Below are 144179 nucleotides of genomic sequence, written 5' to 3' on the forward strand. Positions count from 1 at the left end.
CTCGGTGGTCATTTTCTGAGGCAAACTCTGCATGGAGATGAAAAGCAGACACAGTGTTGTTAAATAAAAGCTTTCGCTGGAACAAACTTCACATCAACAGAAACATGCATGTGAAATACAGCTTTGTATTTATTTAACTGAAGGTCACCTTTCAGCATTTTTATGGCTGCGCTCATCTTGTTGCCATCCTTCTTAATCATGGCTTTGATCACCTAATAGCGACATTATCGTTAGCTCAGATATGTGGCCGCACAAGTAAATGATGGCAAAAGATGAAAAAAATATCAATTGGCACACCTGTCCAAAGTTGCCCTCACCGATGACATCCTCAAATTTAATGTCTTCCCATTCCAGGATTGGATAAGTAAGGGGTTCTGGGATGGGCTTAGGCCTTCGGGTAAGAGTCAGAGTTCCAGAATTAAACTGCAGAATTGTCTCCTCGCCCTGTTGATGTCAGCAATAGTACAAACATAGCAAAGTGATGTGAATTAAATAAAAAATAATTAGAACAGCCTTTAGGAACAATGTAACGTAACATTGTGAAATTCAAAACAAAACAAAAAATACAGAATTATCAGTTCCTTACCGATCCAGACTGGTAAGTGAATGTGCGACGACGGTTGAGTAAAGTTTTGCGGATGAAGAAAAGCGCAAGCAGTGCCAGCAGGATGGTCACACATGTGACCGTCACGGAGCCCACCACTGCCACCAACAGCTGGTAGTTGTGCCCTGCAGGTTTCCGAGCCACACCCTGGGTGGTCGGCGTCAAACTTTCCAGACCTTTTTTTTTTTTGATGCAGATGGGAAGAGAGTAGCAATGGAGAGGAAAAAAAATAAGGAGCAGATGACATTTAGGCAGAGGAGATAAATGAAACTTGTCATATTATCCTGAGTAGATCTCTCTGGAACCTGTGTGGGTGGTCCAGTTTAATACTTGGAAAACATAAAACAGGCCATAAATGCCGTTAAGATATTTCAAGGAGGTTTTCGCCTGACAAGGAAGCACATTTTGAGAAAAATATAAAACTGCATTATGCTCTTGTACCCTGCACTGGATTTGTTGACTTAGTTTTGAAAGAGCCCATCTTTTACTACATTAATCTTCAAGTTATATTTTAGTTGATATGTTTAGATAAGTAAAAAACATTTTGGACATTTATCACTGAAAGTGTATCAACAACATTAGACAGTCAGAAAGTCTTACTTGAATTTAATTTGATCTCATCTACATATTTGAATGTGTAGCAGATTGCATCAGAGATGTATTAATAACATCAACAGCAATGTATTATTGTGGTCTAGTTTGCAATGGTGTAGACCTGCACTAAACCAGGCTTCAACTCTCCAGTATTTATGTTTTAGTTTGTTATATCAAAACGGATAATTTATATTCAGATAAACTTACCATCGCCTTGTGTAATGGCTTGCACAAACTTGCTCCACTCTCCTGGCACCTTGGAAAAAGCCCTCACTCTGAACTGGTAGAGTGTGCTGCCGTTGAGCGCTGTAACATCTTTGGTGGTCTTGTTCCCGTCATCTGTGTCCACCCAAAGGTGTGGGCTCCCCTGGCCGACTGGCTGGTACTCAATGACATATTTCATGACGCCGCCGTTAACGTCCTCGGGGGGCTGCCACCTCAACTGTATGGCTGACAAGGATAGGGACAGGGCCTGGACGTTCCGTGGGGGTGATGGGCCTGAGACAAGAACACATGACACGTTAGGACCAAAAACAGTTATTGCACATGAAACACATCGAGTATATTGCCTCAATGAAAATCTCTCTGCACCCAGGTATTCTGAAAACACATTGGGCATCCAATTACTTGACTTGTCCTCAACTCACGTAGGGTTTGTGGGCAGAGAGTCTCCGCAAACAACCGGTGAGCATCAGCCATGCTCCATAAACAAAAGCAACTCTTCCCCAACTAATTTCTTTTGTGGAAGCCTACATTATTTTCATAAATACATCATGCCCATCATTAAGATGCCGATTTGATTGCAGTTTTGTTCCTTTCCAATCTAATTTGTATTGCTAGTTACCCTGGCTGTTGATGCGGATGTGGTAGGGTTTGGAAGGGGGCCCCTGGCTGCCACAGTTGATGAGGCGCACCACCACCGTGTAGTCTTGCTGATATTCCATGTTGTAGAACTTTTTGGACAGAACATTGAACAGGGTGGTCTCCTCCAGGAGTTTCTCACTGTGGGGTGGCGGCCCGAAGAGCTGCACTAAAAAGCCACTGGCTGTGTCGGCATTAATGCCACTGTTGCTGGGCAGTCGCCATCGCACAGTGACATTGCGACTTTCCACCAAGCTGATGTCAATCTCAGGTTGAACTGTGGGCTCTGCAGTGACAGAGAACACAGGGTGAACTGAGGGGGGGGGCGAACAGCCTTGTACATTTCACTTACTTATGTTACAGGCTTTCCTAAAGTGTCCACTGAGATATAGTGTATTCTAATATATTCTTGACCCCGCATTACTTTTGTCACCACATTAGTGGCCTTATTCTCAAAGGGACACGTAATTATCTCAAATTTAAGACCCCACAGTCATAACAAAATTATGATGTCCAATAAAACTCCTGAAGAGCTCAGAGACAATTTGGTGGCAAGGCTTCAAACATAACAAATCACTTCTGGAGTTGATGTCCCAAGTGCACAGTGGCCCATTCGAAAATGACAAGTTGTTTCTACTGTAAGCAGAAGCTCGTTCCCTCCACACATACTACTGAGAAGTGACCAAAGATTTATTTTTCATCAGAGCAGACAAATCCATTTGAAACAGTTTGAGAATCATTGTTATTCGGGACCTCTCGCACTGCATCTCTGATGCACGTTTGCATTGCAGACAGTAACATGTCTAATAGGATGCCCCACTTTTAGACCTATTATATATTTGTAGACAGGCAAATCCTGTCACAGACTATTTGTCTGTGGACCTTACCAGGACAATCAGTCTCCATGATGGCCTCGGGCCCTGGAGCCCCTTCTCCTCCAGCGCCAGGGCGAGTCAGCTGGACCTGCACACGGTAGCGTGTTGAAGGCTCCAAGTTCATCAATGTGATGGGCTCCTTGTCACTGTACACTGTAAGCAATTACAAAGGATTGATGAGGTTACATTTCATGAGTCAAGGACCACTGTACGAAAACTTTGGCTTAAACAAGTAATTAATAGCAGAATCTTTACCGATGATGGAGGACCAGGAATCTTCGTTCCCTACAGGCTTATAGAGGAGTGTGGTGGAGACGATGGGCCCGTCTCCTTTGTGACAATCCATGGGCATCACAAGTAGCTGCTTGCTTCTCTTTTCCAGCAGTATGGGAGCAGTGGTTGGCACTGGCGGTTCTGAGCGAAAATGTGATAAAACCTGCTATCACTTCCTTCCCTTCTCTTTATGATAATTCTTGAAATTCCCTTCGACAGACCTTTAATGGTAAGATTGAATTTACGAGAGTCCTGGCCTCCGTTGGTTGACACTCTGCATTCCCATAATCCTCCTTGTTCAGCACTCAGACGTGGAATCTCAAACATGGCTATACTTTTGTTCGAATCCATGACAGTGTGTGATGCCTGAGAGTGAAATGATAAAGACGGGTGAAACATGTTAATCACCTATTATGCAGTGACAAAAAAATTGGGGCCGTGACTGAAAGGCACACCACCACACGCTGTCCACACCAATTTATTTCATTCAGAAAGAAATTGGACTTGGCTTGCCAGGCTAGTAAACTGTACTGAACCAGGCTACAAAACAGCACTGAACTCCAAGCTAATTAATGAATTTATAATAAAAACAATGTTGGACTTAGTTGAGTCAAGGAGTCCGAGTTAAGTCCACCACTACAAAAAAACTTGTCTCGAGTACAAAGGCCTTGCATGCCTTGAGATAACAATGGACACTATTCTTTCTTTATTTATTCTTTATTCCTATTTTGCTGAATGGTGGGAACGGTTACATCGAGACGTTTGATATATTTTAGGCTTTTCACTATGGGAACTTCAAGTTTCATAATAGCTTTGAATTTTCCGTGGGATAATTGTTGGTCTTCTTACCTTGAGAACAGTGCTGTCCAACTTTCGTAGCTCAATGCTGTTATGACTGGGCAGTGGATTGCCTGTAGCTGAACAATAGATTTTTGGGCTGGAATTGAGATTCCACTCCAAATTGCTATCCAAGTCTAAAATCTCTGGGGCCCGGTCTGGCAAGAAAGAAAAAGGTTGTTTCATAAAAATTATGACAAAAAGAATATTTGAACAAAACCATTATTTTTTTACCATTGGCTTAATAGAGGTAAACACGATCGTCAATAATTGTAAACTGAAAAAACAAAAAAAAAACAAACATGGAACAAAAAAGCCCTGCTTTTTTCATGATTTGCCTATTTCATTTTATGTTCATTTGTTTCCACTTGCTATGATGCCAAATTATTTATGGTTTTCCCTTCTAGTGAAATGGTAAAGTACATCCGGCTGCCAAATCCTGGGCAGTGGCCCAATACCCAGCCACTCCTGGCACCAAGTCAGGAGAAAAAAAATGTGTGGGTTGTGTCACGAAGGACATCCTGCATAAAAAAAGCCACACAAAAAAAATCATGTTATGACTTAATATAACCCCTGATTGGACAAACTGGAATGTGTAACAACATATTGATAGATTAAAAAATGGGCAGAGACTCATGTTTGAGTTGAAACATTTATTTTTCTTGGTTTATGTGACTTGTAAATAAATGCCAAATTATTTTTTACAAGTCTGACTCATGGAGCTCCTCATAATTTTTTTGTCACAAATTGGAGACATTCAGGGCCCTATTTTCATAATGCACTCGGCGTAAAAAACTGTTGAATCTTCATTTTCGTGCAGGGGCAAGTGTGGTTTACCATGTTTAGCAGCCTTTGCTCCTCCTCACTATGCATTACAAATGAACAAGGGCGTTTTCTATTACATACGCACCTGACAATTTGATGACAGAAAGTACCGTAAACTTTGGACCAGGTAGAACCAGGTCTAAGTTGTGTCACAGGTGCTGTATGGTCTGTTTTCTTTCCCTTAATGGACATTTCTAACCGCGCCCGTTTACGAAAACACGAAAATAAAACTTCACATATCCATACAGGGGGCGGCACGGTGGACGACTGGTTAGCACGATGGTCTCACAGTGAGAGACAGCATCAGGCGTGGGTTCGATCCCGGCTCCGGCCATCCTGTGTGGAGTTTGCATGTTCTCCCCGTGCTTGCGTGGGTTTCCTCCGGGTACTCCGGTTTCCTCCCACATTCCAAAAACATGCATGGCAGGCCGATTGAACACTCTAAATTCCCCCTAGGTATGAGTGTGAGCGCGGATGGTTGTTCGTTTCTGTGTGCCCTGCAATTGGCTGGCAACCAGTTCAGGGTGTCCCCTGCCTACTGCCCGAAGATAGTTGGGATAGGCTCCAGCACCCCCCGCGACCCTAGTGAGGAGAAGCGGTACAGATGATGGATGGATGGATATCCACACAGGTAGCTTACATTTTGTGTTAGCCTTGCGCTGAGCATAAAAATAATATGTATTTCTCAGTATTTCCGGAATGTTTTCTTTATCGTTGCTTCTGGCCAATTCGTAGCCTCCGTGATCAATTTTGTATTAGTTTTTTGATCAATCCAAAAAGACAACTCAATTTTACATCAGCAATATTCCTGTTTCATGCATCAAAAAAAAAATTAAAAAACAATTCACCAGATTTGTGTTAACACTCACACTCTGCCATAAAGTCTAGGTAGCATGAGGCTAACGGTAGAAACACGATTTCTTTTTTTTCAAAGTCAATCCAGAAACAGGTAATGCCTTGTATTTTGATTTGGGGGTTTGCTTGATAGAAACTTCTGCTACTTTCTAAAGACTTAGGTAAGTAAGTATTAGTAGAAATTAGGTAAATGCTTTCTCTACCTAGAACCGGAATTTGGCAGTACTATTAATGAAGATCATATTAGGGCTGTCAAAATTAAAGCATTAACTCAGGTGATTAATCCAAAAAACTTTAACTCATTAAATATCTTAACTCAGTCAACTCAGTTTGATTTACTTAAAAAATAATTTGCATACTAAATATTGTGCCATATTAGTTGTCTTTAGCACGTCTCAGAACAAAACACTGTGTTGAAGTTCCCACTGGGCCTTGCAAACCAACACTCCTGGTGTGTGGCGCTTGTGGGCAGTTTTGAGAAATGTTTCGGAAATAAATGTCTGCAAAGATGTCTCCATTTAGATCGTATTCAAGAATCCAAGAAAGCTATTAGAACAGTCTTTCAATTAAATATACTTCATATTCTTCTGTACCGCTTCTCCTCACTAAGGTAGCGGGGAGTGCTGGAGCCTAGACGAGCTATCTTCGGGCAGTAGGCGGGGGACACCCTGAACTGGTTGCCAGCCAATTGCAGGGCACACAGAAACGAACAACCATTCGCGCTCACACTCATACCTAGGGGCAATTTTAGAGTGTCCAATCATCCTGCCATGCATGTTTTTGGAATGTGGGAGGAAACCGGAGTACCCGGAGGAAACCCACGCAAGCACGGGGAGAACACGCAAACTCCACACAGGATGGCCGAAGCCGGGATCGAACCCACGCCCGATGATGTCTCTCACTGTGAGGCCATCGTGCGAACCAGTCGACCACCGTGCCGCTATATATATATATACAGTGAAACTCCGCTACTTCGCGGTTCACCTTTCGCGGGTTCAGTGCTTCGCGGGTCTAAAAAAATATTAAAAAATTAAAAACATTTTTGCCCGGGCACGATCGGGGTTCTCCATTCGCTCCACTCCGCGGGGGCATTATAGTTTCGCCGAGCGGCACGACGGGGCGCTGGAGCGGTTAGACGGCCGGCGTGCGCCGAAGAAGAGCATGGGCGAAGAGGAGAGTGGATGAAGAAGAGCACGTTCCCCCGGGCATGATTGGGGGCGACGTTTCGCGCGGTTCGGACCGTACCAGAGCTCCGACCGGCGTGCGTGGCAGTTAAGCCCAAGAGGAGCACCTTCCGCCCGGGCACGAGCGGGGCGACATTTCGCTCCGTTCGGGACCGTACGAGAGCTCCGGAGGAGGCCGGCCGGCGTGCGTGACAGTTATGCCGAATAGGAGCACCTTCCCCGGGCACGGGCGGTGTCAAGCGGCCCCTAAGTTTAACCGAATGGAAGCTCCGGAGGAGGAGGGCATGCTCGCGTCACAGTTAAGCCGAAGAGGAACACCTTCCCCGGGCACGGGCGGTGCCAAGCAGCCCCTAAGTTTAACCGAATGGAAGCTCCGGGGGAGGAGGGCGGGCGTGTGTCACAGTTAAGCCGAATAGGAGCACCTTCCGCCCGGGGCACGAGCGGGGCGAAACCGAGTTCAACCGAACGGAGACACGCTTCGGGGGAGCAGGTCCGGCGTGCGTGACAATTAAGCCGAAGAGGAGCACCTCTTCCGCCCGGGCACGAGCGGAGCGCGAGACTGTCAGTTATGAATGAATAAATGAATAAATAAATAAATGAAGAATGCCACCTTTCATTTCACAGGGCACACCGGACGGCGTACCAGCAGGTAAAAGTCGAAGTAATTAAATAAATACAAAAAGAAGTAATTGAATAAATGCAAAAATAATGGTTGGGGAATAAAAAAATAATATGTTTTAATAATAATTAGCTTTTTTTTGTTATAACATGAATTTCACTCTCTCTCTCTACCCGTATTCTATATGGTGTACTGTATACAGGGGGGTATACTGTATACCTGTATAGGTTTTTTCTAAGCATTTTTGAAGGGGCGCCGCTACTTCGCGGATTTTCAGTTTTCGCGGGTGGTCTCGGTCCCCATTAACCGCGATAACCGGGGTTTCACTATATATATATATATATATATATATATATATATATATATATATATATATATATATATATATGTATATATATATATATATATATATATATATATATATATAAAACATTACCAATTGAAAAAGCGTTGTGAGACCGACATAAAAACGTACCCGATTTTTCACAGTTTTGTCCCCTCCATCCTGTGGGACACTGACACCCACTAAAGCGATTGCACATTCCTCCATTCTGACATCGACATCTCAGCCTGCAGTCTGGTCCATACATTCCATTATGGCAGGCTGACAATAAAAAAGAACAAAAGACAGAGTACATTTTTAAAGTTTACTCACATTATTGAAGAGCTGATAAAGTTAGCTCGTGCTTACCCTTCTCACATCGGTTCCCATTCCAGCCGCTACCACAAGAACAGCCGTATGGATCTGGTAGGCAGAACCGCAGCCCTTTGCAGTTCAACTCTGAGCTACAAGACTCTTGGCAATTCCGGCCAAACATTCCTTCTCTGCAGGCTACAAACCATCAGAGAAGCATAAATGTCTGTGTGTGTTTTTTTTAAACAACAAGGATAATAATTTTAGTATATTTGAAGTCCTTATCGGATGTTCTCAGATAACAAATAGGGCCTGATTTAATAAGGTTTGGGCTTTCAAAAATGGGTGTACACTTGAGTAGATGTGGAAATTCATCTACTATTTGAGATGGATTTTTTTTGCGCTGTTAAATACAGTGTCTGCAAGGCAAATATAAACAGAACAGCTATGTGTAGCCCTGATGAGCAGATGTAGGAAAAATTTGATATTTGAAATGCCAGAAACAAATAAGCTTCTTTGTGATCCAAGGGCTGACTTGGAGGTAGTTACAATATAGTGTCATGCCATATTCCCTTTGATTAAACTCTTTTGAATTCTGCATTTCCTTGCATCAGGGACATTTAAGTGCACTGTGAAAATTGATGCTGGCATCTGCCAGAGCAGTTATTTAGGTGTGCTGTCCCAAAGTTTAAACACAATGTTGTACTTGATGGACAGACACTCTGCATCCAATTGCCACATACTTGGGATGAATGCTGTCAAACGACAAACATTAAATTCAGCATTTGACAATATGTCAGTGGATTAAGTATTTCAATATGTAATTTTTTAATGAGAAACATATTATTCAGACACATATGATATTCTGAGAATATTTCACATTTATGTATCGCTTATTCCTGGAATGTCCATCCCTTGGTGCAACAACGTTGATGAATACCAACCTGTCTCACAGCGCGTTCCCATAAATCCAGGAGGGCAGATACAGTCTCCATCCACATCATGACACACTCCACCATTGAGGCATTCTGGGCAGTCCTTGTCACAGTAAGGACCCCATTTCTTATTTGGACAAGCTATGAAAAAGTATTTTTGAATACTTATTAATTCAAACATGCAAAACTTCATCCAACTCAATCTCAAACACAGTGTGGTGTGATTTCCTTTTCTCCAACCACATCTGATTCTGACCTTACGTATATAAACCAGTTTATTGTATTTTGGCTGCTTTCATGCATATTTATGCAATATTCACTCAATCAAATTAAGACATACAATGCACACAGGAATTGAAAAATAACAAAAAAACTGAAATGCTGAAGCGGAACAGATGGTGGGTGGAGATGGCTGACTAATGTTTCTTAAGAATCATAAAGTATAGCATGTGGACATATGATGTAGTGATTTTACACCTCATTCAAAAGCAGCTTTCCTCCGTATTTCCCTAAAACACACTTTTCAAGCGAACGAGCTCAAGTTGGGCAATATACTTGAGATTTGAAACTTACTCACAAAACTGTATATATTGCATAGGCAAAACATTTGGTTCAGTTGTATTGCGAAGAGGAAATAATGCCTTAATTTAAAAATGTGTGTATTGTTATGTTTGCTTTCTAAAGTGGTAAATTCCATAGTAACTTTTGGGGGGCCATGAGGGCAAGACTCAAATCTAAAATAATTCTATTTGTTGTTATATTTCAGTTCGAAACCAATGTAAACATTTCAGCATAAAATGGTAGACTAAAAACAAATAAAGCCAATGCATTGTCTTTTCACATTCATTTACTGCAGTGGTGGATCAAAATTATATGATCCCTGTTCACGTTGTGGTTTATAGCTAAGATTTATATTATAATCACATTGTGAATTTTTCTTTCAATTTGTGTCTGTTACCTTGAATGTCCTCCAATGGACAATGGGCGCAATTTGCAGTTGCACAATTAACACCGAAACCACATTAGACTGATTTATTGAGCAATTACAGCTCTAAAGGTATTTCGTGGCCTTACTATTACATGCATGAGCAAATTGAATGTTGCATGAGCATCTGTCTGCCATTAAAAGTATTGCTACATCTGGTGCACACTTGAGGTGTGAAAATCCATTATGATGAGTGTTTTTCTGTGTCAGCTGACATACGATAGGAGCTAACTAACCTCTGACAATGAGTCTCATCCAGGCCCCCTGAAGAGGACTGTCCCCCACATAGCTGGCACTGTAGATGCCTTGATTGGCCAAAGCTGCATTCTCCACTGTCAACACCGCGGTGCGATTGACCATGTCGTTCCAGTGAGTCATGTAATAATAATTTCCTACACAAAGTACATTGTTATTGACATAGACTTCAATATATCCTGCAACAGGATGTGTGGGTTTTTAATGTTTCTGTTTCTTTTTGTTAAAAAAAACAAAAACCTGGCTTACCATTGTATTTCCAGGTCACATCCCTCTTTTGGTAGCTCAGCAGCACCATGCTGAGGTCAACTGTTTCCCCTTTATTTGCGGTCATTGTCAGGTGAGTTGGAACAAAACTTGCTGTCAATAACACACACATACAGCTATTTTCTCAAGATTGAGATAGACAACAAAATGCAATCATTACAAGATCAGATCAAATGTGAGCGCACCTCTGCCAAAGTTGTTGATCATTGTGACAGTCTCAAGCGGTGGAACTTCCTGAGCTGATTCACAATAAAATATACCAACATTATCCAAATCTCGAAACTCTCTGGCCACTACTTTCTTGTTCCTCGGCTTATGCAGTTTGAAGTTTGGCATCTTTGGAAATATGAGGATTTTGTTGTCTCTCTTAATGTCCAGTTCCGCGTGGGCAGGGGTGCGCTCTCCGTTCATGCAGGAGATGGAGAAGTGATTCACTTGGGTGACCTCTGCTGTGGATATCATTGTTAAGTCAATTACGCCATCTGTAAGACATGAGTTAGTCGTTAAAGCGACCCACTAGACTGCGAAAAGTATAGAAATAAATATCAAATAATCCATGTAAGGACAGCACAGTAATCAAGTAGTTCAAATATTTGCCACATCTTTGCTGTTGTTCATAGCGTGAACTTCTCCCCCCTGTGAGGAGTTTACATGTTCTTCGTGCTTGTGTGGCCTGGCACTCTGACTTCCTCCCACATTCCAGAAAAACACAAGTTAGGCGATGTAATCAATTTGATCGGACGTTCAGTACATGGCTACTTTCTTTTACTAAAGCTTAAGAATCAAGAAGAAAGACGTACTGAAGAGATACTCAAAGTTGAAACTTGAACTATCTTCTAAAAAATACCTCTCTTGCCATATTAATCATCACCATTGTTTATTGTAGTTCTTTTTTAAAGTGATAAAAACATGTTTTCCTGAAAAAAATACCGTCTTCATCATCCTCCACTCCTATCTCTTTCTCATTCTCTTTCACTCTGTATTACGTGGCTGTTGGCACCTGATATTTATTTCTATTTGTTTAATAAGTGTCTCTACCTACCTAAATACACTAAAAAGGTACTTAACTTTCAGTTGCACAGGATGTTTACCGACATGTTATTCTACTCCTTTCCTCGAAAATCTTCAAATGTCACTTTAACATATTTTAATCATATACAACCGACATACAGGTTAGAATTAAACAAATTTTAAGGATCAAAATGATTTTCTCCAACCAACCAGCCACCAAATAATGACCACTTGAACAATATAACAAAATTGATACACGAACTGTATTAAATACTATGATTTGCAAAGGATTTTTCAGTTTTTATTGACACTGAGAGCTTTACCAATGTTAATTATTGTTGTTGTACAATGGAAATCTCCTTAATTTGATCATGTACTCACTGTAAAATGTTGTAAACTGATTTAGTTTCCCCTTCTTCATAAAAATAATAACACTTTACTGTATAGTATCTATGTGCAACTGACATATATGATTGAATTAAGTACATTACACAAGTACATTAAGTTCTTTACTTAAATTTAGTTTAGTTTACAGTGGTATAGAACTTTATTGCATCGTAGGCAGAATATTTAATGCGGTTATTGTATTGGATTACTATTACCTTTAATTGTGCAAGTGGTCATAATGTCGTGGCAGGTCAGTGAACGTAATTAACATTTAAACAGTATATACATGCTTCTAAATTTGATTAAAAGGATACTTGATTGAGCTGAACATTAGCACTTATATTATAGGTGTGCATGTAAAAATTACATCACTGCGAATAAATTCACTCCCCCGAAGATTGCACTGATTTAAGGGCTTTATTGGGATTAGATTTATGACAAATTGGCCGGCTCCTTTTTGGAGCTAGGCTTGTTATTTTTTTTTCTGTCTCAGCAATCTACGTCATAGTAGGGAGACAAACATTGTCATATTGCTTAGTTTGTCAGTTAATGCACATTACTACTCTTGTCCACTTTAGCTTGAATCAAACGTGAGATCATGTGAGCAAAAACCACATTCACCTCCACAAACTCAAAAACACCGTACAAATTGCTTACACAAACTGAAGCGGATAAGAGCAGAAATCCTCGTGGCGACTCAATGGCAGGCCGTGCATTTCACACGTAGGCCATCAGTGAAGTCCTACTTAATCCGATTTGAATGAATCCCCCTCATATTACCATCATTTATTACACCATGGCTGAAGAAATAATAAACACACACTTACACATTCTTCGGCCATTGTGGTTTAAAAAAAAGCAAGAATATATTTGAGATTTTCGAAAAGGATGCCAGTTATGGCTTTTTGGTGTGTTGGTTCCGCATAGTGCTGCCCCCTCACGAGTGACTATCCAATTACAAGCCATGTTCATCACCTTCAACATAAGGCCAGCGAGAAGGCCTTGCTGTCATCAACTCGTGATCTAATTGGCTATCACAGCAGTCTATCAACTGTAAAAGCTCCCTTGAGACACAGAAGGGATTGTACCTGAATGCCTCGGACGACTAGTGCGTGCTAGTGGTATTATGAAGTCTGCCTGGCAACACAAGCTAGCTGAATTCTGATTGGATAAAAACCTCTAACCTAATATTTCAACACTAGGATATAATATGACATCAATGTGAAGAATATGATCATGATTTCTTGATTATGTTAGGCCAGCAAGAGAAGGCCTTGAAGGCCTTGACCGCCCACCACTGTGGTGACCAATTGCAGTTTTCAGACATTTAGCTATGCTCAAGTTTTGTTAAGTCTCTGGAGACAGTCTTCGGTTGACTGGCAAACGGCGCCTGCCGACCGGCAGCCACAGGCATTCATGTTTCTCCCCATGGCTAAGTAACAGCACTGGACTATAAGGAAACAATTAGCTTTTGGCTGCTAAACAGATGTAGTTAGCATAACAAAATAAGGACTCTGTGTTGTCGAGTATGTTCATGTACACCATCACTATCACTAGCAGTCGTCAGCGTCACCGTGCGTGTGGGCGTCAATTTCGGGTGAACACATTGACAACACCTGGAGGTGGGTTTTTTTGTTTTTTTTCTTTTTAGTTCGGTGTCGCGGCGTGGCACTGTTTTTAGGGGCCACTTTGGGAATGTCAATGTTGGATAGCAAGCTTCACAACAACGTTGGTTGTCATGCCTTGGTGAAATTTCAACGGTGGACTTCCTGACCACCAGCGCACGACCCTAGTGAGGATTTGCAGTGCAAAAAATTGATGGATGGATGGACAGACTTTGAAAAATTCAGAGCACCAAAGCTCCAGCAAGGATGCAGACTCCACCGCCAAGTTTGGCCGCACTGGACACGTCATTTTCGGATGAGTGGTATTGGCGTAGTCATGAGAGGCCTTAGTGAAAAAAGTAAGTTAATGCCTTTAGAGGAAATTGTAATAAATAACGACCTATGAACAACCAACCTTACAAAAATCATGGTGGCATTGTCTTTGCATATCTTGTTGACTTATTAAAGAAAACTGACATGACATGTCACGTCAGATGTTCATTTGCTCATTCTCTTTTGAGTCAGCAATGGAAAGGTGAATCGTTTTGTGAAGTTTTTACAGGTTCAAGTGGGCCAAAGTAGAGATGTCCACATATGTTTGGGGCTGGTTGATCCTGTTATTTTGCCATTCTTAGTGACGTATTTACAATGACTTTGAATGGACAAAGTGTGATCAATCTGACATGACTCCCGCCTCGACATGGGGGGATGGGAGAGGGGCGTGGCCATACTGCTCATTACCAGGAGGTGTTTTTTTTAACTTGTTCTTTTTCTATTGCTTTCTCCAAAACAAATTGGTAAAATTGAAAAGGCAAGCTAATATAATTTATGGGATAAATAAAAAAAAATACGTATATTGAGCTTGTGGATGAAAAACAGGACCATACCGGCTGGCTGAGCCATTTAATCAAGGCATAAAATGCCACAATAATCCAGAATTAAGAAAAAAAATAAACAAATAAAACATTATTAATATTATTCTAGAAGATTTTCTGAAGGAAATAGTAGCCAATAGTATATAATATTGCTCACAAACCTCCTGGAATTAATTTTAATGAAACAAGCTCCGAAGCCATATCAGTTTTTTCAACATTCCTTAAACTCCAAATCCACAGAACAATGCCAGGAAACCTGGATGAGCTCCTTTTGTCTCAAGAGGGTTCACATTTTGCTCAATCCTCCGTGACTTTAATGAAGCAAAACGAGCACAGATTCAAATTACAAACAAAAATATATATAAACTGACATAACCTATACATCGATGTTTGGAACGAGAAACAAAATAGATGAGCATATGAGATGGTTGATTGTCATTCTTACCTGACAAATCCAAGATGCACAACAACCACAGGAACACAATCTTCATACTGTTTTCTCGTCGACAACAGGTGACAGTTTGTAAATAGTCCTCAAGTGTGTTAATCTACTGAGAAGAGTTGTCAGTCGTGTTCGTCAAAAGCAGATGCCATTCGTCACGGCAAACAGTGCGCCTTTTTACGCATTCCTCGGCGAAATGTTCCAAACAAAATAAGCTCCCGAAAAAGTCGTGGGGAAAAAAGACAGAGATAACGGCGCTCGTGTAAAGATTGAAAGTGAGCAAAGATTCAACTGGAAGTGTGACTCGGTTTTCACTGGGTGGGAAAGGAAGGAAGAGCGTCACAGACAGCCGACTGCCGCTGCCGCGCCACATCTTCTCGTTCTGATTAATGTATTTATGAGTTTAAACTTTGTCTCTCTAAAGCTTTTGAACATTTGCTTCAACATCGGACTCTGGTTGTGATACTAAAAGATGATTGTTGGGCAGTATCAATTTATAGTGTTTATATGTGTTAAATAATGTTTGTCAGATTTTATTTTTGTGTATAATCACTGAAGTTTTACACTGTGCGTGTTTATGGAGGGTCGATGGTTTTGGAGGAGGTGGTGTTCTGTTGCACAAATTCCCTATGAGAACATCTTGCCATAATGTCAATTAATTGGCGGTTAACATATTCAGTTTTTTCTTTGCACATTTACTAAAAAATAAGCATAGGATATACGGCAGCTTGTATCATGTTTTGCCAAATGCAACATCTTTGTTCTTTCACTTCAATGAGTTTGTTCCGATCCCTGCAGTTTTAAAGTCTATACGCCCCCTGCCCTAACTCTCAGGAACTAATGAACAATATGATTGTTGTGTCTACTGTTATTTTGTCCATGATTATTTAAAAGGCTAACTTTGAAATATCAACTCACACATGCCTTTTCTCATTTACTCGGCAGTAAGTGTGAGACTGATTTGGTGTTTTCTTTACGTTTCCTTGCAGCTTCAGACAATCAACTGTGAGTAGACTCTACTTCTTATTGTTGGAGATTTCCTGTTTTCAATTTCAGGAGTTCACTTAGGTTTCTTTGGCCTAAAAGGAATACGTAGCTGTATGGTAGAGCCCACAAAAACAATGTGTAAAATAATCAAATTCTTTGCAAAATAATTGTATTGTAGTGTATCGTATTTGATTGTGCAATTTGATCACTGAAAGGTAAAACAACAGTAAAATTATGCCATACTTGATGTATTGAAAAATTCATATCCAGTTCCAGTAGTGTAATATGATAAAATTAAAACACTCACACACACATCTATGCACTCCCAGAATAGAATAGTTGTATCTCACAATCGTGCAACACCCGTTTTTTGTTTTTGACTTGCGCAACAAACAGTAGACAACACCTTGTAAAATACAGTACTAGTAAAGTTTTGTAGTCATAAAGAATTTTTACTCTTAAACGACTACATTTGGTCACCATCTAAAAAGAGTAAAATTTACACTTGGAAGAGAGTAAAATATTCAAAATAAATTTTAATTAAAATAGTGGTTTAAATGTGCACCTAACAATTAAAATCAACTTTTATTTGATGAAAACATAAGTTACATCCCCACATTTTACATTGATGAGAGCCTCATGTACTCTGAGTTGGCCGGGGGAGGCTATTCTACTCCCAAATGATTAAGTAAATCTCAATTTGAAGGAAATAAAATGTGAATCTGTAATAATGTATCTCCCAATTTTAAAATGTGCTTGTTTTTTAATTTTTTTTAATCTTTAACATTTGGCAAGGATGTTCGCTAAAATCATCCTCCAAAATAGGTCTAGTGAAGTACAACAAAAAGTCTCAACAATCGTGTTTATAAAAGCTGCAAAGCATTATGTACATCAGTGTGAGCTGTTTTTTAGAATTGAAAAACAATTTTCAAAGCTTTGCGGTCAAACTTAAAGTGATAAGGAGAGCATAGGATGTAATGTGATATTGTTGCATGCTGGTCGACCGTCGATAGGAAGCCAAAAGGGAAGAGACCAAAAGCTGGGTCAGCACAGATACTTCAACCTCTGGCTACACTCCAGAACGTTATTACCATGAGCCTATGTTTGCATATGTAAGACTTTCTTCTTGTGCTAGAGTGTGACCCAACATCAGTATTTTTAAGATAAACTTCATAGCACAAAAGCACCTTTGTTGTTGTTTGCAAATTCACTTGCTCTGAACTACCCAATTGCTGCATATTAACTTGTTTGTAGACCGAGCAATTACATTTCAAGATGCCAAGAAATGCATAGCATCAAGTACTCGAAGGGAATGCAGTTTCTTTTTGAAGCAGACACGGAGCAATTTATTTTTTCCGTTAGACTTTTCGTGTGACTCTAAGAGGTAAACATGAGAAAAGTGATAAACATTTCAGCCTTTTCCATCCATTCTGTGAACCTCTCATCCTCATGCAGGACGCTATCTCAAGCAGGTTGAACCGCGAACTGGTCGCCAGCTAGTCGCAGGGCCATTTCAGTCTCTCCCCCCTAGAGATATACATCTGGATTTGATAAACAACTTAGAAGATTGTACCTTTTGTTTGAACCCACCCTTTATGAGCGTAAACTTCTTGGAGGTTTTAAAACAGCTGGTGTCGGAGTTTGGGTTGCATCATCAGCTTCATTTGCATTTGCTACACTTTGTCACTGAGTGCTTGTGTTTTGGAAAACTTGAAAATTATAAATAAAATATTGGACATAAATGGTTTGATTGCGAGACCTTCAGTGCTGCACTTCTGAGGTTATTGGTGATGTCACAGCTGTTTGGGAGGCCTTTTTTCGAGTGGGCTGGGGTCATCTATCTGCTCAAAATCTGTTACATAGTTCACCAGGGGAATACAGTACAGTATTTAATGACATTTCAAACCAATAAAAGGATTATATGGTCAATGTTATTCCAGATAGCTTTTCCATCTTCTCTCTGCTTCACAAATGCTGTTTTTTGCTGGTTAGCACGATGGCCTCACAGTGAGAGACAGCATCGGGCGTGGGTTTGATCCCGGCTCCGGCCATCCTGTGTGGAGTTTGCATGTTCTCCCCGTGCTTGCGTGGGTTTCCTCCGGGTACTTTGGTTTCCTCCCACATTCCAAAAACATGCATGGCAGGTCGATTGAACACTCTAAATTGCCCCTAGGTATGAGTGTGAGTGCGGATGGTTGTTCGTCTATGTGTGCCCTGCGATTGGCTGGCAACCAATTCAGGGTGTCCCCCGCCTACTGCCCGAGGATAGCTGGGATAGGCTCCAGCACCCCCGCGACCCTAGTGAGGAGAAGCGGTAAAGATGATGGATGGATGTTTAATGTTCAAAGTGACAGATAGGCTTTATTGTTACATATTCGTTCATTTTGAATTTGAAGCCTGCAACATTAGAATGAGCTGGAACAAGGGAATGTTTACTATTGCATTACATCATCTTCCCTTTAGACAACACTCAATAAACATTTGGAAACTGAGGATAGCAAATTGTTGAAGCTTATTAGTAGGTGGAATTCCTTCCCATTCACGCACTGTTGGTCTAAATTGTCACATTTTACACTTCATAATACACCACATATATTCAATTGGAAAAACATCTAGACTGGGGGGAGGCCCAGAGGACGACCCAGGTCACGCTGGCTGGGGAACACCTCGGGATCCCCCAGGGAAGAGCTGGACAAGGTGGGTGGGGAGTGAGAAGTCTGGGTTTGCCTGCTTAAGCTGCTGCCCCCGCGACCCGACCACGGATAAGCGGAATGATGATGATGATGATGATGAGAAAGGCTAGTCTATTTCTGGCACTTTTACTATGAAGCCTCATTTTTGTAACATGTGCAGAATGTGGCTTGGCATTGTCTTGCTGAAATAAGCAGAGACATTCCTGAAAATGATTGGATGGCAGCATGCGTATGCATCTTTCAGCAGTGCCTTGACAGATGTGTATGTTCCCCATGCTATTGGGAAGAACACAGATCATACTTTCACAGATGCTGGCTTTTGAACTTGGCGCTGTTAAGAATTGGGATGGTCCTTTTCCTCTTTGGTCTGGGAGACATGATGTCTTTGATTTGCAAAAACAATTTGAAATGTGGACTCATCAAACCAATGCAAACATTTCCACATTGCGTCTTTTCATCTCAGATGAGCTTGGATGCAGAGAAGCTGACAGAGTTTGTGCGTGTTCTTGATATATCAGAATCAGAATGCTCTTTATTGTTATTGTACTCAGTGTACAACAAGATTGGAGAGCTCCCCACTCCAGTGCAATATAAAAATTAATTTAATTAAATATACTTCAATTAAATGAATGAAACATTAAATAGAAAGTAAACATGAAATTAAATGGCTTTTGTTTTGCATGGGAGAGCTTTAACTTTCATTGGTAGATAGTGGCAAACTGTGTTATAGTTTTCTCCATTGGTTTGGCTAGTCACTGATGGTGTAGTGGTACACTCGCCCGCGTTGTGTGCGGGCAGCGTGGGTCCAGTTCCCACTCAGTGACGGTGTGTCTATGTCTACCCTGTGACTGGCTGGCGACCAGTTCAGGGTGTATTGCGCCTATCGCCTGTAGTCAGCTGGGATAGGCTCCAGCACCCTCCCGCGACCCTGTACAGGATAAGCAGTGTGGATAATGACATGACATTGGTTTGGCTAATATAAAGTACATTCTTAAATGCTATAATTTAACCAAAGAGTCTTAAAGTTGTGCAAAAGCTCATATCTCTCGCAAAATTGTTCATAACAGTGCTGTAAATACTTGCACTTTCACTGGTCGCTGTCGTCACCCTCCCTCTCCGAGTCACCATCCGCATCCTCCTGCTCATACAGGCACTGCTCTCAGTTTGGCCATAGACTTTGGTCACCATTGCGGTGGATATTTTGTATTGCGATGGAAATGAAAACAATTCTCAATCGGATTGAGGAAAGCAGAGTACGGCGGTAGTAGTGCCCCTCCATGAACATTAATCAAATGTCACTAGAAATTAATGTGGTGTTCACGGTATTATGTTCTTGACTAAGTTTGATCATTGAACAGACTATTATGCTTATGATAATGTAGTTACATACAGTTACTGACATGTTTTGGAGAGCACAACCATTAGACTGTCATGTCATATCAGCCACACCGCAGGGGCGTGCTGGAGCCTATCCCAGCTGTTAACGAGCGAAAGGCATACCACACCCTGAACAGGTCACCAGCCAGTCACAGGGCAGACTTAGACACTGTCACTGAGTGGGAACAGATCCCACGCTGCTTGCATATATTTCAGGCAGATGTACCACTACACTATCAGCGACTTAACCATTAGAAAGATTATAAATTAATAAATTTCGATCAGCGAGATGGATTCATTTGGAAATTGAGCTAAACGCGCGCTTGTTACTGTGCTAACAGTAATTTACTTGTACATAACCACTTGCAAAGATGCAGCAAAGTGTTTTTTGACCTGGCCTCTTAAATGCCGCGATTTCCCCAGATTTCCTCAAAATATTTATGATATTATGGACCGTAGATGATGAAATTCACAAAATTCCTTGCAAGTTTATTTTGAGAAACATTCACAAAATGGTGCCGCACAACTCCAAGCTTGCTCGTGAACAACTGAGTCTTGCTCCTTTTATATGCAATCATGACAGGCACCTGTTTCCACTGAACCCGTTCACCTGTGCAATGTTCCAAACAGGCGATTATTGAGCACTTTTTTCAACTTTCCAAGTCTTTTGTTGCCTCTGACTCTGCTGTTTTGTGTCCCAACTTCATTGGAATTGGGTTTTGTAAATTATGCAAGTCATTTGGCTAAAGTCATAGGGGAGTATAAATACAAACAAAATCCTCACATCTTGAGCTGCTGAAGTTGTTGTGGTGCAACCCTGCTGAAAACAACAGCGCAGACCTGAGTAGAGGTGCACGCCACCATATTGTAGGTATCAATGTGTTCGTCAAACTCATTTTTTTTCCACAATTTGATACCAATTATCCATCCCTACTACGGCTCTAAATTGTATGCAAGATAAGCCAATTTGAAGTAGCTTGAAAACAAATCCAAAACAAATACACTGCCAGTCTTGAATACGTTTGAGAAGTGTTGCAGATGTGTGACAAAATAGTTTACTTTCCGCAATCTGCGGATGCATTGTGGCATAATTGTCACCTCGATTTAACATCTGGGTGATTTTTTTTTTTTTTTTTCAAACGGTTTAAAGAGTTGAAATAGTAAGGTTGGCATCAGGGCTATTTGGCTCATTGTTTTACTTATTGCATCACTCGTGACTTTAGACCAAGAAGGAGGTGTTTGTGAAGATGTTGTGAAGACATTTACTTTTGTGACATTTTCAAAGGCTTTTTGCACAAGGCCTTCACATGATTGTGGACTTTGAAGTACTCTACTGCCGCCGGCTGCGTGTTTGACTGAATCATTGCCACCATTAAATTTGGATTTGCCTGGGAATTCAAAAAAGCCATTCCTTTTTTTTTTAACCTCTTGTAAAGTTGTCATTTTAGCAGTATGAGAATTCTGCCCAACAGCGACGATATGTGGGTTTTGAGTTTTCATGCTGGTCACAAGCAATACTAGCATAAAAACACAACAAAATCAGCATGCCGGTTGGTGTCGACACTAGCAAGAAAAAACAACAAAAAAAGCCAAGTTTCAAAAAACCTTCGCGCACTCATCAACCCCCTTTTACAGCTGAGCTACAGCTACACAAGACCTGAATTCTGCTGTTGCCCTGCCACTGGTGGTACCAACAAGGTTCAAGCTAGTCTCCATCTATTACCAGTGTTGGGTTGGCGTGGAGGTTGAAGAGGAGGATTCAAAAACGCAGGGACGTGAGGCAGGAGTAACTTAGAGGGGTTTTTAATTGAAGAAACAAAAGGCAAAGAAGGAACTTGAAAAAAATTTAAATATCAAAAAGTGCAAAACAACAGGAACCAACAAAACACAATGACTTGATTCAACTAAAGTTGACTTGACTGGGTGAAATAGGCTGGAAGAAACATACATCTGACACGGACAACGCACCAACAAGAACCAACAGTAAACAGGGAACTAACTACAAACAAATTGACGAGACAATGAGGAGCACCTGGACAAGACACAAATGGTTGATTGGTTAACACTGCGGCTTGGGTAGATGAACACAGGTGGACACAATACACATTATGAGACACACCAAACACAAGGAAAAAACATGAAACTAAATACTAAACCATAAACAACAAAGGCAGATCATGACAACCAGCTCCTAGCAGGGTGTCAACAACATGCTAGTCTTGCTAAGTGGCTGTGGGTCAGCTGGTGCTTGTCATTTCCTGCTGGTAGCTATGTTGGTCTATGCTTTTTGTTTTTTTAGCAAGGAATAGAGAGTTATCAGGACTTAACCTGTCTTAAAGCCTTTGCCAAAATGCGAAATGTCAAAATACCATTAGATTACATGATCTCAAATGGGAAGGCAGTCTGTTTACGTCCATACCTGTTTACATTCGCACTATTGCATCTGTAGAATGAAAAAAAAAATTTAAACACGTTGAAACTGCCCCCACAGTTTGTCAAGCACTACATATCCAATCTGTGATGCTCACTCTTTGTAATGGTTTCTGTCTTTATGTCGAGGTTGCAGTATGGGAGGTGGTGACGGCAAAGCTTACAGTTCCTCAGAGAGAACCTAACAACTCAGTCAAGAGGTCTCTGCAGCTCTGTGAAAAAGTTTGTATTAAATTCCCATTTCCCCTCATTGTGTGTTGGACTGGCACGGCTCCACACGCGCTGATCCTGCAGGGCCCAAAAAGCCTATAGGCAAGGTTGTCACTCACACCTTTCAAGACCCCTGAATGGAGTGTGTGATGTTGTTGGGTCTGAGCCGATGCATTTAGAAATGCACTGAAAGACCAGAGTCTTAAATCGGATTTCCCCAAAAGATAAAGAGCCATAAAACCTTGATAAGTCACTTGTTTTGAAAGCAATCTTTCTCAATGTCAAAGTAAAGGCTCAAACACTATTATCACAGGAATAGTTCCCTTTCATTTTATCTAATTTTGAATCAGGAGCCCATTCGAGCAGTTTAGTTTTTAAACATAAAACCCGAGAGGACTTGCACGAAATTGCAAATCTCCTTGAAGATTTAATTAAAACCAGGATGCTTGTCAGAGAGCTATATTAAATCCACATACCACTAGCGATACTTGTCCTAATCTTTGAGAGCCACTGATTTTGAGCAATTATTTTCAATTTTCACCTGTAATAAAAATAATCTCTATTAGTTGACTTTTTTTCAGAACGATTACATTATTAAGTGGAGTGTTGCACTTGTAGGTTAAAGTCATATAATTGCATTGTGCATACTGAGACAAACAGTTTTTTTGATTAAATTATTTAGCTACATTGGGTGGGGTTGGTGATGCAATATTTTTATTTCTGAAAATATTATAACCCCAGTGTAAACCAATTGCTAAATTAATACCGTTTCTGTCCCTGTGGATCAAACTGAGCAGTATTTCAATATAATAGAGTACTTGAATTTGATCCTGTGTTCTAATGTACGAAAATTATTTAATGTGAGTTAACAATGTTATCTTTGAGTCATGAAAGTATTCCCAAAGCCAAACTGTGACGTGTTTTTTAGTTTCTGATCCTGGATTTGCCACTTCTGCAAATGTACCAAAGAAAAGCCCATCGTAGTATATAGAAAATATAGACAAAAATGTGCAGTTTATAATGGCATAGTGACATTTGTTAATTTAATTTAGTTTTTCATGGCAAAGTTCTGGAATTGAATGCTGTAGCACTTTGCACATTTGCTCTTTGTTTACATTGTTGTGTTGATACATGTCCACACTCTGTATGTACTTATGCTTTTATATATTTCCAAAAAGTAATTTTCCAATTTTCCATTCCCCACGGAAAGAAAACCCCCGTCGGAATTGGACATACTGACCCGTCAACGGTCACCAAACCCAATCTTCCAGTCTGTCGCCCATGGTGTATGTAGACTCTGGAAATGGGGAAGAGGGTGATGTCGGTCCATCAGCGGATGCAAAATAGGCTGCCCTTTTGGTCTGACACCAAACAAACCCGGCAAGGTGACAGGATGTTGACGGATGTTAATTTTGCACCTCTTCTAACCTCACAGGTAGCTGGACTGTATGCAGACACATAACTCATTACTGGTGTTGTGGAAAGGCTCCAAATCACAACAGCATTGAGTCAACCTTTGGATTTAACATGGAGAGAGGGCGGAGGGCCCCTCCATGGGGATCATGTGGGATAACACATTTTCAGACAGTCAGCAGACTGTCATGCAAGGCGGGCAAAAGAAGTGAGAACGGTTGTGTGTTTTCCCAAACACCTTAGAAATGGTGTGTATGTTATCAGTTGTCTATGAAATTGAATTTGGATTTTGTTATTCATATCAAATACAGCTGAAATGCCTCAATAGAAATACAAGTAATGACTTTAATTACAGGAATAAAGAGTCAGAGAGAGAGAGAAAGAGACAAAGAGAGAGACTGAGAGAGAGAGAGAGAGATGGATGAACTATTGTTGCTTGTTCACAGTGTCCAGAGAACTTGAGCCAGACTCAGGAAGAGGGACTGCTGCTCCAGGCTGATATGTGTGTGAAGGAAGTGGAGGCAGTGCAGGGGCAGGAGTCAACCTACAGGCAGGAAAGGCCTGTGGAGGTAAAGGCAGTTATGGAGGTACAGGGTGGAGGGTCTCGGCTCCTGTGTGAAACATTTTTATTTTTTTTTTTGTACTTACCGGCACGACTATGCAGCTCTGCAGGCCGCCGACTACTTGTTTCCATGAGGAATACAGTGTATGCATGCAAAGGCAGGAAGGTGTTGTCATACTGTGTTCTTAAGTGCAAGTGAGCTGTGAACTGCAAGAGAGTTGAATGAGTTAATGATTGTTCATTCTTTGTCAATGAATTGTTTGCATGGAAATCAATTATGCCATCACTTAACCACACCAATCATGAGTTATTCCTTAAAAAGGATTATTGTGCACAATATTCAATTAAAAGGTGAGTTCTGCATCTGCTCAGTGTCATTCTATTTGACATCCTGGAACTATTGCCTTCTGTAATTGAAAGCACAGTGGATTCGTAGTTAGCATATCTGCTTCAGGTTTTGAATATCACCTCAGTCCTTCATCTTTGGATTTTGTGAGTTTTCTATGCTTGGTTTCGATGATGTTTTCTTTCTCATCTGCTACTGGGGCTTACCCCCCAAAACTAATTAATACAATACAATATAATCGCCAGAGGAGAGTGCCTCGTACTTTTCATCAAATGGTGACATTTGTGATTTATATTATCCATCCATCCATCATCTGTACCGCTTGTCCTCACTCGGGTTGCGGGGGGTGCTGGAGCCTATCCCAGCTATCTTCGGGCAGTAGGCGGGGGACACCCTGAACTGGTTGCCAGCCAATTGATCAAATTCTTTGTCTGACACTAAACTGACTCACAATAGTAGTTTTGTGAGCATTGTGACAAGATCGCGTGTGACGTGTGGGCGTGCGCGTGCATGCGTGAGGAAGAGTGCAGTGGAGGAGATGAGCGGATATGCTGCAGTGGCGAGCGAGGAAATGAGTGACAAGTGTAAAGGAAAAGTTGAGTGTATAAAATAAAGCAAGTCGAAGCAGAAACAGATAACAGTGTAATGTATTGTGAGATATGTTCACTGTCCGCGATTGTTTTTGTCTGCCTCGCTTGCCGTACTGAGCGGCAGCGAGTCACAGAAGTGCACAATAAAGACAGACAGCGCTACAGTCTTGACTGACCTACTGCTTGGCTTTTGTCATTAATACTCCTTAATCCGTATTTTACAAACAGTAGCATTTTAATGCATTTTAACGTGTAAAATACAAAAACCGCAAATCGAATCGTAATCGAAATATTGGTCTGAATAATCGCGATTAGTTTTTTCTTTTTTTTTTCAAAATCGTGCAGCCCTAGTATGTACAATCACAACAACACACACTCAACAATGTTACACTAGTTTACTCATAATATTCAGTGAGGAAAGTCCTATATTAAGTTTTATCACCACCATCAGTTAAACGATCCCAGTGATTCAAAACAATGGCAAAAGATGGAGCCTTTTTATTTTTTTTAATCAATGAAAATATTTTGGCTATTTTAATTGTCATTTCACAACGCTGATGGATGGACCACTTTTTTAAGCATTTGATACATTTGTAGCTGTTTCCTTCCAAAAATAAAAAAACTGATTTGAAGCATACTGTATGTAAAATAGCTGTGTTCATGTTATCACATAGACAGCATCGGTCGTGGGTTCCGGCCATCCTGTGTGGAGTTTGCATGTTCTCCCCGTGCTTGCGTGGGTTTCCTCCGGGTACTCCGGTTTCCTCCCACATTCCAAAAACATGCATGGCAGGCCGATTGAACACTCTAAATTGCCCCTAGGTATGAGTGTGAGCGCGGATGGTTGTTTGTCTCGGTGTGCCCTGCAATTGGATGCCAACCAATTCAGGGTGTAACCCGCCTACTGCCCGAAGATAGCTGGGATAGGCTCCAGCACCCCCGCGACCCTAGTGAGGAGAAGCGGTAAAGATGATGGATGGATGGATGTTATCACATTTCCAAATGGAGTCCACTCTCGCAAAATAACCCCAAAAATGCAAACAAAGAGAACCTGACACCTTATATATTTTCACCAAGTTACACAATGCACAAATCACTTTGGAGCCAAAAAGAAAACATGCATGTAACTTGGATCTATACAGATGGTCTCATGGTGATATTTAATGACCACAAAGTGAGTTGTTTGTTATATGGCTCTTCCTCAAGTCTGCCTGTCTATTGTTCTGTACCGTGTGACACGTGCTGTCATTTCCTCCTTTAGAGGACTGAGCAATGCTGACTGTCCTACCTTTCTTTCAGAGACGACCATGGCCTCAGACCTCAACCAACTGTATGAGGATAAATAGCAAACATCCCTTGGTAGCAAAAGAATGGAAAACCCCTCTACACTCTCCCCCACACCTGCTTCAAAAGATCCTGAAGTTGTTTACGATATTCTAGAACGAGCCTCAACCATGTGGCTGCTCACTACAAGAAATGAAGACCTCAGAAATTACTTTTTTATTTAAGTGAACATGAGAAAAAGGATGGACTTTTTGACAATGGTGCCATCACACACTCTTGGTTTGTAATCTGTGCTGTTCGTTAAGAGTTTTTCGCTAATGATCCAATCATCTATCTGTTGCTGGTGATAAGAAACCTTAAATTCAACCCATCACTCAAACTCAGACAGACTGCCGTTCACACGCACATCCACATCTTTGGGGTTTTAAAGTGAAAATAAGGATTAAAGGAGATGTACTTTGTATGATGGAATATTTTTTTCACAAGCACTCTCCTAAAAAAAAAAGTGGGGAAACAGTTTAACATTCACTAACGACGTTAACAGCAGTAATACACATACAGTAGCCCACTGTAGCTAAATTAGAGAGGCGTGTCTTAAAGTCCGCAGACGTCTCCAGTTACATCAATTATGTAACAAAGGTTACTCAATTTGTTGTTAATCACCACTTATTTTGAAACGTAGTCGCTAGAGGGATCGAGAAAGTTACTAAATAGTGACAAATGTAGAAATTTTCAAAAATAATCTTTTGGTAAACAGCAGAATTAATTTTTCCGACAGCCACAGCAGGTTGTCCTGGTCCTGAGGAAGCAACGCAGCCCCGGATCATCACAGTGCCATCGCCATGCTTTACTGTTGGCAGCATGTTCTTTATATCAGATGCCACTTTTACGCTGCACATCCTCCAAAAAGTTCAATTTTTGACTCAACAGTCCACAGAATATTTCTTCAAAACTCTAGAGCAGGCATCACCAAATGGCCGACCGCGGTCCGGATCCGGACCGCGCGATGGTTCGGACCGGACCCATGACCAAGCTATGATGAATTTTTTTCAGGGCGTATTCGCAAACGTCGACGCTGCAATTCTAGTTAATACGTAAAATGCGTCACTGATTTGAGCCAATCAAATCTTTTGTTTACGATCCACTGCCAATTGCGCAGCAGACCGGGAGAGAGTGCTGCTGACAGTATGCCTTGCTAAAAAGTTAGCAAGGTCGATGCGTGTTGTTTTCAATGAATGGACGGAGAAATTTAGTTTTGTTCTGGCTGCAGCCGATTCAAAACCAGTTTGTATCATATGCTCCGAAACCGTCGCAACATTTCGAAGCGCCACTACGAAACAAGGCACCGGCTTTTTTTGCACAGTTATCTGCTGACGTTTGAGGTGAGCGCACACAAAAACATTGAACTTCGAGTGCAGTATAAGAGATGTTTACATTTTCGTTTACAGCCCAGCGGCATGCAAACGAATGTTCACTAAAAGCATCATGGATTTGGGGGAAACATAAAAGAGGAAGTTGTGAAGGAGTGCTTAAATGCGGTTGCACAAACATTATTTAAAGGAAAACACAAAGCCCAGATGTGTGAAATAATCTACCAAATCCCAATGGCCCTGACTCCGTTCCAAACCAGATTTAAGTCACTGGCAGGGCAGTCACAAACTAATTTTCTCATTAAGAGAAGTTCAAAAAATATTCAAAAGGAAAGGTGGTGTCAAAGCTCATTTTGAATTAGTTTTTCATGAGGACAGCCATTTTTATTGATTGTGTACTGAACATGTTGACCTGTTTTACTTGGATAATTAGGCTTTCCGTTTTTTTAGCACTTGATATATTTCCGCAGAAGATATTTTACTGTTTTTTCTGGAAGTAGCACCCTTAAGTTCCTGGAGCCACATTTTCTTGAATGTGAAATAAACACCTTATATTTGTTTGACTGGCAAATGTGTTTAATGGAAACATTCCTAAATATTTAGTATATAAGTGCGCTCTGTTGAAAATGACTAAATATTGAAATTATATAAAAATGTGAACATAGGCTAGACATTAAGGGAAGTCGGACTTTGGTTCTGACCTTTTAATTGGAAGAAATTTTAGTCGTGGACCTCTGTGACTTTTAATTGAATAGCTCTGCTCTAGAGGATCATCAGGATGCTTTTTCACAAATGTGAGACAAATCTTTGTGTCCTTTTGTGACAGCAGTGATTTTTGCCTGGGAACCTTCGCATGGATGCCATTTTTGACCAGTGTCTTTCTTGTAGTGGATTCGTGAACACTGACCTTAACTGAGGCCAATGAGACCTGCAGTTCTTTAGATATTTTTTCTAGGTTGTTTTGTGATCTCCTGGATGAGCCGTCGTCCCACTCTTGATTTAAACTCCGTTGATTGACCACTTCTGGGAAGGTTTGCCACTGTTCGCAGTTTTCCCCGTTTTGTGAATAATGACCCTGTCAGAGGTTTGCTGGAGCCGCAAAGCCTTGGAAATGGCTTTGTAACCTTTTCTAGACTGAAGGATTTCAATGACTTTTTTTTCTGGAATTTCTTTGAATTGTGGCATGGTGTATTTGTTGTTGAGATTTTGTAGCCTTAGATACTTCACTTTGTCTAACAGATTATATTTAAGTGATTTATTCATTCAACAAAGGTGGTGGTTGGGTGTTTCCGGTAAAATTGAGCTCAGCTTTCCCAAAACTGTGGTGAGTCACAGTCGCCTGGTGATTTAACAAAGGGGGGCAATTATTATAGGGCTCGATAGTTTTGTATTGCTTTCCCCCCTTGGTAAATAAAATCATTATCTAGAAACTGCGTTTTACATATCCTTGTGTTGTCTCAGTGTCATAGGAATGAGGGTGAGTGGTAAATATGCAAAACACACAGAAATCAGGAAGGGGGCAAATACTTTTTTCACAGCACTGTATTTGACTGCTATTCTAAACAGTTTACAGTCAAAGTTTATTGTCACGTAAGTTAAGTAATAATTTTTCATACACTTCTACTTCCACCATTTTGAATTCAAATTTGCACCCCCCCCCCATAAGACTTTCTTTCATAATAATATTAGATGTGTTCATTTATAAGGTACACATGACTTCCCTCAATTTGTCCACCTTGTTTTAACTAATTGTTAAAGTAATTTGTAATGTCATAAGCTTTTGTAATGAATATGCCTCCTGCCGCGACGAAGGATGCAACACCTTCACATTAAGTTTTTCAATATTTTCCAAAGCTTTTTACCATAATTTTTAGAGCCACTTATGTTTATGAAGTATATCGGAACATGCAGAAGCAAAAGGGAAGCGTGACTGAGGGGAAGAGACAAAGATACGGAGAGCATCGACCAGTGTCCAGGAAGTGGGTCCATTGTTTTCAGGGTCATCTGGTTTTTCCTTTTTAGGAGCCTCCCAATGTCTATTCTGTACCCACAAGTTGTACATCTTAAATAAGCAAAACGACTTACTGCACAAAAAGGTATCTCATCTGTTTTCTTCTCCCTCAGCTAAAAAGTGTTATGAAAATGTTGTGGAAAATAGTCACACGTCACACTGGCTGAGAGGGTGCAAAATTCATTTGTTTACCGAAAGGCTCAGTTTATATATCTTCACGAGCAACATATTAGGCATCTTATCTAATACACAAGAATACCATCAACCCTAGCAACAGACAGCTGTCACCAGTGAGCCGAATATTGAAGGAAGTGAGCCATGGGTACAGAATATAATTCGATGAAGGACGCTATCCCAGGGGATTCATTCCACATGTATTGAGAATTATTAGTTGTTTTTTTTCATGGACCCCGAAAAGGGGGGAATATCAGAGAATGAATTAATGCTCAACTCGAGCCTAGTTGGACAGGGGCATTTAACAACCACTGTAGTATGACCAGAACGAGACCTGTTCAGCTCAAGGGTGACTGCAGTCACGACCGCGTGCTCAGAACTTCAAACCCCAGAGCACAGTGAATACAAAACATTATTGAACCAAGGGAGCGTGTGAACATGAACAAGGAATAAATGCAAAGTAACCAAAATAATTACTACATCAGCATAAGGCTGATGCGAATACGGAATTAACACAAGTGGATGTGCGGAGCCCACTGGAATAAGTGACAAAAACTCTAAATGGAAATGAAAGACAGGTGACTATAAAAAACTAAAAAGTACACGATCAACTAAAGAACCAAACAAGCAGCAACAATATTCCACCAAATAGCTTCCACTTCTCCTGCACTTTTATACCCAGCTGATTGGAATGTTAAGCAGGTGCGTACTGGAGGCTCCAGCACTCCCGCGTGAGAAGAAGCAGAACAGATAATGAATGGATGTATGAATAAATATAAACTGTGCCTTTCAGTTATAAAATTAACTTCTCACTCTCAAGGCGAATGTGTCGTGTGATTATTTGCCACAAAAAAAAACAACAACAACACTCCCTCACACCCACCCCACCTGAAAGTCAAACAAATACAGAGTGCTCTAAAGCTGATTGGACAATCAGAATCCGAATCAGAAAGCCCGTTATTGTCATTGTACTCTGTGCAACGAGATTAGAGAGGTCCCCTCTGCAGTGCAATACAACAACGATTTAATGAAATATATAAATTAGATTAATTAAAGATTAAATAATTAAATAGAAAATAAATACGTGGTAGGATAAATAAAAACACATTGGTATTTTCTGTTGTTACGTAATACCCTATATGGACATAAATGATTACACACCCCTCTCAACTAGTCAGGGTATTGAACGAGATGTCTTAGATTCCCCTAAATGCCGCACTAGGCCAATGCAAGGGGAAAACCCTCTTCTGTTGCAGTGTACAAACCAATGTTGGATGAATTTGATGAGTAAACGCAAGAGCGCCGAACTCAACCCCATCAAACACTCTTGGGAAGAACTAGAAAGGAGCTAGTGAGCACAAATCCGGGTTGCATATGTGTTATAGGAACAGAACGAAGGTTGAGATGCCCTGTAGTTGCAAGGGTTGGGGGTCATAAAACTGCGGGCCGAGTATCTATCCATCCATTTTCTGTACCAGTTGAAGATGATCATAGCTCTGGTTGCCAGTCAATCACAGGGCACAGGACAGAGAAATATTTTTTCACATTTCTATTTTCTGAAGTTGTATGGTGAGATGTCCAAAAACCTTAAAATCATTCAATCACTTCCTGGTGCGTTGCCAAAAATGATATCACTGACTGTATTGAATGCAGCACAAACACCAGGTGGGAGGGAACACACCTCAGTTTCCAAGTTACTCATTAACAGCTCTTCAGGCAAGTCGCTGCCGGGCACGCCTCCTTCAACCTTTGCTCAATGTTTCTCCATTTTACAAATAGACACATGGGGTGAATGTGAAACCTTGGAGCACGCATACAGCACGTAAACTCTGTAAAGGCAGGAGCGGAGTTACTGGTGATCAGGTATTGAGAGCCTATGAATTATGTCTGTCCTTGATTGTTCATTGTTGTTTTATGATGTCAATGAGTTCTTTATCATCTATATGCCATATATTAATGTCAGCTTCATTTGTTTTTTTTTTGGTTTTTTTAATCTAGTGTGTTTATTGTCCCCAGCATACATTCATAGTCCGCTCTCGGCACTTTGACTAAAGTATGTAGCATATTGTCAGTCATTTTAGAGCAAGTATCAAATCAAATACACAGTTAACCAACTGCAAAAGGACAATGCTGACTGACATGTTGCCATTAGCCGTTTATTGTTTATAGTTCAAACAGTACTGAATCATGTACGCCTTCTTCAATATAACACAAAATTGAATGAAACCAGACGGCTACCGAAAGTGAACTAAAGCTTAACCCTTACTAGATTTGACCTGACTGTGTGGTATTGTGCTTGAAAAACCATGTGTCGGTCAAACTCCTCTTCAGATTTCAAGTTGGATGAAAATGCAATTTGGCAACAGGAGAAGAAGGGATAGTGGGAGTCTTGTATGTATTCTGTCAGGTTTTGGGGTGAGGGTCAACTGCGGGCTGGATTAGCAGTGATTTATGAAGTTGTGTGACCGTAGTGGCAAAATAGGGAGAGAAACAAAGAGTGAGAGTCCATTTTAAATTACAGTACATGACACATTTATGTGCGTACGATTTATCAAATGGACTTTTAACTGCCACATTTTGAACAATAAAGCAGTACGCAGTTCAAAAGAGTTCCAACAGATTTGGCAGAATCTTAAATGGATGTTTAATGCAGTGCTATTGCAGACAGAATATTTTAAACCCTTGGGCCGTAATTAGAATCACCAAAACGATTCTCAACCATTTTTAAATGAGCTAAAAACTGATACTACCATCTCGTGTAAATACACAAATGTAGGCCCTTTCACATTCTTAGGACACACAGTAGCCAAAACACAGTCACAGTACATTACCAAACAATACCTCTGATGATTTTCCTTTCAGGCTCCAGGTCCTATAGTTTGTTGTCTTGTAACTCGTGTGGATCTTTTTGTGCTCCGCCTTTGTGTGGACAGAACAGGAAGAGATAAATGTGCCCCTGTTGCTTTGTTTACAAATCTACCAAAGAGAATGGCTGGGGAAGACCAAAAGGAAGAGGCTGGAAATGTGAGGCCAGGTCACTGTCGTCGCCCAGAGATTAAGAGAGATACATGGTGCTTGTAATAAAAGTAAATAAAGTCATGGGCGGTTTTACAAGGTAGCAAGTGGTGGCAGCTGCCACCCTCACATAATACAAGTATGCACAATGTATAGAGTCGTGTTTGGTTCCATTTTAAAATACACAAAACATTAACAGATAAAAATATTATGGCCACAGTATTGCCTTCAGTTGAAAGTGCACCATCATTTCTAAACAACTAGTTTAATCAAAGTTGAATGTATTATCATCTTAATTGTCTTTATTTTTTTCGTTTGTATATTTACCTTAAAGCAGTGGTCCCCAACCAACGGGCCGGGGACCTGTACTGGGCTGCGGGCCACTGTGGACAGGGCCATGGCAGGCCGCACACGTGAAAGAAGAAAAATAAATTTGCATTACTTTCAGTTTATTTATTATTTGAGGCTAAAAAAATATATATTTTAAAATGTGACTGGCTTCTTTCCATGACATCCATCTATGACACCTGACGCATGTCAAGATGCTTATTGTCTTGGTTGCAGTACGCTAATATAAAACCCACAAGCTAGGAAAATTAGTAAAAAAAAAAATTAAAATAAAATGACCATGTACGTAGCCTTCTTCTGTGGTGCATTTTGTTGTCACATTTCAGGTTGATGCTGCTAATATAGTTACATAAAAATATGGCTTCACGTTTATGGTAAAATCTACAAAATAGCAATTTATTTTGCTTTGCTTGTTTCTGCACATGGTAGACGGTCCGCAAAAGTTATGGACTTGTATGCACCAGTCAGCGGCAAAAATCTAGTTGGGGACCACTGTCTTAACGAATTTGGGCTGTAAGATAATGATGGTTATGTATGAGTAGCTGTTTGCTGGTATGATATGCGAAGATTTAAATATGATTACATTAGTTGACTTATTGCTATCAGTGACTTGCAAAATAATCGCTTGTGGCAGCCCTAGTTGGGAATTGTAGTGCAGAGGTCGTGGGTTTGATTCCGGCTCCGGCCTTCCTGTGTGGAGTTTGGATGTTCTCCCTGTGCCTGCATGAGTTTTCTCTGGGTACTCTGGTTTCCTCCCACATTCCAAAAACATGCATGGCAGGTTGATTGGACACTCTAAATTGCCCCTGTGTATGAGTGTGAGCGAGGATGGTTGTTCGTCTTTGTGTGCCCTGCAATTGGCTGGCAACCAGCTCAGGGTGTCCCCTGCCTACTGCCCGAAGATAGCTGGGATAGACTCCAGCACCCCCCGCAACCCTTGTAAGGAGATGCGGTACAGATAATGGATGGATAAAACTTTAATTTTTGTGCATTGATTCCAGCAAATTGGGAGTCCGAATACTAAATGAATCAGAGGGAAAAAAATAACATTTTGGGACAGGAGTAATAAACAGCATATTTCTGTGTTAATACAATGTAACATATAACATATAACAATATATAATTTTATATATGTGAATATGTAAAATAATTATCCCACGTCACAACGTGGACACCTCAGATTAACAGACACGTGTGGTTTATACGCTATACAAATTTTCTTTCTTCTTTGAAAAATTATTGGGTGCACCTAATATCCGGAAATTACAGTACTTCTTTGACAGGATCTAAGACTTACTGTCTAATCACTGTATTTTTATTGGATAGCTTTAGGTGTATGTTTATATTTGACTGATTCATTTATAGCAAACAATTTCGTTTCAGGTTAAATTTTGGTGTATGTTGTAATTGTGTAGCAACAGGTTGTGTATTTAATTTAATTCTTGTCATTGTGGTTTACCATGGTGTAGATGAAGCAGTAAAACCCCAAAGACTAAATCTGTTCACGCCAACACAATGTTGTTGTTTTGCTAGTATTTTGTGTCAGCAAGACCTAAGGAGGAGGGTTCGACATTATACGAGGCTTCCTGTTTGCGACACACTTTTCCTGTTGTGGTTCTTTTCCTCGGGAGCTCCTGACGGCTCAAAATCAATTAGTATTTCTGGAGTTGAGAAATCCATGCTATGTCTCCATTTCATGATGACACAATTACATGTGAGATATTTGGGGCATCTGTTCATTGTCTTTGCCTGACAGAGCAATAAAATATGTATTTGCTTGCACAAATAATTCACTGGGATTAAAAAATGAAATATTTACAGAATGCAATAGTAAACATACTGTGTGAAGAGCATAAAAGTGGTTAATGTCCATGTATGTGTATGTTCTTTTCTCTCTCAGTCTGACTGAACCTGAGGGCTATCTACTCAGATGAGGGGAATTTTTCACAACTACACTAAAGGGTCTTCTGTCATTCAACCTTGCCCTCTAGTGGGGTTCTGCGGCTACAGCACCCTCCCCGCTTAAGAGAGAACCCATACAACTCCCTTCATGATGCAGCAACCCAGCAAATAGAGTTTGACATGTTGAAAAAATGCAATTCCAGCAACAGATACAGAATTGGTAGTGTCAAATGGACTATATTTAGGTACTAGGAATTGGAACATGAAAAAGCGTGGGATACACTGAAACACCCATGATTAAAAGCTGGAAGTCTTGCTCAACAAGCTGCATACCGAGTCACACAGGAAAGGACACTTCCCAATCGAACCACGAAGCACAAAAGACAGATGGAAGCATTGGCAAATGTAAGCGCACTACCCACTGCTACACCAGTTTCAAATGGTAAGTAAAATCAGCTAAATCTATAAAGCAATTTTGATTTGGGCTCATTATAAAACCAAACTCGACCACATTGTAGATGTCAAAGCAGAAAATGTCTTTTCACCTTTGATGGACAAGATGTGATTCTGCTTTCCCAGACACAAGGAAGACTACCTCTCACCGGTGGGAGTTCCTGGTAGCTGTCCTGGCCACTGCCATCTCCATGTCCATTATAATGGCTCTCGTGGCCAAGTGTCAAGTGGTTAGGCGGTACCTGGCCAGCTATCGGCACACTCGGTTAAGGGAGACAGAGACAAGTAGCCAGTGCGAGCAGTCAGGTTGGTCCTCTACCCACTCAACTACATGATTCAATATTGTTGGTAATTTGGTAGTCAAGAAATGAAGCTAGAGTAGCAGTAAACAAACAAAAGGCAGTCACAACACCTGTTCTCATCTTCTTTTCTCGTGACTATTGAAGTACTGTAATTGCTTTGTATGATGTGATATCATATCATATCATATCATATCATATCATATCATATCATATCATATCATATCATATCATATTTTACTGTATAACTTAATAGATAAAAGATAAATGGTATGATATGTGGTATGATGATGAAGTTCAGTCAAAAAAGCAGGCCTTCTGACATTAGCTACTGACATAGAGCCTATGTGAGAGAACGCATCCGAAATGTGACACACATACGAACAAAGCTTGAACAGCGATTGACATATACCAAAAATAAAAAAATACCCTTCCGTCTTTAGCCCACCATCCTTATTTATAAAAATAATCATCATCCGTCGCCGTCCGTCGTTGTTCTTTCAAAGCTATTGTGTCCTTACTTTTTGACATTCCACGCACCCAAAAAAATAAATCCGTGGACGAGAGCCTAACGGCGTTGGGGAGAAGCTAACGAGAGAGGTTTCCAGTCTAGGAGGCGCAGCCATAAGGGGGGAAATGCATGGAGTTAATTAATATTAATACGCTACAGACAGCATTTAATTTGATCCAATCGCGTAGCACTGCCGCGACCAGTCAATAGTCTTGAATGGCGCCCTTTGCGATAACCATGAGTATGATCATAGACATTTACAATACAAACATGGATTTGATTATACTAATTAATACCGAACTATTGCTTTGATTGCGTTGAGTCATTCTAAATCAATGTTATGAATATTATTTGCAGATTTCATGTCGAATTGAATAGTCACATCCAATAGGGCAGATTTGCTGACATATCGCTTCAACTCAGACACCTGGTTCAACCTGTGCGTCAACTGCAAACCTGAAAGGAAAAAAGAAAAATTATCTTCATATTAGTTGTCCAAAGAGATTTTGGATCCCGTTTAATCTTTTATGAAACGTATCAAATGGCACTTTAGTTGCAGACTCTAATGTAACTTGTCCCTCCTCACTTGCCGCACATTGACGCAACATGACAGGCTAAACACTGAACGTGCAATAACTGCCATTAATAGTCACCAAAATGTATTTTGACATCTTTAGTTATGCTCACACCAACTTCTTAAAACATTAATTAAAGGTACAGATGAAATCCCATTTCCGCCCGCTCTTAGTCCATCCTTTTTAAAAACCTTCTCACCATCTCACCCAAAAATGGCCATCCATCTGGGAAGGACGAGCGAACTGTTTCGTCCCCGGGAAGGAATGACCATCTCTGGTCAATACTGATGTGGACATTTAATTGTCTGATTTGAAAAAGAATATTCTTCATTTTTTTGTTTGGAATCAGCTACTTATAACAGACAAGACACAACTTCCTTCTCATTCATCACTGCAGTGCCACGGCGCTTTTACACAGTTGGACACTGAGCGTCTCCTGCTTGGATGGGGAAATCATAGAGTGGGTTGTTCCAAAAAAAATTAAAAATGTAGAGTGGATTAAAAAAAACATTTTAGAAAAGAGGGTCAATAATTATTTGAAAGTATTCAATCAAACAAATGCACTCTATGCTACAACATGTACAGTATAAGAGTAAGAACTAAAACCATGTTCATGGTGCTATGCAGGTCTGGAGGTGGGGTTTGACAGGCATGGGGAATTTGAAGTGAACCGTCACCATTCTGTGAGTGCTGAAGATGATGATGGCTTCATTGAGGACCACTACATCCCGACAAGTGAACGAGTGAGAGCTGAAAGAGCAGCAGAGAACATGGATGATCTGGAGGACACAGAGGAAGAGATGGATGAAATTGAATTTAGCATTACTTAGAAGTAAAGCAATCTTGGGCCTCGTTTGCTGCATGAACACCTGAACCCTCAAGTCAACCCCAATGTCCGCTCCAGATTTTTTATTTTTTTTTACCCTTTATTGCACATTTTAATGACCAACTGGGTAGTTGAAGCGTTCAGAAATTATCAAACACCTTAATGTGCTTTCATTTTAAGGACACAATGATAATAAGTGTCATTCAGGTGTGCAGACATATAAAATCGTTTTTGGGATATTAATTACAAACCAAGAGGAACATGCCCCATTTATTTGAGGTTTTCAGAGACGAAAGATTTTTAACAACTTAAAATCAGAGTCAGAAAATGTGATGAAAATTGTAAAAATGAGCTGGCAACAATCAATTTCTTTGCATCATTTCCCAGTTGCTTGTTTGATTTTTGAGCACAGGCTATGTACAAGGGTACCTCTTTTTGCTTGACTAAAAATGCAGTAAATGATATAAGTGTGAATTATCGTGTGTGTAAAAAAATCTATTAGTATGAAGAAAGACGTGAAGCATAAAAAAGTGCTCAAACAAGTGATTATTCTACTCTTCAGCAATCAGACAACCTCTTTGTTTCCCTTTGTGAAAGGGATTTAATTTATGCTTTTTCCCTTTTCAAAGCAGAATGTGTAACATTATAACATGCATTGTATTAATCAGTCATGATGACCATGACTTTGACAAACAATAGTTACTCATCGGTTTTCTCATAAAGAGCCCAAGAAGATTTTCGGCTCCCCTGTGACCATCCAGATGATGAGTACTGACAAGCCCAGGCCTTGTGATGCTGGCACTTAAGCCTCAGGAAACACACAGAATGTCAAGTTAACAATCAGAAGATAGTTGTAGGTTTGCATTTAAAATCAAAATAAAAGAAAATTGATGACGGTATGTACATTATTTTATATCAGTTAAAGTTACATTGGTTTATTTTTAACCAAATGATATTTTGTTGATTTGATGTAAAATCAGCAGCATTGATGAGATGTCCACTACATTGTTAGTTAAATAATAGTCTTTTTTTTATTGAAAAGTGTTGAAAGTGCTGCATTGGGCTACAATATAGCTTGACATTCATAAAATATATTGATGATCTGAAATGTATGTTGCTGTTGAGTTTTTATTATTGCCACATTTCAAGAAAAATGTTAATATCTTTCAACATATATTTTAAAAAAAATTAAAATCAGCTATTGCGGTTAAAGCCTTGATTTGTAGAATGGAATCACCATACAGTGAGTGTCAACTCAACCAATTAATTGTGATTATTATTACGTATAAAATCAGGGACAGCTGCAACATGGAGGAACGTTATCATTTATGGCGACGGCAACAGATTCAGAGAATATTTAAGATAAATGGTTGATATTGTTGGCTCCAAAATCATTTCTGACCTTTGTGCTTGTGCTAGTTTTGGCGTTCAAATACACATACGAGTAATATGTAATTTTTTTTTAGTTGTAACCATCCATCCATGCATTATCTGAGCCGCTTCGCCTCACAAGGGTCACGGGCGTGCTGGAGCCTATCCCAGATGTCTTCGAGCAGTCGGCACCCTGGACTGGTTGCCAGCCAATCGCAGGGCACACAACCGTCTGAGCTCACAAACACACCTAGTGTCAAGGTTCGCCGGTAGGCGGGAAGGAGGTGGACCCAAAAGGCGAGGAAGCAGGGAAGGGTGTAACGTAAAGGGAATTTATTGAGTGGCTCAAATAAGGACAAAACAACGTGGCTGGGTGCAAAATAACAAAAGAAAACTAAACGGGACTAAACTGGTCAAAACAACGATGAACAAAGAACTGTGACAGAAACTAAGGAACAATGGCGAGGGGGAGAACAGGAGCATGAACGGATCAGGGAGCGATAGTGACAGTCCGAAGGGCGTAGCGGGAGCAGCGATGTCGGGAATGAAGGGCATCAGGTGTGTGAGGCTAACGGGGAACAGGTGCGTGGCTGGTGGGGACGGAGTGCTGAGGGGAAACGCCCCTACTCAGCTGACAGAAATAAACAAAGGAGCACATGGCAGGAAGGTGAAGAAAATAACAAAAACATTGACATGACCGACACGGATCATGACACCTAGGGGCCATTCAGGGTGTCGAATCAACCTGCCATTCATGTTTTTTGGAATGCGGGAAGAAACCGGAGGTAACCCACGCCACGGGGAGACAAACTCCACACAGTAAGGCCTGAGCCGAACTCGAACCAACGACCTCCGCATTGTGCGGCCATCGCTTCATCACTAAGTCGACTAACGAGCCCTTCTACCCCCCCCCTCTCTCTCCCTCTCTCTCGCTTTCTCTCTACACGTTTAATTAACTTGTTAATCTGTTATAGTATAAGTATTTGTTCAGCTTTGTGATTCTTCTTTACATATAAATAACCTACCAGAGTAATAACTTTCTATTAGAAGTATAGGGTAAATATTGTATTTCTACGTTCTCCCTTTGACACGTAAGACGAGTTGATCCAGGACATCTAATGATGAGTTTCTTTTTTCCCCTCTTTCTTTTGATTTTATTTTCATATTGTAATGTGTTTATACAGTATGTTGAATAAATCAAATCTCTCTCGCGCTCTCTTTTTCTTTCTTTCTTTCTTTGACTCACGACTTGATCAAATTGATTAGTGAGGTAACATTTACATGAAAAATCACATCACATCTGAACCTTTTATATCAACTGCGCTGTTTGTGTGGCTAAATTAGGTCACGACTGATTATTTTCTTCAAAACGAGAAGTCTGTGTCGGCAGAACGGCTTCATTGAATTTGCATACCGGAAATACAACATTTCTTTTCTTTTCTTTTCACAACAGTTAGCTTGACATTCCGGTAAGGAAGCGCCGCAAGTTAAAGCGAAAGGAAACGCGACCAAGAGAGGCAGAGACTGGAAGAGAGGAGGAAGAATGATGATGATGGGAGCTAAAATTGTTTCACAAAAGTGACCCACTTCTGACTGAAGACAAGCTTTTAAGAAGCCAAGTTGCAATATCCGAGGAGTTTATACCACAACAAAGATGTCGGCGTCGGCGTTATTTATCCTAGACCTGAAAGGAAAGGTAAGTTTTGAAGATGATTTAAACAAACAAATCATCAAGTTCTACATATTCCATGACTTTCAACATTATGTAAACTTTCAATTTCCATGTAAGGCAGACGTGTCAATAAGAAAAGAACTTGTCGAACTGGTTCTTCGAAACATAGGCGAGTTGCACTATGTAGCCATGCACCTGCATGGCTTGTATTATACCCTGTGTCCCCTTTCAAAGTATGCTAAACAAATATCGTTCAAAATTTACATTTTTTTAATCAACACTCCCAATACATAAGACTTTGCTTCTTAGGGGCTGAATTTCAAGATCAGTCTTATTTGACAATGGTTGTTGAGTATGACCAGTACGAAAACAAAACTATGCAGTACTTCGTTAGGGACATTGGCACAATCTGAATGTGCAAAGACATTTGCCTTTACAATGATAACAATACCCAGTTCTTTTTGATAGCTATATTATTAAATCTGAAGGGTTATTTGTCACAATTTGAAATGTACATTCATCTTGGCTTTGAGATTTGTTTGTAAATTAGCTGGATGACCCCCAAAACTATTCAAGTTGTTTAAATCTATGACGCGGTGTGTGTCATTGCAAAAGGTCATTGCATTTTCGAACAAAACTGCATAAAATGTATTTTGTATTTCACCAGAATGCACATTCAGTTGTCTCATATGTCTAATGTTGACGGATTACTTTGTTCTCTAACAAAAGAAAGGAATGCACATAGACATGTTTAACATGTTAACTGATTTATAAAATGTGAGCGATCCTCAAATGATGAGAGGGGGGGATCGGCAACTTTATGGTTACTGCTCATATTGCTTGGTTATATGATGTCCAAAATAATGTGATTCTATAATATATTATATTTAGGTAGTGACAAAGTAATAACAAGTAACTCATTATATTGCTGTAGTATCATTACAATTACTGAGTCCTGTAATGTGTTACAATTTTGGGACCCCATGACTAAATGAATCACCAAAAAGTCAATTTTGAGACCACCAAGCAAATTTAATCCCCAAAAGTTTAGTGCATTTTAAAATAAAACCAAAACTATACACTATACAGAGTTGTATTAATCCTATGAATCTATATATACAAAAGAAATACTTGTAAAATAATTTCACTCTTCCATGGTACCAAGCATTTTTTAAAATGTATAAGGTAGTGAAATCAGAGGAGTAAATTAGGAAAATTGAACACAAGTATTGGTTTTTAATTTTGTTTTCATTGAACCTTAATCCCAAATGTGTTGTTTTTCTTCACTGATATGGGTAATTTAATTTCTACACAATCAATGCAAAAAAAAAAATCTTTAACTATTAGAAGGAACATGTTTTTTTATTTTTTTGTGTTAGTACCATAACATAGTATATTGCAACACATTTAATTATGTGTTTTATTGTTCTGTGATGGCAATGAGGGCATGTGGCAAATATGTCATGTTTTATTACTTGGAGTACTGGAATTACCCAGTTTGGGAATGCGTCACTCCGTTTGCGAGAGATCTTTCTGCTTCAATGTAAACATGGCATATGCACGCTGTTTTGGTCATTAAAAATGTGAGTTTGCAGACTTATGTCACCTTACTCCATATTTGACGCTACAATATGTTAGCGTAGCAAAAAGGACATCGTGTCCGTGTACGTCAAACACACACCCGAACAGGTGTGTGTGTGTGCGAACTGCAGCTAGCTTTCAGATATGATTGAACGTGTCAGAAATAAAAAAAAACACAACATCAGCCACAACATGCTTCCTTTCTTGGCGATAACTTGCGGACTTTGTTGCTAACACCAGGTAGCCATGACACCCTGCCTCACTACCCACAATGCTTCTGAGAGTATCATGGATGACCCGGATTCAAGAAATAAATGTATCTATCTATCTATCTATCTATCTATCTATCTATCTATCTATCTATCTATCTATCTATATCTATATCTATATCAATATCTATCTATCTATCTATCTACCTATCTATCTATCGATATATATATATACATTCCAAAAACATGCATGATAGGTTAATTGAATACTCCAACTTGCCCCCTCGGTATGAGTGGAATCGCGCGGATGGTTGTTCCTCTATTTTAGCCCTGCAATTGGGTGGCATCCAGTTCAGGGTGTACCCTGCCTACTGCCCGAAGATAGCTGGGATAGGCTCCAGCCCCCACGCAACCCTTGAGAGGAAAAGCAGAACAGATAATGGATGGATGGATATTCTATTAATATGAAATATAAAACACATATTTGAATATTTTGACATCTAGGGAATATGAAAGCGTTAATTCCGATTTACACGGAAATTCACATTACATTGTCAGCGTAGGAACGGAACTTGTTCGTAATTTGAGGACTTCCTATGTATATGTTTGTTTATCTATGTATGTATGTATGTGGCAAAAGGTCCTTGACTTGGCTCGTCTAAGACCTCTCTCTCTCTCTCTCTCTCTCTCTCTCTCTCATATTCAAACAAATCTCTCTCAATACATTTCAAGTGATGTCAGATCCACAATAGCCATTTTAGCTGTATTTGTTTTATTGGCGTAAATGAAAGTCAACACAAGTCATTGTGTTGATACAAGACTGGTGTCATTTATTTGAGGACAGTGAAAGGTTTTTACAATTAAACAATATTCAATTGAATAACAGCAGAAAAGGGACCGAGCTACATACTGGGGATATTTTAAACATCAAAGATTTTTGCTTTCTGTCTTTGCCCCAGGGCAAGTCAGTAAAGTCAGTATCATCACCTTCTATTCTCCTGACTCCCACGTCTTTTCATGACCACATCTCTTTCGCCTTCCTGCCCATCACGCCGGAGTGCCTGGGCTGCAGGCCTCATGGTGCTGTCACCTGCTGTGAAAACCGAAATGTCAGGCTATTGGAATCAGCACAGCCTCATTTGTTCCCACTGTCTTCTGATTGCATTTTTAATGAGTGAGTCTGTTCAAACCACAGCTTGGGGTTGTAATGAGCAGTGGGATTGTCTCTTTACCATGAGCAGCACTTTGGGACTTCTGAAGTCAAACTTTCTAGTTGTGGAAATGTAAAAATAGTTCGCATTTGTAGTTTGGTCCAGGCCACAGTTAGAGAGATGAACAATGGTCCTCATATTTTGATTAATTTAGAAACGGCAATAATATAATCGGACAAAAGGTTCTTTGTAATGTTTATTTTACAATCTGAGATGTCACAATACGTTTCTAAAATGTATTTTGATAACTGTCTGCCAACAATGGTTGTTTGCATATGTGTTCTGTTATTTGCTGGCGACCAGTCCAAGATGTACACCCTCTCATGCTCAAAGTCATCTGGGATAGGCTCCAGCTCACCTACGACCCTTGTAATTCTAAGCCGTACAGAAAGTGGATCGATAACTGAATGGGTGTCTGCCAACAAACTGGGATGTAAAAACAGATATGGCGAATCGAGCTCATGCAAAAAACATGTTGTATGAAGGTGATGTGCCTTTCACTGTCAATTTATTGCTGGTCTATCTGACTTTGGTGTCTTTCTCCAGGTACATTTTAAATATTGCAATAATATCGATATCACCACAGTCAACATCTGTACCACATATTTTTTCCAATATCGTCTTACTTTGATAGTATTTTGACACGTGTCAGAATTAAAAAGGTATATATTTTTCTGTATTTAGAATAAATTTAGGTGGGGTGAAAGTTGTCAACTTTTCTTCTATTCTGGCATGATTATTTCCCCACCATACTAATATTTTATTTTGGATTTATAGACTTTGTTTTAGCCATAGTTCTCCTTTTTGCCATAATACAATATAAGCTCATGAAACTGATCTGAAATGCTGTACATTTTCCATTGTGTATCAAAATATATATCTGTACGGCTATTGTCCTAGAAGCGATCATACGGCGGCATGGCTCAGTAGAGTGGTTGTTTCCCAACAAAGAGTTTTGGGTTTGATCCCCAGCCTCGAGTACTTGTCAAAGTGTCCCTGAGCAAGCTACAGAACCTTCTGTTGCTGTGTCGTCAGTAAGTGAATGTGAAGTGCCTTCATTTCCTTTTAATAGGTGGGAAAGTGCGATACAAGTGAAAGACCATTTACTTAGTATAGACATTTATATTTGACATTCGAGGTGTATCAGAAAGGTTCCTGGACTGTCGTCACAAAAGATCTTTTTTTTTTTTTAATTATCTGATTAATTTATCTTATCCAAATTACAAACTCAAAAGGCCCTATTCGCACACAACACCGAGTGTAACTGTGTGTATGGATGGACATTTCTTTCTTTTGGTGTTCTGCTAGACTTTGCAGAGTTAGAATTGGGCATAACGGAGCATTTGCCGCGTTGTGGGATGGAAGTATTTTTTTCACAGCCAACCCCACTGGCATCTCTCATTTGCATCAAAATCATGGCGGGATGGCTGCAGCATGCCCAAGTACATGTTATGTCAGATTTCTGTACTAAAACTTTTTCACATTTTCACAAGTTTCAGTTTTGTGCTATTGTGTTCTAAACCAGTAGATGGCATTGTAGAGATTAATTTGATGTGTATAAATTCTGCTGATCAAATTGGGAATATGCCTACATTATGCTAAACGTACAAGAAATCTGTCTGATTACGATCTGCTCAGTGTTCATCTTATGGGTGAGATAATCAGTTCAGGATAGCCACCCACAATCACACATCTGTCAGTATAATGGATTTTGAAACTCTAAATATGAATATTCTATACATTCGTAACCCATCTGCTCATTTGTAATGAATGAACAATCTGGATGCCCACTGGAACTATAACATATTTTAGAGGACTGCCCTGGTAACCTGACTTCTGGTTTCAGGGACAAATCTTATGATTGATGGAGGAGAGATTGTTTAGTGTGGGGTGTGCTGTGTTGGTCAAGTACACCACATACTACAAACTATAAAAAGCGGTAACAATGCAATTGCCACATGTTGGGTCATTCAAACAAAGAAAACAAAACAAACAATCAAAAAAACGGTTAACACTTGTTGTGTGTACCAGTTTTTAGAGAAGCACCATGAAGCTGGAGTGCATGGTTACCTCAACCAGAAGCTGTAAATATTTCATGACACCATTGTGCTTCTCTGACAGTGTCCTTTGCCTCTGTATTCCTTTCTGTTATGCATTCAGGTCTTGATCTGCCGTAACTACATGGGAAATATGGATATGAATGAGATCGACCACTTCATGCCGTTCCTAATTAAGCGGGAAGAAGAGGCAGAGATGACTCCAATAATCGCCCATGGCGCCTCAAATTTTCTCTGGATCAAACATAACAACCTTTACTGTATCCAAGTCAAATTTATATTTCATTTTGTGTGCTTTGTTAAAATGAGTTTGTGTCAATTTTTTTAAAGAATGGGGGAAAGCCAACAGCCAGCATCTGGGCCTCATTTTAGTTTCATCGCATATTGCAGCAGAGCCAAAATATTTGCATCACAACACCATTATGTGTTATGCACTCTTATACTCATGTTTTTAACAGTCAAACCATAGTTACATATTATTAATATATAATGGAATTTTGGTTATTCCCAATCAGGCAACCGAGACGTTATACTTCCCTGTGGACATGTTCTCATTTGCATCCACGTACAATCCTTTAAGCTTTCATCTCCAAATCCATTCATGTCATCATATATTCTGCATTTTTTCTCCACAAGAACAACTATTTTTCTTAACAATCCTTTTTTTCAGTGGTGGCCATGACCAAAAAGAATGCCAATGCCGCTCTGCTGTATTCCTTCCTTTATAAAATTGTCCAGGTTTGTATTTTTTTTTTGTATCAGGCTATAATACTTTAGTGTACATGCGCTTTAGCCGCAATTTGTGATTGACGACTAATTCAGTCATGATATCATTTTGTTGTACATTCAATTGGATAACAATACATAGCTAGGTGTTCTCATGAAAACTCTGAATTATTAAAAGAGAGTGGGCTTTCTTTGAATGCATTTAGATTTGTATTTCATGACCACTTTGGAGAAAAAGCTCGCAATACTTTCATAAATGTTTAAAGAAATCTCCCCTGAATTCATCAGCGAGATCAAAATAAGATCAGCTAAGTGTATGGTACTTCAAATCTGTGTTCATTGATTTAGCAAATATTGTATAGCTGAAAGCTTTATTCATTTTACCCAAGAATTCTTTTTTGCGTACTCTAAGAATACTAGTATGTTCCCTACAAGAATTTACGAATGAACTAATACAATAAATGCTACTTATGAGAATGTGTAGGATGTTTTTATTATCAAGGATAAGATAAGATAGGGGTGTCCCGAGACATTTTCCACTTCCGATCCGATACCGATATTGCGGCCTAGAGTAATTCCAGTTACCGATATCGTCTGATCCGATTTGAGTAGGAATGCTACATGCTGTAATATATACTTTTTAGTATGAACTGAAGAAACTTGATCAAGTTAAACTGTTCAACTGAATAACAATATTCAGCAAAGGTAGGTATGAGAATATATGACCCATTTATTTCAAACATGGGGTGCTTTTGACCACTAAATGGATAAATACATACACAGCCGACATCTTCTTTACAGAAGTGGTTGTTTTGATCACGTGGGCTCTGCACGCTAAATCCATATGCTGCTGAAAACAAGCCAAAGTGAGGATTATGGAATGGGCTGCTTATCTATGCTTGCTAATATCAGTATATTTTGGATGTTGACCGATAAAATCCAATACAGATTTTTTGGTATCCGATATCCGATGGAAATATCGGGTCGGGACACCTATGACAAACTAAAAGTAGCAAACAAATTTGAGTAAAGTTTAGTTTGTTAATGCTATTCAGCTATTCAGGACTGTCATGCCGAGGATATGATGTGCGAGCAAAGACATAAGATATTTGTTTTTTTTTTTCATTATATATGTTTGATATAGAGATGTCTACAATTTTACCATTCTTTGTATCTAAACCATCTCTGTGTAGGTGTTTCAGGAGTACTTTAAGGAGCTGGAGGAGGAGAGTATTCGAGACAACTTTGTTACCGTGTATGAGCTGATGGACGAAGTCATGGATTTTGGATTCCCTCAAACAACTGATAGCAAGATTCTCCAAGAGTAAGAAACCACATTTAATAATAATACCATTTTTCAAAACAACCGGAGTGATATGCATATGCATTCTGAAGTTAAATTTGACAAATCTAGTCTGTCAGCGGCTCTATTGCTTTTTCTTGTTGAGACTTATGTGTTGTTTATTCATGTGTGATCTTTGTTATTGCTTTCACCTGGTTATCGTTAGCCCCACCCTACTTTTTTTTGTAAACCAATAATATTAATTTGGGGGTTGTATTCTCCTGAGCTGTTTCTCATCTTTGTTATTCTATTGAGCGTCCCTAATTCTATTCAGTCTTTTGCTGCTCATTGTTTTGTGAATGCTGTTTTCGCGGGCGTATCGTTTTTGCCTTTGATGCGACGTCCTGTGCATGTTTTAACAGTTATTTCAGAGGGGAAAGGACTCATTTGGATCCTGCCTTTGCTTGTGCTGCTTGTCTACATTTGAGTACAGCACACATAGAGTTAGCTCAATAATTGGTTTCTTTGAGTTGCAGAAAGGAAAATCCAAAATGGTCACTTAATAACTTGACCCTGATAAAAGAGAGAAAATAAAACTGGAGTTCTTTGGCAGGTGATATCAGCTCTCTGTTTAGCCAGACATGAAGGAAAAATGCATTCATGGAAAAGATCAAGGATGTCTTTACTCACATCCAGCACATATGGTATGCGCCACTGTATACAGGAAATCACCAAATACAGTCGCAGCCGGGAACATCACTGACTGCTTTTCTCAAGGGCTGAACTATTTCTAGACCCTCTTTGAAACCACAGATACATCGAATGACGTGGCCTTCTGGCCTCTGCAGACAACAGACTCATTATTTCACATATGGAATTGAGACATGATCTTCCGGTTCGTTAACGCCACTCTGTCAGAAAAAAAAGGCTGAACTTGGACCTTTAATTGTCACTGGGGCAGTACCCTCAAGAATACACCTGTTGTGCCCTATAAAAAGGATGTATATTGGAACAATTTGTTGGCTAATATTATTTCTACTTGAGGGTACATATGCGTACCGGTACCCTTTATAGGCAAATCTGTATGTAAGGGTACATATTTCCTTACAAAGGGTACTGTCTAAACCAGAAATGGGCAACGTGAAAAAAGTATATTTCTTGACCACACCTGATCAGTTTTAAAAGTCTAATTACATCATTCATATCAATTAGTAGCATTTGCATCCATTAGAGAAGAAAATCTAGCTGATGACAACTCTGCCAATATACAGAAAAACAGAGTTGATTTCAGAATTTTTACAGACGAGCTTCAAGCTGACAATCGTTTTACCCATGATCTTGTTACATCTGACCAATGAAATTACCAAACACGTCACAGTGGACCACTGAAAGTGACAGAGTCCGCCCTCATACTGAATATTCATCATCCATTTGTGTTATGAGTAACTGCGTAAATGCGGAAGCATGTGGGAGAAAATATAGCAAGTACAAGTATTATACAGTGGTGTAACAATAAGCATCTTGAGTTGAGTTTAATGAGCATCATGAAACTTTGTACCTTGGAGAACTAATATGGAAACCTGTGCTTTTTTTTCCTGAGTACAGGAAGGGTGCAGGACCTGAAGGAATTATAGAAAAAGTGATCATAGTTTGCATTCTCCAGCTTGTACATATCTTTACAGACATTTATTGCATATCTCTGTGAAAGCAAAGTAACAACCAGCTTCAAAACAGACACTATGAGGCCCACAATATTGCCTTGATGGGCACCAATTTCTTTCGCTGTGGTTCTATGAAAAGTGGTGCCATCCAAATGTATAACCCTGATACAATATTCAGAGGAAATTTGACAGTAAATAGTGTGTTCGAGATTGTCTGTCTGTTGATTGTATTTCATTGTGACATACTGCATCACTAATGACTTAAGCTACAACAAATAATGGCGCCTTATACAGCGACTGAAATGAACTGAGCCACGGGTAGTGACTGCGCCATTCAAGCACGCTGTGCTTTCACTGTTAACAGGGTTGTTTCTGTTTTCCCTTGCTCAGAGAGGCAATTTAGTCCCTGCAAAGAATGAGTGTTTTCGCCACAACTAGCCCACTGTACCAGCAACATGTTTCACTGTCAAATCACAGTGCGTGTAGCATGCCCTCCGAACCAAGGATGAGACTTTACTGATGATTTTGTGGTTTATTTTTGAGCAAGATATATCCATAACCGTGTAACCTTAAAACCGAATCACCGTAAGAGCTGAAACAAAGTTCAAAACCTACGCATACAATTAGCTGACATATTTCACATTCAACACTTAATATTTACAAACACAAAATACTTATATCCATCGTTTACACACCTTTTGCTTCTTCGGAGGGGGTGCTAGAAAAATAAACGTCCGTTTTCTGAGGCTCAATATGAAACTTTTTGCCGTACTCTTCGTTAATTTACCATAAGTGTGAACAGTATTAAACAGGAAGTTCGCATTCAAAATAAAAGCACATAGCTTAAACCGGAAGTAGAACCTTTCAATGCAAATTTCAAATGAAAATAAAACACAAAAAACAAAATCACCGCTGCTGTTCACAAAATATGAATATGGTTAGTTACACTCCCACCAAAATTATGAGTCTAAGTGTGCATTAACAACTGTAACAAATAATTTTTAACAACTAATTAACACTTCTAGTCATGAGCTTGTAAACATTCCAATAACAAAACTAACTTTTGCACAGGGCGCTCTACAATAGAAGGCCAACTAGTGCGTTGACCTCTGTCATTCAGTTTCTTATCTCTAAAGGAGATTTTCACTCTTCTCACGAGTCCGTCCTTGCCACTGACAGTCTCCAAGACTCTGGCAAGTCTCCACTCGCCTCTGGGTAACTGTTCATCAATATCCAACACAACATCGCCTACTTTGAGATTTCTTTTCGGAGTGTGTCAGCGCTGCCTGGCGATGATGTTGTGCAGATACTCGCGTCTCCACCGGCACCAGAATTGTTCAGCCAAAAACTGAACACGACGCCATCTCTTTGCGCTATACAGGTCCTCCTGTGGGAACACTCCGGGAGAGGGCAGTGCTGTCCTTGATTTCAGGTGCAAAAGGTGGTTAGGAGAAAGAGGCTGCAAGCTGTCAGGGTTGTTGAGGTTGTCTACAGTCAATGGACGACCATTGACGATGGCCATGGCTTCATAAAATAAAGTCCTTAAGGAAGCATCGTTGAGTTGTTTTTGTTGATTCCTGCCCGCTGTAGTGACAAAAGGACCAAAACAGTCCATGCCGCAGTATGTGAAGGGCATAGATGGCTCTAACCGTTCAGCAGGTAAGTCGCTCATTCTCTGGCCCTCTGGAGCTCTGCAAAGTCTGCGGCAGATGACACATTGGCGGATAAAAGAAGCAACTGTTCTGCTCATGCCAGGGATCCAGTAGCCACTGGATCTGAGTTGATTGATGGTGAAGCCATTTCCTTGTTTTACTTCTTCACGACAGTGAGCTATTGTAAGCTTGGTCACATGATGTACCCTTGGAACACAATAGGGTGCTTGAAAGAATCTTTGATAGGGGACAGTCTCCCTCCCACCTTGAGTAGACCGTGCGCATCCATGAATGGATCAAGGTGGTACCTTTCCTGCAAGATCCTTTTGCCGTTGAGCACATATGGCGCCAAGAAGCCAAGTGTGTCATAGATGGATGCAACAGTAGACAAAAATTGTGTTGCTGTTTGGTCTTTATCTTCTTCAACACTCCACAGAACGCCCAAAGTTCTTTCTTGTGGCATGTCTTTAAATGTCAGGTCCTTTGTTGTTGTGTCTACAGAACATTCAGAAGGAGGAAAACTCTGTAGAACAGCATGACTGTTCAAGATGAATTCATGCAGACGAAGCCCTCCATGTTTGCATATTTCCGTGGCCTCTCGCGCAAGTTGTATTGCCTTTTCAACAGTGTCTGTGTTGCCGTTTTTCCACCAAAGGAAACGCAGGTAGTCTCTATCACACTTGTGGCCATGAAACTGGTGGAACATCTCTATATCGCACATCAGAGCAATAGGATGTTGCCTGAATCGTAGTAAGAAGCCTGTTCGATTTGTTTATTAGGTCTGGCCCTTGAAGAAGATGATCGTTCAAACTTGTTCCCATGTGTTTAGCAGAACAATCAAACACAACGCATCGTTTAGTGGCCTTTTTGGGGTGATAAATCCCGTGTTGGGGGATATACCATTGCTCACCATGCTTCTCGTCATTCTGAACTTCTTCGGCATCACCTCTTTCAATGATGTCTTTCAAGTATGCAATGTAGTCATTTTTGTAATTTTCGTCTTTGTTAAATTTTCGCTTCAAGTGTGAAAGTCTGATTTCAGCAAGTTTTCTGTTGTCGGGTAAGTGAGGTCTTTGTTTGAATGCGAGAGGAATCTCACAGTGTCCTTGTTCATTTTTCCTAATTCCTTCTTCTAGCTGGTTCAGAAATATGAGATCCTCTTGTGAAACTGTTTTGTCGCTTGCTTTACAGTCCTTGAAATCTGTCTCTGGCACTTTAAATACATCCATGGGAGTTACAAGAGGTAGTTCTTTTATAGTAACTCTGTGGCACAACCTGGATTCAGTTTCATTGGGCGATGTGGTGAAGCCACCAACAATACTCCACCCGAGATCTGTGCGGATTTCATATGGTTCATTGACTTCTCCTAGGAGAACTTGTTTTGGAGCTAAACTTCTAGGACAGTTGAATCCAATGAGGAGTCCAGCGACACAATTCAAGAGAGGTGGTAATTTGTCCGAGATTTCTGTAAGGTGTGGCCATTGCCTTGCTGTGTCACAAGTGGGTATATTTTCATAATTAATTGGAATGGAGTCCTTTGTGAATGAGGGGGGGAGGTCAATGCGAATGTCTGAGTTATAACTTCTCACACACAGGCCAGACACTTTGTGACTCTTGACAATAGAGTTGACACCAAGCATGGTAGTTAACTTTAACTTTACAGGGTGAGTGACTGCTTGTAACTGGTTGCTTAACTCTTCACTGACAAATGCACTTTGTGTGTCTAATAGCGCGTACGCTGTTCTTTGAATGGATTCTGGACCGTGGACACCCATACTGGAACTATCATGGATGTGTTATTTGAATGACCCACCTTTGTTACGTTGAGAGCAGTGGCGGCAGTTGTGTCGTTCTGGGTGTCGTCTGGAGCGTCGTTTGGAGTGATGCTAACAGGGGGTGAAGGCCTTTCTCGTGCCTGGTGATTTTCATTGTGCACAGAAGTTGGATGCCTTCCCTTGCAGATGTCACAAATCTGGCGATGGCGACAATCTTTGACATTATGGCCAGCCTTCAAGCATCCACAGCACAGTTTATTTTCCTTGATATATGTGCGCTTCTCTTCATGGGGCTTATTTGAGAAGCTTGAGCACTTTGACAACTGGTGTTGTTCATCCTTGCAGAGCATGCAAGGTGCCTTCGGTTTTGTGCTGGTAGTCCTTGCCTGGTCGTTGTTAGGCTGGAAAGCGGGGAAGGTGGATTCGTAAAAAGCGCTGACAAGGGAAAATAGGTTGAGCAAGGATTTATTGTGACCGTTCAACAACAATCAGCAATCTCTATGGGGAATATAATGTTAATCAATTTCGTATAAGAATATGGATATCTATAATTACTGTCGTCGGAGTGACGATAACGAAAAACGCTGGTGGAACAAACTCACACCAGGAAATCAAAACGGGTAACAGAAAGCGCTTGCAATGCAAGGAGACCGAAAACGACAATTGCTTACCACCAAAGGATAAGATGAGTCCAAACACGACGAACGAGAACGAAAAGCGAGCCGAGCAATATTTGAGTAAGAAATAACAAAAGAATACACAATACACTAGACACGGAATAATCGAGGCAAAAACTATGGCAAAGATCATGAGCGAGAGCAACGTGGGATAATAATCCGACACGGATAGGTCGGTGTCGGTGGCTTAAGTAGCCCGTAATCAAAAGTCTTAATGCACGACAGCTGCGTGGATCGTGCACGTGTCTCTCCCGGCCGGGTGACGCACGACCTGGAACGAGCGCCGCAGGAACACGCCCACTCCACTGCAACGACAACACACGGATCGTGACAGTCGTTGTGTACCATGGTTTGCATTGCGAATGCTTGAATGGATTTATTTGGTTTAGAGTTTTTTGTGTGACTTTTCTCAAAGGATGAACTACATGAATGAAGGGCATATGAAGAAGTGACAGGGTTACATGCGATCTCAGCCTCAACAGCTATGAAAGTCCATGAAAGAAGGAAAATCTTTGCCTTCCATAAGTGTAACTGTGACCTGTCGATTCCAACGAGCTGCCAACCACTCTGGAACTTTATGCAACAGTTTTTGATTCTCCTCACAGTCATTTAGTATTCCGAGACCCTTCACATGTGGTGTGGCTTGTAGACGTGCATTTAAAAAGTCTGAAAATGTCCTTAACCCTTCTGCATCCTTTGAACTTATCTTGGGCCATTTTGCTAATTTGTCTCTAAAAACCTTTTGAATAGTAAAAGGTTGTCCATAACGTTGGTCAAGCTTTTGCCATGCATCCTTGTATGCGTCTTCATCACTGCGATAAAATGTGCCTTCAAGACAATTTTGTGCTGAGCCTGAGATGTATCCCTTTAGCAATTGAAGTTTCTCAGCTGGTGAAATGCCTTTGCAGTCTATAAGTGAAACGAATGAAGCCTTCCATTCAATGTAGGTGATTGGATCACCATTAAAGACCGTGGGCATCGGCACTGGGATTCTGTTTATCGCTATGCTGTCTTGGATAGCCTGGGCCAGCTGGGAAATGTCTGTAGGAGGAGCCTGTTTCGAAACTTGGGGACCTTGATAAGTTACATTGGCATGTCTCGGGATAGACGGTTTGTTTTGCGACATGAATGGGCAAAATGATCCAATAGGGGGTGCTGGTGCTTCAGATGTTGATTCATGGTGAGTGAAAGCCACATTGTAACGCATTTGCTGATTTCCCATATCCATGCTCATCTCTCTGCTAATCTCTCTGTCATAAATCTCAAGTTTCGCACGAGCAGCTTGCATTTCCTTTTCTGTTTTTAATCGCTCAAGTTCCGATTTCTGTACTTCCAATTCCCTTCTGTGTTGTTCCTCCATGTCTCTTATTTTCTCCCTTTGCTTCATTTCATCTTTCATTGTTTTATATTCTGCTTCCTTTGCTGCAAGTTCAGCGGCTGCCTCAATCCTTTTTGCTGTGATGCTCGAGGTGTCCGACTGCTTACCGATGCTTGATTGTGAAGCCGTACCATAGATGTAATGAGCATACTCATGAGACAGGAGTTGATGAAGGCGAAGCTTTTCTCTATTTGGATCAAAATCATCAATTGCTGTTATTCGTTCATTAATGATTTTCATAATGTCTCTAGTTACTGCTTCACAAGCGTCCATTTTGCGTCTTACGTCAGGGGATAGCGAAGTACGCTCTCTTAATTCACTGTACACTTTCACCACATCATGCATTCCTTTTTCAATGTCATCAGCCATTGTGCATAAGTTGTGCTCTGATAAGTCAGTCTTTAAACTTTCTCGGGCTGTCTTGACCAGCCCTTTTCATTGCTCATACACACTAAGCAGCCTTTTGTCTCTTTTAATCCACTCGTCCCGTGGGTAGGCTAGCATTTTTCCGGTTAGCACGCTGGGTCGCTCTGACCGCCTGGGTAATGCCAACTCAGCTGTGGTAGCATGCATTTTGTTCAGTTCAGTTAACTGACGCTCTTTACGTTCAATCTCGTCCGTTAATTCTTCACTTAAAATGTTTTCCGTATTTTCGTGATACAATAAAGCTTTCGCTTCACTGATTTCTGTTTGTAGCTTACGAGTTCGCTCTTCGACGCCGCCCATTTTCCGTGTAGTCGTCACGTCCTCTTGCGTCTAGCTGCTGCCGCGAGCTGCCTTGCCGTTGTCGTCGCCGTAGTCCTTAACCTTCACTAGCAGCTCCGTACAGCACGCCGAGGAAAGCTCTTACTGTAGCATGCCCTCCGAACCAAGGATGAGACTTTACTGATGATTTTGTGATTTATTTTTGAGCAAGATGTATCCATAACCGTGTAACCTTAAAACCGAATCACCGTAAGAGCTGAAACACAGTTCAAAACATACGCATACAATTAGCTGACATATTTCACATTCAACACTTAATATTTACAAACACAAAATACTTATATCCATCGTTTACACACCTTTTGCCTCTTCGGACGGGGTGCTAGAAAAATAAACGTCCGTTTTCTGAGGCTCAATATGAAACTTTTTGCCGTACTCTTTGTTAATTTACCTTAAGTGTGAACAGTATTAAACAGGAAGTTCGCATTCAAAACAAAAGCACATAGCTTAAACCATAAGTAGAACCTTTCAATGCAAATTTCAAATGAAAATAAAATACAATAAACAAAATCACAGCTGCTGTTCACAAAATATGAATATGGTTAGTTACAGTGCGTTTATCCCCTCAAACATTGCTCAGACGATTTCAGGCAGTCATTTCAAACTTGGAGTTGTGGAGTATTTGACAATATATTTTTTTATATCAGAATACACTTTAATGATGTGTTCAACATCCTTTTGGGTGAATGACAAATTCAGTCATGACTGGTGGGGTAATCCATTCTGAAGCTGAACTGAGTTGACTTGGTCTGAAATGGAAAACCTTTGAATCTTTGACTACAGAACAGCTAACACGTTTGACTGGCCGCATGTGGCACCTGGGCCGTAGTTTGCCCACACCTGGTCTAGATCATGATTTGCCCTCATCTCAATGTTAACTTACTCAGACTCATCTTTCTCTTCTCTCTGTTCTGTATACAAACATGCCAACACAAACTACCTCTGTCTGTAGTATACTTCGCAGTTTGTGACCTTTTCACGGACCCACCACAAGAAAAAAAAAAACATTGTTTCCATTACATTATAACATCATCATATCTGGTGACAGTAAAAGTGAAAGTGTGTGTGGGATGTGAATATGAACATTGATCTGTATGCGCACATGTGCGTTTGTTTATGACTGCTATTGTTATGTTAATCTGTCAGTATTCTGCCAAGTCCCATTGCACATCTCTTCATTAGCATTTCTAAACAACATTTGGGAACAAACGCTGCAAAACCTCTAGCCCAAACTGGCTTGTTCATTGCCTTTGATCTCTTAGAACTCCTTGAGTTTGGTTGGTGTCGACACACAAGCAAAACGTCCATGGAGTGCAAACTGAGGCAGAAACAAGTTTTTTCAACAACCACTTCCGGTAGATGATGCTGTGACAGATGAAGCTGGTGAGGGAGATCAAGAGGTGGAAGAGAAAGACACAAAATTGGGAAGGGACACGTCAAGGTGTGACTTGGTGTGGTTAAATCTTTATAGAGGAACAGATTTAGAGGCATTTCATCTGAATTATGCAGTGATAGCACCTCAGGGCCAGCAAGGCATTTTGTGCTCACTTCACGATCACAAGCATTGACCAGATTTGCTTCCTAAATTCTAATATTTGAAACGTTAAATTGTATGAATTTGACATTATTTTGTGGCATTCTTTTGCACATCTTCCAGTGCATGTACAGTATGTTGGTGTTGGATTTTAATTTTTTTTTTGGGCGTTAAGAATCAGATGATTTAATTCAAAGGTCCTCTCTGATGGTCTTGAACCTACTCTTATGTTGTTTCACTAAGTTCACAGGACAGTGTTTCTTCAAATCACAACTTCCCAGACTCCTTTGTCACATGGTGAAACTGAGCATTTTAATGTTGCAAAACTAACATCCTGCAATGAGGACAATAGCATTTTGACCATAAAGTTTGCCATTGATGGGGGCTTTACAATATTTTGCCAGTCCATCTTTGGTTCACGACTTGGGCACCCTTGCGTCTTCGTCCCTCCGTCTTTATTCATGAAAATAATCATCTTCGTCCTTTTTGATGCCCTTCCGTCCTTACTTTTCACCAGTGTGTGAGGGAGGCTTATGACAAATTCCTGCTTGGGCTTCCAATCTGTCACCAGACCCCCAGCCATAAGTGGGGCATATGAAATGCATGGAGGTGCCTACTTAATCTGAATACCCTACAGACAGCACTTACTTTGCTCCATTCACGGAGCACTGCTGCTAACAGTCAGTATTTTTGAATGGCGCCCTTTGCGACAACCGCTAGTTAGTATAATCATAAACATTTACGATACATATACTAAGAAGCAGCAGCACGCTGACCGAATGGTTAGCATGTCCACCTCACAGTTCAGAGGTGCAGGAATCGATCCCAGGCTACGGCCTTCGTAGGTGGAGTTTACATGTTCTCCCAATGCCTGCGTGAGTTTTCTCCGAGTACTCCGGTTTCCTCCCACATTCCAAAAACATGCATGGAAGGTTGATTGGACACTCTAAATTGCCTCTAGGTGTGAGTGTGAGCGCGGATGGTTGTTTGTCTCGGTGTGCCCTGCAATTAGATTCCAACCAATTCAGGGTGTAACCCGCCTACTACCCAAAGACAGCTGGGATAGGCTCCAGCATCCCCTGCGACCCTAGTGAGACGAAGCGGTACAGATAATGGATGGATGGATTTTTATTATAATTTTATATCTAATACAATAGCCACATCCAATAGGATGGATGCGCTGACGATCGCTTCAACTATGACACCAAGCTCAAACCGGGTGACTGGTGTGAAATGTAAAAGAAATGAAAGAAAAATTAACATCATTGTAGATGTCCATGGAGTTTGTGACTCCTGTGGAATCTCTCTTGAAACATTTCAGTTCACTCTTTTGTTGCCATCACTAATGTAATATGTCCCTCCTCACTTGTTCATCAATAGTCACCAAGATATATGTTGACATATCTCGTAATGCTCACACCAACTTCTGAAAATAGAATGATTGCTAAGTCCTTGAAATTAACACATAGGAAAGAAAATAGATGTTAGTCGAATAATTATAGAATCGAATTGCTGTTTTTATTCATTTTGTATGAAAGCCTTATTTGTTACTGTTGAAACAAATGGCATTAATCTTCAAGAAGACATTACAATTTTGTGACACATCAGGTTTGCTGTGCTGGAATTCAAATCAACATTATAGTCTTCTTGTTTTTGTGTCTTTTAGGTACATTACCCAGCAGGGTCACAAACTCGAGATTGGGGCTGTTCGACCTCCTGCCACTGTCACTAATGCTGTGTCTTGGAGGTCAGAGGGCATCAAGTACAGGAAGAATGAGGTCTTTATGGATGTCATTGAGTCAGTAAATCTTTTGGTGAGGACGCTTTTCTTTTCTTTTTTTTTTTTTTTACAAAACGTGTTGAAAAAAATCATTTGGGATGAAAAATAAAACAGTCAAACTATAGATTTCCCTTTTTGGATGGAGAATTGAAATGTTAGTATTGTCATGAAATCCTCAGCAAATGTAGATTGTACAGGATTTGCATAGCCACAATTATACTCCAAAATAAAAACAATTTTAACTTCAATCATACAGGAAATTAGTTCAATAACAGTTTAACTTTCGTAACTGGCAAACAAGAAGCCAAAGTTAACCAGGCAAGATGAATTACTATGTAATAGTTACCCATTAAAACACTCGTTCAGAAGGAATTTTAATGACAAGACATTTTTTTAAATAACTGTCAGACAAGTATAAAATTACATTCACTTAATGTTAAGAACATTACACATTTTACCAATTGACAATTATAATGCTGCTAACCAGTCGAGGCTTCGTAAGAAGAGTCCCGCATTAACAGCTTATGTAATTGAACTACTGTGCATTGTCGCACACTGCTTCTTGTCAAATGCTACAAAGAGACATGGACCTAAAATGTGCAACACCAGTCGTTGTAGACCCAAATTCAAGTCCAATGTAAAACCTGCATGAAGGATTATGTACTAAGAGCATTATGCAGTAATGGCCAAAAATATTGCCACTCTTGTTCTTCTGTCACACCACTTGTGCCATAAAATTGGAGCAAGAAAATTTTATTTTGTTTGCTTTGGAATGACACAACAAAGCCGAGACAAAAAGCCAAATTTTATTATTCCACATAAAAAAAACAAATATAGAGTGGACACAATTATTGGCATCTCATCGAAATTGTTGTAAATAATTGTATTGTGAGAAGGCCATGTCCCTTTAATTTGTAATTAGATGTACCTAAGTAAATAAACCCAGCTGTTGGCAAGAGGCATCCTTCAAAATTTACAGACCTGCAGCAGTTGATAAGTTGATTGGGCCAAAATTACAGCATAGAGGTGAAAGAAACCTGTTGATGCGTAAAGGAAGCAATTGTTATTTTTCTCAAGGGTGTGCTACTAAATATTAAGTTGAGAGTGCCAATAATTTGGGCTTGTCTATTTCGGCAGTTCTGTGTGGAATGATCGTATTTGGCTTTCTTTCCCCCTATCTACTTTGTTTGTATTTTTCCAGTGCAAACAAAAGAAATAAATGTGAATACCGAAGCATTTCTAATTGCTACTATTTCCCTGGAGAGGTGGTGCATCATAGTTATATATCTTAACATATATGTCAAACATGAATTGATCAGAAACAACAAGCAAAAACTTGTCCAACTAAAACCATAACAAAGTATAACGCTGAAGTCCAGAAACAACACGTGGCCAATGTCCATCATCTCAAGCAGAAACGCTAGGTTAAGCTGAAAAAAGTACTTGGAAAGTCTGCTTACTTCACTGTTACGTAATGCTGAATATTCTTCACATGTGCTTCCTTTTGAAGAACCGCCTTCGTCCTTTCAGAACAATGTTACAAAAAGCCCTGGAAAGGAAAAAAGAAAGAGAAAAATGCACACTGATGGAGACTTTTTACACAAGTCATGTAAAGCGAAGTGCACTGTTCGCTCATGCAATATCCTAACATGGTGGGTCAGTTCCAAAAAGTTTGTGAACATTGACCCACTTCTCATCAAAATGGCAAATGGCTTGTCCTGACATTGCTCACACAACTTTTACTGCGATCCCTAGTAATTAACCAACCAATTAAGAATTAAGTATGAATTACGTTGCCTTGAGATATTTTCTGAGCATGATCATAATCTTTTGTGACATGTAAAATTAATTATGTCGTGATAATAATTTTACATCTTCACACAAGATGATGGATTCTGAATATCATATATTTCCTCAATTTGAATTTGTTGATTCAGTAACAAATAATAATTGTTATATTGTTTTTGAATATACTGGTCAGCAGAGATGGGCATTCCGTCCCATCGACAGTGGATGAAGGAAGAGAATTTTTTATTAATTTTTTTTTAAAGGACGGAAGTGGGTTTTTGTTCGTCCCTGTAATCGTCCCTGACCAGATCAAGTAACGCGGGTATAAAATTAAAATTTTTGCACTTGACGCAGAATGAAATCTTCTCATGCTGTTGTTTGTACCGGCTCTTTAAATGAGTATTCAACGAGAGAGAAAGTGAGGGAGTCAGCAAAAACACGCAAGTGAAATGTGCGGCTGTGTGAAGAAGCAATTGAGAGCCAAAAAAAGCATCTTTAGTTAGTTTTAATTTGAGCAAAGGGATAAACTGTAATAAATATAGCCATCTCTACATTGCAAATCCAGTCCGAGCTCATCTGTGAATTTGCCTCGTATGACATCAAGACTCTGTGAAAGGTTGTAGTACGCTCTGTGACAATAGCTGTGTTCTGCATTTTTGGGGGGTAAAAAGTATCTCTCTGTGTTTAAAAACTAGATAATACCCCATTTAATAACTTGGAGACGCGGGGCTATTAGTACGAAGCGGCTAATGTATGTAAAAATGGCTACATTTACTTATTATATATTTTAATCAGGTTTTTGTAGTCCAGAAATTACAGTAAGTGAATAGGAAATTAGCCAGCTAATGAGCTTTAAGCAATGTTCATAATTGATGAAACCTCTGCCATTAGACTCTCGTCATGCGCGGACACTTTTTTATTTTTATTTTTTTGGGGCGGTGGGGACGGAGAAATGGAAGGACGGGGGACACAGGACGATTATTAAATGAATAAAGATGGAGGGACGATGACCGACGGGTGCCCACATGGGACAGAGGATGGACCATCAAAATTTCGTAAAGTGCCCATTTCTTCTGGTCAGTCTTCTCCAGTTTATCAGTCAGAGTAAAATGATGAGGTGCCATATGTAAACATCATTAAAATGCTTATTTTATTTGATGCGTTTAACTACCATTTCTTGTCTTTCTCCCTTTTTTCATGTGATTAAATGTGGATTGGAGTATTCAGTTGTCACCATGCGAATGAAACGTTTTTCACCTAATGTGTCATTTCTTATCTGTATTTCTTACAGGTGAATGCCACTGGTAATGTCCTGCGAAGTGAAATAGTGGGCTGCATTAAGCTTAAAGTGATCCTTTCAGGCATGCCTGAACTCAGACTGGGCCTCAATGACAAAGTGCTGTTTGAAATCACAGGCAGTAAGTAACAACTCATTTGTGTTAGTATCTTCAGGCAATTGTATGTATGGACTGATATAATAGGTCAGTAGTTCTCAACCGGTTGTCAACCAGATTCATCAGTAGTTTGTCTTCGCTTTAGGTAATGGATGATGTAGATAAGTAACATTTTGAATGATGATGCTACAGCGTAAAAACACTAATAATGGTATTTGTTATTACTTAGGTTACATTTGACGAGCCCAGGCGAGTCTGTGGAAATGCCACTGGACTTTGTCATTACTAAGTACTCAGACGTAGTTCTGTAATTCTGGCCTTTTTTTTAACCTTGTTTAGGAGTTTTAACCTCACCCCTGGCAACAACCGTGCAAAAGATCTGGATTATTACCCACAATGCATATAAAATAATTAATTGGAAAATTATCAGACAAAAACAAGCAGAGTTTAAATGCAAATTTGTGTTTTCCATTTGAGTGCTGCAGAGCCTATTCACAATTTACATAATTTAACACTGCCCCCTTCTGGATAAGGTCTGGAAAGACAGGAAGCTGAGTCACTTCATTCTACAAAGTTGTTGTAGCCTTTGTTGAAATACTTGCACTTCCAGCATTAGTAAATTAGTAGTTTGGTAATAGGAACACAAAGCAAATTCTTTAACTTACATTCAGGTAGGTCTTAACTCTACAATATTCAACGTAAAATGTATAACTTGTAAACCAGGGGCGGGCAATTTAAATGCGGGAGGTGACCACAATTTTTTTTTTTATCAGTGCTTCGGGGTGGGGCACATAGGACCACACACTTCCTAACCAAATGTATTAAAGAACTGTTGTAAATATTGATGAAAAATATGTGCATATGTGCAAAATACATGCTTTTTAACATGTGTCATTTTTCATCATCCATTTTTCAATGCGTGTATAAAAGATCCACCGTCCTAAGTTTCTAATCCAATAGCAAAGGGTTTGAAGCACACAAAAAATAATCACGTACAGTATTTTTTTTCCGCCCTCATGTAAAAGCGCTCGTGCATAAAAAGGACCATTCAAAGATGGCATAAAATTGCTCAACAGCAAACCAACAGATTTTGTACATTTTGATCACAAAAAATGTGCTCACTCAAAAATGTTAATTTTATTGAGGTTCTATAGGTATTATTATTTGGCTTCATGACTTGAATTTTTTTTTTTTTTGAAGTGCAGTTTGCAAATCGTCATTCTGACACGATGGGGGCATTTTTGTATAGGTTATTCTCAAGGAACTGAAGCAACAAACAATAAAAATGTGACATTATAATGAATGAAGACTATTTTTTAATACAGTGAATCAACAGTTTTTATTTGTAAATTCAAACTAACTTTATTTTCTTGTTAAGAAGCAATGCTAAATTGATTCTGTTGAAATGTCATTTCATAAAATCAAATTTATGTAAAATGTATTCTTTTATTTATTGACTCTATTTAGAGCTACAAAAAAGTAGGAGTACACAAAATCTTAAAAACAACAACAATCCGCCGAAACAATAGCATCCAGATGACAAGATTGACAATGAGAAAAATAAAAAGTGCCTTTGTTTTAAGCAGATGATCCGTGTAATATAACTCCTTTTCCTGCTGTTCCTCATTTTCTTCACCTATCCCTTCTAGCGCTCTTCTGTGAGTTCTTAATGCCGTGACTTCTCTTGTGCAGTCAGTGACTAATTGATAATTAGTCTCTGTAAATTACTAATTGACAATCATGTGCTGGCAAGTAAGCATGAGAACAGCTCCCAATACATGTCACTACGTTTGATGTTGGGGCGTTTGATTCTAAGTTTTGTTATTCAGTATGTATGCCAAATATTAATTTTGATGCGAGTGAACAGTGAGGCAAAATGCTTATTTCAAGCCTTAGGCTAACTCACGTTGTGGTAAAGAGCAGTATAGGATCCGGTGTAAGCGCAACTATGTCATGTCTGCCATCTAGTGGTGACTAGTGATATTGCAACTTTAAACTACAGGCGACCCTTGCATACTTGTTGTTTGGCACCCACAGATCAGCATATTTTTAATTTTTTATACGTATACAGTGAACCCTCGCTACTTCGCGGTTCACCTTTCGCGGGTTCAGTGCTTTGCGGGTCTAAAAAATATTCGGGGGCATTGTAGTTTCGCCGAGCGGCACGACGGGGCGCTGGAGCGGTTAGACGGCCGGCGTGCGCCGAAGAAGAGCGTGGGCGAAGAGGAGAGGGGACGAAGAAGAGCACGTTCCCCCGGGCACGATTTGGGGCGACGTTTCGCGCGGTTCGGACCGTACCAGAGCTCCGGCCGGCGTGCGTGGCAGTTAAGCCGAAGAAGAACAATTTCCGCCCGGGCACGAGCGCGGCGACATTTCGCTTCGTTCGGGACCGTGCGAGAGCTCCGGAGGAGACCGGCCGGCGTGCGTGGCAGTTAAGCCGAAGAGGAACAACTTCCGCCCGGGCACGAGCGGGGCGACATTTTGCTCCGTTCGGGACCGTGCGAGAGCTCCGGAGGAGACCGGCCGGCGTGCGTGGCCGTTAAGCCGAAGAGGAACAACTTCCGCCCGGGCACTAGCGGGGCGACATTTCGCTCCGTTCGGGACCGTGCGAGAGCACCGGAGGAGACCGGCCGGCGTGCGTGGTAGTTAAGCCGAAGAGGAACACCTTCCGCCCGGGCATGAGCGGAGCGCGAGGCTGTCAGTTATGAATGAATAAATAAATAAATGAAGAATGCCACATTTCATTTCACAGGGCACACCGGACGGCGTACCAGCAGGTAAAAGTCGAAGTAAATTAAATAAATACAAAAAGAAGTAATTGAATAAATACAAACATAATGGCTGGGGAATAAAAAAATAATAAGTTTTAATAATATATATATTTTTCTTTTGTTATAACATGAATTTCACTCTCTCTCTCTCTCTACCCGTATATATATATATATATATATATATATATATATATATTTTTTTTTTTTTTTTATTTATATATTATTTTTTTTTAAGCATTTTTGAAGGTGCGCCGCTACTTCGCGCGCCGCTACTTCGCGGATTTTCAGTTTTCGCGGGTGCTCTCGGTCCCCATTAGCCGCGATAACCGAGGGTTCACTGTATATATATATTTTCCCGTTTTTATTACAGGATTCCGCCCCCATTTTGGTGGAAATCATATAATGAATGTTTTTCAGCATTTTTATTGGGATTTTTGGGGGGTTTGTAAAAAAGATAAATAAATCAAAAACGTATTTTGTTTTTCGAAAATTAAGTGGCCATATATAGTGTGGTCGGGGGCCTCATGTGGCCCGTGGGGTGCCAGTTGCCCATCCTTGTTCTTCACAGTTATTTATATTTTAGATTAATGATAAGAATAATTACTAAAAAGGACATTTAATTCTGCTGTGTTTGACTCAATATATTTTTAAGTATGAGCAGATATGCAGTAAAATGAACGCCAAACTCTAACATTTAAATATCCCGAGAAGACACTCTGAATTATTTTTGTTTGTTTTTTCTAGTTATTTCGACATCTTTGAAGTGTCTGTATTAAAAGCATGTAACCTGGAGAGCGGATTCACAAAGCCGAACCACAAGGGACATTGTCCCATCTTCTGCACTCCCCGAGCTTGTGCTCACATGCACAGACCTGTCTCTTGTTTTTGCCCCTCAGGTCGTAGCAGTGACAGAACATGTCTCAAATGACCTTTACTTCTTACCTTTCCCAGAATGCTGAATGCATGTGTTACTAGCAGACAGATCGACTGGAACAGAGAAAAAAACGAATTGATTCAAAAGTGTTGCCCTGATTTGCATCAATTAAAAGAGGAGCTCCAAATCCCCCACTCAAAGAGTGACATTTCATCTATACAGTATGCATGCATGCAAATAAAATAAAAATCAAAAACAGTTGTATCAGCAATTTTCCACCACTCAGCAGAATATGGGTGCCATTATTAAGGAGGTCACATTTTAACAGCTTCTTACATTTATCTTGCATTTATAATCTGATCATCAGAGACAGTGTCTGTAAAAGATGACACAATCTCCTGAGTTTTTTCATGCTATTGGAATGGAATATTATATTTGTCACTTTTGGTTTTAAATCGCTAGTCTTCTGCTTAGTTTACACAGTGGTAATTAAATAGCCACAAGAAAAGCAAGACAGAATGATGCTGATGTTAATATAACCAGGGTTTGAGATGTACTTTTTTGCTCACCAGCCAATGTAGCAGGTGACTCCCTAAAGTTACCAGCCATTTTTTTTTTTTATCGAGTATGCTAACTCTATCTCTGTTTGTTTATCGCACTGCTTGCACGCTAGAGTTTAGGCTGTAGAGTGAATCACCGGCATGGGCATAGCCAATGGGTGTGTTAAACTTTGTGTAGCATTACATCATATTTATTGGGAATGGAAGAGTCAATGTCAGGGGTATAAATTATAAAGTACAAAACGTAGCAGTTGGTAATCGTTTCTGATTCCGGTTCCTGGTTTTGATTCCAGTTACAAATAAAGATAAAGATAAAGATAAAGATGTCTTTTATTAGTCCCACAATGGGGAAATTTGAAGTGTTACAGCAGCAAAGATATAGATCACACAGAGTCGGCGGCGTAATGTAGCCGTTATTGTATAACATTAGCAGCAGACATTCATAAAAAGCATGCAAATATACACAGTATAAACGTATCTAAGTGTACGGAAACACTCCTAATGCCTGTCCATTATACAGAGGGGGAAACACTGTAATGATAAAAACTACTGAATGATTGAAAATACTGCAATGATAAAGATATTACAATGATAAAAGTACTGTAATGGTGAGAGTACTGAAATGACAGGAAAGTACTGCAATGATAAAAGTACTGTAATGGTAAAAGTACTGCAATGATAAAATATACTGCAATGATAAAAGTACTGTCATAGTAAAAGTACTGCAACGATAGAAAAATACTGCAATGATAAAAGTATTGTAATAGTAAAAGTACCGCAATGATAGGAAATACAGCAATTATAAAAGTACTGCAATGATAAAAGTACTGTAATAGTGAACATCCTGCAGTGGTAGAAATACTACAGTGATAGAAGTATTGTAATAAGAATACTGTGATGGTAAACAAAATACATCATTGGTCGATGTTTAAGTACACCCTTGGCTGAAAGTACAGTAGTAGTTAATATTGCATCGTAGGACTGCACTAATGACCTCCTGTTTGTAGGCCTGACCCAATGTTCTTGTTAAAAAGTCTGACAGCAGTCGGCAGGAAGGAGCGGCGAAATCTCTCTTTGGTACAGCGAGGGTGTAAAAGTCTGTCACTGAAGGAGCTGTAAAGTGTTCTCAGAGTGTCATTGAGTGGGTGGGCTGGTTTGTCCAGCATTGATGACAGTTTTGCCGTCATCCTGCTGCCCCCCACTGAGTCCACAGAGTCCAGGGAGCAACCCAGGACAGAGCTGGCCCTCCTCACTAGTTTGTTCAGTCTCTTTTTGTCCCGGGCCGAGATGCCTCCTGCCCAGGAGACCACTCCATAGAAGATGACCGGTGAAACCACCGAGTCATAGAAGTTCCTGAGGAGTGTTCCCCGAACGCCAAAGGACCTCAGCCTCCTGAGTAGGAAGAGTCTGCTCTGACCCTTCCTATAGAGAGCATCTGTGTTGTCGCTCCAGTCCAGTTTATTGTTCAGATGAACACCGAGGTACTTGTAAGTTGAGACCCTCTCAACGTCTGTTCCCTGGATATTCACTGGTGCAGGTGGAGAGTGCCGACGCTTGCGGAAATCCACCACCAGCTCTTTGGATTTCCCAGCGTTGATTTGGAGGCGGTTCTGACACCAGTCCACAAACCCCTGCGTAACACCTCTGTACTCCCGATCGTCATTGTCAGTGATGAGGCCGACAATCGCAGAGTCATCAGAGAACTTCTGCAGGTGACAGGTTGTGGAATTGTATTTGTAGTCCGAGGTGTAGAGGGTGAACAGGAAGGGAGCCAGCACAGTTCCCTGCGGCGCTCCCGTGCTGCAGAGGAGCACGTCAGACACACAGTCTTGTGTTCTCACGTACTGTGGCCGGTTTGTGAGGTAGTCGTGAATCCATGTGATGAGGTGGTGGGCCACTCCCGCCTGCTCCAGCTTGTCTCCCAATAAGGCGGGCTGGATGGTGTTGAAAGCACTTGAGAAATCAAAGAACATGATCCTCACCGTGCCCCCCGCCTTCTCCAGGTGGAAGAGTGAAGTGTGGAGCAGGTAGATGATGGCATCATCCACACTGATGCCAGGCTGGTATGCAAACTGGAGTGGGTCCATTGAGGAGCTGACCAGGGGGCGCAGATGGACGAGGACCAGTCTCTCCAGGGTCTTCATCAGATGAGACGTCAGCGCCACTGGTCTGAAGTTGTTGAGCTCCTTCGGATGGGGTGTCTTTGGAACCGGAACCAGGCAGGATGTTTTCCACAGCTGGGGGACTCTGCCCAGCTTCAAGCTCAGGTTGAACATGTGCTGGACGATTCCACACAGCTGGTCTGCGCAGCATTTGAGGAGCTGGGAGCTGATCCCATCTGGGCCTGCCGCCTTCCTCGCCTTCATCTTCCTCAGCTGGTTCTTCACCTGAGATGTTGTGAGGAACAAAGCTGAGCAGGAGGAAGTGGTGGTTGTCTGATGAGGCTGGGAACTGGAGCCTGTGGAGAGAGAGAGGGGTGAGAGAGGGGGAGAGAGGGTCTTGTTCGCAGTGGCAGGATGGGTGGGTGGGGGCTGCATCAGGGAAGCCTGAGCGGGGTCAGACATTTGATCAAACCTATTGAAAAATAGGTTCAACTCATTTGCCCACTGAAGCCCCCCCCCCTTCTGGGTCTTACCTGCTTGTCCGTGGCCTGAGATGGTCTTCAGGCCCCTCCAGACATCCCTGGCATTGTTCCGCTGCAGTTGTTCTTCCATCCGCATCCTGTAGGACTTTTTCCCCTCTCGGATCCTCCTTCTCAGCTGACGCTGCACTCTCTTCAGCTCGTCCTTGTCGCCTGAAACAAAAGCCCTCTTTTTCTCCTTCAGGAGAGCTTTAATGTCCGGTGTGATCCAGGGTTTGTTGTTGGAGAAACATCTTACAGTCCTAGTGGGAATGGTGTTCTCCATGCAGAAGTTAATATAGTCTGTAACTGTGTCTGTTAGACCTTTAATGTCCTCACCGTGAGCATCGCTGAATACCTCCCACACAGTTGTGTTGAAACAGTCCTTCAAGGCCTCCTCGGCTTCTCCGGACCATCGCTGAACTGTGCGTGTCACAGCTGGCTGCCTGCGGACGAGAGGTTTGTACACAGGCAGGAGAGCAACCAAGTTGTGGTCAGCTTTGCCCAGCGGGGGGAGGGGCAGTGACGTGTACGCCTCCTTGGTGTTGGCATAGAAGAGGTCCAATATTTTATTGTCTCTGGTGTGGCAGGTTACATATTGTGTGAATGAAGGCAGAGAGGAGGAAGGAGAAGCATGATTGAAGTCACCAGAGATAAGGAACAAGGCATTTGGGTGCTGTGTTTGTAGCCTGCTCACAGCTGCATTCAGTACATCACAGGCTGTCTCACCGTTAGCAGAGGGTGGCACGTACGCCGCCACCGCGATCACATGACTGAACTCTGAAATGATTTGCGACCCGATTTTGATTCTTCGTCTTTATTTTTTGCAGCTCACTGCTGAGACTAAAATAACATAAATTGCTCCACAGTTTGTGCCATTTGCGTGGATTGTTCTATGTTACTTAAGAGTACCTTCTAAACTGAGTGAAAAGGCAGGAGAACAGATGAGGTTTGTTCTCATCTCTCATTTTCTTGTTTTCAACCAATCAGTTCTGATTCAATAGCACCACTGGTCATGCCAACATTTGGAAAAATCATTGATGTTTTGCTTTATTACCTCGCTGTTTTTTCCCAACTATACAGTAAATCTAAAAATAAATGTGGCTTCAAGCTATTAGGTTCACATATCTTTTATCTACTTTGGACACCCCTGGTTTAAATGTAAATGCTAACCAGCTATCATTGAATGAACTCATCTGAACTTGTCTACAAATTTATTTGTAACTTTTTACTTTTTTTTTCTTACTTTTTCCTCATATGTTTTTTCATTAATGTCAAATTTCTGAACATGAATTTATATATATTTTTAATTTAATGGAATCATTATTTTTGATAAACTCATGAAAATAAATTCACGCATGAGTGGAATGAGTATAAATTGTGCTCGCATTGCTGTACTGACCTGCTGTGTCGACAGAGGAGCAATTTAACTCAATTCAGATTAGCAGCAGGTGTGTGTGTGTGTGCTAACTGTTTACAATGTGTCTGCTGTGGACACTGTTGTATCTATTCCTGCAGAGGAGAACACGTTTGCTTGGTATACAAAGTAATACTGTACATATGCGAATGTTAACTGGTTATTAGCATTTAAGTCGACCAACCATTCAGTTGTCAGATGCGTGAGTGTTGGCGATAGACATATTTTATTATTTACATACCAATCTGACTTCAGCTGTCATGGCCAACTGTTGCGTCGGCACATCGGACCGGAAAATGACAGAAGAACACACCGCAAAAGTTGACGTCAACTACTTCAGACCTTCTGCGCATGCGTGAGAAGCAGTACCCCTACATGTACTGGGCCATTATTATAGCAAAACTACTTACAAATGCGTATTTCAATCCACAAATGTGTAAAAAGAATCTGTACCTGTAACCACAGTCACAAATGTGTACCGAGAATTTGCAAATGCATAATTGAAGTCACAAATGTGTACCGAGAATCTACAAATGTGTGCATTGATTTGTATGCACACTGGGCCTCTTGATTGGCTGCGTTCTTACATGTGACTTTTGCTACGATCCTGCCGCGCGCGAGTCCCAAATCTGTGTAGCGATTTGCAAATGCATATCTGGAGACTTGTATGGCTCCGGAGCTACACATTCAGACCACAAGGGGGCGCTTTCGGATTGGTGTGTAGAGGCCAAAACTCACACGATTGTGACAATGAACTTCAGCGCGCTTATAGGCTTGGAGTGGGAGGGACGACCACGTTCTTTATACATGGCACTCCGTTAACGTATACATGTCGTGCCACTTCCTTTGAACAATGTCTTCTTATATGAAGGATTGCAATGAGGTGACTCTTCATTTAGTTGGACAAAATTAAGCCACAATTGTGATCGACGCCGGGTCCACCTGCCTGTGGGCACATCTGCTTAAGTTTCTTCTTTGGGTTGGAGACTTGGCACGTAAAAGTGAGGAACCAGAATTCCGGGAAATTCGGAATCCAGACTCTCAAGGCATATCTGACCCAACACGATTGCCTCTTGCATCACGGGCCAAATTGGTGAGTAAGACCTCACATTCCTCATGTGTCAATTTAGACGTCATCAGATAAGATTTTTGCTTTCACAAAATGACCCTGCAACTTTAAAGAACATAAGCAAATGATGTAAAAATGTGACGACTGAAAGCAAAATATATTGTTTTCCCCTGAAATAAGCCACTAATTACGGTTCCTGACTGTGAGGATTAGCCATTAAAAATCAAATGAGATGCTTTTTGCTTTTTTTTGTTTCTATTAACATCTCTTAATAGATAAAAAAATGAGTGAGTATGAATATGCACATTTTCATCCAATAACACGAAACCAATGCCTTTTGGCTGGCTGACAGTTTAAATTGAGATCGGACAGATGGACTGACTCATTGTTATGGCATTCAAAGCACAATGAAATTGGTCACACCGGTGGCTACCATCTCCTGCATGTATATTTATGTACCTTTGGAATATTAATAAAAATTCCATTTGCATACTGTCTATGCATAGCTATATATGTATGCATCAAGTATATATTGTTTATGGCAGTCAAGGTTTCCGATACAAATATATACGCTTTGTCGAGACAGGAGATTAACAGCGGTGTGTTTGTGTGGGTTTTGAAGAGATTTTGCTGTGCTTGACAGCTGTATACAGTAATTATAAAGTTGATGAAAAAGAAAGGCAGATGGTAGCACGCATCATTATGATTGTGTGTGTGTCTTCGTGGCGTCATTAAATAAATTAAATCATGATTAAATACTTGCCCGAATACATGTAAGGTGATGTTATTTAAGGCTGAGACAAATTTTTGGTGTGTGTGCATGTGTGCGTGCGTGTGGGGGGGGTGCGTGCGCGCGTGTGTGTTTGTTTGTGCGCGATTTTTGGTGCATGCGTGTATGAGAGCGAGAGATGAGGGTTGCAAAATGGTGTCTTGATTAACTTGACCTTGTTTTGAAAGTACAAGTCTTCCACTGTTTTTCCATTTGTTATGTAAATAATTTGTCTCGTGTTGGTTTCTCTTGTTTCAGGAGACAAGAGTAAAACGGTGGAGCTAGAGGATGTAAAGTTCCATCAGTGTGTCCGTCTGTCGCGCTTCCAGAATGACCGCACAATTTCTTTCATTCCCCCTGATGGCGAGAGTGAGCTCATGTCCTACCGGCTCAACACAATGGTGAGCACGACTCTTAAAAATTCACATACATTCAGCAATTGCAGACTATTTTGACAAACGTATCACGAAGACCTTTTTGCTCTAGACTCAAGTTTAGACTGTTGAGTCAAATAATCTTTATATATATATATATATATATATATATATATATATATATATATGTATATATATATATATATATATAGATCGATAGAGAGAGAGAGAGAGAGAGAGAGAATTTATTTATTTTCACAGTATTTGATGGTGTGGTATTCCGATGCCGTTCAGGTCTGTGCTCACCCTTCTGACCTCATCCACACTTTCTATCCCTCTGACAGATGAAGCCACTCATTTGGATCGAGAGCGTGATAGAAAAGTTCTCCCACAGCAGGGTTGAGATCAAAGTGAAGGTAATGACAAATGATGCACAATCAGAAACACAAACATTCCCGGTGCTTCTATCCACTTACTTTGTAATCTTGTGTTTATTCATGACACATGGCTTGTTAAAAAAATGCTAATGTAATAGCTGTGCCGCGTGGTTTGGGGTTTGCATTTTTTCGTGCATGCTTTGCTGAAAGGTCTTTCATGGCATTTGGGTTACCGTCTGTTTATCATTGCAGGCTCGTAGTCAGTTTAAGAGCCGGTCAACTGCCAACAATGTGTCCATTTTGGTGCCAGTGCCCAGTGATGCCGACTCACCAAAGTTCAAAACCAGCACAGGCTGTGCCAAATGGGTGCCCGAGAAGAATGTGGTGCAGTGGAACATCAAGTCTTTCCCCGTTAGTTCAGAATATCCTAATCTTTCTCTCTCTCTCACACACACACACACACCCCCCCACACACACACCCGCGCACCCCCACACACACACGCACACGCACACATGCAGAAATACAAAATTGCCATTTGAATGCATTGTTCCATTTTCTACTTACTTCTTGGTGTTTTGATGAAGCCAACACCTTGAACTCACTCGGCCCTCTTGTACAAGAATGTGAGGTTGTTGCTTGCGCCATTGGTTCAAGTTGGTTTTGTGCCCAGAAAACGAGGTCAGACACCTGAATATCCCGAATGAGCAGGTTTCATTTTCTTCCCGGATGGCACAAATTCAAGATGACACTGCCAGGATTCATGATGCAGGATTCCTGGAGCATGCGAAATCATTTTCACACATAGATAAGCTGCCATGAAATTCAAAACTGAACATTCTTAAATTTTTTTCGGGCTATTCTTGGGAAGGCATTATGCTATACAGTGATCTGTCTTTCGTGTACAGCTACACAAAATCTTGACTTGAAGTAATGCAACGTTGGATGGAAAAATGTTTTTTCCATATTTGATTTTTCGTATCAACCAATATTTATGATTTTAATGTCTTCAATAGGTGATTTAAACATATTTGTCAAAACTGATTGAATCTGTCATGATGTGCTTCAGAAGATGTCAGATGATGTTCCACCTGCACTTATTGACATCTCCATCACTGACAACTATACAGCTCTGTGGATATAGTGTTGTCTGATAATCCTTTACTAGATGTATTAAGAAAAAATTTCCTCTCTTTTCTTTCCATGTGTCTGAAGGGCGGCAAGGAGTACCTGATGCGGGCACACTTTGGGCTACCCAGTGTGGAGAGTGATGAGTTGGACGCCAAGAGACCAATCATTGTTAATTTTGAGATACCCTATTTTACTGTGTCTGGCATTCAGGTGCGAGTCCATGTTTGTGAAGAATGTTGTTTACCGTCATTTCAGTCCAATTCACATTTAGGTGTTTTCTTTTTTTTTTGTTTGTGTGCTGCTCAGGTGCGTTACCTAAAGATTATAGAAAAGAGTGGTTACCAGGCCTTGCCTTGGGTGCGCTACATCACACAAAGTGGAGGTAAGAACACACTATCAATTTGAGTGACGGCAGTTTAGCACACCACCTTCCTCTTTGGTCTGTTTGCTGCATTATTCCGTCTGTTTGAATGCAGCCACAACAAACTCCCAGTGCTTGAAAATGTGCCTAAAAGGGATCTAATGCCCTCACATTTAATGATAGCAGCAGCATGTTTCTGTCCTCATAACACTGCATTTTTCAATCAGGATGTTTGATCATCTTAGTAAGCACAATCTAATCTTATTGCATGAGCTGCACTGAGATGGCTGGTCATTTGTTTGAATGAAGTTAAGACACACTTTCATTCAGCGTACGTATGACACAAGTTTGTGCGTGCGTGTACACACTTCTTTGCTGGATTGGCGGAAAAGATTCACAACGATTCACTTGCGCACTCAAAACACGCTTTGCCAGAGGTTCAGTTTGCTTCTGTCATGATCCGTTTCTGTCATGCCATGTTGTTTTTGTTTTCCCAGCTGAGTGGGGGCGTTTCCTCCAGCGCTCGTTCTTGGTTCATGTTGTCATGGCTGGAGAGACGCGCCCACCAGCCACGCACCTGTCTTTTGTCAACCCACTGATTATGCCACTATTTAAGCCTCCTACGCTGACTACTCAGCGTCGGAAGATTCTTCTGCATTGCTCATGATCCAAGTGGTGAATTATAGACGTCTCGGTATTGCATTCTGCATATGGTTTTTCTGTTTATGTATCTCTGTTTTCAGTTAAGGTTTTTCTTGTTTTGGTTCTCGTTCGCTCCAATTGTTTTTTTCTTGCCGTTCCGCGGTAAGCAATTTATGTTTATTGTATTCCTTGCCTTCTGCAAGCGCTTTTTGTTCCGTCGTCATTTTTTCCTGGTGTGAGTTTTTCCACCAGCGATTTTCGTTTGATCTCTGTCGGTGTCGCGTGTTGATTATTGATATAGATATATAGTGCTATTGTGTTTTTCATTTGTAATAATAAATACCTTTGTTAAAATTATATCTCTCTGTGTCTGCGCTCAAAGAGTCCCGCTACTATTTTCCAGCGGCCCCTGCAAAATATCCTAACAGCTTCCAATCGAATATGTGCAGTTTGTGTTGATCTCAATCAGTTGACTATCAACATGCATATTGATATTTAATTGCCGCCCATCCTTAATCAATCATGCAAAAAAAAACTTTTGAGCTTGACATGAAATAATAATTTAGATTAGCAGAGATTGTGAGAGATGGTATTCATGTAAATCCACAAAACACTTTTTTTTTTATTTAAAAAAACAAAAACCAAAAAAACAACTTTATTTCAATGTGAGTTTGTTGGCATTCAAGTTGACAGAATTAGAGGCACTGTTGGAAATAATCTATGAAAACAATGATCAGACTAGAGTTGAATGCACAAAACATACACGAGATACAACTGCACGACACATATTCTGTACATTTAGGCACATATGATTTACATTATATCACATAGTTATTCAGTGTTTTAAATTACCATTGTCACCAATGTCTTTCCTTTCACCTTTATCGAAGGAGTGTAATTACTGAGTATTTGATTTAGTGAGCCCATGCGATGCGGCCAATGATGGGATGTGCAGGAGTGATGACGGGGACAAAAGCTATATGTTAATGCTTTGCTATTACATCTCTTGGCAGATTACCAGCTCCGGACAAACTAAAGGGCGAAGATGCTGCTGGATCAATGGCTCTCCGCGTCTTCCTCCCCTGTCCTTGTTCTCTATCTCACCTTTTGATTGTGTGTGTGGGACAGAAATCCTGCCTCATTTTGAGCAAAAATACATTTTCCTTTAACACCACAAGTTCACTTCCAATGTATTTTTTTTTCGTATTTAAGGATTTTCCTTTTTATCTAATTGGTATTTATTTCTCAGAAGAAAAAACTTTGATGAGTATCAGCAATGGACAAATGCCAGCCAGTGAATCAACACATTGCCAAGTATTTGCATTATTTGTTTCATCATCATGTAAACTTTTAGCATTTTATAATCTGGTTGTGTTTTAGTGTGGTACCCTTTTGTCTAAATACAGTAAATCTCTTTTAGTCTCAGAAGCAGCATATATATCAGCACGCCTCTGATGTTGATTGCCTTAAATAAATAGTTAATGTATCATCATCCCTAGCGCTGAGAACATAATCCTCCGTCAAGTGAACTGAATACCAGCCTGCAAGTCAATGATTAATAAGTGGCACTATTGCCTGAGACTGTGGCAGGGTAATATTACACCACTGACGGCCACATAGAGCCTGCAACCTTGTCCTTGTGCTCAAAATCTACTTGCATTTTTGAAGAAAATGAACGAGTGAGTTGGCTGCCAAAAGGCTGTTATCTTTCCATGTTTTGTTTAGAATAACACACTAGTTCCTTGTGTAGAATCAGAAAGCCCTTTATTGTCATTGTAATCAGTGTGCAACGAGCTTAGTGTGATGAGAAGTTAACATAGTCCAAAGTGATTTTATATTGAACTTAAGCTGAACCTGTTTAATACAAAAGTCCCAACCAGGCAGCTGAATCATATTTGAGGTTTGCTTCCAAACTTATTTTTCCTGTTATTGCTTGTCATTTATTATTCACCTACTGTCATGTCAATCAATACGTACGTTACATTACAAATATTGAGATTGTTTAAAAATATCGCCTAGCTTTCGTCAAATTGCATAAATCATCAAAAATAAAGTGAAAGGAGCCATTGCTGAAAAACCTGGCCAACAAGTTTACAATTTGTTTACACTTGTTTTAATGGTCAGTAGTACCTTAGCACTCTATTTTTTTTTGGTCCAGAAAATGACAGTATTTCAATATCATCAGAAAAAGAACATAAGTGACTTTTTGTTGTGGAGTACAGTATAACACATAACATCAGAGAACAACCACATGAACACAAATGTTTATTCTATTATTTTTATGTCTCAACCTAAGTAGGCCGTGAATTGGATTCATAGTCAAGTCTTCAGTTTAATTTGGTGAACCCGACGGCACAGGAGTTCCAATACATGTGCCCTTTGTCATGTGCACCTGGTTTGAACCAGAATTCGACTTTTAATGCGCTTGTATTGAACAAAATGGAGTTGATCACAGTCCTCTATATATCAACACTCATTTGAAACCATACAAGGATAAGGAGTGAAGACAAGTGAAGTATAGCATGTTAGCAGCACAGTTGAAATGTGCAGCTCACTGCATAAGACTAATATAACTTCAGTATTGTTAACTAGCAGCTTTTTAAAGATTCCTATCATTTATTAGCGGCTTTGTTTCGGTGAGTTTCCAATTGTTCATATGGTTGCCATTATTTTAAAATAGTACAGAATTTTATAAAACATTTGAGGCGTGATGTGTGTTTTTTAATGTGTGGATGAAAATAAATTTGTCAATCATAGCGATGATTTGCTATGGAATGCTGCACAACTTAATTAATACACTGTATACATGACTGGTCACTTAATGTGCGTTTACATGAAATTACGATACCTTTGGGCCATACAACAAACGATATTCATTCATTCATTTTGTATCGCACTTATCCTGTTGCTGTCCCAGTTGAAGGCAGAAAGACAGACGACACTGGCCTGGACTGCTTGCCAGTCAGTCGCAGGGCACATGTACAGTCGCGCCAAACGACCGTTGGCATTCACATCACTGAGTGGGAACTGATCCCATGCCGCCTGCACAGGTCAGGCAAAGACGGATTGGGTCTGGTTTTTCTGTTCACATTTTTGTTTGCTTTGGGCGCGCGTGTGTGCGTGTGTGTAACAAAGAGCTTGGTGCTAACTTGTGCCAGCCCTTGCAGGCCACCGCCTTGTGCACTGACCTCCATTTTTTTTTTTTTTTTTGTCTTCATAACAATAGCTCACTTTGTGACTCCTTTTGTTTCGCAGCAGCATATGCACACGGATTGATAAAAGCTTCACTCCCACAAAACGAAAACGATGCCTTCAAATGCTTTTGGCGAGCACTCAACCAACCACATCAAGTACACCTACACAATTTAATGAGATCCAATACCAGAGCTGTAGCAAACTAATTATTATAATTTATATGACATTAACGTTTTTTTGAGAACCATTCCCACTCGGTTGAGGGCAGGGGTGCTGGCGAAGGTAGAAAACTACGCATTCAAGTCATGGTTCGTTCATGGTCACAAATGCTCGCCAAACGCCCGTCAGACGCTTGCCTGTATTTTTCTTCTTGTAAGGGAATTGTGATCATGTTGAACACTTCCGTGCGACAAGGAAAATCACTAAAACTGTTTACGAATGTCTGCCGAATATTTTGCAAACACTTGCTACATTGTGTGAACCTTGACGTGAATGTTGACTTGGAAAAATAATCGCGATTGTTCGCTATTCGGTGGGATACGGGCTTTAGATTTTCAAATTAGTTTTAAACTAAGGTTAGGATTGTCTCGCCCTTGACTCATCTGACAAAATGGTGAAAGAAAGTAGTGTGCGGTCGGCGTAAAAATGCCATCTCGTCGTTTTCGTGTTGGTGCATTGGTCTCGTTGAGTGATTGTGAGACATGCTACGCCTCACTTGTCATTCCTGCCTGTGCCTTTTCATATCTTCAAATTTGGTTACAAAAAGTAGACTCAATTTTAGACTTGGAAAAAGCAAGTCTAATTTGTAGCTCATGTGGTCTAACTTGATTGTGGTGTATTTGATCAGGGAGCAGGCGGACACATTTCTGCAACTCTCCGGACGTAAATGTATGTCATTCATAAATATGAGCAGCGTGGGGCAATCCCTCGGAATCATTGTGGAAATCAATTCATTGAATGAATTATAATCATTATCATCAATCTTGAAAATATATTAATAGCACCCTGTCACTATTGGAGGGGTCACACTTGGACGCCCAATCATGGACGTAAGGTGGTCTCCAACTGCCCACATCAGTTGAGTTGATTACTGTTTCCGCAATGTTGAGCACAATGTACTTGAGCATACTAGTGCTCCTGATTTTGATGCAAATGAGTGATGCCATGAGGATTGGCTGGGAAAACACTACATCCCATCCCACAAGGGCACAAACGCCCCATTATGCCCAATTCTAGCTGTGCAAAGTCAAGCAAAATACCAAATGAAAGAAAACTCCACTCATGCGCGCAAGAAACTACACTTTGCACTAGACTTGAACTCGGCACAGAAATGGGGCCTAGTGTGTTTTGTTGAGCTTGCTTGGACTGACCACACACTTCGTCACACACAGTTACGCAACTTGGTGTCAATACTTTCCACTGGCTATCTATTCTCATTCCGTTCAGCGCAGCGCAGCTTCCTGGGAGGTGGCAGACGCCTCCATAATTACGAAAACCTGCTCAGTGCATCTAGGCTGTAACATCCTTGCCGATACTCCCCCAAGTCACTTCCACATGTGCAAGTATTTCAGTTGCTGTGCTCCCCTGACAAGAGCTTAGACTGGGCCTGTCCCCCCCAGCCTGCCTTTTGCTGTCTTTTCAGCTGAGAAAATGGGGCGCTGAAAAGGCGACCGGCCGCCTTCCATCCTGCATCCCCATGTTGGTCATTGTTTTTCTATGTCTTTTGAATGTGTCTGTTCTATCTCATTGCACTTTGTGGTACAATGATAATGGGGCTATTCTGATCGCTTTGTGTTGTCCTGTCCCATGTAAATGGCAGATCTTGGTCCAGCCTAGCTACCAAGTCTTGAGCACAGAAGTGTCGTGTGGCATTGTTACATCACAATCTAGCCAAATTCACAAAATGTAATTGGTTGTGTAATTCACAGCTGATGGGCGGACAGGCGCTCTAGCATCCCAGTCACGTTTTCCGTATTATGTCCCCTTTAATGGACGAGATATTTCACATATATTTGTCGTTGTAATTTTTTGCGATTTCTGGTTTTGCTTTTGTTTAGTTATTTTTTACAAACATTTGAATGAGTATCTTTTTGTCTTGATACCCATGAAGACCTTGGGGATCGTTACTACTATCATTATGATTACTAGTAAATGTGATTTCTAGTGTTATCATACACCATTAAATAATAAAGTGGGGATAAAGAAAAATTCCATTCATTCCCTCACACGCACGTGCGCACACACACACGCACACAAACAAAATGTATAAAAATACATACATCAAAAATGCATTAAAAAAGTGAGAACAATCTTGACGGCAGGTGACAGACAGATTTTCAGATTTGAAACAGAGGACAAAAAAACAGCATGATTCATTGTTAGACTCAAACTCACTCATGTTATTTTTCAGTTTTCTTCCATTTCTATGGCCATTGTGACGTGAAAAGATTTTGGATGTCTTGGAGGTCAATTTAATTCCCCTTCTTGCGTTGTTTTGTACAAAACAACACAACAGGCAAATTGACTCAAGTAGTGGTTCGGTCCATGACTTGTTTTTTTTTTTTACCCAAGATTGAGTATTTTAAACCTCACTGTTTTTATAGAGTATAATTGTAATTTAACCATCCTAAGCCATCAAAAGCAACTTGCTGGAAAAAACAAGGATCAGTGGTCATAAGTGTCTCTTAACACATGAGTAGACATCACCTCATTTTTCTTTAGATGTGAGTAGCACTGCAAAATCTTAACAGCCATTCAGTCATCATTTTGTGCCTACAGACAACTAAGAGCCGTTAATTAGCCTACAATGCCTATTTTTGGAATGCTGGACTGAATAGAGAGAAACCCACACATCATTAAACAAACACTACACAGGAAGGCCAGAGCTCAGAACTTTGAGACAGCCTGCCCATCAACTAGCTCGCCAAGGCTGCTGACTAGACAGCCATCCTTCAGAGTTAAGTTTTTTTTTTATAACAAATAAAACAATTTTAGTACTTCAAAAGATCTGAGTGGAATTCTAAAATCATCATCGAACAGTTTTGTTTTTAAAACCATCAATTATATCATGTGCTTTTTTTCCCCCCACCAATCTCCTTAAGGAGGATGTCAAGTCCCAAATTTTCTTTACAATATGTTCTATGCACCCCCTCGAGTCAAAACACGCCATTCTGATTCATATTGTGTTTGTAGAATATGGATTAAGCTGCCGTTTTTATCCATCTCAGGGGCGGCCATTTTGTTTTGTACTGCCATTTTGCTGTCGACTGAAAATGACATCACAGTGTCCAAGGGCTCATGTAACAACTATCACCGCGCAACGTTTTTTCTGTATTTGCTCACATGACGTTCCAAGGCACTGTGATGTCAACATTAAGTGTAGTAAAAAGGTGGATTTTTATGATAAAATTATATTTCTCAAACTAATGAGATTACCGTATTTAGACTAGCCGTGCAGATAAAACATTAATGTAAAGAAAATGTTTGCCCTCTGTCCCCTTTGAATACTCACTCACTTTATTTGAATTCCAGTTGGGGCTGATGCACTATAACAGATTTTTTTTTCTTTTTCTAGAATGGATGTCGGAAGGTTTGAGCAGAATGTGCAGATTTGAGCTTTTAAAGGCAACATTACACGACTTTGTAGTTGTTACATGTGCAGAAACTACAGTGTTCCTACATAGATGTCATTGTTTTTGCTAAAGTTTGGCTACGCTACTGACAGAAATGGAGCAAAATGACAATTTAGAAAAGATGTGTCATCTTGTCCCTAGAAAAAGATTAGAAGTCAGTTTTATGTACAGAAATTAGGAGCTGGAGCCCAAAAGAGGCGCCAAGCGTGCTGTTTAATTTCATATGAGGTTAGCCAGACTGGAGGTAGTTTCTCTACGAGCCCGGTGGTCCATGTGTCCAGAGATGGTGAAGATGTTCAAAATCCTGTCCACATACCGACGTCCATGCCGTGTTCTCTCTAGCAAGATGACCACAAGAGAGTAAATTCCAACGCCCAGAACTGCAGCCCCTCCTCCAGTCAGCAACACCACACCAGATATGTACATATCATTAAGTGCTTGGCCAGGTTTGGGCATATGGTTCACCAGGGCCAGATGCAGTAGAACCCCTCCACAAATGAGCAAGGACATTCCTGCGATCAAAACCACAAGGAAATCCGATAATCCTCCACTTTTTAGCATGTCAATCTGCTGTCGGCTTCGAATGCAATTCATGTCCTGCACGGCTGAACTGAGCAGCTGTTTGAGCAAAACCCCCAAGGCGAGCAGGCAAAGGGCTGTGCCAGCGCCCAGCCGCCATTCGCTTGAGACGCTGGTGGTGGTGGAGAGGAGGCCAACACCTCCGAGTCCGCAGCCCACAATAAGAAACACGGCGATGGAATAGCATAGCAGAGACTTGCCGGGTTCTCTGAACCACCACAGCTCCACTTGTTCCTCCAGGATGCCGTGCTGAATTTGAATTGGGTCAGCGGGACCTTGGAGGCCCGTTTCGGGGCCTCTCGGTCCCCTCAGGGGGGGAATATCGTCCAGTTCAGGCATCCTGCTGCCACTCCCAGCCTGATGAATAAGGCCGCCACCACCACAGAGGAAAAAGAATCCACTTAAGAATCCTTTCAAGCCGTGTCACCTTCACTGACAGCGAGCGCTGTTGGGAGCGGCAAGTGCAGGGGTTTTCGCAGAGGTCACTTTGGATGTTAACCTGGTGCTCTCCCAGGTCACTTGAGCGGCTTTACCATGGGAATTGGATGCAATGCTGCGTATGTAGAAAAGTACTTGCCTGTGTTTTATTGTATTATCCACAGCTGACCTTAAGCATCAATTCAGGTCCGTTTGTCCAAGCCGGAGGAAAGATCGGATCCGCATGATCGTTTGTGCTTGCAGGATAAAAATTTGCAACTGGCAGCAGACATCACCTGGAAGAAAAGACAGACTGGTTTTATGCATTTTAACGTTCTAAGCCTTTGTTCGTAGCATTGAAGGTATTCTGAACAAAGAACTGAGAGACCAGAGGAGCTCATCTAACTGCAGTGAAGTGTAACTCTCGAACAATGAAATGTAGTTGCGTTGACTTTGACATTTTCACTTAGGGGTGTCCAGATACAACATTTTCCACTTTTGATCCGATACCGATATTGCGGCCTCGGGTAATTTCGATATCCGATATCATCCGATACGATATGAGCAGGAATGATACATGCTGTAATTTAATTTTTTAACATAAATTGTTAGAAGAGACTTGATCAAGTTATGCTGTTAAACCGAATAACAATAGTCAGCACCGGTAGGGATGAGAATATATGACCCAATTATTACAAATATGGCGTCCATCTGAATATTAAATGGATACATACCTACAAGTACTAGTTACCTGTAGTTAAACCTGTAAATGTAGTTAGTAATGTTATCAAAGTACCATAATATTACTGTAACTTGAATAGATTTACTTTTGAATTGCTCCAATACCAGATATGTCATGTCATGTCATTATTAACACTTATCCTGTAGAGGGTCGCGGGAGGGTGCTGGAGCCTATCCCAGCTGACTACGGGCGAAAGGCGCACTACACTCTGAACTGGTCGCCAGCCAGTCACAAGGCAGACAAAGACACTGTCACTGGGAAGGAACTGAACCGCTGCCCACACACAAATCAGGCGAGTGTACCACTACACCATCAGTGACTACACCAGATATGTTGAAAGAAATTAATACAACAAAAAAACAAATCAATATGTTTTGTTTTTTTTTTGTTGTTTTTTTTTTTTTCCGTCTCATGGTTTTTTAATATGCACGGTTTGGGAATGCTGGAGGAAGCCTGAACACCGAAAATTCAAATCCAAAGCACAAGAAATGTGAAGGAGACACCATGCAGCACAGGCAGTCAAATAGACAAAAGATAAGAAAAGATCATTTCATCTAGCGAGGGAAAGTAGATTTGGTAGCTTTATAAAGTTTTTCAAACCTTTCCACATGACCAGTTTGGAAATTCATAAAAGGTAGAGGAGTGAGGTTCGCTTCACACCCACACACCCGCGCCCCTCTCATACAAACCAGCACGCACACACACACTTTCTGTGACTCAGACATGATGTCAAACACAAAAAAGAGTTTGTATTTTTTTAATTCCCAGTGACAAATTTTGCAGACGGTATGGGTAATATGGCATTTAAATATCAAAGCTGTGGGCAATTTGTAACGGGATCCTCCATGATAACAAGCAGCCCTGATGATTTTGACAGTTGACACATAGCTTTGCAAATGTTATTTAAAATGAATAAATCCTGCAATGAATACGATTCAGAACATTCAAAACTCCCTTTTTATTTAGCCAGCACGTTTCAAGAGCTGCCGGGTCTCGACTGTGTGATTTCTCTCCCCCACATTAAAAATGTCCTTCTCAAAAAAAATCCACATTTTTCTTAAATGTAATCTGATTATGTTTTTTTCTGCTACAGTACTGGAATCCAGTTACAGTTTTTTTGTATCCTGAATACATAATGCCGGCAGAGGTATTTTCTTAATTATCGGACATTTTGGATGTAGTCCAATAAAATCCAATACTGGATTTTTGGCTGATATTAGAATCCGATCCAATACACATTATCGGATCGGGACACCCCTATCACTTAGCTTCAGTCATGTCAAGTTTTGGTAGCAGGCACATTAGAGAGTCAGTGCCAGATAGTTTTGCTCTACACATGTCTGACATAAAAAGAAATGAAAAAAAAACAATTAACTAGGAATGCAAACACAGTTAATTCCTATTTACATCCAAATATTGTTTTGCCTGAAAAACAAAACCTTTGGTCTCATTATAACTATGCTAATGAAGGTTTGCTACAGCGACAGCTGCAGCATCATCTGACAGCGTGAATAATGTACATGCACACACACGCACAGACGCAAACAAGATTCAATCACACTGACTTACACTAATTTCCGGCAGATTTGACGAAGCACCTACTCGTATATTAAACCACATCTTCACGTCAGATGTTTATGAATTATGCAAAAGAAATCGCATATTATACCCATGGAAACTATAGTCAATCTAATGTTGTTGGAATGTTGTTTTCATGCAAATGTGCTTATGATGCAGTTTCCAATACCATAACTAAAAAATTTTAGAATCAATGACAAACAAAGCAAAAAAAAAAAAAGTGCAGTTTTTTGTGGACGTTCTTAATATTCAAACACTGCTAAAGTTCTAGATAAGTAAACTTTTTCACCCAAGTTTCACCAAAAATGTACTTAGTACCACCATCATGTCCAAAATTTGACGGAACAATACAATAGTGCAAGAAAGCCCAAGTGTTCATCAAAATCAAGAATGAGGTTGTATTCCTAAGCAGTTCACAGTAACAGTAACATTATGCACAGTTTAAACATTAACACTGTACTAAAATGCTTTATAATGACTCATTTAAAATGTCCATACAGTCATTATCTGAGCCGCTTATCTTCACTCGGGTCTATTGCACCTAAAATGTAAAACATTTTATAAAAAATGTTCTGAGGATTAAATACTTTTTTTTAAGTTAAATACAACCAAACTGTACTTGGGTCCCTTTCACATAACACTATAGCGAGCTCATGTACCACTGGTGCCTGTACAAGACTTTGAGAATCGCGCCAGTAGATCATGGAGCAAAACAATGACGTTACAATGGTTTAGCAAAACAGCTACAGTACATATTTCTTGACGATGATGATGATTATTTTTTTTTTTATTGAACAAACAGAACAGAATTGAATATAGTCATACGTAGAAGATTTTAAAGGAAAAAGAAAGGGAAATTTGATTATTGATTGCATTGAAAACAATAGATAAGTTGACACAACTTATCCCTTGGTAGATATCAGGATTTGTGATGGTTTGCGAATGAAATTTTCCTGTATGTTTCAACCCATTTTGGAAGCTAAGGATCCAATCAGGTTGCCCAGATATCATCTATTTAATGCTCATAGCTACTCGAGGCCCTTGTAAGGCAGAAAGGTTGAATGGTATGAAAAAAAACAGTATAGTCTATTTATTTCTTGAACATTGATGCAATTTACCAGTATCCACATTGAAGAAGAACCTGAACCACCTTTTCTTTCTTGAAGGGGGACCTGTTTTTCTCAGCCCACACACAGTTCTAACATAGTCGACACCCCAATGCGACTCACAACCAGTAGGTGGCATAATTGCATCTACCTGTAATTGTGCATTGCTAAAATTTATTGTGATGGTATTTCGTAACAGCATTTTATTTTTTTCAACCGCTCTCTGTGATGCTCTTATCCTCTTTATCTCCTACAGTTTCAAACCTCATCTGAGGCCCCATCACATAACCTCATGTAAATCTATACAGCTTGCACACATGCGAACAAACATTCTCAAGGTTATGGCTGTCAGCAGCTTGTCTTTAAAAAGCTGGCAGCAGCTTCAATTCGATCAAAGTCAGCAGTGCGTGGCGCAAGCTCACACGTCCCAACAAAAGCTGACAGGAGTTTCACTTGTCCTCACATTCTGTGCAGGAAAACACAATTCAGCAAAAACAAAACTCAACACCCTTATCGCTACAAAACATAACGACACATTCAGGATTGCGATTATGTTTAGGGGTAACGTGCCAGATGATCAAAATTTGATTCTCTGATTTGGATGCTGACATTTAATCTGCACTGTTTACGCTGTAGCACAATAGCGGTGACGAGTGGGCCTACAAAGGGTGGGAAGTGACAAGAAAGGTAATCACAGCAGGGAGGTGGGGTGTTTATTGGCAACATGCTGTTCTCTGAAGCATTTAACATTCTGTGTCTGATGGATCAACTGCAAGTGAGCGGTGCAACGGTTGTACATTAACAAAATAAAAGATCCATCCATCCATTTTCTATTGCACTTGTCCTCGTTGTTTGGTGTGAGCTGGATGCTGTCCCAGTTGACTTTGGGCAAGAGGTGGGGTCGCAGCGCATATTTTGAAAAACCACTCAAACTCACATTCAAACCTATGGACAATTTCTTCTTTAGTTCACTTTATGTATGTTTTTGGGGAGTACCTGGAGGAATCTGGAATTGTGAGTTCACTACGTTACGGTTGTTCCAAACAAAAAACAAAAACAAAAAAAGATATGAATGGATTTGAAACAGTAGGAGTGCTTAATCCCCTGCAACAGGTTTGAGTCACACATCCAGAGCATGAAGCAAGATTTTCTTTTATAGCATATTGTTTTCAGAGAGTGTCGGTTTCAATGTTGGGTCACTAATTAATCCCAGCTGGTTTGGTGGCGCTACAAAAACAAAAGAGTGAGTCAGGTGTGTTCATGTCACGATTCTGGGGGAGGGGTGGGGTGTACAATGGTAGAAATAGCGGCAGTACTATACTGTACTAAATATTCCTCAACCAGCACTGAGCCAGAGTGCCTTGCAAGATCAATTTTGAGCAGTGGTAGGCCAGACATTTTGTACCTGGGCCATTAATTATTTCATTTGGTTTGACACGAGTGTATTCACATATTTGCAGATTCTTTTTAAATTCTTTTTTGGGTGGGGGGGGGTCAGAGAAAACGCATATTGTATGTTTATTAGCATTTTTTTTGACAAATTTGGGGGGGGGGTCCATTTTTCACATTTTAATGTCCATCAATTGGACATAGTTTAGGCAGCGCAGTGGGCAACTGGTTAGCACGATGGCCTCACAAGCGCACAGGTTGTGGGTTCGCTTCCTGTGAGGAGTTTGCATTTTCTCCCCGTGCCTGCGTGGGTTTCTTATGTTTACTCCGGTTTCCTCCCAAATTCCAAAAACATGCATGGCAGGTCGATTGGACACTCTAAATTGCCCCTAGGTATGAATGTGAGCGCGGATGGTTGTTCGTCTATGCGTGCCCTGCGATTGGCTGGCAACCAGTTCAGGGTGTCCCCCGCCTACTGCCCGAAGATTGCTGGGATAGGCTCCAGCACCCCTGTCACCCTTGTGAGGAGAAGTGGTCCAGATAATGGATGGATAGATGCAGATTTTCACGATTTATGGGCTAGCCTGGTGCCTATCCCAACTGTACTTCCGATATTATATTGCAATTATGAAATCCACCATCAATAACATCCCCAAACACAAGGTGCTATTGTGCCACAAAGATCGTCCGTAGCAGTTCCGAATCAACATTTATTTAAGAAGATGGCAAACAAATAAAATAAATAGTGATTCGAGATGCTGATTACTAATGTAATGATGTGAGAAGTGAACTTCAGATTTGGTTTGTAAAAGTTTTGGTCTACTCATCAATCAGGAAAAAAAATGGTAAAGTCATTGAGAAGAGCTAGCATTCTAGTCCTTTGAGGACCAATTTGAAATGTGATTGCTCAAAGTGTTGTGTGCTAATATCTGCGAGCATTACTAATTCAGAAGGTCCTGGGCAGATTATACAAACATAGGGGTCTATTTTCATAAATGGTGCGTCCTGGCTCGCAGCTATGGAGGGAGGGGGCACATGGTGGTGTTGATAGATACATGAGGTCCACGGACATATTTAAGTCGCCAGTGGTTATCACCAACTTAAACTGAATTTCATAATGGTTGCCACACCAGCCAAGCACAGTGACAATGCAGCACTCATGCACAAATTGTTTCCTATTCCTCACAGAGATGTCTCCAAGACGTTGAGTGCGCCACATTGAAACAGAATGGCCAAATTTAAATGGAGAGTCGACTGTGATCACGACCATAACAGCGCAAACTGCCCCCCCACTTTTTTTTTTTTTTAAATGTACCAGCTTGCAAGTGTCTACGAAATTACCAACCCTCGGTCTAACCAGCCTCCATGTAGATTTAGACAGCGCACCGTAAGGGTCACTATAGTAGATCTCAAAGAGACTGAAATCTGATTAAACAAAATCTAACAACACAGTCAGAAGAAACGCTCCAAAATGCAGAGAATAGACTGATTGGTATAATTAATACTATTTCATGGAGAAAATATTTAAATTAGGTTGTAAATTTAGTCGTTGTTTCTAACAGTGTTTAGGCAAGCAGAGAATGGCTTGCTGGCCTTGATTCCTGTAGAATAAAAGGTTGTGCTTTAAATTAGCAGGAGAATGCACAATCTAATTGACACAAAACATCGAACGGTTGGGTCATAGGCCAAAGAAGAACTGGTTCAATTCTGGGGCGGATATTTTATTATTTTTATTTTTGGTACTTTTGTGTATTTTGCTTTTTGATCAAATTCAGGGGTATGCGGGAGATAGTTATCTAGTGTAGATACGTGTAAAAGATGATGCTAATCCAAACTGAGATTATTCGATTTGTCGAGCCTGTGGCCCTTCTAGACAGGAGTGGGATCAAAGAACAAATAACAAACAATGACATGCAAGGAATGTCCTCAAGAAAAAGTGTGAACCATCATTGAATTGCCACAATTGTATGACTTCAGAACTTGTAGCTTTTCTTACTGGCTTCAAAAATGAACAAGCAACCTACCCAAACCCACACTAGTTTCATTTCATATTAAAGATTCTCCTCACATTAGCATCCTGGTTATGAAACAAAAGCAGCAACAACAAACAAGCAGCATTAACGTTCGGTCAGTAAAAGGTTAATGGAAGGAAAGTTATTCATTGGAAATTGTGAGAATTGAACACGGAGAAATTAATTTAAAACGGATGCTATTCATGAAAAATATTCAAAATGGGCTCCTTTGAAGTGACAGGAATGGTAAACTGATGTTGAACAGTCAGGCTTGCAGCAGAGAATGAAATGACTGAGAACAGGCTGACAGTTTAAATATCTTTTGTTATGCAAATGACTTAAGAGTTATGATGAAAAACTAAAAGGATAATCATAAACCTCAAACATAAATCACCATCTGTATTTCACACAGTCTGCCACTTGAAAGTGGTCAAAGTCACCAGAGGAGCTGCAGAATAAAAAATACATAAATAGGTACATTTAAAAAAAAAAAAAAAAAAAAAAACACCTTACTGCACTCCAATTACCTTGGAAGCTTTGAGACTCCGGTATTCCCCCCTCTGTTATGTTGGCCCTGAATTCATTCCACTGGCCATTAGTGGCTCATTTTATTGTAGATACTTTGTTCCCTCAAAATTGGCTGTCTGGTATTATGATAATCAGATTATCGGTCAGCAAAATAGGTTTAATGGTAGCAGCCACAAAAGGAAGGACTAAGAGAGGTAGAAGAGACACATTTTGTTGAATTTGCTGATATCTCGGGTGGAGCCTTAATGCAACAAGAATAAACAATATGGTGAGATGAAGACAATGTTTAATATATTCTGCAAAAAAAGTGAAGTGGAATTTCCCTTTTTTAGCCAGGAAACAAAATATTGTACTTGATTTGAACAAATAAAGCAACTGAACAGTCACTTTGTCTCCTTGGGAACAGACGTCTTTTGGCATGTAAGCCAATCTTCACTCAAACGTTCTCTCAATATTTAGGATGCTGTCAACGTTCACATACTCTACTCGCATCCAAGACATTGTCAAAGAACAAAAAAAGAGAAACAATGTCAACTACACTTACAAGAGGAGAATCACCCGCGGCGTATTTTTGATTATAGGGCCGAAGGCTGGGCTGAAGGGTCGTCCACGGGAAACCAGGTGAGGGTTTGCCGTGGTGACAATGCAATACACTCCTCCGTTCCTTTCTCCCTTTCCTCTCTCCCCTTTTTTACTCTCTCACATAGCCCAGTCTTCTCTAGTCAGGCATTGATTCTCTTGGCGTCCCTGCAGGCAAGGCGAGGGGTCAGGGTTGGCTCCATCTGTCTGTGTGATGGGCACTGGTGCCAAGTGCCACAGGGAGAGGAGAGAAAGCGTGTGTGGCATGGAAGGCTAACGGATGTTTGAAGCTCCAGACTGAGGACGGTGCTGAAACTTCAGTGTCCTGACTGGCAAAAACTAGATACTGTTTTATTTTAAACAACACTCACAATGCGTAGCCGAACACAGCCACAAGATGCAAGACTGTAACAATGGTCAAGTCAACTCACAGGAAGATCCCATCTCCTCTGGTACCGACTCACCTCCCCACCCCTCTAATAGCTGAACATGTAACATAGTCAGATATACCATGATTTACGAAAGGATTAGTTTTCTGAATCCGGATTAATTTTGACCCAAAATGTGGTCAAATCTGTTCGTAAGTCGTTATGTATGTATTCAGCTGTGCTGGAAAATGCTAAAAAGGTGGACTAGCTGAATTTATAATGCATACTGTGAATTGTCCTTCCCGAGCATTTTGTATGTTGCTGTGAGAAACAGAATGCCAGTATCAGCTGGGTGAAATTTAACATTTCAGACACAAAGGAAGGATGAGCGGTCGTGGATCAAAAACGTTGAAGGAGTCATCATGACATTAAATGTAGACTAAACATAACAGGTGCTCTTTGAGCTTGGTGGGCAAAAAATGTTCAGGAAAATGAATGCAGAATCTGAAGGACTGTTACAGAGGAGTTTATTGTCGACAATAGAGATGGGAATTTAACCGTATATTGCTGGTCCATCCTCGACCTGGGCACCCATCTGTCATTGTCCCTCCGTCCTTATTCATAAAATATTTGTCCTGCATCCCTGTCTGTCCTCCTCCTCTTAAAGAGCTTCCATCCTTGCATTTTACCGGTCCACCAACCCCCAAATAAGAATCCATGCATGATGAGAGGCTCACAGCAAAGGTTTCATAATTCATAAACATAATTTTTAGATCATTAGCTGGCTAATTTCCTATTAACATCAATTTACCGTAATTTCTGGCCTACAAAAACCTGATTAAAAGCCACAATAGCGCCTTTTAGCCCTAAAAAGTGATTTGTAACATACATTAGCCGCTTCGGACTAATAGCTGCGGGTCTCCACGTTATTAAATGGGGATTATTTATATCATAAACACGGGGAGACACGTTTTATCCCCTAAACAATGCTGAACGCAATAGTTACGGAACCTTTCTCAGACTCTTGTCACACGAGGCAAATTCACAGATGACCTCGGACCGGTGTCGCACTAGATAGACAGCAGTATTTATTGCACTTCATTAATTTGCTCAAATTAAACGCACCTAATGATGCTACTTTTGGCTCTCAATTGCTTCTTTTCACAGTCGCGCATATTGTTTTTGTGTTTTTGTTCAATTCCGGTCTCTCTCTCTCTCTCACACACACACAATTAAAGGGCCAGTTCACGCAACAGTGTCGAAAGCAGTACTTTACCTGTTTATGAACTATTACAAAGACGGACGAAAACCACTCTAACTTTGCTTAATCTGTCCTTTAAAAAAAAACTTATTTTCCTCCGTCCCCAAAATGGCCGTCAATGCACATCACCGGTCGGACACAAGTCTTCACGATTAGCTAGCCCTGTTGAAGCACATCGACAAACTCCTCTGTAAAAGTCTGCCTCAGCTAAAGATAAAATTGTTGATTATGACCCAACGTGTGACTGTCTAAATCTTAGTTTTTTATGTTAATGATACACTTAGGACAGGTCTATGTTTTTAATTTTGTAAGAACAGTTTGTACAAGTGCACAAATTTAAAGTACGTAAATACATTCTTGAATGAGTTAGAAGTCAAAGAAGTATAGACTCTCCAGCAGAGAGCCCACGCCTTAAGCACTTCTCATGTTCAAACTCCAAAAATGTGTAGAATGTCATCCCAGAAGAGTGGAAACTGGTATAACGAAAATACTAATGTGCTTTTCATATATAGTGCCAATTAGCAAACATGAGATCTTCCTCCATGCTAACAGTGGTTTGACATCAGCATGCATCAGGACCATGTCACATTAAAAGTCATACAAAGCAGGGAGTTTGGTTCGAGTCATCAAGTTCATGTTGAGACTTTACAGATCATTCCTATTTCATGCCCCAGCCTACTCTCTGGCCCTTACAAAATGGCTTCTTTCCACTTTTTTCTGGATGAGCTTGTTTTTCAGTTTATAAACCACAATCACCAAAATCAGCCGAAGACCTCCACACACCCTCATCTCCATTTGTTTCCTGCGCTTATCTTTCCCGCCTTCCACACCTTTCATTCTTCCTTCGGCCTCACTCCTTTCACCAGTAGTATTCTTTATCTCCCGAACTTCTTATCTCACCTGTCTGATTAGGAGTCGTGGTGTAGCAAGGAGAGACCTGTGTGCCTGTGCTTCAAGGTAATTCAGAATGACGCAAAGCCCTTCTGGTATTATACGCACATAAAAACACATACACAGAGTGCTTCAACCATTTATTTGTTGTGATGTTTACATTGTGTTTCCTGTGGCATTTTGATGTCACAGTAATCAAATGACATGAATGAGAAAACAATCACAATCTGTCACCTAAAACCAAATTTGCCTTGTCCTTACTTATAAAAATCAGGTTCTGTGTAGCCTTGACTAAGTCCAGAGTTTCTTAAGTCTACTGTAACTCAGCTCCTATTCACACCCATTTCCAAATATCTTTTTTTCTCGTTTAGGCAAAAGTTCACATCAGTAAACCTCCCTGCAGTCTCTGCTGCAATATCCACATCAGCTATGTAAATAGTGTGACATCATAACAGCGTGACACAGTGTAACCCACCCATGACAACAAAGAACAAAGAAACGGAACATGACACAGTATATCAAAGAACAATAGTGGCCTCATGCATGTGTGTTCTTCTATTTATTACAAGAAGAGACAAGGTATACACACTCATCCTTACATAATGACATACCCTTTCAATCGTTTTTTAACTATATCTAACATGTTATAATGTGCACAATAGTTAGTACGTTTGTCTCAGAGTTGACAGGTCAGAATTGGTTTGGTGGAAGCCACAGCACTTTCAAAATGAAACAGCTGAGCTCAAAAGCACTATCTTGTTCTGCTTCTATCAGATAATCTACAATTCCAGTTTGAAATAGGTTGAGGACTTTCATTCAATGATGCACATAAGGCTCCCAGTTTGAATCCCCTTGGTCCTCACATTGGCGGTGAGGCTGTGAAACCCCGCGGACAGCTGCTCGTTTGACTTGATCATGCACAGCTGCAAAATTAAAACGCTAATCAAATCACATTTAATAATGCCAGTACCCATCTGTTTGTCTCCTGGGAAAAATGCTACTTTTTAATAGGCTCTACCCCCACCCCCCAACCCCCTCAGCTTTCTCTCGTGGGTTCAGAGGTGGTACTGAGTGGATCCTCTAATCAAGTCCCTGTAAAGTGAAAATTGGATGTCATGAATTTGACAAAACCCACAGACGCTATTGCAAAGCCTGTCATATTTTGGATTAAAAAAAAATCCCCAAGTGTGTAAAATAAGGTTCCAAAATCATGAAAATGGCTTCCTGATGCAGGATGTGTGGGCATTTCCACTGAAATAGGGTGATTTCCAAAAAAGATAAAGATAAAGATAAAGATGCCCTTTATTAGTCCCACAATGGGGAAATTTGAGGTGTTACAGCAGCAAAGATATAGATCACACAGAGTCGGCGGCGTAATGTAGCCGTTAAAGTATAACATTAGCAGCAGACATTCATAAAAAGCATGCAAATATATACAGTATAAACGTATGTAAGTGTAAGGAAACACTCCTAATGCCTGTCCATTATACAGAGGGGGAAACGCTGTAATGATAAAAACTACTGAATGATTGAAAATACTGCAATGATAAAAATATTGCAATGATAAAAGCACTGTAATGGTAAGAGTACTGCAATGATAGAAAATACTGCAATGATAAAAGTACTGTAATGGTAAAAAGTACTGCAATGATAAAATATACTGCAATGGTAAAAGTACTGTAATAGTAAAAGTACTGCAACAATAGAAAAATACTGCAATGATAAAAGTACTGTAATAGTGAACGTCCTGCAATGGTAGAAATACTGCAGTGATAGAAGTACTGTAATAAAAATACTGTAATGGTAAACAAAATACATCATTGGTCAATATTTAAGTACACCATTGGCTGAAAGTACAGTAGTAGTGTATATTGCATCCTAGGTCTGCACAATTGCACTAATGCCCTCCCGTTTGTAGGCCTGACCCAATGTTCTTGTTAAAAAGTCTGACAGAAGTCGGCAGGAAGGAGCGGTGAAATCTCTCTTTGGTACAGCGAGGGTGTAACAGTCTATCACTGAAGGAGCTGTGGAGTGTTCTCAGAGTGTCATTGAGTGGGTGGGCTGGGTTGTCCAGCATTGATGACAGTTTTGCCGTCATCCTCCTGCCCCCCACTGAGTCCACAGAGTCCAGGGACCAGCCCAGGACAGAGCTGGCCCTCCTCACTAGTTTGTCCAGTCACTTTTTGTCCCGGCCCGAGATGCCTCCTGCCCAGAAGACCACTCCATAGAAGATGACTGATGAAACCACCGAGTCATAGAAGTTCCTGAGGAGTGTTCCCCGAACGCCAAAGGACCTCAGCCTCCTGAGTAGGAAGAGTCTGCGCTGACCCTTCCTATAGAGAGCATCTGTGTTGTCGCTCCAGTCCAGTTTATTGTTCAGATGAACACCCAGGTACTTGTAAGTTGAGACCCTCTCAACGTCTGTTCCCTGGATATTCACTGGTGCAGGTGGAGAGTGCCGACGCTTGCGGAAATCCACCACCAGCTCTTTGGATTTCCCAGCGTTGATTTGGAGGCGGTACTGCTGACACCAGTCCACGAACCCCTGCGTAACCCCTCTGTACTCCCGATCGTCACTGTCAGTGATGAGGCCGACAATCGCAGGGTCATCAGAGAACTTCTGCAGGTGACAGGTTGTGGAATTGTATTTGTAGTCCGAGGTGTAGAGGGTGAACAGGAAGGGAGCCAGAACAGTTCCCTGCGGCGCTCCCGTGCTGCAGAGGAGTACGTCAGACACACAGTCCTGTGTCCTCACGTACTGTGGCCGGTTTGTGAGGTAGTCGTGGATCCATGTGATGAGGTGGTGGGCCACTCCCGCCTGCTCCAGCTTGTCTCCCAATAAGGCGGGCTGGATGGTGTTGAAAGCACTTGAGAAATCAAAGAGCATGATCCTCACCATGCCCCCCGCCTTCTCCAGGAGGGAGAGTGAAGTGTGGAGCAGGTAGATGATGACATCATCCACACTGATGCCAGGCTGGTATGCGAACTGGAGTCGGTCCATTGAGGAGCTGACCAGGGGGCGCAGATGGACGAGGACCAGTCTCTCCAGGGTCTTCATCAGATGAGATGTTAGCGCCACTGGTCTGAAGTTGTTGAGCTCCTTCGGATGGGGTGTCTTTGGAACCGGAACCAGGCAGCATTTTTTCCACAGCTGGGGGACTCTGCCCAGCTTCAGGCTCAGGTTGAACATGTGCTGGACGATTCCACACAGCTGGTCTGCGCAGGATTTGAGGAGCTAGGAGCTAATCCCATCTGGGCCTGCTGCCTTCCTCGCCTTCATCTTCCTCAGCTGGTTCCTCACCTGAGATGTTGTGAGGAACAAGGCTGAGCAGGAGGAAGTGGTGGTTGTCTGATGAGGCTGGGAACTGGAGCCTGTGGAGAGAGAGAGGGGGAGAGAATGTCTCGTTCGCAGTGGCAGGAGAGGTTGGTGGGGGCTGCAGCAGGGGAGCCTGAGCGGGGTCGGGCATTTGATCAAATCTATTGAAAGATAGGTTCAACTCATTTGCCCACTGAAGGCCCCCCCTTCTGGGTCTTACCTGGTTGTCCGTGGCCTGAGATGGTCTTCAGGCCCCTCCAGACATCCCTGGCATTGTTCCGCTGCAGTTGTTCCTCCATCCGCATTCTGTAGGACTTTTTCCCCTCTCGGATCCTCCTTCTCAGCTGACGCTGCACTCTCTTCAGTTCGTCCTTGTCGCCTGACACAAAAGCCCTCTTTTTCTCCTTAAGGAGAGCTTTAATGTCCGGTGTGATCCAGGGTTTGTTGTTGGAGAAACATCTTACAGTCCTGGTGGGAATGGTGTTCTCCATGCAGAAGTTAATATAGTCTGTAATTGTGTCTGTTAGACCATTAATGTCCTCACCGTGAGCTTCACTGAATACCTCCCACACAGTTGTGTTGAAACAGTCCTTCAAGGCCTCCTCGGCTTCTCCGGACCATCGCTGAACTGTGCGTGTCACAGCTGGCTGCCTGCGGACGAGAGGTTTGTACACAGGCAGGAGAGCAACCAAGTTGTGGTCAGCTTTGCCCAGCGGGGGGAGGGGCAGTGACGTGTACGCCTCCTTGGTGTTGGCATAGAAGAGGTCCAATATTTTACTCCGCCACCGCGATCACATGACTGAACTCTCGCGGTAAATAGAACGGACGCATGCCAACAGCTATCAGCTCAATGTCCCGACTGCAAAGTTGATCCTTAACAGTTATGTGCCCAGGGTTACACCATCTATCATTAATAAACACAGCCAGCCCTCCCCCTTTCCTCTTACCGCTCTCCAGCTGTCCTGTCCGCGCGTAGTATTTGGAAGCCATCCAATTCCACGACGGCGTCCGGCTTTAGCTCTGTTAGCCACGACTCCGTGAACACCAGCAAGCTAGCCTCCCGGACAATCCTCTCGTGCCGGGTTAGCGCTGTTAGCTCGTTCATTTTATCGTGGAGGGATCTAACATTCCTCATAATAACGGACGGGAGGACGGGGTGGTATCGTCTCCTCCTTGCCTGGCGTTAAGCCCCCGCACGACATCCCCGTCTCTTCCTCCTCAGCTCGCGGGGGATATCGGGTCTCACTCCGGGAGCCGACGCGGGGTTAGCACGGAGTGCTAACAGCTGATCTCTTGAGTACACGATCGATCCGTAGCTCCGAGTTTCGTCTCCGGACACGAAAGAGGACACTTGTCCCAACCTTGTGATACTGAAATGATACTCAAAGATACATCCATTCATTGTCTGAGCCGCTTTTCCTCATGAGGATCGTGGGCTATATTCAGGGTGTAGTAGTACCCCCTGGACTGGTTGCCAGCCAATCAAAGGGCACACAAAGACGAAAAACTAACCGCGCACACAATCACACCTCGGGCCAATTCAGAGTGTCGAATTAATCTACCATGCATAGTTTTGGAATGTGGGAGGAAACCGGGAGGAACATGCAAACTCCACACAGGAAGGTCGGAGCCGGAATCAAACCCTGGACCTCTGCACTGTGAGGCCATCGTGCTCATCCACCGTGCCGCCCATATTATATTATATTGTATTATCTTGCATCTGATTGGTCAAAGTTAGATTCAAGCATAATCTTAGCATACAAAAACATAGTAGTTTTTTTTGAAGTCTTACTTAAATATGACAATGTTGTAAATCATACCTCTTCTATAGAAAATCCAGCTTTAACTAAATATTGCTTTCCATAATTCCAATGAAATAATGTAAATAATTTTAAAAAGATAAGAAATGTTGCTTGAGTCTTCAGTCACTAGTTTTCTAACTCATAATTGTTTGCTTTTCCATATGGCGTTCCCAGGTCTAATAATTCAAGAAATCAATCAAATTTGCAGATACTCTCTTCATACATTTTTTTTTCTTTTGTCAATGTAAAGTTTGCGATCCTCAACCGAACTGAAATCGAAACGCACCTCGAGGTCCAGTGACTTTAACCACTGGTTCTTCCCTCGCCAGTCTCGACGTCACACTGGCCAGTAACAGTACACTCTGCCTCATGAATAAGAAACGGAAAAAAAAAAGATGCCTCCCATGTGTTGCGCAGTCAAATTAAACACATGCTACCTGGCCCCGTGAGGAACAGTTAAAGACGGACATTTTCAGAAATTTATTAAAAAAAAAACCCGGATGGCTAGAAATGATGTCAAAAAATAAATAAATAAAAGTGGAGATGTCCAAACAAAAGTGGACAGTTGGTCACCCTAACCGACCTCTTCACTTGTCAATCAGTGTTTGTTTGTACAGTATGTGCTAAAGTGTCTGTAGTCTGAAAATGTTGTGCTGCTAGTTTTACTCAACGTTTAATGTTTCCTTAAGTGTCTCTGTTATGTGAGGACCAAAACATGACAACATCAAGCAAGGCACTAACGTATTGGATGGCCCCACTGCGGCCGAGCAAGCTCATTAGCTTTCGAGCAAGCGAATGCAACAAACTGTTAACTTTCCATTAAGTGTCTCTATTGTGTAACAATGATCTAGGCAAGGCCTAAGGCTGTGGCGTGTTTGTATTTTTTGGGCAAGTAAGCCTAGGTCGAAAGCTATCCGCAAATTGCAGTAATAAAAATGGGTCATGGCTTCATGACTCAGTAACACGCAATTGCAATGGACAGCTACAGATTAAATAATTTCGCTTCGGTATCGGTATTTTTGCCCAAGTGTGCCACCCGCATTTGTCGTTATTACATTACATCTACAATTTATGTTCTGTGGTAACAGTGTTAGGGTTTTCTAGAAATTCTGGAAAAGATCAGGATTCTAAAGTGCAGAGACAGAAAATCTGTTTAACAAAAAGATTTATTTCATACAAAAATTAAATCAGGCGCAAGACCGCCAGAATACAACAAATAGCGCTGGTGGAAAACAAACCAGGAAAATAACGTACCGAACGAAAAAACGCTTGCAAAAGGCAAGAGAAAAAAGGAACAAAAATCGCCTGCCTCAAAAGGACAAGGGGTACCAATTCACTAGTAATAACGAGAAGAACTATGAATAAAAAACACGGGAAGAAACGAGACATCTAGAAATTCTTGGCAACATGAACGTAAGCAAGGAGAAGTATCCGACTCTGAGTGGTTGGCATGGTTGTCCTTAAATAGTCCGTTGTAATAGATTGCGATAAGCAACAGGTGCTCGGCTGGAAGACGCGCCTCTCCAGCAAGTGATGACGAGACCCGGAACGAAACGCTGGAGGGAAACGCCCCTACTCCAGCTTGACAGACAACAAAACTGAAACATCACAAAGAGTGGACCAGGGCCACTCGAAGTTCACTGATGCTGGACCAACAGTGCCAGAACAAATTTCAGAAATATATACGATCAAATCGACATGTTCTTGCTTTTTTAATATGAGGTATTCAATATTTCAAGTTTTAGCCACTTTAATTTATCAACCTTCATTGACATTTTTACTCAGGTTAAATAAATTCTGACCTAAGGAATTGTTTGAACAAGCTATAAAGTCCTGAAAAATCGCAAATGTGCTTTTATCCATCCATTCATTATCTGAGATGGTTCTCCTCACAAGGGGGGTGCTGGAGCCTCTCCCAGCAGTCTTCGGGCAGTAGGCCGGGTACACCCTGAACTGGTTTCCCACCGATCGCCAGGCACACATAGACGAGTAACCATCCGTGCTCACACTTACACCTAGGGGCAATTTAGAGTGTCCAATCGACCTGCCATTCATGTTTTTGGAGAGTAAGAGGAAACCGGAGTACCCAGAGAAAACCCACGCCGGCACAGGGCGAACATGCAAACTCCTCACAGGAAGCGAACCCACAACCTGCGCGCCTGTGAGGCCACCGTGCCATCTCATGTGTTTTTATATTGCAAAAAAATAAATGAGAGTTTCATGATATTTCTCAGTACTAAATTGTAGTCATACTTGGCACGTTTTCAACATATTTCATGTATTTAGAAATGAATCATGGATTTTACAGCATCTTTAAACGCGTCGATCCAATTAGGCTCTGTAATATTGTAAATGATTTTGCTGATAGTGTAGGTGCCATGAAGGAGTACGCAAAGTACATCCAGATACAAGTGACACCTCAGTGACCTGACTTTGTAGATCTGCTCACTGAGAAACTAGACACCTCTCCTAGGGATATTTAAGATTCAGCCCTCGTCGCCGTTGCACTCAGTGTCCGTCACCAATGTCACAAACATAAACACCAAACCCTGCCTCACCAATAAGAGCCCAGCTGCTTCAAACGGGCATCTCCAGACTCAATCAAAAGTATTGTTTTCCTTCAGCCCTTTCATCCAATGCTCTGTGGTGACCGGAGGCTCCTCACTAAAAAGGACTATCACATGTTGTTTTCAGCATGACTTGCTTTCACTTATTTGACCACATCTTGCAAGATTTTTATTTTCACATAATGACACAGACAATTCAGATTACTGAACTTTGTTTGTGTATAAGGTGCAACTGATCTATATATATATATATATGAACAAAGTGACACAACGGTTCATGCCTGGGTCCATTATTGACCTGTTCCATTTAGAATTACTTCCACGCTTTGTGGTTTATAGAGTTTCCATAATGCAGTAAAACCTTACTGATTGTATGTGAGGATGTAAACATCTGTGCACAACAATTGTGGGCCATCAAGTGCAAAGGTTAGTCTGTGATGCAGTGTCACCATGTTTTATGACTTTGATGTGAGTGAAAACAAATCGAGCAACAGGGCTCAAGAAATTAACAATATAGTAGCAGTAACCTAACTGAAAAGCAATTAAGGAAGACTTTCAAATATTTTTTAGCGTTATTTTGTTCTTAGATTATAACAATCTATTGCAATAAATATGATGATATGTAAAGAATCCACTAATTACTAGGTCACAGTGAGGATGTTATGTCAAAGTAGCTTATACCACTCATTTAACTGTTTTATGATTATTTTCCCCGGATTTATTAATAATGCTTGCTTTATTATTGTTCTCACATTTTAGATTCATATTTGTCTGTGCCATAAATTTCCAGTTAAATATGGAACCAAGAGCTATAAAATATTAATGATTACAAATAAATAAATGAATAAAAAAAAAACTTCATATAAGTTGTCAAAGGGAACAAAACATTTGTTCTTCCTTCGCCGAGTTACTAAGAGCCATTCTTACTGTGCACTGATCTGATGCGTGTCGTTCCCTCCGTGCTGTGCCACTGGTCAGAGAGTCCTTTCTATCCGCATTCCAGGTGTGTCTGCGGTTGGGAGTTGGCAACGGCAGTCGGTGCATGCATCCGAGCCTCCGTGGATCTTCGAGTCTTCTACACGCTCCGATGTCCGTCTCCGCGCTGTGTGCTGCTTCCGCGTGCCTGCACCAGCAACGGGCGGACTTCCTCCGGTCTGCTGCAGGAGTGGCGGAGCGACGCGGCACGGGACGCGAGTGGGAGGGGACACGGTCGGTGGATCGACCTCTGCACCGACGCAAGTCCTCCGTGGGGAAGAGGAGCTGTGATTCGATCGGAATCCAATTGCACTACCTCTCCGTGGTACCTATTGACACAGCAGGAGTGTTTTAAACCTTTCAGTGTCCGATCTGTGCTTTGCTCCAAGTCAGTAATTCTTATATGATATTTCTGACGATTACAACTGGAAAGTTATTGTTCCAGCATTTATTTTATATACCTTTTTACTTAAATGTCACCAAGCGATGGCATTTGGATATTCTAGTCAAATGATGGATTTTTGACATTGATATTGATTGGCCTTCAGTAAATGATTGGATATGTGAGAGTGTATATATTTTCAGAATTGCTTTCAGGTACAGATTGTGTCTAATTATTTATTAAATCACAGCATTAGGTTTTTACACTCTTAGAATCCAATCCACTTACTCAAACCACAATTGAAAACTGTACCACATGCGGTTTTGTGCCATGCATTACAACACTTCAAAAGCAGGCAGGCAGGAAAAAGGCTTTTCTCCTGAATCAATCCCAATGAATTTCTGATTCTGATTTGGAATGGGTAACGAATGAAATCGAAATTGAGCATTATTGACTCTGTTAAGGCGGCACGCTGGATGACTGGTTAGCACAATGGCCTCACAGTGCAGAGGTCTGGCCTTCCCATGTGGGGTTTGCATGTTCTCCCTGGATCTGCGTGGGATTTTCTGGGTACTCCGGTTTACTCCCACTTACTAAAAACATGCATGGTGGATTGATTGAATACTCTAAATTGTCCCTAGGTGTGAGTGTGAGAGCGGATGGTTATTTGTTTTTATGTGTCCTGCGATTGGCCTTCAACCAGTACAGGGTGTACCCCGGCCACTGCGCGGAGACAGCTGGGATAGGCTACAAGTGCATGTTTGTTGAAATATTGAATTTCGTGCAAAAACCGCCCGAGTGGAACTATCTTCAGGTTTACTGCATGTCAATTTGGCTTTCTATCCTCTGCTCGGACTAGCAGAAAACTTGACGTCGTTACTCTGCCACAATGGAGTATACAAGCGGCTCAGTCTTGTACACGCCTTCCTAGCGAGTTGGAGTTGGATTAGTAACAATAGTGAACATGTCGATTTTCAAGTTAGTGATTTATTAGCATAGCATTTGGCTAGTTTATAAATCATAACTTGTCATAGTATAGAAATTATTTAGGTCGTTTGTCACTAGTACTGTCAATCGCAGCCTGCCCACACCCAAACTTCTGAATACAAATAAAAAGGGATATTTTATGGCTCACCAATGGGGTGAACAATCCAGGGTGCACGCCAAATTGTTTATTAGTTCTAGAATGGACAATGGTGCAAGGGATAATTCAAATGAAGAAACAAACATCATGCAAATACAGGATGTTGGTATATGAGTCATTTGTTTTTCACTTTGGATCAAATTTAATATTGTCCTCTTCAGCAGGCTGCCTCTTCTGTTGTTTCTTCACATTCAATACTTCCATCCCCATCAGGGCCACGTTCCAAATTTAGATCAAGTGTTTCATTCACAGCTAATCGTTTACTCATTGAAGTGTTACCACAGGATGCCACGCGCACCGACAAGTATTATTTATAGACCATAGCCAGAAGAACTTGAGAGTGATTGTGTTGATTGGATGCAAAAGAGTGTATTTGAGCGATAGGTGTCAAGATCGCTCATTTATCTCTCCTTGTATTCCAGTGTGAGGAATGTGCTGTGAACAGTGAATTTCAGTTTCAGTTTATCACAACCAACATTACAAAATATTTTTTTTTTCCATTTTTGGTACTTTCACAGTAACATTTTTTTCTGTCTAATAAAAATATTCCATGTGTCGTGTCGAAGACCATTCAATTTGCATCTCGGGAGTGTTATAGATTATGTTGGCTGTATAAAGATTGATGGAAAAGTCTATGTAAATTTGTATTATCACTGGCATTAAAATATTACTGTTCAAACAAAATTGATCAGTTATTTTTTGTTTCTGGATGAATGGATTTTTTTTAGTCTGCAATGGGGTTTATAGGTCACAGCAAAACAATGGGTACACAAAATTGCACATTTGGCGCTTCACAGAACTTAATTTTAGACGCCAAAGGGAGAATGGATTCTCATGAGGAACCGCGTTAAATTATACACCCTGTCCTCTTTGTGCGTCACACATCCATTGATTAGTGTGGCTTCTGTGTCTTGTTGGTTGACAAATTCTCATCTAGTTCTATTCATTTGTATTTACCATGTCATGTAGGCTTGGAAAATCTCTAACAGCTAATTGGGCATCCATGGCGTGGCATGCACGGAGGGCCTTCGAAGCCTTCTCAGCTGACCCAAACATCATCAAAAGCACTCACCGGCATTTAAAACTTTGTACATATTTTTAAAAATAATGCATTTATTTCCAAAAGTCTTTTGTCTTAATTTCATCTTGTGTGTCTAGGCTGTTCAGATTACAGTTGTTTGTGGGTCATCATCATTATTATTATTATTTGTTTATTTTTCGTCCAATCAAATCAACTTCTAAGTGTAGCTATATCAATGAAAACTTCTGAAAGCCATCAGATTTAGGATTGCTGACCGATGTCAAAAAGACACAACTGAAAAGACACAATTATTGAATTTTTTTTTCAATTTTTTTTTCAAATCTCTACCAATCAGTTTAGATTCAATAAACAGAGCCTCCGAGAAGGCGCCTAGGTACATCAGCAATTTCCCATCCTCGGATTGATTCAGAGCTACTCTAGTGGGATTTATTGCATGAAATTGCGGAGTTGTTGGATATGTCTGAAAATTAATTTCCAAGGCAGACTTAAAAAAAATGATCATTGTGAGGATAAGTCGGGGAAACACTTGGAGCTGGCTGGCATGTTTCAACCCAGAAAAGTATTTTCTCGAGTTCCAAGGGGACAAAAATTACACAGCTAGCTCGGACCATACCAACGTTGATAGCAAAAGAGGATGGCGTTTCTCTATAAATGATAAGCATCTCTGGTTGAATTTGATGCTCCTTTTTTTTTAACATTTTTAAAATATTTTTTTTATAAATAATATGAATAATTTATAGACATAATTTTTTATAACTTTATAATAATACAATTTTATATTTCTTACAACACTTTGATTGTGAACTGTTTTACCGTATTGAAGATATTGGGAGTTGAACGTTATAATGGAGTCGCCGATAGTGTCGTGTTACATTTACCTGATGTAAGTGCAGGTAGTGTGGGATCAGTTTACACTAAGTGACGGCATGAAAATGAGTGCAAATGTTTTCCCGTCTCTGTGTGAACTGACTGCAGGGTGACAAGCTCAGCGTGTAGTCCACCATTAGTCCGAAGTTAGCTGGGAAAGTCTCCAGCACCTGTGACCCTAAACAGGATAAGTGATGTAGAGCAGCGGTTCGCGGACCAGCACTGGGTCGTGGAACATTTGATACCCATTTTTTTTTTCTTTTTGCAGAGCATATACGTTGATTACCTTCCAAAGGCCAATATTAGTAGGGCTGCGTGATTATGTGATATGATTGCAAATCATGATATTACATTACCAACTGTAAGCTGTGAGCATATTTACTTACAACAGCATACTGTTATGTATTGATTGTAGTCGTTGCTCGTCGAGAATGCAGCGGTGCCCCCTGGGTAACTTGTTGATGACGTAAGTTGTTGTTGAGTGCGGAACAAATATATACAGACGTAGTTAAAATGGCTTCCTGTCTCCCGAGTCTTTACTTTGGATATTAACCCTCCTACCCAAGTTATAACACATACTTACTCAGAAGTGGCTGAAATGTGAGTGAAAGCAGCCAATCAGAGTTCAGCTTCTCCTAACTTTGGTTTGCAAGTTCAAGTAATCACGTGCAGCTATAACGTACAGCGAAGGGGCAGCCATGACTTGCCATTATTCTGCAAAATTGAAGATATTTTGACGAGAACTTCATTACCATCGCTTGTCTAGCTGTATCTCAAGAGGGATGTAGCTTAAAAGAAGCCATCGTGTAAGGCTCACATACTGCTTTAAACGGTGTCCACACTTGGATTGATGGGAGGGGCAAACAACCGCTCCTATGCATACAGGTCTGCTTATGCTAAGAACGGAGCCCCACACGAGCGTACCAAGATGCTGGAGGCGAGTTTTCATGCGCTGATTACCCCACGTGGATGTTTCCTGCATGGTTATTTGCACACTCCGTAACTAGGAAGTCATTTTCCTTTATGCCAAGACACTCATGGTTCCATTGAACAAAATGTACTCATATCCATCCGCACCAGATGCAGGACTAAGTCCAAGTAAAAAGAAAGGTTTTGCTGAGCTTAATTTAATAGATAATTCCTTTTTCTTTGCCATTAACTTGACTTCTAGCTCATGCACTGATTTGCATTTTCTGGCTGACAGCCAATCAGAGTGATTGTCACCGACACCACTTTGCATACTGAGATTGATGGCTTATTCATTCAAATCAAATCTAAAAAGCACCATGACACAAAACCTATTAATTTGCCACAATTCTAAACAATGCTTTTTAGTTTGTGTTTGTTCCCGCCTCCAGCATGAATGTGTTGCGTAATCTTCCAAACATGTACAAATTCCACTTTATGAAATAATGACTGAGGCCTGCACATCACACAATGATGTCCCACCCGTGTTGGTAACATGCAACGGGTAAATGTTATTCATATTGTCCAATATTGACCAATAGCTTTAAAAAAACAAACAAACATGTAATTTGCAAAATATAGCTGAAATTCAGACATTGCAGTATCCTGACGTGCAGCGTCACATAATCAATAGTGGCACTGGCATTATGTTACGTTGTAGTTGAAACTAATTACCAGAGGTGGGAACTTGACGGCTTTTTGCCATTCAGTCCCCCACCCTCCAGCCATGATCTAGGTACCCTTCCGGCCTCGACCCTCCGGCCTTTTTCATGAAAAATTGTCGGCCCCCGATATTGTTTTAAATAACAATCACTATTTTGGATGGTATAGTTTCTCAATGACAGTCTCTATAGTGTCTCATCTATGGTTTCATTGGTTTTTCAATTGAATGCAAAACTGACATGAAGTGTTTGACGAGCTTTGGTGGGCTAATATGTCGAGCTCACCTAGTTAGGTTAGCTTTACTGACTGGGTTGCCAGATTAGAGTCTTTGCATACAAAAATTTAAAATTTTCTTTCTTTCCGGTTTTATTTCCTAAAACGATGACCTCAAATCGTGGGTTGAGTCGCTTAGATACCAAGTCCCAACTCAAATCAAGTTGTTCCAAGGTTTTGGCAAGAAAGTCGCTAGTCCTAAAAATGGAAACTTTTGTCTGACTCAAGTCAAGTCATATGGCTCGAATCCTCCAGCTCGGTGACATGCAAGATGCTCTGTTTGGGCAGCAGGATGAAGTTTTTGTTTGCGACAATGTTTTCTGAGTTTTCTCGGAGTCCTCCAGGTTAGAGTGGTTCAATATGAACCAAAGTTTTATTATTTTTGCCTTCCACCGTACTCCCCATTCCTGAATCCTACTGAACAATTCTTTTCCTCAAGGCGATGGAAGGGTAGCCTATCCCGTATGAGTGCCAACCTTACTCAAGGGTAATCTTCTGCAAACCATGGAACTAGCCTGTGGTGACACACTGTAGGTGTTGAGGCATGCCAAGCCTGGAAACAGCAGGTCATTATTGTCCCCCCCGTTGCCTGGCCAGACAAAATGTGGCCTGTGATGTCGACGAAGTGCTACGGTCTAATCTAGTAGTGGAGAAATGATGCCGAGGCTGTGTAATGTACTTCTCATTTAGATGTTTGAGTCGCCCTCTTTATTTGTACAAAGGCTTACCGTATACAAGTGCTAAATGCACAAGATTTCTAATTGTCTTTGTATTGTACAAGTGCTATGTGTAAATGCACAAAAAGTCTGTTTTTGGACCTTTTTCTCTTTTAATAAAATTAGCTTACAGTGAATAAGAAACATGTAACAACACTGTGGTGCTGAGCAAACGTTCTGCTGATCGGGCGTGGGGGATTTATGTTATGCTGAGTGAAGGCCTACGTTTGAAAGGCACTGGTTAATATGTATTATACCCAACATTTCCAAGTATATTTTAAATTTCATGCTGTTTAGAAATGGTCTCATTTATTTGTATCTATTTATTAATATTTAACACGGATCACAGCACATTCTACAGTATAAATATACACGGCAGTAATAAGTTGTATGATGATAGTGTTGCACATATAAGAATAGGGCAAAGCTCATCCAAGTGCAATATATTTATTTATTATCGTGGGGGGGCGGGGATCTGTTAACACAGAAACAAGCGCATAATGTGTCAGCACATCGGTTGCATCACGTTTCATACATCTCATACATTGTACAGAACAACAGTCTCCCTCCATGGTCTCAGCTCATCCAACACAACAAGCACGGGTAATGTAGCCAGCGCGGCTAACGTATCCAGTACAGTTAACGTAACTAGCGTGGGTATAGTCGCTAGCGGGGATTCCACAATCAGCGCGGCTAACATAGCTAGCGCGGGTAACAGACTAACATAGCTAGCGCGGGTAACACAGCCAGAGCGGCTAACGTAGCTCCCACCGATCGTTTTCCCGCCCATCAGCATTGTAAACACATTCGAAATTTACATCCCACTTCCCTGTGGCGTCCCAACATGCACCCCACCTCATTCGCAAACTTGAGGAACATATTTTCTACCTGTTAACACAGAAACAAGCACATAATGTGTCATCACATCGGTTGCATCACGTTTCATACATCTCATACATTGTACAGAACAACAGTCTCCCTCGATGGTCTCAGCTCATCACCCCCTTGGTGATGCAGTCGCACAGAGTTACCCACCGACCACCGACACAACATGCAGTTACCTGAAAATGCATCACAGTGACATCAACCGCAATGAACACCGACAATCATGCGCTATAAAAACAAATCAGATTGGGATGACTACTTTACAGAGTGCCACAATAGCATAACAGATAACTTCTGGCAGCCCACTAAGCACACATGAGACCATGGAGCCTGAATTTACATATATTTGCACAAACCATTCTCCAGGAAGGAAGCTTGTGTTGAATGTTACAATCTTTTATTGACTACAAAGTGGTTAAAAAAAGGTTTTCCATGTGTAGTGATCAATTGCGATCATTTATTTGGCATGACAGAGACACCTCAGAAGGTGTTGACCGTAATCTGTGGCTATGTGCAAGTCAGACGGTTGTGCTCTGATTTAGACGCAAGGCCTTCATGTTTGTGTTTGTGCAACACACATGCACTACTTATTTTCTTTAACAACTTAACCAATATTTTAAAAAAATTAATGAGAGGGATGGCGCCAACAAACTCAGAGTTGACCACACATATGAGGTTTGTAATCAGAAATATGCAAAAGGTTCAAAATTTTCAATTCCTGCTTCAGGACTTTTTTTTTTTTACTGGAATAGGAGGGAAAAATCACTTTAACACAGCTGACACAACAAGAGATTCATCAGGATAATTTTTCAGAGACATCCAACCGGCCTTTGCTGAGGAGTACAAAATACTCAAATTCGTCAGTATTATCATAGTATGCGTGTACCTGGTTTTAGTTAGGGAAAAAAAAATCCAAAATGTATGGATGAGATACTATAAAGTGAAATACTGTAGATTAAAGAGTGAAGGCTACATTCCTCTGTATCTCTCAAAAACACAGGTCACAGTGACTTGTTTTTCTCCATGTTCCTGCTCTGAGCCGCCATACTCGTCTCTGGGCACTTCCTCCGGCATCAAAACTCCATCTGTGTTTATTACACCTCCAGCTCCGATTCCAAAAAGGCGGCGTGTTCTTGTGAACAGATGTTCGACAATCTGTTAATTCTGGTAGCCACGCTCTGAAATGGGGTTGAGAAGTACGTAAAGTTGGTTTACCCTTCTTAAAAGTGAAGTATTCGGCTCTGAAATGATGTACATTGTAAAGTATATTTAGTTGTAAACATCTTGAGTTTTTAGATTATTTATTGAAGGAATACATCAGCATATTTGGTAGGGCATAGCGAAGGTGATGCAGTCTGGGAATTATGACGCTGGAAAAAAGATCATTTAAGGCCCCAAGACAATGACAATTTGAAAAGTTAAATGGTACAAGTGACCACAAGACGGGGCCACATCGAGACTTTTATTATATAAAAGGTTTTGACCTGAGCAGAAAACAACAAATGAGCTTTAAGCAAATAATGGTCGGTAGGTTCCTCCGCCCCAAAAAAGTCTGAAAACAAATAAAAACGCAAGTACGAAATCACAAATATGCAGGGGATCATTGTATTTTCAAGATAGAATTGGGATGCATTCATTTGAGTGTTGTGCTCAAGACCACATTATTCAAGACCATGATTCGTCTGAAACCCTTTTTTTCCCCCAACTAAATTTTTGCCGCCCAAAAAAATTCTTGCATGCATTTGAAATGGAAACTTTAAAGAATAACTTCACAACTGCCGCATTTTTTTTACCCAAGCATGCTCAAATAGGATATTTATTGTTTTACCAAGTGCTCCATCTTATTATCACATTAATGAAGTTGACGAAAAGCAGATCAATGCCGGTCTGGACTGGTCTTTAAAAATCCAGAGTTCTGCCAATTCTAGACGAGCACCTTCAAAATGCGCTTTTAAGGCTACATTCACAATGCAGAGCGTGATGCCCAATTTGTATTTTTTGTTAATTCCGATATTTTTATGTACTCATTCAGATTCCAAAGATAAATTCGACTTCAAGTGGGATAAAATTAAATTCAAATATTAAGACATGAAATGTTACTCAAAAAAACTTCTGTCGTCTCCTGAGAGGCCTTCTCCAGGAAGGGCTGTTGGGCTTTTGATGAGGTATAGCGCGGACGAGTTCAGATGAGCGTTCATACTGCAGATACATCACATGCCTACTGTATTTGATTTATATTCACATAAAGAACAACAAAAATGAACAAAAAAAACAAAACAAAAAAAATGTGAATTGGACTGTTGACACTGCAGGAAAAAAAATCAGATGCTGTATGTTTGTGACAAAGGCCAATTGTTTTTATAACGTCATGGGGCAAAAAGTTTTTTTTTCTTTGTTTTTTTTTAAGTTATCCACTTAAATATGCTTGTTCTATAATTTTCATGCCACATTTTGGAAATTCCTTTGAGAACAGATTTAAACTATTACGCAACATTGTTGGTCAACACCCACACGTTGAATGGAAGTTGTTAAAACCTCAACCGTTCTCTCCAGGCACAATTACCTAATAGTGATAATCAGCACTGAAATGTTTTTTTTCATTCAGGTGATGCTTATTTTCATTTTCAATTTGTGTGTATTGATCAACCATCCAGCCATCATCTGTACCGCTTCTCCTCACTAGGGTCGCGGATGGTGCAGGAGCCTATCCCAGCTATCTTCGGGCAGTAGACGGGGGACACCCTGAATTGGTTGCCAGCCAATTGCAGGGCACACAGAGACGAACAACTAACCGCGCTCACACTCATTTCTTCCTAGGGGCAATTTAGAGTGTCCAATCAACCTGCCACGCATGTTTTTGGAACGTGGGAGGAAACCGGAGTACCCGGAGGAAACCCATGCAGGCACAGGGAGAACATGCAAACTCCACACAGGAAGGCTGGAGCCGGAATCTAACCCACGACCTCTGCACTGTGAGACCATTGTGCTAACCAGTCGTCCACCGTGCCGCCCTCTTATTTGTCAATGTGTACTAATATCAATCACGCCATTTTGATCACTCACTCTAAAATCATTTCCGCTTGGATTATTTCATTGATTTGTATGAACTCTAACCCAAACCCCTCAGGATGTAATTAACTAACCCCACTGATGAAGGAAGTACAACCTTTCATTACAACTAGTGGCAAAATTATTTCACACACCCATGTATTACAGGCATGCTGGGAATGCACAAAAATTGAAACATATTCTATGATAATTTATATCAGATGCCTGTAACTCAAACAGAACAATGTTGACATCAGTGGCACAGTTGCCCGACTGTTTAGCAAATGGGCTCACAGTGAGCGACAGCATCGGGCGTGGGTTCAATCCCGGGCTCCGGCCATCCTGTGTGGAGTTTGCATGTTCTCCCCGTGCTTGCGTGGGTTTCCTCCGGGTACATTCCAAAAATATAAATAGCAGGTCGATTGAACACTCTAAATTGCCCCTAGGTATGAGTGTGAGCGCAGATGGTTGTTTGTCTCTGTGTGCCCTGCAATTGGCTGGCAACCAGTTCAGGGTGTCCCCCGCCTACTGCCCGAAGATAACTGGGATAGGCTCCAGCGCCCCCGCGACCCTAGTGAGGAGAAGCGGTACAGAAGATGGATGGATGGATAGTAGAAATCAAAGTAAATATGAGGATGAAGGCTCCATTCAGTTTTAAAATGAGGTGAAAGGCTCTTCCTTGGACCATGGTTTAACTATCATTTGGATTTTATCACAATTAAATGAATAACGAAGCCTGTTTGCTGAAGTGCCAGAGGTCAGATGCCACTCATATTTATTTATTTATTATCTGATTTCTAACAGGAAAGTGCAATAGTTGGTCAGAGATCTTCCACCTGAAGTCCACTTAAAGTGCATGCTTGACTTTAAAGCAATTGCGTTTTTACCTAAATAACCGCATTTTCTGTATGTATGCACTCAATACATTAATATTTTCATCATTTGATAGCAAAGACAATTTCTTTTATTTGTGTCTGCATAAAACTTAAAATATTGTTTGTAATGTATGAAAAAAGAAAACAAGAACTGCCGACTGGGGTGTTCAAATAGATTCTAATTAGAGGGGGGCACAAACCAATCTAGCAACGGAACAGCTGCTGCACTCCAAGAACAACCCCAGAGACAATTTGTTCGTGCCATTCATATTTAAAAGAACAATTTGCACTGTTAAAAAAACAAACAAAAAAAAACTCTTTTTTTAGTTTTTAGTTGTATAATCTTTTGAAAATCCATCTTTCCCTGGCCCCCATCCAACCCTAATTCAATTACAAATTAATATTTCAAAACTTATATTACGGTGCAACAAAACTGGCCAGTAGAGACAAGAAGGCATCATCAAATAATGTGTCAGTCATTTTCCCGTGTACTGCGGTGAGTCATAAAAGTTCAAAAGAATGAATTGGAACGTCCTCGAGGTAAATCAAAGGGTAAAAATATGTATTACAAAAAGGCAATGAAGTGGTTACAGTGGTGGTAAAAAATAGGGCAGCTAAGTCCTCATAATGATGTGCTGTACAATACAATATGTACCTGGTAAAAGATTTAAAAGCTGTTCAGTACAAAAAGCAGAAGAGGCACAAAGGAGGTACACTGAGATAGAGAAACACAATTTGCTATTTGCTGCCTGGTAAGCATGAAGATAGGGAGAGGGAAGATAAATGATTGGACAATGAGTCAGTGAGGAAGGTAATTATTTCGAGGGGTGGGCTGAAGGTGGGAGATAAAGAATTAAGAAGAGTGCCCAATGAAAGCATGACAGACCAAAACAAAGATACACATGTGGCGAGAGGAGGTAAACAACAGACCAAAAAGGTGAAAATTGACAAATGGAGGTTGAGGTAGCGAAGGGAGGTGCAGTAAATAAGAAATGCAACTATCACATCATTAATCGCTGCCTTTCCTCACACAAACAACACGCCGCATGACAAAACGGCTGCTTCATCCACAATATGAGAATAAGTTCACCTCAACAGGCCATTTAGTGTTTATTCAGGACAAGTGACGAGGGTAAGTTGTAGTTACTTTCAACAAAATGAATTAAATGTATGTGTCATGACCCGTGTCGGTCACGGCAGGGTTTTGTTATTATTTTGTCACCGTCCATGCCATGCCTTTGTTATTGTTTTTGATTTCGGTCAGCTGAGTAGGGGCGTGTCCCCTCAGCACTCCGTCCCCACCAGCCACGCACCTGTTCCCCGTTAGCCTCGCACACCTGACTCCCATCTGCTCCCATAATTCTGGACTATTTAACCACCCCGTGCCGACAACTCAGCGTCGGAACATTGCTCCATACCAGTACTGTCACGGCCGCCCCCTGATCTTGTTCTCGCTCCCGCTGCGCCATTAAGGACTGTCACGGCTGCTCCCCGATCTCGTTCTTGCTCTTGCCCGCGTTCACGTTCATGTCCCTCAGTATTTGTCACTAGTGATGGGTAGATGAGGCATCCTGTATCGTTTCGACACAGTGACGCAATGTATTGACACTGTGTTGACACTGTGTTGCTGAATACTGACACCTGGTGGACTTGCAGGAAACATTTGACACGGTCATCTGACACTGATCTGTCAAACTAACTTTATACAATTCCATTGATTAGCGACGTGATGTGTTTTTATATATCCTATTTCGTATTACTTTCCATCGCACTAATTATTCTGTTATTTATCTAATTTATATATTTAACTGAATTATTGTATTGCACTGGAGAGGGGAACTCTCTAATCTCGTTGCACACTTGATGAGTACAACGACAAAGGGATTTCTGATTCTAATTAGGCATTTGCTTTCACATTATTTTTACATACACGCAATTTCATAAAATAAATCTTTGATATTCGAGACGCAGTTGATAAATTAAGAGAACATCTGTCTGAATGCCCAAGTAAAAGTGTTGTGAATGACAATGGACTCATTGTAATTAAAGACTTTTATTCAAAAAAATTAGTTTCTCCAGCGTTTTGTTATTCAGTCTGTTTTTTGTTTTTTTTTTCCTTTGAGAAGATCCTCTCACAAGGCACTGAAGAGGCCGGTGTGCACAACGCCTGTGTGGCTAATATAAATAGGTGAGGGAACGTTGCCTCCATGGACTTCCAGTATAAGAGCGGGTCTTCCGTACGTGCAACGTGTCCTGCGGACATATAGCGCCGCACCTCTGAGTGCGCATCAACAGTGACGTCTTCCATCTTGCGGATATTTAATGCAAAGTAACGCGCCAATAACTCTATGCTTGTTTTGAGCGTCCATCCTGTTGATAGATGCGCTTCCTTATGAACACAGTTTGGCGCGCGACCGCTGTGTCGACACGATTCTGGTAGTGGTCACGTGACTTTCTCAAAGCGGTACGCGCACCGACACGGGTTTTGCCCTGGAAGCTCGGCGCGCGCATCGACGCCTCAGTGTCGCTGGAACCATCACTAGCGGGCAGCATGGGCATCTCAGTGATGGTGTCTATGTCTATACCCTGTGACTGGCTTGCGACCAGTTCAGGGTGTAGTGGCCTATCGCCCGTAGTCAGCTGGGATAGGCTCCAGCACCGTGTACAGCAGGCGTGGACAAACTACGGCCCGGGGGCCACATGCGGCCCGTTAAACGTTTTAATCTAGCCCGCCGAACTGGAAAAAAATTAAATGAATAAACCTTGTTAATGTTTTATTTTCTAAATACTGTGGTGTGTCAAAGACATATATTTTGTTGTAATGCTTTTTGTTCACTGTTATTTCAAATTAAATTTCTCTGATGAGGTGAGGTTACCAAAACACTCTATCCATCTGCTCCTGGTCTGGCCCCTCTTTCAAATTTTAGAACCCAGTGTGGCCCGCCAATCAAAACGTTTGCCCACCCCAGCTGTAGAGGATAAGCGGTGTGGATAATGACATGACATGAGACTGGAGAAGGGAGCTCTCCAATCTCGTTGTACACCGAGTACAATGACAATAAAGGGCATTCTTATTCTGATTCTGATTCTGTGTATGATAGACGCCAGAGACTGTCTGATATTTTTACAACTCAGCTTCCATACCAGTCCATCCATTTTTGTGGACGGATGGATATGGACATAAATGGCATTTCTATATCGAAATGATGTGTCATCAACCATTTCGGTAGGCTAAATACCTACAGCCAACACTACAGTAATGTGCATACAATGTATCTAAAACTACAATATATATGTTCCAACATTACAACAATAATCCAAGCGTTATGACACACGTTTATCCACGTTTATGCCTTGCCATGTCTTTCTGTCTTTCTACTAAGATAGTTTATTAAGTTGTGTGAATGCGAGTGTTCTGTGTGTATGCGAGTTCAGGCGTGTATGTGGATGTGTCTTGTGTTTATGTTGAGTGGGTGGAATGGGTTTTAGTTTTTTGTTGCAATTTGGATGTTTTTATTGTACAGCACTTTGAGCTGCATTTTATGTATGAAAAGTGCTCTATAAATAAAATTTGATTGATTGATTGAATCACATGAATTGAATAATCAACCTCAGAGAAAATTTGTAAGTCTCATTCATATTTAAAGGAAGAGTTTTCAGTGTTTAAAAAACACTTTTTGTCATACCTCAAACTAGTTGAATAACCTTTTTAAAATCCATCCCTCTCTGGCCCCCATCCAATCCTAAATTAATTAGTAATTATTATTTCAAAACTGTGCAACAAAACTGGCCAGTAGAGACAAGAAGGCATCATCAAATAATGTGTCAGTCATTTTCCCGTGTAATACGGTGAGCCATAAAAGTTCAAAAGAATGAAATGGACAGTCTTCATGCTAAATCAAGGGTAGAAATATGTATGAAAAAAAAAAGCAATGAAGTGGTTACAGTGGTGGTAAAAATAGGACAGGTAAATCCTCATAATGGTGTGCTGTACAATACAATATGTACCTGGGAAAAGATTTAAAAGCTGTTCAGTACAAAAAGCAGAAGAGGTTCAAAGGAGGTACACTGAGATAGAGAAACACAATTTATTGCCTGGTAAGCATGAAGATAGGGAGACGGAAGATGAATGATTGGACAATGATTCCATGAGGAAGGTAATTATTTGGAGGGGTTTTTATGAATAAGGTCAGGGGGTTGAGGCCGGAACCGTACTAAGATAGCGTCGGGAGGGCACGGGGACTGACCGGCAAAAATGGGTCAAGAGCACAACTCTGGTAGTTACTTTCAACAAAATGAATGAAATGTATTAGCTGTTGTGATAGTAGAGGACACAAAGCCACAGCAGGGCCAGATGGACTACAGCGTAATTGGGTTAAGCGAGACAAGGAAAAATTTTCCCTACGGAAAGCTACTGAGTTAAATACTTTTGGGTTGAAGTATGCTGACTCAATTGCCGGAAATTCGTTATTTATTGGAAATTCTTTATTTATTGACGATGCATTAGAACACTGAAGGGTTGTATTATGTTCATAATATTAGCTTTAGCATTAACAAAATGTCAATAATGCACAGGTTCATATTTGCTACAGGTGTTCAGCATTTATAAAACAAAAAGCATTTATCAAATGAAACTAGAAGTACCGTGCACAGTAATGACACATGATTGTGGGGACTGATTATTATATTATTCTTGTATACATTACTTAGTTTAAGTGTGTTATGTTCGTAAACTTGCCGTCCAACATTTTGCAACCTACACACAAAGTCAGTCTGCATACACAACTGACGACAAACAGCACTTCATAGACACAACGAATGTGGCACTGGAGGGGTCACTAGGACGCCATTGCAAAGACACTTTTAAAAAGACACGACAATGTGAGATCTGAACACATACATACCCATAGACTAGGTTGCCAGAAGACGGGGACTTTGGGCCTTGGAATAAACTAAGCCACAGAACGAGATGGGAATCAACCTTGGGAGGATCTGCCCTGGGCCTTGGACCCGTGTGACGGAGGATGGGCGGAAGAGAGATTTCAACCTACATTGACCTAAGATAGAGAAACCTGTCTAACTGAACATGATATAAATGTGAGGGTGGCAGTTTCGAAAGCCCAATTTTTCGACTGCATTTGTTTGGATGCTGGTCCTCGCGACAATCAGAAAAACAGCACTGATACCTGACTTGTGCTTTTCCTGAACTCCAGAGAATTGAAAAAATTATTGGAACAAAACTTGGATCAATTGTTGAGTCTTTATTTGACAGTTGCCATTTTCCTTCTTGAATATAAAAACGAACATGCATTGAGTTATTTAGTTAATTTAGGGTTTATTCCCTAGTAATTCTCATTTAATTGTTGCCTAAATTCCAACAACACCCTAAAAATCAAAGATTCTGTCCGCTTCTCCAAAGCAGAAATGAAAGGGAATGAATGGAGTTGCTCACATTGACAATTGTTTATATAAAGAGTCATTTCCTCACTTCTGAATAAACTCAAATTGCGTACATGTTATACTTGAGCCAAAGTATAACGTTACCATCCATTGTGTACGCACCTGCAAACCATCTAGTCTAGACTGCATAACTATAAAGGTGAATAAATGTAAACTGTCTTCTTATTGCAACATAACATTTAAGGAGCCACACTTATGCCTCTGTCCATTGAGGCGCTGAGTAATGCTGTAATTTGGTCATTGTAGGAAAGCATATTTGTTGTCATTAAAAATAAATAAATAAATAAAATTTACAGTCAAATATCGAAATTAATCAAAAGTGATAGATCATAAAGTAAAATTCACTTAATCATTTTAGTTATTGTTAAAATATAAAGTCACGTGTCAGGACAGTGATATTAAATTATTTTCAGTGGAATTACACAAACTGTTTTATTCGTGTGAAAACGATTGGGGTTTTTTTTCAAACCGGTTTACAAATGTATTGTTTTTTATTATTATTTATTTTATATTATCCGTAAGTTTTCAATTGTTTTCCTATAAAAACCTTAGGAACCTTTGTCATACACGTTTCTCCATCGACGGACTAGGTTTGTAGTACCACAAACACAACCGCTTCCTCCCCACGTGAACAGTGGTGAATGGTGGACGTGTGGCCCGAATACAAGCCATCTCACTTTGCAATCAGGATTATTTAATCGTTTATTTTAATTTTATGGTTATTGCAAGTGAGATCATGAAGTTACAGGAGGACGACGCGATACTCAGCGATGATTCAGAAGACGAAAACAGCGAACTGTCTGACAGTACGGTAAGTAGCCGATTTATCTCTTAGTCGGCTAACTGTTAGCAAGACAGGTAATCATGTTGTGAGAACTGTGTGTAGTATAATTGAAAATGTAAAAGGCAACCCCCATTATCACCCGCCAAGACAATTTTGATTTTAAAATGATTAAGCTGCTCAATGGTTTGCGCTGTGAAAAAAAGTAACTTCTTTTCAACGTCTTAATGCTGTAACGCTGTAATATTCGTTCTTAAAAGGATAACCGATTGGTGTGCGTACGTTTCATTTAACGACGTTTGCAATGAATGTTTGCAAGAACCACATTTGGAATTATTTTTTGCATGTCGTCTATGTTGTGTGTTTAGCTCCAAGAAGCTTTCGCAAAAGGCTTGTTGAAGCCCGGAATGAACTTTATGGTGGACAAACCCAAAAGGTTCGTCAACAACGTGGTGAGTGAAATTATGCGACGGACTTTTTGTTGACACAATTTTTTAATTGAATTTATATACATGACTGATTCCAATACCATTCATGCAGGGAGCCATGAAACAGTGTTTGGCTGACTTGAAGAAAGACCTTCCCTGGCCAGAGAGATTGGACCTCACCAACCGACCTGTTGAGGATATAATTTCCAAAATTGGAGGGAATATGCCAAGTGGCAGCAATGGAGAAGTGAATGCAGATGATGATTTCCAGAGGGAGATGTTCTTGTGAGTGTCAAATTTTATTTTTCTAGCATTGACATGTAGTTAGTGGCAAGGTAGGGCCACTGGTACTGGGATTAAACATCTGTTTGCATGTACCCCCATCCTTCCATGAACTATTGCAGCCACCTCCTCCATTCTAAAAAAAAAAAAAAAAAAAACATCAGCTACTTAAAGACTAAACTGTCAATGGGTGAACATACATTTGACAAAATGACTCCTACAATTGGCTGATGATCAGTCCAGGCTGTGCTAGGGCTGAACGATGTATCATATTGGGACCGAAATCGCCATCTCAGACAATGCAATTTGAACATTGTCAAAGATGTGGTTTGTGCAGCACGTTCACGCAGCAGGTCGCGCTCACCAAATAAAGTAATTTCTTTTGCCTCTGCTTGAGTGCTCTGTGCCTAGCTATCTCGCGCCGCTGCAGTGGGGACTTAATTTGTACTATAGGCAGGTCCGTGCACAGCAGCAGCAACGAGCTGCGTGGTGACAAATAAACGATCCTACTAACAAGTAGCATTTTAACCGAGGAGGTGAACAAGGGGTCGCTCAGCGTGCTAATCACTAAAGTGCATTAGGATTTTGGAAAAGGTCCTAAATAAATATTTAGGTGGACAGTCAACTTTTCACAGATGTCTGTTTAGAACCGCGTTAGGCTTGAGAGCCAACAGCTATGAACAGAAATATTGTATTTCAATCAATGCGTCTAGGCACAAAATAAGATGACGGCTACAATATAGCCGACCCTCTCAGACCGGAACACGTAAACGGCTGATGTCATCATGACGAAGAAGTTCGATGTCAAACGTACATTAAATATTTATCATCTCATCAATAATATTTGCAACACACAGTACAGAGTTTCGCGATCCACACAATAGGTCTCAAAAGTCTATTTGTAATCAATTTAGCTTTGCCAATGATTTTATTGACATAATCTGACATCTATGAACAAAGATCATGTACATTAGTACGCACTGTAAAACATTTTGGGGTTTTAAAAAAATTCATTTTCAGATACACAATTACACAAATACAAAAATACATAATTATACTTGACAGGAAGTAATTTTTAAAATCGTGAAAAAAAACTGCGCCCCTCACAAAACCTCTTAAGTGTCCTTGCATTATTACAGTAATAGATTTTATTTTTTTGGTTTTTAGTGGTGTAATGGCATTTCCCGTCATGTTTGTAAAAGTCCCTGAACGTTGTGAAAAAATTGTGAATTTTGCACCGAAGCTTGAATTTAAAAAAAAAAATCGAAATTGTAATATCAGCCAGAAAAATCATGTTTTTTTTTTGTTTTGTTTTTTCATAAAATCATTCAGCCCAAGGCTGTGCCACCTCTTTCCCGGTGTCAGCTGGGATCCCATAAGGTTAAATGTGTATGTGATACGACTGTATTATAAAGAAAAGTGAGTATATGTACCTCACTCAATGAGTCAAACTAGATCAGTCCAATTTTGGCTGGAAGAATGCATTGTTTATTCAGAATTAAAGAAAGATGGAAGTTTCATTAGTACTGTATATACCAGAGGTATTCAATTAAAAGTCACAGAGGTCCACGACTAAAATTTCTTCCAATTAAAAGGTCCGAACCAAAGTCCAACTTCCCTTAAGGCTTAAGCCCTCTAATCTCGTTGCACACTTGAGTACAATGACAATAAAGGGATTTCTAATTCTAATTAATGTCTAGCCTATGTTCACATTTTTATATAATTTCAATATTTAGTCATTTTCAACAGAGCGCACTTATATACTAAATATTTAGGAATGTTTCCATTAAACACCTTTGCCAGTCAAACAAATATAAGGTGTTTATTTCACATTCAAGAAAATGTGGCTCCAGGAACTTAAGGGTGCCACTTCCAGAAAAAACAGTAAAACATCTCCTGTAGAAATATAACAAGTGCTAAGCATTGAGTTAACATCTTTTACCTTTTTTTTTTTTTTTAAATCAAAGAGTTATCAGCCTATAAAAAAAACCCGGAAAGCCTAATTATCCAAGGGAAACAGGTGCAGAACACAATCAATGAAAATGGCTGTCCTCATGAAAAACTCATTCAAAATGAGCTTTGACAACACCTTTTCTTTTGAATATTTTTTTAACTTCTCTTAATGAGAAAAATTAGTTTGTGACTGCCCTGCCAGTGATTTAAATCTGGGTTGGAACGGAGTCAGGGCCATTGGAATTTGGTAGATTATTTCATACATCTGGGTTTTGTGTTTTTCTTTAAATAATGTTTGTGCAACCGCATTTAAGCACTCCTTTGCAACTTCCCCATCACTGAATGTTTTTTTATGTTTCCCCAAAATCCATGATACTTTTAGTGAACATTCGTTTGCTGACCGCTGGGCTGTAAATGAAAATGTAAAAATCTGTAATACTGCACTCGAAGTTCGATGTTTTTGCGTGCGCTCACCTCAAACTTCAGCGGATAATTTTGCAAAAAAGGGCGGTGCTTTGTTTCGTAGTGGCGCTTCGCAATGTTGCGACGGTTTCGGAGCATGTGATGCACACTGGTTTTGAATCGGCTGCAGCCAGAACAGAACTAAATTTCTCCGTCCATTCATTTAAAACAACACGCATCGACCTTGCGAACTTTTTAGCACGGCATACTGTCAGCAGTCTGCTGCGCTATTGGCGGTGGATCGTAAACAAAAGATTTGATTGGCTCAAATCAGTGATGCCTTTTCCGTATTAACTAGAATTGCAGCTTCAACGTTTGCAAATGCGCCCTGAAAAATATTCATCATAGATTGGTCATGGGTCCAGTCCGAACCATCTGTCGGTCCGGACCGCGGTCCGCCATTTGGTGATGCCTGGTATATACTGGAGTATTTGATTAAATTATATATTTTTAATGACTTAGATTTTAAATGTGCTCTAAGGATACCAATTCTAAAATTTTATAGCTCTTTAGTTTTCTCATCCTATTGTCACATGAGCCGTGTGTCTTTGTCTTAATGTCCTGTCAAGCAAGACTGACGCTATAATGAACATGACTGGCAAAACTGCATCACTATAACAGTTTTACGTAACCAGCAACATTACACATTTCATTGGTGAAGCGTATTGAAGGGTTCAGTTCCGAACATTGGTCTCGAATATTTTGACGTCCGGCTGGATACTGTTGGATGCTCGTGATTCCTTTTCAGTCTTTCAAAGGCATCTTTCTATACATTTAGTTCATATCGATCATCCATTGGGATGTCATTTTCAGTACAGTGTCATCTAATTTTGCAGTATTCGGCTGAAACGCCGTCTGACAAGCCATCAAGCTTTGATATCAAATGACTGATTTTCTCTGTTTAATGCTTTCACAGCTATCGTCAGGCGCAAGCCACAGTCCTTGAGGCTCTGCCTCTCTTGAACCAGCATGGCATTGCCACCAAGAGGCCTGATGACTACTTTGCTGAGATGGCCAAGTCTGATCAACACATGCAAAAGGTGACTACTTTTTTTCATTGGGTTTGGGATTACAGGGGAGTGGAATATTGCAAGTTTACCATGGCAACTTTGGAACTATTAAAAGCTGGACACTTGATAAAAGGAGAGCCGAGGGAAATTAATGTTATGTGTATTTTTCAAACAATCAACACAACATGAGCAACACATAATGTTATGATACACATTTAGATAAATATTTCATTCTGTGGTTTCCTATGCAATAGAGCATCTGTATTGTTAGTGTATCTGCAGTATTAAAGCATTATTAATAATATACAGTGCAGGTAGTAGTGGTGTAACAATAGCCAACTGTCACCAGGCGATAATAAGCATATGAAAAGTAATATTGAAAAATATTTGTTGGTATGACTGATTTACGGGACTTTTTATCAATTAGAACATAGATTTGCTCATGTGAACAATAATCCGACCATCTTTGGGCTGTTTACTTGGCTTGTGTGCATGCATGTTTGATTGTAGAACACAAAATACAAATAAGAAAAACATGAGCAGTTGGATTGCGTCTGTACAATGCTAATTAACTGTGTTCCTAATAATACATATAGTTCAAATAATACAGTTAACATTAACCTCAATATTCACAAATAACCTACAATGACTGATAACACACTAATTTTGAGGCACGCACACATTGTTAAACGGGTCAATGTTTGGAGCAACTCAAACATGTTGCGGTCCCCTTCATCTGCCAATTAGCGTGGGTCTTTAACATAAGTGGCCAAAACATGCCCAAATCTAATTAAACTAACCACCAGAGGGTGCTTGAACTGCACAAATGTTAACTATCCATCCATTAGCTGAGTCGCTTTATTTAATATTGTAACATGATGAAGATATTGTGGCAATTTTAATATCACGATAGTGCCGATATTGTTACTTTCCTAGTAGGTGGTAGGCACTTTTTTCCAGATTAGTTACAAAGATAAGGCGTCGGGGTGTTCTTCAATTTTACATGCTGTGCTTTTCTTGTCATAGGCTATGTTGTCCAATTTCAGTTCATATTCATTAATTCCCATTTTAAAAATACCCGAAAATTTGTGGTCCAAACTGTGACCTGCATGCATATGTCTCATTGTGTTGCGTTAAGGGAATTAGATGATTATGTTGCCACGTTTTTGCCTCAGCCGCTGTGACTCTTGAACTTGTTTAAGCTTCACAGTCAAATTCAACTATTTGCACATTAATCTTTTCTTGTCTGTTCCACCTTCCAGATCAGGAAGAAGCTGATTTCAAAGCAAGCGATAATTGAGAGGTCAGAAAAGGCAAAGAAGTTACGCGAGCAAAGGAAATTTGGCAAAAAGGTTAAATTTCAACTTTCTCAACTTATAAAGTAGAGAAAAATGTTGTCCGATTCAGGAGTAGTGTCTTTAATAATTGTATTTTGGCACATTAGGTCCAAATAGAAGTGATCCAGAAGAGACAGAGAGAGAAGAAGGCAATGATGACTGCTGTGAAGAAATACCAAAAAGGTCGGTCTGGAGAATTCTGTTTTCTTCAACAGTTTATTTTGTTTTAAGCGCCAGCCAGAATTGATAAATGCCAATTGAAGCTTTTCTTTCCTTGCTCTTCTGCTGCGTATGACAACCGTTTTGATCCTCTCACTTTCAGGAATGACTGACAAGTTGGATTTCTTGGAAGGAGACCAAAAAGGACCCAGAAAAGATACTTCTCAGAGCTCCAAGAAGGCAGTGAACAAGAAGGGGTAAGGCGTTCACTTTCAGCACTTGGCATCAGTTGTAACAATAGTTTAATGCCTCCCCGACTTAAGACTTGCATTGTGACTGCTCCTTGAATAGACCCAATGCCAAGAGAAAATATAAGGACCAGAAGTTTGGCTTTGGGGGCAAGAAGAGTGGAAAGAAGTGGAACACTAAAGAAAGCCATAATGACGTTTCCAGTTTCCGCGCTAAAGTGGCTCATGCAAAGGGTACAAAAGGAAAGAAAGGCAAAGGAGGAAAAACAAATGTAAGTGACACAAACGCTGTGGCATTAAAACATGTGACTAGCATGGGTCTGGAGGTTAAAGATGGCTGATTTTGATTTTTCTTTTTCTAGAAACGTCCCGGGAAGTCTACTCGCAAGAAGATGAAGTCTCGCTCATGAAACACATCGAGGCAGTTCAGTCGGACGTGAACTTTGCTTCTAGGTGGATTTTAGGAACTCTGACGTCTTTGTGACATTTTGTTCAAACTGCCGTGTGCTGAAATTGGCGCGATTGAGGAAGAATATGGCCGAATCATGAGGCCGCACCGAGGGAGGAAGACTTTCTGTCAATGGCAAAAACACGACGTAATAAAATTTAAATTCCAGCTTTTTATTCCGCCACCCTTATTTTTTTTTTTTGCATAGCCTCAAAACACATTTATTGGAGCCTCACAGGTCCTCGCGATATCAGCTAACAACATGCGGGATGTGAACAATATCCCTCCTCCTTTAAAAAAAAATCCTGAACATCTATGAAATATATTTAAGAGAAGACAAACCCCCAAACGTGTCTAACTTCATTGTACCCATCCACCCTCTTCTAGGGCTTTAAGAAGCGCAAGTGCGGAAGCATCTTTTTTAGTTTAACAGAAAGTTGTGACGTTGCATCTGACCAATGCACTTCTTTGATTGTGTTTACCTGCAGGAGTTTTTAATTCTGCTGATTTCTAACCTGAGTCTCTTTTCTGTGACCTGTTTTGTGGATTTAAGAGAATCAAACGGGCAAGGGTTATCAGTGACACAAAGTGCTCTAAGAAAATCTTTCAAAAAAGCATTTCTCATTCTGCCAATGGAATACTGCAGGGTCAACTTGTAACATTTTACCACCAGTTTTCAGCATGAGTTGTTTGACTTTGTTGCACCATTAGAAGAGGGAAGCGTGCGCGTTTGACTTTGTTGCACCATTAGAAGAGGGAAGCGTGCGCAAGTCCATACACACATTTCTTCAGCTTCCATAGAATGGTGCTGCTGTCCACACCAGCTTCTGGTGGAGGGCAAATGTAAATGTCGCTCAAAGGTTCCATTCCCTGCAGAAAGGGAGACCTAATATCCACAGAATGAACTGTCCACTTGTTTTGACATGTCACAGCTGACAGCAATCAAAGTAACTCAGATGCGCATGAGGGAGAATCTTTTTGCAGCTCTTGATTATTGATTTCGCTAAAACCTCACCACAGGGCAATCTTTAGTTAAAATACCATTGGAAGTTTCTTTCAGTGGTCAAGCCCATCTAGTAGAAACACATTTTTGCTTGGGTAATGCCCTCTTAATTCTTTCAGAGCATTCCACCTCTCTGAAAGCTTTTCTGGCAGCATGTAATGCTGCTAAGTGTTGCCCGACTCTAGTACTCATATTAGTACTCTCTAGAGCAGGTAGTTTATCAAATCAGACAGACGGAAGATTGCGACTGTGTCCAAACACAAGCTGGTGTGGGCTAGAACTATGCACATTGGTCATACTGTTTGTGGTCATAAGAGCCCAGTCTAAAGTTTGCCACACCCATTTTCCTTTTTCACCTTCAAAAGTATCGGTCAGCGTAATTTTGTATTTCAAAAGAAGTCAGTTGCTCTAGAGACTGTATCCCGCTGTTGTTTTCATCTCAACGTCTCTAATCTCTTTATTATTGAGCTCTCCACCATTGTCCGTGAAGATCCGTTTGGGGGCACTGCGGATACTCATCCACGAATGAATGAAGGAGCTGACGATATCCGATGGTTTCTTGGTCCTCTCAATGTTTCCAACGCTAAATCGTGTGAAGTGATCGATGAGGTGGAGGTACCACACAACAAGTTCCAGCTCATGCAGATCCATCCCCACCGTCTCATGGGGATGGAGGCTAAGGGCGAGCCAACAGCCGATTTGGGCTTGGTCCTGCGGTCTTTCTGACATATCTCACAGTCACGAATGATGTCCTCTTTCTTTGTCAGTATTTCCAGAACTTTGAATAAGCCTCTGCAGCCGGTCTGCGGAAGCATGACCAAACTGCGTGTGAAGCTTCAGGAGCACTTCGTGGTTTTCTTGAAGACATCTCTGTTGTGACGACAAGGACTTCACCCTCATTGCTGTTTCCATCTCACATGTCCACACAGTAGGAACCTGTTGCTTAAACATGACAACTATGCATTCTCCATGTCTGAAGCAGTTCCGGCGCAACATTTTGCTCAGCAGTAAAGAAATATCAGCAGGAATAATTTCATCTTCAATGTGACATTTTGTTTGTTTGCCGTACAGACAATATGTCCCATCTGTTTTGCCCATCTGATTAAGTATCCACACTGACCTTTCCTCTTTCACTTTTTTTGTCTCGTTTATGTGCTGCTTTATTTTGACCGTTTCAGCTTCTAGCCAGCGTGATCTAGTAGTTTAAAAATACAGGTTCACTGTCACTTTTGCTGTTTGCCTTTAATTAGTATGGGATGGTCATAATTCATTTGCAAAGACCATCTTGATGACTACAAGTTTTCTCCAGGTTTTTAAGACAGAGTAGCGTCTCATCTGGAACTTAATGGTGGAAATAGACCATAACCAATTATGATCATGAGTCTGTGATTTTCCATATAACTGTGTAAAACAGCTCTACTTGTTTCAGGTTGTATTATTGAATACTTGGGAAACTAAGCACAACAAGGTTAAAAAACTGGAGTTCATGTGATGGCAGTAAGTAAGAACTTGTTTACATCTGTCAAAGACAAACTAACTGCTCCACAAAACACGGTAAAAATGTTTTGTAAGGTAATCTTCACCAGTTCAATGTGTTGCGTCGTCATGAAATAATGCATAATTAATATGATAATGCAATAATTGCCTTAGAATTGCAAGAAAAAAAATACTTGACTTTATTCTAAATAATTAACTCTTAAGATAAGATAATTACACTTTGTGTTGTTACAATACTCACATTTAGTGAAGTAGTGCTGTTTTTGTGATATTAAAAAATGAGACCAAGATAAAGGGGAAGTAAACATTATTGGGATTGCACAAGTGTGAACACCCTCTTATAAGTCAGATTGTAGCTGTGTTAGAAATTAATCACATTCCAAGTAGTAGCAAACACTTGCCACCATTTGACGTGCCTCTGAGTAACCACAAATAAATGTCAGTTGTTCCTGTCTTCTCCTTACAGTTGGTTTTGTTGTTGTATTCTGGCAGAAGCTGGAGGTTTTGCACTAACAATTTGCCGTTTACAACTGTTCATAAATCCCTCCACCTTGACTGAGGCCCGACTCAGTTCCATGACTTAAAGCTTAAGAAAAGTAGATTTTGCTTAATACAGGCCCTTTAACATGACTTTGAGTGTAATTTGTTAACTCTGAACATAGCCACATCCCCCAATAAAAGTGGATTATTTCAGTTGTTTAGTTTTACTTCCTGTTTTGAAAAGATATTTTCCCCTAATTGAGTTGTGCAGGTTATAAGTCACAATGGTGAAAAGGGTTTTAAAATTATTTATCTATCCACTGGACTGTCTATCAAAAAAACCCTTGATGATGTTTGCTTTTGCAGTTGATTTATTTTGAAACACGCAGGACAGACTCTTGGTGCTTGGTGATGTCTGAGCTGCGTCGGAAGAAATTGAATCTGTTGTCTTGGCGATTTGTCGGGATCTGGGGACAAAACAAAATATACATATGGACTTAGTTCTGCTGGGAAACTAAAATGTCCTTAAATCTTCCAACTTTAAACATCTTCACCAAGGATGTGGACACCCATCCAATCTCCTGACTTTCAGTCATTGGCATGGCATATTTCTTTGTGGGCTCCTGGCGAGCTTTATGGAATGCTTCAATGAAGTCCGCTTGAGAAAAGAAAAGCGCACGATCAGCAATATTCTTCACTCTTTTTTTTTCGTGGCTTCAAATGCGCTACACCCCCTGAAGTAATAACACTTGTCTGTCATTTTAAAAATGAGGATGTGCAAGAATTGGCCAACAGCCAGTCCTATATTTTCTGACCAAGTTAACACAAGGAAGACACACTCTAAAGCAGGGGTGGACAAACTTTTTGATTGGTGGGCCGCAATGGGTTCTAAAATTTGACAGAGAGGCCGGACCAGGAGCAGATGGATGGAGTGTTTTGGTGACCTCGCCTTATCGGAGAAAAAAAAGTACATTTCTATTTAAATGCAAATGAACAAAAGCATTACAACAAAATATATATCTTTGACACATCACGGTATTAAGAAAACCAAACATTAACAAGGTTTATTCATTTAATTTTTTTCAAGTTTGGCAGGCCGGATTAAAACATTTAACGGGCCGCATGTGGCCCCCAGGCTGTAGTTTGCCCACACCTGTTCTAAAGTGATCATAAATGCCTTTAAGTGCCAGAATTAGACACAACTCTTCGACTGACAGCTATTAAATAATTCAGTCACACCTTTTGCCGTGGCCGATAAATATAATTCCCTTTGTTTTTCGAAGAAAGTGAGCATGTAAATGATTAGTCGACATTTTTAATACAGAAAATAATTTTATTCAACTTACAGTTTTCTGGAATCACTTCTTGTGGTCTTCTGCCCATGGGTTTGTCTGGTAGGATGTGTACTGGAAACCACGAGGGGAGAGAAAGCAAAGTGATCTTGTTGTTTAAAAAAAAAAAAAAATCTGTGTGTTTATCTGTATGCAGTTAAAAAAGTTTTAGTAAAAGTTGAGTGACTTACGCTTTCTATGTGGGTTGATGCTAAACTCAGTGTGCAGTCTTTGTTGTCTTTGCTCTTTCCGGATCATCTCGACTTGAATTGCATTCTGATGAACCAGATCTTTTTCCTTTCCTTGCATTTTGCAAATTCAACCAGCCCTCAATTGATAGAACAACAGGTTAAGCTCTGATCCATGAAGCTATTTTTGTCGCCTGTGTGGACCGTTGCCTGGCAACAGAAAACTCACTCTCTGCCGCAATAACAAATGTAGGCCACACGGTGAGGCTGCACGCTCATTTTTGAGTATTGTACAATTCTTTGTGACTTGACTCTTCACGTGAGAGAGACGTCTGTATTTAATCACGTGATACTTGGCCCGTAGAGCTTTAACGCCATACTTAAGTGAATTTGTACTTTTTTGGTCACTTAAGTCAACATTTCAAATTTCCCCATTGTGGGACTAATAAAGGACATCTTTATCTTTATATTATCACCTCAAGGATCAGAATCAGAAATCAGAAATCCCTTTATTGTCATTGTACTCAAGTGTGCAGTGAGATTAGAGAGCTCCCCTCTCCAGTGCAATACAACAATAATTCAGATAAATATATAAATTAGATACATTAGAGAATAGTGCAATGGAAAATAATACTGAATAGGATATATAAAAACACATCACGTTGCTGTTCTGCAAGGTAAGGGTGGTCGTGTGTGTGTGTGTGTGTGTGTGTGTGTGAGAGTTTAGAATGGAGATGGCTCTTGGAAAGAAACTGTTTCTCAGTCTATTGGTCCTTGATTTGATGCACCTGTAACACCGTCAGGTAATAAACAATTAAGCCTTTACCCACATGTTCAGCCATGGCATACCTGTGTGTGTGTGTGTGTGTGTGTGTGTGGGCGTGTTTTTCATTGAGTTTTTTATTAATAGTTCCATCAACTCTGTTTTGATCAACCCCATGACAGATTAATTCATCATTTGAATTGTATTTCTCATGTAGTCGAATAAAGGACCCAAATATTGGAAATAAATCTCGATATGTACTGCGGTCAAGAACAATATTCAAGACTATTTGAAATGTTAACTCATTGTTGGCTGTCGATGAGGGGGGAAAAAAAACAATTTTGTTTTGGGTCCCATTTCCCGTGCATTCCAATCAAATAAATAATACCACTGTATGTGGAAAAAGCACATGTCATGGTTAAAAAACAAAATTAAATAAGCAGTGAAATAAAGATTCAGTTATTATTTTAGTAGCATGGACAAAATGTCAGAATGGTTATACAATTTCCAGAACTTATCTCCACCACCCTAGAAATTTGCCCATGTGAGCCTGTTTTCAATTTTCAGGTATGCTACACAATCTCACAGTGTAAATAAGTGGGAAACCAAACTTAACTTCTAATTACACGTTAAAATACAGATCACACTATGAGTCCTTTACATACTGTATTAGCTAAGAGCAGCAGTTTAAGATAAAAGTAAATACAATAAAATAGATGTTTTCTGATTTAATCTTTACTATTTGCTTCTTTCAGCGATTGAAATTAAAATGGCTTCAAGAGTCAAATAATTACAGGCATACAAATATTAAAACATGGGGAAGGCCAGTGTAAAAATTTGTGTTTTGAGCCTGGATTTGAATGTTGTGATTGAAGAGGCATTTCTTACGTCTGGTGGCAGCTTTTCCATAACTGAGGACCAACAATTGCAAGTGATCTGTGACGTGTTACTACGATAGTCCAAGGCACACCTGTGCAATTAGTCGTCCATCTCGCAAGGTGAGGTGGCTCAGGCATCTGATTAGGATGTCTCCTGGATGCCTTCCTGTTGAGGTGTTATGGGAGTTGAGCTGAAAGGCAGGACATGTTTTTCCTCCACAGGGTGTCCGGGTCTCCCCTAGAGAAAGGGTGAGAGCCTCGGGCATGTGGAAGAGGGTCAGAGTAGACCTGTTGCTCCTCCACATTGAAAGGAGCCAGGTGATGTGGCTCGGGCATCGGATTAGGATGCCTCTTGGATGGTGAGGTGTTCTGGGTACGTCCCACCGACAGGAAGCCATGGGGACAACGCAGGACAAGTCTCCCGTGTGGCCTGCAGGAACACTTTGGGATCGCCCCTCGAGGAGATGGAAGAAGTGGCTGGGGAGAGGGACGTCTGAGCTTCCTTGCTAAAGCTGCTGCCCTACGAACCACCGACGGATGAGCAGAAGAAATGGGTGGATGGTGTTGTGTTTGAATCTCAGCTCAGGCACTGCTAGGTGGAGTTTGCATGTCTTCCCCTGTATCACGTGAGTTGCAGGATTTTGGACCCAGAAGCAGGAAGTTGAAAAGTCTATATTTCTAAAAATTCTAAGTAAAAACAGAGCAGGACTGGATTCAGAAGACATGGAAGAAAACTGACTAAAGAAAGCTTGACGTACTGAGAATGTATCATAACTTGACTTTATAACATCAGGAACAAAGCATAAAAGGACCATAGCAACTGTATAGATACAATACAATACCATTTTATTTTTATAGCGCATTTCACAACAGACGGAGCTGTAACATATGGTGTAATATAAAGTCACGACACCCCGCTTGCAATGTTTTTCCCCAGTTAGTACGTATGACTCAGTGACCTGCTATTGGCTCACCACCAGTCCATGGTGTACCACACCTATCGCCCCAAGTATGCTGGGATTTTTGGCTTTGCTGTCTTCTTCCCCATCCACCTACGACCCAAGCGCCCACTCACCTCAATCACATCAATGTTATGGATCTTTTCATTTCCTGACAACTGTGAAAGCTTTGAATACAATAAAATAAAAAGGGGCCCAGTTATCATGTGACTGGGCAGTTTGTGTCGAAAAAGAGTGACATCTTTCTTCACCCTGTTTTGTGTGACATCAAACACAGGAATAAAAACTTGCTTAAACAATGTCTCAATTGTACTTTTGTTTGGGTGGGTACAATTTGGGAAATGTATTTTTATATTTGTGCTGCAACAACTGACCAGAAACTTGTAATCACTTGTCAGGTCATTTTTAAATTTAAATTTGATTTCCATGAACACACGTATGCATGCACACTCACCCACACATAATTACACAAGGGTTCGGAGTGTGTGGGTGGTAGTGTCCATATGAGAGCGTGACATGTCCCATGTTGTGCTGCTTGGAGAAGTGTTATGAAACTGTTAGATGTTAAGTTCAATGTGTTACAAAAGTCTTCAAACATTAAATACTGACCAATTAATTTTCTACCAACTCAGGGATCATTGGCCTATATCTAAGGAAGAACCCTAGTCAACACTGAAAATATGGTGTGATGAATTTGCAAAATTTTATTTTGTCAAGTGGCGGCTGGGTGACCGTCTGGTTAGCACGATGGCCTCACAGTTCAGAGGTGCAGGGTTCGATTCTGGCTCCGGCCTTCCTGTCTGGCGCTCGCATGTTCTCCCCTTGCCTGCGTGGGTTTTCTCCGGGTACTCTGGTTTGCTCCTACATTCCAAAAACATGCATTGTAAGTTAATTGAACTCTCTAAATTGTCCCTAGGGATGATTGTGAGTGCGGATGGTTGTTTGTCTATGTGCCCTATGATTGGCTGGTGACCAGTCCTTGTTTTTTTTTTTTTATTGAACCAATTTACGAGGTAATATTGCTCGAATTGTCAGTCCTGTTGTGTAAAACAATGACCAATCGCCACCAAATTGCAAATACACGTTACTACTCTTGTTTACTTCAACATGTGAAAGCATAAAATAGTTCTGCACACTAATTTGGATTTTTTGATATCAAACGTGAGCTCGTGATCACCTCCACAAAATCAAAAATTACTGTGCCGATTTCTTCTCCACTTACTCATGATGACGCGGACAAGCGCATGAATTTGCACACGCACCCCGACTAGTTATATTTCAGACAGTAGGATAACGGCCCTTGGATAATGGCCCCCTGGGCTCCTGGGCTGAAAGCCCAGGGAAGCCCGTTCGTAAAAACAGCCCTGCATCACGTCACCGACGTCTTTTGGGCAAACGGCAGCCCGTCAACAACAACCTTTCAGCACATGACCCTAACCTTAAACCCCCGTTCCTCCATAAATGATTATTTTTCGGCCCATGACGTGCGCACGTCACACCCCCTCGTCCAGTGTTTACTAACATGTGAGAGTCACATGGTGACGTGTTTAATGGCGGCCAGCAAAATTATTTTTAAAACAGTTTTTTAAGTTAATAAATATACATGAATATTTATAGTTTTGAAATTAATTACTGGCAAAATATTCACTTTTTTACTGCTGCAAATGGCATCTGTATGTGAAGTATCCCTTTAAGCATTTTAGACTGCCCCGTATGTTGTGGTTAACACTGGTCTTACAATGACTCCACTACAGTATTCATTTTTACTTTCAAAAATTAATTGAGGGCCACTCCGAGTTTAGCTGAGGGCCACGTGGCCCGCGGGCCGCCTGGTGCCCAAAGCTGATTTGAATTAATACGTTATGCTATTTGGTACTAACAGTTTCGGTTTTCATGATTGAAAAAGTAATTTATTAGATAATGCTTTACAGCTCTGGAAAAACTGAACCATTTACTAGTAAAACTGATTACTTACAACACTTTTGCTCCCATTTCTGGGCAAACGTGCTCACCACTTAGCCACCAATGGACCAATAAGCCATATTTTACATAAAATATACGTACAAATTTCCCTCATATGTCTCTTTTAATATAAAGAGTTTGATGGGATTTTCTGTGAAGACTGTGAGATCATTTTGTTGTTTGTTGGTGGACCTCCTGCTCTGCCTGTGACAGCCAGTCAACTATGACACTTATCAGATTCCACCCATTTCCCACCCCCTTTTCTCCTCACACACTGCGATAACATTATTTCTCAACTTTTATCTGCACTCTTCTTGCAGTAGTAGAATGGCTGGGGGTGTTTATGTATCTGATTGTGGAGTAAGCGCTCCGCTGGCGACTCAACTTTTTGTCTGTGTAAGTACAAATACAGTACAGTATTGCTCGGTTGCTAATTTTCCTCATTGCTAATTATTCTGCCTTGGACTACCAATTGATAGTGGATGAGATGTACGTATCCATGTGCACACTCATAAACTCACGTCTTCTTCCTTGTTTGTTTTGATAGTACTGTAGTTGTCTAGGCTCAGTGGAGACACTGTGGTCGTGGGAAAGCTATTACCATCAGATGGATGTTATGTGTCACCATTGTTATTATCTGTAATCTCCTGTTTTGTCTCGCTGACAGACACTTTGTCAATAAGGACAACCCCGGTAGAGATTTTAGGATGGACCTGATTGCAGGTGGTATATTAAATCCCGACACCTTATGTGCATTTTTCATATTTTATGGATTTTTTTAAAGCATGCTGTCTGGTATCACAATGGAAAACATCAAATATAATATAAGTATCTCGCAAATGGCTTTTTCATCACTTCGTTCACTGCACGTCCTCGTTACCAGTAACGGCCTAGATCAGGTGTGGGCAAGCTACGGCTCGGGGGCCACATGCGGCCCGTTAAACGTTTTAATCCGGCCCGCCGAACTTGAAAAAAATTAAATGTATATACCTTGTTAATGTTTTATTCTCTCAATACTTTGGTTTTTCAAAGACATATTAATTATTGAAATGCGTTTGTTCACTTTCATTTAAAATTAAATGTCTTTGTCGTTTACCAAAACACTCCATCCACCTGCTCCTGATCTGGCCCCTCTGTCAAATTTTAGAGCCCATTGTGGCCCGCCAATCAAAAGGTTTGCCCAACCCTGGCCTAGAGTGAGCAAGACAGCCAGATTTGCTATGTTGCTTGCTGCAAACACGCTGCCGAGCTCAGGTTCGCAAGGCAAACGGCAGTGGCCAGTTTGTCCAAATATTTGTATGAGATTAAAAATGAATTTTAATACACTGGGGAAATTGTGCTTTTCCACTGTGCCTTGGTCAGCACCTGAAAAACAATGCTGAGTCAATTATTGTTGCCCTTTAAACAACTACATGTCTATTTGCTTTTCCACTTTTGTCAAATAGTGAAGTGAGCGATGAGACAATCCTACGCCATGTAATTAAAATCACAAGTGCGGAACGTGAAAGAATGAGAAGGATAGGGTTATCTCACTGACCAGCAGCAGCAATTGCACATTGTACACAATTTGAGCTCAGTCCAGTTCAAGAGCAAAACAAAAAGCAGGAAAGCTCAGCAGTGAGACCAAATGAAGGATCTTACAGCCAAAGTAAATGAGCTCCCAAATATCATGGAGAGCATAAAACAGCAATGTCAGCCACAACCAATAAACATGGTGAATTGATATTCGCAAAATAAAGTGAGAGGAAAGAAAGGCAGACCTTATGGTTGTCCAAAGTGTGTTGAACTAGAGCTGTCACAAGTTGCTCAAAGAAGCAAAGGGGCCAGGGAAACAAGAGTCAGTCACAGCTGTGGGGCGCCTCGAGATTGGAGCTGTAAAAGAACTTCAAATTAAGTCAGTAACAGCGACACAAAATTATCAAAGTAAATTGCCTAATCAGCCCATTGTGAAGTAACAATGTGCTCAACGTGGGGCGCCTGCTAAGCGAATGGGAAAGAAAGCATGCGTACAATGCAATTTAAATGGCTGGGCAGTGACGACTGCATTGCTTGACTCAGGAGCACAAACCAGCATGATAAGCCGTGCTTGGAAAGATGAGTATCTGCCGGACCTAAGCTTGCGTTCACTATCCGAAATCATTGAGGAACTGGATGAACTGAACGTGTTTGTTGTCAATGGGGAGCGGATCCCATTTGATGGTTGGCTGCCCATGAAGAGCAATCTTCCAGAACACTACGACCCCAGTCTTTTCATGAATTTTCCTTTCCCTGTCAGCAGTTTGCCCAAAGAGGGACCACTAGTTGGATTCAATGTGTTAGAACAACTAATTGAAGGCCAGCCAGAATGAATGATACCAGTCCTGTTAAAACTGCTTTGCAATGCAATGTGTGATACTGATGAAAATTGCAGAGGTGATTGTAAACGTCATTCAGACAGAAGGCACAATAATGCCACAAGGTCGCATATGAACAGGTGTGAAGGACGTGATTATCCCATCTGGTCAAGTTGTGAGGGTTAAGTGCCCGATCCCACTAAACATGAACACCTTTGACCGTTTGGTGTTGTTTGAGGCCGATGAAGGCAGTCAGCAGCTAAAGTAATTGGATTTAGGAGCAGACTTTTGTGAGATATAGAATGCTGCTAAATCCGTGTCACTATTGCAGTCGCCAACAGTATGAAACACAATATCACCCTATCATATAAAACACCCCTGGGCACCTTGCAGGCGATTGAATGGATTTCGAATGATTCTCTTGATGGGCCAGCAGTCAGTGAGGTCACTTCCCAACCCACCATGTCATCCCTCTATTTGTGGCATCCTCCAGTTAACCTCGACCATTTGGAGGTTGAACAACAACAGTCAAGGAGATGTTGTATGAAGAATCCAAAGCTTTTGCCAGGGACGGGAACGGCATTGGTTATATCCCAAACCTACAAATGATGATAAACCTCAACGACAACATTCCAGTGCAGATGGCATATGCGTCCATACTGAAACCGCTTATGAGAGATGTAAAGGAGTACGTCCAAGACCTCCTTGTGAAAGGGTGGCTTGTAAAATCTAAATCCTCCTGTTCAGCCCAGTTGTGTGTGTGAGGAAGAAAGACGGCACACTACGCCTCTGCATTGACTATCGTCTGTTAAACCAGAAAATTGTACCTGACAGATTTTAAGTTTTACTTTTTTTCCCAGACATAAAAAAAAAAGAAAAATTTAGTGAAGTGCAAAAACTCTTACCTTGCTGACAGTTTCCGCTGTCACCTCAGCCTGCGTCAGAGCTGTCACACTTCCGTGTGATGTGTCTTAAAAAACAGCTGATTGAGTCGCGGAACCTTCAAAATGAGGCTCCTGACCCAGTCACAAACTCGCTATTACGAGCATAAGGAAGATACGGTCGTGACTGTGCCATCGCCCTCCGCCACCGGGAAAGATTATAAACAAAGCTTGCACTTAAAAAAAACCAAAAATAAAAACACCTATGATTCAGCCTCAGATGCAAAGAAGAAGAAATAACTCCAGCATGCCTAAACATGAAAAATTCCATCCTAAACAGAAACGCAGAAAAACATCATAAATAAAGCAAAAAAGGCACTCTTCAGGGAACGAATAAGGACAACGGTAAACAAAATTGACATCATCAACAAGGAAATTTGCAATTCACTTTGGACCACAACCTGGAAGAAACTATAAAAATGCATCCAGACAACTATACGAGCAGGAATGTAGCACCACAAATCAACAACATGTAAAAAAAACTAAATAAACTAATTGAAAAGAAAAATGGAAAAAAATAGCACATATTACACAGATGAAGAATGGAAATGCAACTTCACCGTCAGAGCACCGGACAACAAATGCAACATAATTTACGAAATCCCATGCAAACCTTGTCATAAAACATACATTGGGGAAATTGGACGTACATATTCTTGATCTGCAAAAAAACTGAATGTGAAAAATAAACAACAGGAAATTACACAAGCACACAAAAACAAAAAGCCAAACAAGAAAACAACAAATCAGCCATAACAGAACACTGTAGAAGAAATAATATTGTGGAATGGGAGAAGGGCTAAATCATCACATTAGAAACCAATAAATTCGAAAGATGGATAAAGGAGGCCATCGAGATAAGAAGACATGGAAACAGGATCATCACCTGGGACATTATTTATTTTTGTCTTTGTTGTAATTGGGATGGTTTTATTGTACAGCAGTTTGAGCAGCAATTTATGTATGAAAATATCAGCAATTATATTTATTTTGGTATGTTCTTCATTGATATTGGTTTTGTTATAATTTAAGTTTAATCTTTTCCTGGTGTCTCTTTATGTCAATGTCTGTCTCGTGAAGTGATTGTGTCCACCTGTGCTCGTTTACTCAATCACGTGTGTTACCCAATCAGCTCTTTGTGTCTTATCTTGGTCATCCTTGGTATATTGTCACTTTGTTTGTATTTAGCTCCTGGTTTCCTTTCGGTCCTTGATGTTTCATTGTCCTTTTTGTCATCGTAACTTCGCGTTGCTGTTTGTCTCTTATTTTCCACGGTTCACATCATTTGTCATCTTTTCCCCAATGTTTGTTTTGTTATGTTGAACCTTGTGATTTTGACAGCCTGTTAATTTTGTGGGATTTTTTTTTTTTTGGTACCTTGTTTGCCTTGTGTTTTCTTCAGATGAAATGAATACCTCTCCGCACTACTTTCTTGCATTTGTGTCATCACCTGATCTGGATTTTGATAGATTTTTTTGTTGTTGTTTTGATTTGCTTCACTATGTTCCCTACATAATAATATACATCAGACAAGAACAGCCAAAGAGAAGGAAAAACATTGTTTAATGATGTACATGTGTGTGCGGGTGCATCTGTGGGGGTCGTCCTCACTCAAGCCTTATTGCAAAATGAAGCTTTTTAATGATTGAACTGCATTTTAATCAACTAATTTCATTGACTGTGAAATATCAGAGATGCCATCCAGACAGATTCTTTACGCAAGTGTTTTGTGAGCGAATCACTTGGAAATTATTGCTAAATTGCCTGAAATTGTGATAAGCAGTGAATCCTAATTGCTGCATTTACTTATATACTAAACTAGCAGATCAATGGAAGTGTTGCAATCAAAATTCTCCTGTTTCATGGTTTGATGGTTAAATTTTCCAGACTGTATGTTTCATTCAGCCTCTCCTTTCACAAATATTGAATAAGGGTTAGATCAGGGCTCGTACAAGGTCATTTCAAAATAGTCAATGCTTTGTTTTTAGCCCTTAGGAATTTTTATACAATACAACATTATCATAGCATATTTCACAACAGCTGTAGCTGTAACAAAGCGCTTAACATCGAGTAGCAATAATTCAATAACAAAGACAGTGAATGCAGTAAATTTAAATCCAAATACAGTATACACATATATACAGTAGACACCAGAAAACAGCAGAACTGTGAACTGACTCAAGTTGCGTCAAAAGCCAAAGAATAAAAACGTGACTTTGGCTCATTATTCTGTTGTAGGATTCATGATACTTGACTGAGACCAAGGTTTCTGGCGTAGGGCGTAACATTTTGCTCAGCGATGGTTTAATGATTTCATCATACCATGTATATAATACAATACAATACAATTTTATTTATATAGCGCATTTTACAATTGGTTCAAAAGTGTGAAATTTGTTTATGTAAAGGAGTAGTTTATTTTCCCCACTGCCTCAGAAATGTCCCTGATGGCCCTTCCCTTGGTCTGCCCCCTTAGTGAGGAGGCTTATTTAAGACACACAAGTTTTTTCTCCACAAAAACAGTTGCAGGGTGAGGCACTACAGTTTTACTAAAGTCTTCCCATGCTCTTTTGTGTCTAATGGATAAAGTTGTCAAAAAGGCTTCTAACCCAGTTACAAATAGCGAGGTTTTGCTCAGGCATCAATTTGTCAAACATGTCTCTGATTGAGTCTTCAAACAATATGTTCACTTTATGGCCTCGTTAATTGACGTTAGTACTGAGGCCATTACGTGGGAACAGAAAGGGATGCCAGAGGCACTCCATCCCCTCTGTGATTGGTTTTGTGCAAATGGTACACCTTTTTTTGAACCAGTCGAGCCACGCCTCAGGATTCAGTGTTGTTAGAGCTTAAAGAATTGCTTAACAGCAGCAAGAGCAGTTGAAACACCTCACCAAAAGCTTGGCAGATCTTAGTAAGAGGGCTCGGCAGTTAAATATTTCCCAGCCTGTCATATGAAGACAGAACCAGCAGCCAGAACATTTTGCCAGTCACTGTAAAAAGAAATACACAACCTCAGACTCAGCCACCTGGTCACATTCCTTTGAATGGTTCTAATAGATCGATGAAAATTGGCACCCCCTGAACCACTGAGCCAAAGTTCAGGTGGGGACTTTCGAAACGGCTGCAGTGGCAACAGTTGGTAGTGTTGCTTTTGACGCGTTCTGAGGAAATTTTTTAGATGAACTTTTAGCTGCCTCGCACACAGATCATACGCACGAGGTACAAATTGTATAATCTACTGCCGCCTTTGTTAATCCTTTGTTTTTTTTCTAAAAGTTGTCACCACCCCGCCCCAAAAATGGCCGCCCGGAAGGCTGGACCCTTCCGCATCACGGATGGACTGCCCATCTCTGCTCAAATCAGACATCATGAAATCTGCAACTTAATTTGACTAAAGTCCAAGTCATCAGTTGTTGTGCAAATGATATAACAATGTTTTTTTTTTTCATTTATTAATTTCTCAAAAAGTATTATACAGTACATAATTTCTGGGAAGTAGCACAATCAGGCTCAACAAGTAGCTTTTTAGTTCACATTCTCTTGTCAACACATCAGAGGTGCTCCCATTCAGTGATGTTTACAGCCTGTTGCATGCATCATTAACTCTGTGTAGCTCTAGGGCTAATAACATAAAGCCCGGTGTCCATGGCTCAGATCCCCTGAATAGGGCGATCGTTAGGGAAGATCAACGGGGTTATCACTCATGTCAAATTCCTTGCCAAAGTGGCCACTTTGTTTTCAAAAGAGATCTGGCTTTGTCACGCCTTGGCATTCACTCATTCCCCTCGAGTAAAAATAAGAGCCCGAGACATGAGAACAAGACTTGTTATCGCAATACGAGAAGAACACTGAAAAAACACACCGTCGATTTAGTTGAAATATTGAAAGGCTCTAATTTTAACAGCATTATACTGTTGAGGATCTTGTCAGGGTACAATTTAGTGTTAGTTTGACAAACATGTTTCGGGAAAGGCATCATTAATGTGAGCAGTTTGTGTTTGTTGCTGACTGTGATGCCAGTAACGTTTTACAATGTAGCACTCCAAATTGTGCGCATATTGAAAAAGCTACTAATCAAACATGACTTTTATATGACAAGTAGTCAGACTACAGTTACTTTTGTAACAACGCAAAAAGTTACTTTGTTGAATGTATTAATTCATAATTGCACTTAAGTTTCATTAATATTACAAATGAGAAAGAATTGACACAATTTAAACAGGACAATTTATTCCAGAGATATTATTCCGACCCAGAGATGGAAAGGTCCGCCCATTTTTGGAACAGAGGACCAGAGATAGGCATTTCGTCTTGGACAAACACTCATTTTTGGGACGGAAGATGACAATTCTTTAAAAAGGACTAAGCAAGGACGAATGTAGGTTTTCTTCCGCCCCTTTAATCCTTCCTAACAGGATGAAGTACCACGGGTATAGAATTAAAATATTTGCTTTTGGAGAAAAATGAAATTTTGTAAAGCTGTTGCGTGTACTGGCCCTTTGACTGCGAGTTTAACTGACAGAGAGAGTGAGAGAGAGAGACAGAGTGGGCAAAAACAGAAGCGGTACGCACGGCTCTGTAAAGAATCAATTGAGTACCAAAATAAGCATCATAAATTGCGTTTAATTTGAGCAAATGAAGTACAATATTTACATTAATTATTTGACTTGTTTATTTATTTACTTAGGACGGCACGGTGGGCGACTGGTTAGCATGATGGCCTCACAGTGCAGCGGTCGTGGGTTCGATCCCGGCTCCAGCCTTCCTGTGGGGAGTTTGCATGTTCTCCCCCTGCTTGCGTGGGTTTCCTCCGGGTACTCCGGTTTCCTCCCACATTCCAAAAACATGCATGGCAAGTCGATTGAACACTCTAAATTGCCCCGAGGTATGCGTGTGAGCGCGGATGGTTGTTTGTCTCTGTGTGCCCTGCAATTGTACCCCACCTACTGGCCGAAGATAGCTGGGATAGGCTCCAGCGCACCCGCGTGAGGAAAAGCGGAACAGATAATGGATGGATGGATATTTCTTTATTTTTTTTTAGAGGTTTTGTTGTTTTGATGTTTTAAGTTGAAACGCCCATTCAAAGGAGCTCAAGTATTTTGCGGTAGATGTTATGAGTTACAGTAAAAACAACAGAGGAAGTTGTTGTTTTTTTTTGTTTTGATTCCTATTTTTTTTCTTATATTAATGGCAACTTATTTGTTATCATTCCATTTGAGGTAAAAAAAAGAATGAAATGCTCAAATGAAGGAAGCAAAATGAAAGGACTTTTGTTTCACAATGAGTGGTTTCCGTTCGACTTTTGGAGAATCATCAAGCCGCTTGGATGTGTAAAAGCCAAAAATGGTTCTGAACCAAAGGGGTAAAAGCATCACATCTTTCCGCAACTCCCACTTTAGTCCTTCGGACTGAAGTGGGGTCAGGTTGCTGTGGTTGGCTTTCACACATGACTGTTGGGGTTATACGTTTTTCCAATGAGTACCACATTCATTTTAAATTTCAACACTTGTGGTTCACACACACCTGTTAGAACAAAGTGGACTGGAATCCATTCGACATTTTAACTAAGTAATTTGTATTACGTAGGACAGCTTGATAATGAATAGTTGCAAATAATCAGCTTGAGAAAGATTCTCCGATAACTCAAATTTTCAATTCAAATATAGAGAATAACATGGTGTGAAAGACACTTTTACATGAG

The 144179-nt window shown here is 40.6% G+C and overlaps 6 protein-coding genes and 1 long non-coding RNA gene across 8 annotated transcripts in view; 4 read left to right on the forward strand and 3 right to left on the reverse strand.

Annotated features, from left to right (window-relative positions):
- Window positions 1–15197, reverse strand: part of tie1 (tyrosine kinase with immunoglobulin-like and EGF-like domains 1) — a 21569-nt gene extending 6372 nt beyond the window's left edge. Inside the window, exons 1-17 of one of the 2 annotated variants that reach the window (XM_088313980.1) lie at window positions 14926–15197; window positions 10789–11085; window positions 10586–10696; window positions 10318–10473; window positions 9106–9237; window positions 8219–8359; window positions 8003–8131; window positions 4057–4202; window positions 3429–3573; window positions 3190–3348; window positions 2947–3087; window positions 2043–2345; window positions 1406–1696; window positions 587–780; window positions 298–444; window positions 149–212; window positions 1–27 (exon numbers count right to left, since the gene is read on the reverse strand). The exon at window positions 1–27 is cut by the window's left edge and continues 84 nt beyond it. In XM_088313980.1, the coding sequence (XP_088170106.1) occupies window positions 1–27; window positions 149–212; window positions 298–444; window positions 587–780; window positions 1406–1696; window positions 2043–2345; window positions 2947–3087; window positions 3190–3348; window positions 3429–3573; window positions 4057–4202; window positions 8003–8131; window positions 8219–8359; window positions 9106–9237; window positions 10318–10473; window positions 10586–10696; window positions 10789–11085; window positions 14926–14971 (2629 nt within the window). In that variant the 5' untranslated portion in view covers window positions 14972–15197. The remainder of the gene's footprint in view (window positions 28–148; window positions 213–297; window positions 445–586; window positions 781–1405; window positions 1697–2042; window positions 2346–2946; window positions 3088–3189; window positions 3349–3428; window positions 3574–4056; window positions 4203–8002; window positions 8132–8218; window positions 8360–9105; window positions 9238–10317; window positions 10474–10585; window positions 10697–10788; window positions 11086–14925) is intronic. The other variant, XM_088313981.1, reaches the window with a different exon arrangement.
- Window positions 15198–22129: 6932 nt separating this feature from the next.
- Window positions 22130–24151, forward strand: LOC148324062 (uncharacterized). The gene is made up of 3 exons (XR_015846348.1): window positions 22130–22243; window positions 22539–22631; window positions 24055–24151. It is a non-coding gene; the product is annotated as an uncharacterized LOC148324062 (long non-coding RNA).
- Window positions 24152–32082: 7931 nt separating this feature from the next.
- Window positions 32083–39406, forward strand: c13h1orf210 (chromosome 13 C1orf210 homolog). The gene is made up of 4 exons (XM_088313600.1): window positions 32083–32232; window positions 35633–36076; window positions 36214–36393; window positions 38100–39406. Exons 2-4 carry the CDS (start codon window positions 36022–36024, stop codon window positions 38300–38302), a joined length of 438 nt encoding a protein of 145 aa, XP_088169726.1. The 5' UTR covers window positions 32083–32232; window positions 35633–36021; the 3' UTR covers window positions 38303–39406.
- A 948-nt stretch (window positions 39407–40354) lies between these two features.
- ap1m3 (adaptor related protein complex 1 subunit mu 3) lies at window positions 40355–78473 on the forward strand. The gene is made up of 13 exons (XM_088312949.1): window positions 40355–40488; window positions 41123–41365; window positions 46503–46659; window positions 47070–47137; window positions 48319–48449; window positions 59516–59663; window positions 62709–62835; window positions 73150–73292; window positions 73610–73681; window positions 73895–74053; window positions 74856–74981; window positions 75078–75153; window positions 76788–78473. Exons 2-13 carry the CDS (start codon window positions 41324–41326, stop codon window positions 76808–76810), a joined length of 1272 nt encoding a protein of 423 aa, XP_088169075.1. The 5' UTR covers window positions 40355–40488; window positions 41123–41323; the 3' UTR covers window positions 76811–78473.
- Window positions 78474–82328: 3855 nt separating this feature from the next.
- tmem125a (transmembrane protein 125a) lies at window positions 82329–103221 on the reverse strand. The gene is made up of 2 exons (XM_088312950.1): window positions 102664–103221; window positions 82329–83893 (listed from the first exon to the last, which is right to left on the reverse strand). The coding sequence occupies exon 2, from the start codon at window positions 83517–83519 to the stop codon at window positions 82821–82823; it is 699 nt and encodes a 232-aa protein (XP_088169076.1). The 5' UTR covers window positions 83520–83893; window positions 102664–103221; the 3' UTR covers window positions 82329–82820.
- Window positions 103222–119614: 16393 nt separating this feature from the next.
- ebna1bp2 (EBNA1 binding protein 2) lies at window positions 119615–126316 on the forward strand. The gene is made up of 9 exons (XM_088314021.1): window positions 119615–119843; window positions 120182–120265; window positions 120354–120526; window positions 123855–123978; window positions 125211–125300; window positions 125393–125468; window positions 125608–125701; window positions 125796–125964; window positions 126055–126316. Exons 1-9 carry the CDS (start codon window positions 119748–119750, stop codon window positions 126100–126102), a joined length of 954 nt encoding a protein of 317 aa, XP_088170147.1. The 5' UTR covers window positions 119615–119747; the 3' UTR covers window positions 126103–126316.
- Window positions 126317–129491: 3175 nt separating this feature from the next.
- Window positions 129492–130821, reverse strand: cfap144 (cilia and flagella associated protein 144). The gene is made up of 4 exons (XM_088314022.1): window positions 130643–130821; window positions 130467–130526; window positions 129675–129778; window positions 129492–129587 (listed from the first exon to the last, which is right to left on the reverse strand). The coding sequence occupies exons 1-4, from the start codon at window positions 130758–130760 to the stop codon at window positions 129492–129494; spliced, it is 378 nt and encodes a 125-aa protein (XP_088170148.1). The 5' UTR covers window positions 130761–130821.
- Window positions 130822–144179: the final 13358 nt, after the last annotated feature.

This window comes from Idiotropiscis lumnitzeri, chromosome 13, assembly GCF_059441095.1.
Source record: "Idiotropiscis lumnitzeri isolate Australia: NSW breed Sydney's pygmy pipehorse chromosome 13, RoL_Ilum_1.0, whole genome shotgun sequence".
NCBI classification, from domain to species: domain Eukaryota; kingdom Metazoa; phylum Chordata; class Actinopteri; order Syngnathiformes; family Syngnathidae; genus Idiotropiscis; species Idiotropiscis lumnitzeri.

What these genes read in the sequence shown, in the direction of transcription:
- c13h1orf210 (XM_088313600.1), top strand. Translation starts at nt 36,022, where the DNA reads ATGGAAGCATTGGCAAATGTAAGCGCACTACCCACTGCTACACCAGTT. An exon ending in TGCTACACCAGTTTCAAATG is followed by an intron (nt 36,077 to 36,213) that starts GTAAGTAAAATC and finishes CTGCTTTCCCAG; the next exon opens with ACACAAGGAAGACTACCTCT. An exon ending in TAGCCAGTGCGAGCAGTCAG is followed by an intron (nt 36,394 to 38,099) that starts GTTGGTCCTCTA and finishes GGTGCTATGCAG; the next exon opens with GTCTGGAGGTGGGGTTTGAC.
- ap1m3 (XM_088312949.1), top strand. Translation starts at nt 41,324, where the DNA reads ATGTCGGCGTCGGCGTTATTTATCCTAGACCTGAAAGGAAAG. An exon ending in TCCTAGACCTGAAAGGAAAG is followed by an intron (nt 41,366 to 46,502) that starts GTAAGTTTTGAA and finishes TTATGCATTCAG; the next exon opens with GTCTTGATCTGCCGTAACTA. An exon ending in CCTACCGGCTCAACACAATG is followed by an intron (nt 73,293 to 73,609) that starts GTGAGCACGACT and finishes TCCCTCTGACAG; the next exon opens with ATGAAGCCACTCATTTGGAT.
- tmem125a (XM_088312950.1), bottom strand. Translation starts at nt 83,519, where the DNA reads ATGCCTGAACTGGACGATATTCCCCCCCTGAGGGGACCGAGAGGCCCC.
- ebna1bp2 (XM_088314021.1), top strand. Translation starts at nt 119,748, where the DNA reads ATGGTTATTGCAAGTGAGATCATGAAGTTACAGGAGGACGACGCGATA. An exon ending in TTCCAGAGGGAGATGTTCTT is followed by an intron (nt 120,527 to 123,854) that starts GTGAGTGTCAAA and finishes ATGCTTTCACAG; the next exon opens with CTATCGTCAGGCGCAAGCCA. An exon ending in TGTGAAGAAATACCAAAAAG is followed by an intron (nt 125,469 to 125,607) that starts GTCGGTCTGGAG and finishes TCTCACTTTCAG; the next exon opens with GAATGACTGACAAGTTGGAT.
- cfap144 (XM_088314022.1), bottom strand. Translation starts at nt 130,760, where the DNA reads ATGCAAGGAAAGGAAAAAGATCTGGTTCATCAGAATGCAATTCAAGTC. An exon ending in CATCAACCCACATAGAAAGC is followed by an intron (nt 130,527 to 130,642) that starts GTAAGTCACTCA and finishes CGTGGTTTCCAG; the next exon opens with TACACATCCTACCAGACAAA. An exon ending in GATGGGTGTCCACATCCTTG is followed by an intron (nt 129,588 to 129,674) that starts GTGAAGATGTTT and finishes TTTTGTCCCCAG; the next exon opens with ATCCCGACAAATCGCCAAGA.